At 38.7% G+C, this 132,707-nt stretch overlaps 2 protein-coding genes across 3 annotated transcripts; one reads left to right on the top strand and one right to left on the bottom strand.

The window, feature by feature from the left end:
* Positions 1 to 22,206: 22,206 nt before the first annotated feature.
* On the bottom strand, positions 22,207 to 35,350 carry TMIGD1 (transmembrane and immunoglobulin domain containing 1). Of its 2 annotated transcripts, none has more exons than XM_033090946.1 (7): positions 35,271 to 35,350; positions 33,400 to 33,506; positions 31,264 to 31,542; positions 27,654 to 27,929; positions 23,893 to 23,996; positions 22,846 to 22,886; positions 22,207 to 22,323 (listed from the first exon to the last, which is right to left on the bottom strand). In XM_033090946.1, exons 2-7 carry the CDS (start codon positions 33,479 to 33,481, stop codon positions 22,320 to 22,322), a joined length of 786 nt encoding a protein of 261 aa, XP_032946837.1. In that variant the 5' UTR covers positions 33,482 to 33,506; positions 35,271 to 35,350; the 3' UTR covers positions 22,207 to 22,319. The 2 variants fall into 2 exon arrangements, with proteins under 2 accessions (XP_032946837.1, XP_032946838.1); XM_033090947.1 differs by having other exon boundaries at positions 33,400 to 33,503; positions 35,271 to 35,339.
* Positions 35,351 to 65,305: 29,955 nt separating this feature from the next.
* On the top strand, positions 65,306 to 127,233 carry CPD (carboxypeptidase D). Its single transcript, XM_033089923.1, has 21 exons — positions 65,306 to 66,093; positions 71,331 to 71,578; positions 90,139 to 90,281; positions 90,982 to 91,151; positions 92,174 to 92,523; positions 93,007 to 93,198; positions 93,922 to 94,089; positions 98,334 to 98,443; positions 102,756 to 102,858; positions 103,345 to 103,487; positions 104,852 to 105,021; positions 106,424 to 106,747; positions 108,505 to 108,700; positions 110,916 to 111,051; positions 116,038 to 116,169; positions 116,955 to 117,050; positions 117,135 to 117,199; positions 120,379 to 120,510; positions 121,039 to 121,224; positions 121,518 to 121,617; positions 123,110 to 127,233. Exons 1-21 carry the CDS (start codon positions 65,363 to 65,365, stop codon positions 123,334 to 123,336), a joined length of 4,122 nt encoding a protein of 1,373 aa, XP_032945814.1. The 5' UTR covers positions 65,306 to 65,362; the 3' UTR covers positions 123,337 to 127,233.
* The last annotated feature ends 5,474 nt before the right edge of the window (positions 127,234 to 132,707 follow it).

Raw genomic sequence — 132,707 nt, 5'->3', positions numbered from 1 at the left:
GGATTCCAGTCAGAACCAAGGCCTGTATGGGCGAGGAAATTGGTACCAAGTTCTTTCCCGCCCATTCAGAAGCGAACTACCACAGTTCTACAAATACGCGTCCGCTCATTTCAAGAAAACTACCCATTCTAGGCTTCATGGAGTCGGTGAGTGTCTGCCACCTAGTCCAGCATGTACTGTGGGCTTTAACTAAGGGGAGTGACAGAGGTCAGTCTTAAGCATCCATGCTGTTTTGCCAGACCTACAAAACCTGCAAATGAGCCCCCCACCACCCGTCAAGATAATAGCAGTTTTCCGAAGTTTTGAGATTGTGAAGTCCTTATGCAGCAGTATCTTGGTTTTCGAGCATCTCGGTTAAGGAACATTTCAGTTTACAAACGCCATAAATTTTATGGATCTATAGTATCATTAGATAGTAAAATTCATGCTAAATTTGCAGTTTTAGGGGTTGATTTTAAAGGTCTGGAACGCATTACTTTCTATGGGGAAAACATGCCTCGGTTTTCAAACATTTCAGAACTCGAACGGTCTTCCGGAACGGGTTACGTTAAAAAATCGAGGCATAGGTATATGTGTATGTATTTTTTTTGTGTTTGAACATCTCAACCCATAGGTGATAAAACAAATACAAATATACGTGCCTTATCATTGAAAACCTTGACTCTGCTACTCAAAACAGTGAGAGTCTTCTGTGGAACCTAGACTCTAGATCGTACGTAAATTGAAAGCCATCACTGGTTCTAAGAAACTCTAATATTTGGGAAAATCCACACACAGACACCAGTCAGTCATTTGAAAAATTGTTACCAGAGACCCTTCCCGGTGGTGTCCAGATTCTTGGTATCCCAAACAAAGAACTGAGTGGAACACAGAAAGGCAGTGGTGAAAGAGCACTTTTTTTTTTAGAAGCAAAAGTATACTCCAAAGGAATCGGAGCAGGCCCAAGCAAGAGTGGCTCAAGAGGCACCAACTGGCAAGGACTTGGAGTTTTTGTTTTCTTTTCTCTAGAATGGGCTACTCCTCTCTAGGTGTGGGGCCACTTGATTGGCACCTGTGATTGACAAGAGGCTATTACCTCATCTTTTTAGACTGTGCATGTTCCTTCCCAGAATTCAGTCTGTTATAATGATGTTAATGAACTTCCAGGCATATGCATGATTTTATAATGATGGTATTATATAATGAGGCTAAGGTGAGATGAAGATGGTTGTAGCCTTTACTGCACAGGTGTGAGTGACCGGTCTAATCTAGTTAGGTAATTTGCGTCTTCTAGTGTCTTCAAAGTGGTTAATGGTTATGGTAGATAAGGAAAAATTTGGGCGTAGAGGGGAGGTTTCTGGGAGGTCTCTGGGTGGTTGCTCTCCATAGGCCGTGTCGAACGTGCAGGAATGTCTGGAGACCCCATTCCTGTCTTGAAATTCCTGCCTCATTTCCCCTGAGAAGCGTCATCCCCCTAAATCTCTATGGGGAGTTGAAGGACAGGAGGTCTGTTCTTCTGTATCTGCTTCCTGCTGAATGTGGCCGTTGTCCCTACCTATGGGGATTCATGGAACTCTCGCCCTATCTGATCTTAAATGAGAAGAAGGGGTCTCAAGATCCACCTGGAAGACCGCGTTGGCTTCCTTGGTTGGGGTGTACTGGAAGCCTTGCTGGGACATCATTTGTACCCCAATGGCCCCTAGATGAGGAGAGATAGATTTTGGTTAATAGATTTAAAAGCGCCGGCCCAAGAACAGGACTCAAAGCTACTGATGCAGGGTGAAAGCCCATTTATCTTCAAAAGGCCTGTGGCCTTTTCCTCTGGTTTTAACTAGTGATTCAGGTGGCGTTGTTTACCCAGGAGTTGGGCCTGGAAGGGCCTGGAATGGCCTGGAAAGAATGCTGGGCCACAATGATTACAAGCCACAAGCTTCTGGGTAATTATCTGAAGCAGGGGGTAAAAGACATTCTATGATTCAGGCTAAGAACAATATTTAGTCTAAGATTAAGAAATTGATTAAGACCAGGGACTAGGGAGCTAAGAAACTAGGGAAAAGGAGACTTAAAATTCCTGTAGTGAGGGGGCTCTCCCATATCAAAATCATAATCTCGAAGTCCCTAGAGAGACAGACCTAGCTAAAGTTTGGGGATATGACATAGCAACTGTCTCCAATTAACCATCCTATTCTGAGATTCTTCTGATGTCTGAAGAAAAGGGACAGGCTAAAAATTATGCTGAAAGAAATCATTGGTCCTTTCACAAAATAATATTCAAGCATCCTGACAATTTCACAAAATTTCATTCAATACCTACCAGATAACAGGCACTGGGCAAGCTGCTGATGATAAGGAGACTAACAAAGCTTAATTTTGCCCTTAAGAAACTCACAATGTAGTAGGAAAGATGCGAAATATCTTTCAGACAATCTTTACTAGCATACCAGTAGTGCTGTAGAAATAGTAAGGAGAGAGCTGTTACCTCTGTTTTCAGAGGTGCCTGAAAAAAGAGGGGACAAGTAAGCATTATCTTAAAGAGTGGACGGGATTTTACAAGGCAAAAAAAAACCAAGAAGGGCTTGCAAGGCATCAGCAAAAGCACAGAGGCTTTAAAACACATGACAAAATCATGTTTGTTCAAGAAACTGTGTCATGGTTTGATGTGGTGAAGAGTAAGGAAGATGTTGAGATCTGGGGCAAGGTGTAGGACTGGAAAGGTTGGTTTGGGTCAGGATATGAAGGGTTTTATATGCAATGTCTGAACACTTGAACTTTATCCTATGGTTAATTGGAAGCCAAAATAAGTTTTTGTTTTTTTAAAAGATTTTTATTAAAATATAGCTAACATACAATATTATATTAGTTGCAGGTGTACTCTATAGTTATTCAACATTTATATACCTAAAGAAGCCATCACCATGATAAGCAACCATGACACCATACTGTGCTATCACAATATTATTGACTATATTCCCTATGCTGTACGCTTCATCCCCATGACTTACTGGTTTTATACCTGGAAACCCGAACCTTTTATTTCCCTTCACCTTTCTCCTTTTTTAATTTTTCAATTACTGTTGACATTTAGTATTATTCTATATTAATTTCAGGTGTACAGCATAGTGGTTAGACATTTATATAATTTAAGAAGAGATCCCCTGACTAGTCTACTACCCTACTAGTCTACTACCTGGCACCATACGTAGTTATTACAATAGTTTTATTGACTATATTTCTTATGCTTTACTTTACATCCCCATGACTATTTTGTAACTACCAATTTATAGAAGTTCTTCTTAATGCCTTTACCTTTTTCATCCACTCCCAACTCCCCTCCTATCTGGCAATCATCAAAATATTTTCTGTATTTATGAGTTTGTTCCTGTTTTGCTTTGTTTGTTTATTTTGTTCCTTAGATTCCACATATAAGCGAAATCACATTGTGTCTGTCTTTCTCTGTCTGACATACTTAGCAAAATACCCTCCAGGTCCATTCATGTTGCTGCAGATGGCAAGAACCCATTCCCTTCCATGCCCAAGCAATATTATATTGTATATATGTACTACTTACTCTTTATTCACTCATCCATTGACAGACAGACACCCAGGCTGCCTCCATATCTTGGCGATTATAAACAATGCTGCAATGAACATATGGATGCACATGTCCCTTTGAAATTTTGGGTTTCTTTGGGTAAATATCCAGAAGTGGGATTATTGGGTCCTTCTTTGCATTTTGTTATAGCCTTTGTTTTAAAGTCTGTTTTGTCTGGTGTAAGTGTTGCTACCCCAGATTTTTTGTTTGTTTGTTTCAATTTTCATGAAATATCTTTTCCCTATCTTTTTACTTACAGTCTGTGTGTGTGTTTGAGATATGAAGTGAGTCTCTTGTGGGCAGCATATATAAGGGTCTTGTTTTCTTATCCACTCAGCCACTGTATCTTTTGATTAGAGCATTTAATCCATTTACATTGAAAGTAATTGTTGGTAGATATAGCCATTTTATTATTCATAGTTGTGATCTTTCTTTTTTTCATCTTAAATAAGTACCTCTAAGATTCCTTGTAATTCTAGTTTGGTGTTGATAAACTTCTTTAGCTTTTTCTTGTCTGGAAAGCTCTTTATCTGTCCTTTGATTTTAAATGATAGCTTTTCTGGGTCGAGTAATATTGGTTGTAGGTCCTAGGTTTTCATCACTTTCAATATTTCCTGCCAATCCCTTCTAGCCTGCAAAGTTTCTGTTGAGAAATAAACCGATGGTCTTATGGGAGCTCCCTTATAGGTAACTAACTGCTTTTCTCTTGATGCTTTTAAGGTTCTCTGTCTTTAACCTTTGGCATTTTTATTGTAATGTGTCTTGGTGTGGGCCTTTTTGGGTTCATCTTGCTGTGACTGTCCGTGCTTCCTTGGCTTGTATATTTATTTCCTTCTCTAGATTAGGGAAGTTTTCTGTCATTATTTCTTCAAAAAGGTTTTCAATTCCTTGCTCTCTCTCTTCTCCTTCTGGTACCCTATGATGAGAATGTTGGTATGCTTGATGTTGTTACAGAGGCCCCTTAAACTACACTCATTTTTTTGTGGGGGATACTTTTTTCTTTTTACTGTTCTATTTGGGTGTTTTCTGTTACCTTATCTTCTAAATTGCTGAGTAAGTCCTCTGCTTCATCTGATCTACTGTTAATTCCCTCTGATGTAGCCTTCATTTCAGTTATTGTATTCTTTATTTCTGATTGATTTTTTTTGTTTTCTATCTCAATTTTTATGTTTCCTATCTCTTTTTTGAAATTCTTCCTGAGACCACTGAGTATCCTTATAACCAGTCCTTTTAACTTAGCATCTGGTGGATTGCTTGTCTCCATTCTGTTTAATTCTTTTTCTGGAGCTTTGTTCTGTTCTTTTATTAGGGACATGTTTTTTTGTCTCTCCATTTTGGCTGCCTCCCTGTGTTTGTTTCTATGCATTAGGTAGGGCTGCTATTTCTCCTGGTCTTAGTAGAGGGCCTTATGTAGTTGGTGTCCTGTGGGGTCCAGTGATGCAGTCCCCCTCGTCACCAAAGCACGGTGCTCCAGGTGTGTGCCTTGTGTGGGTTGTGTGTGCCCTCCTGTTGCAGCCTTGGCTGCTCTTTGCACATCAGTGGGAAGGATTGACCCGTGGGCTGACTGATTGTGAGGACTGGTCATGACTACAGTGGAGGAGCTGTTGTGCAGGGGCTGACCTTACAGAGCGGGATTTGCTTTAGCAGGGCTCTGGGTTTATTGTCTTTGGAGGTGGTCTGGTGATCCTTCGGCTCAGTCTGAAGCTGGCCACTGGGTGGGAGGCGACATCTATGAGGCGACTCGCTGCAGGCCAAGTTAAGCTGCAGCCTGTTCCCTGCCTCAGGTCCCCTGGCTTGAGCCACAAAGTCACCTGCAGACGGTTGTTGCCCATGGTGGGCATGGAGGTGCCTCAAGAGGCCAAGCCACAAACAGGCTGGCTGCCACTAGTGCCAGGCTTAGGGCTGCTCAGCCAGAGGTATGGCACATGCTGAAGCCAGATGCTGCTTGTTTGGTGTTTGTGAACCTTTGAGAGATTTCAGGAGAGTGAAGCATGAGCCAAGACTGGCCATTTATACAGAAAAGCCACTAGAAACAGCTTGGGTGTGCCAGAAAGTTGGGTGGGGCGGGGTCTCAAGGAGTTAGGGTGAATTGAAGGTGTTAGCCAGGTTGATAGAAACTCGGATATGGTGGATGCCTGCATCTGCACTCTGGGAGGGGGTGGGTTTAACAAAGAAACAATGGCTTCTGCCCGCTCCTCCATCTGGAAGAAAGCTGCTTCTCCAGCTCTTGCCCTGGAGCCAGATGATTCAGTTCCTCCCTGTATGTTTCTGCACTGTTTGAGCTGCTGCCCCAGCTCCAGAGCTTGGAGGAAGTGAATCTGTCAGCGAGTAAGTCCATGGGTGGGCCCTTTAAGAGGAACACCTGGGACTGCAACCACACTTGTCTCACTCAGCCACATCTCTGATGGTTTGCACAGCCAGAAGTTATGGGGACGTCTCTCTCCAGCACTGGAACCCTGGGCTGGGACACTTGTGTGAGGGCTGAGACCCCTCACTCCTCTGGGGGGGCCTTCACAGCTGAGATATCCCTCCTGATTTATAATGGTCACGTGTGTGGGGGACCAGTCCTTTCCGTGTCTCTGCCCCTCCTACCACTTTTGAGGTGGCTTCTTCTGCATGTTCTTAGTTATAGGGCTTTGGTTCATCTAGACTTCAGGCGATTCTCAATGATGGTTGTTCTGCAGTGTAATTGTAATTTTGATGTGGTCATGAGAGGAGGTAAGCACAGCATTTACCTACTTCACCATCTTGACTGGATTTCCCCCAAATAGGTCTTCAAACAAAGGAGTAATGTGCTCAGTTCTGTGTAAAGAAAGAAACCCAGTGGCAGTGGGGAGGGTGATGTGGAGAGGAGAGATTCTGGAGCTGGGTAAACTAGTTAGGAGGCTATTCCAGTTGTGCCTTTGGGAGATGACACAAGCCTTAAACTGTGGGAAGCCAGACAGACAAGGTTCCTGCCCTCCTGGTGCTTACATTCTAGTGGGGGAGACAGATAAACAAATGAATGCAGATAATTTCAATAATGGTATAAAGAAAATAAAATAGATAGTCTGGAAGTTTTCAGTTGAATGAGGGGCTGGATGATGGTGTCATCAACCAAGAGAGGGAATACAGAAAAATAGACATATTTGGGAGTATGTGAGTGAGCAGATAATGAGTGCAGTTTGCGCCTTGGCAAGTCACAGGACGCCCAGGAAGAGAAGTCCAGGAAGTAGATGAAAAGATGTCTAGAGATTAAGTAGGACACATGGGTCTTGGAACAATGAAAGCAACAAGTTTGTAGAGGGAAAGAGTAAGGCAAAAAAGGGATGAGGACTGAGAATAGCACTTTGGGCCACCTCATGCAGTTGTACAAGGTATTCACCGGACAAGGGGACCAGGCTGAGTGGGGTGAATGGGGCCTGAAGTCCAGCCCAAGTGCTGATTGCTAAGCCACGCGCCCTGGCCCAATCAGAGTATGATGTACCTTTTACTGCTTCTTACAAGGATGGCATATGAGGGTAGCATTCGCTTTAGAAACAGTAACATTTAAAGAATGGGTGAAAGCAAAGGAGCCAGCAGAAAGAGACAGAAAGAGCAGTCCCAGAGATAGGAAAAGACTTGGAGAGTTACGTCCTGGAATCTCAGGAAGGCAAGGAGGAGATGGTGACTGGGATTGAAAACTTCAGAAAAGTCAGATTGAGTTTGGCAAACTGAGTGACAGGTGACGTGAGAAGGGGCAGCTTCAGTGGAAGGGCAGGGTAGGCAGAAGCCACACTGCAGTAAATTGAGAGGGAAGAAAATATGAGGGAAGCTCTTTTGGGAGAAAAGGAAAACTTATGTCTACCTGGAGGAAATGAAAGGCAGAAACCAGGATTGATGAGAGCTGGAATATATGCCAGAAAGTGTATAATTGCTAGAATAAGAGCCCAGGAAAAGAGGAAGGATGGAACCACTGGAGAAGGTGGAAGGGACCAGTTTTACAGCCTCTGCCACCCTTTTCTTGCCACTGATTACATTGCACCAGAGATTCCTATTGTCATTTTGACAGGTCTCCTGCTCTGCCCTCATTGTCAGGGTGGCACCCTTCATACCAGTTTTCCACCCAGCAACCCACACCCATGCACTCAGGCCCTGTGTGGGCACAGAGAAGAAACTGGTTCCCCAGTGGGTTCACTCCAAATGATCCACCCAGGAAGACATTTCCCCAAGAATAGAATTCTTAGGCTCTACCACGCTAACTCCATCCAGAAGACATGTTGTTGGGCCCTATGACACCTCATGGAACAAAGCAACCAGAAACAGAATTCTAGTATTAAATCTGCAACATTAAAAATGAAAATATAAGTCCTGTGAAGTGATGTTACCTGCCATCGCAGATATGCTTCCTGCTGATTGCTTCCATGGGGCTCCCCCCAGTTCAAGCAAACAGGGCCGGTCTCAAGGCAAATTCTCCATCCTGTGACCCCCTCCTTTGCTCTTCACCAGTCTTTGACATGGGTTGGCCAACTGCGTCGACTTTGGCGGAAAAGACCAGAGTTTTATATTGGATGGAAGCCTGAACTAGACTCTCACACAAATACTCTGCAATTTCCTGAAACATTCACATTGAAGTGTTGCCCACATTAGCTCTGAGATTGGCTTTGTTCAGAAAGCCTCATGATATTTCACCAGACCTGATAGTAAATTTTAGATCAGACATTGGTGTCCGACTCGGCCAAATTCAGCATCTAGATACATTGCTTGGCCTGTGTGGTGTTTTAAATTTTTTGAGCCAATTTTTAGAATTGGGAAGCTTTGTATTCAAATCTGGGTTGCTGGCTTCTCTTGAAAATATTGTTGTTTCTTCATGATCGTCATTTCTCCATCAAAAGTGAAACAAAACAAAACTGGTAGAGGGGGCCCACATAATTTTCTTTATATCTAGCTTGCCGTTATCATTTACATTTATTGTCTGTGGATACTTGAGTTTTTCAGCCTCTGATTTAGGGTGACGTGGGTAGAATTACCTCTCTCCTTCTGCCCTCATCCCTCCCCTTAACCCCTAATCCCTGCCTCCCTGGGATGAGCAGGACCAGCAGGACCTGATTACACTAAGGCTTTCAGATACTGGATATTAGGACTTTCTGGGCCCAAAGAAGCTTGTATCCCTTCACTATGATTTTCCGGCCTACACCCGTCTGAATATAGGTAACTGACAGCCTCAGGACTTCTCCTACCTTCCCTGCCATTCCTACACTCCGTGTGGACCTAACCCCACCCTTGTCTCCCTTTGCTCAGAAAACTTTAGATTTTAAGTGTGTTTCAACATATTCAACATTCATTGTAAATCACGTCTGGGCTTTTTTAAAAAACACTTCCCATCTTCTGGAATAACACTGTTATACCAACAACATTGTTTATATCCTCTAGATATGACTTTTCTGCCACTCACTATTCTAGGTGCTAGCAATTCACAGCACATGCCAGGCAGAGGAAACAGCATGTGCAAAGGCCAAGAGGCATAAATGGGCCTGAGTATGGTTCAGGAACTGTGAGAAAGTCTGGTCAAGTTTTGCAAGTATTTGAATTATGCAAATTTGAAGTTGTTCCTAATAAACTATTAATAACACTGTACTGCATGAACAAAATTTGAAGCAATGTTTAACATGAATTGCATGCTTTCAAAGCTGGTGGTAGCTCAGTGAATTAGAAACTTTATGCTGTTGCCACATGGCGGAGCTATTTTAGCTGGTAAAATAGTATGTTCTCTTCAGTAAGTTTAATTTATCACTAAATAGTCTTGCTAAATACTATTACTAAGTAAACTTGAATTATGGATGTTTTTAATTGTGTGTGAAGGTTTCAGGAATGTATCCCTTGCATAAAATTCAACTGCACTAGAATTAGTGTGGCAAGAGTACAGAGTAAATGGTAGGGGGAAGGAAGACATGTAGAAAGTGTGAATTGAGGTTGAAAAGATGGCTTATAGTCAGATTGTGAAGTACTTTGAAGGGCATGCATTCTTTATTCTTGGGGATATTACTATATCCACAAAATCCTTCCATAGGCAGTGAGAAGAATGGGAGAGAATCTTCTTCAAGTGATATTGCCAATAAAGGCAATAGGTTGGCACTATATTTTCCCCAAATATTTCCCTCTCTCTCTCCCCCTCATCCTCTCTCTCTCTCTCTCATTCATTTATTCAATAGCTTAATGAACACTTACTGTTTGGCAGCAGCTGTGTTAGGCACTTGAAATACAAAAATGAGTATGACATTGGTCCCTGACCTCAAGGAGCTTCAATCCAGTAGGGAAAATAAAAAAACAAAAATTAATCACTATTTTTTGATTAGTGCAAAAAATATTCAGTGAGAACTTACTATGTGCCGGACACTATATAGAAATATACAGGAAAGCCAGACAGACAAGGTTCCTGCTCTCCTCGGGCTTACGTTCTAGTGGGGGAGACAGATAATGTACAAATGCAGATAATTTCAGTAGTGACATAAAGAGAATGAAACAGCATGACATGATAGTGACAGGCCATGGATAGCGATGGTATAAGAAGCCCCTCTGAGGAGGTGACCATTTGGGCTGAGACTGAACTGCAATAAAGATCCAGCCATGTGAGAACCGGTGAGATAGTTGCAAGAAGAGGGGAAAGCAAGTGCCAGGGCCTCAGGATAGGAACAAGCAATGCCCAACAAGGGAGTAAAGAACCCAGCTTCTTTACGGCTCTGGGATCTGCCACCCACAGTGATAGCGCCGTTCTTGAACTCATTCCCCTCAGGCTTCCTACTTCAAGTCCACTGGGAAAAAAATCTAGCTTTTTCTCACTTCCTCCAAAAAGTGAAGATCATATTTCCCAAAAGCTTTGAGCAAAGTTCGAAGTTTATTGTCTGAAATGAGGTCATGTGCCTTTTCCTAAACGAGTCATTGGTTAGGGGAATGGGATTACCCTTGTATCGGTCAGGCCTAGCCCGACTGCAGTAGTCAATTTCCCAAACTGTGTCGCTTCTCCCGAGAGTGGGTGGTGGGGGTAGGGTGGGCGAGAGTGGGTGGGGTGGATGTTGGGAGTCAACCATAATGTTCACTACACCATGGTAAGGAGTTTAGATTTTATTCCAAGTACAATGGTAAGGAGTGAAGGGACATGATCAGATTTTTGTTTTCAAGGATACATTGAAGATATCTACAGTACATTTAATAAGAAAAAGTAACATTAAAAAATATAAAGAACTCCTAAATATACATAGGAAAAGGACAAACAACCCAACAGAAAAATAGGAAGAAGACCTAAACAGGCATTTCACAAAAAAGGAAGCATGTCTGGCAAATAAATAGTAATGATGGAAATGCAAAATAAAATTATAGTAAGATGCCACTTTATACAGCTAGATAGGCAAACATTTTACAGGCAAACATTAAAAAGTACTGTTGATAATCCTTATATATGGCTTATGGGTGTATAAATTAATATTACTACTTTGGAAAACATTTGTCAATATTGTGTAAAATTGAAGATGTACATACTCTATAAACCAGCAATCTTATTCCTGGGTATATAGTCTAAAGCTATGTTGTCCAATATGGTAGCCACTAGCCACTTGTGGCCATTTATATTTAAATTCATTAAAATTAAATAAAATTAAAATTGTGCTTTCTCATTTGTAGTAATCATATTCCAAGTTCTCAATAACTCCATGTGGCCACCATATTGGACAGCATATATATATATATAGAACATTTTCATCATCATGGTAAGTTCTGTTGGAAAGCCCTGCCCTAGAGAAGTTCTTGCATACGTGCACTAGGAATCATAGTCAAGACTGTTTATTTTAGCATTGTTGGTGATTGCATAGCTTATCAATAAGAATTTGCATGAATTGTGACATATTCATGTGACAGAATAATAAACAGAATGTGGAAATCAACATGGATGAATTTCAGAAATACAATGTTGAGTGCACAAAGCAAATTGCAAAGCAAATGATATGCACCCATTTTTTTAAAGTTCAAAAACAAGCAAAATTAAATAATGTATTGTTTAGAGATACAGACATACATGGTAAAAGAAATAAAAAAAACACCAAGGGCACATTAAATATCAAATTGAAGATAGTGTTATCTTTGGGAAAGCGACACAGTCAGCTTCAAAGGTGTTGACAATATTCTGTTTCTTAAACAGTAGTGGGTACTTGGGTGTTTATTTTATTCATTATACCTAATTTTATACATTATATTTCTGTACATATGAAATATTTTTTTCTTAAAAGGATCACTATAGCTGCAGTGTGAATGACGGACTGAAGACAGACAGGAATATAAGCAGGAGACTTATTAGGAGACTATAACTTGCCCAGCAAAGGGTAAGTGTTAACCTGGATCAAGAAGGCAGTAGCGGAGGTTAAAAGAGGAGGATGAACACCGTGTATGTTTGGAAGGACTAAATCACCTAACCCTAATCATTAGGGTTTAACCCTGATCATTAGCTCTGGTAGAGTTTTGCACAGTGTAACGTGGAGCATGGAAGAGGGAAATCAAAGTCAGAGCTTTTAAGGAACCCTTGGAAGAGATGGCCGATATCTGAGTTTGGGACTAGTAGGAGTTTGTTCGTGGCATTCTGGTTAAAGGTAATGAATGGTTTATGCACAGATCTTAAGGCGGCAAGTCTCTGGAAACTGAACGCCTTGAGCACAACTCTACTAAAGAGTGAGAGGGCAGGGACCAAACATGAGGGCCAGCTGTGCTCACTGAGAGACTGTGACCTCATTCTGAAAGATGCAGGGAAACTGCCTCCATTTTTCTTTCATTTTGCCAGGGAGAAAGGAAGATCTCAGCGGACAAAAATAAGGCACTGATACAAAGCTGTGAGAATCTAGCCACAAGGAGGTCCTGATTGGGCTAACTCTAAAAATGCTCCTCTTTGTACTAATCAGTTTTATAAAATGAATACCTATGATCACCAAAATCTAAATTTTGTGGAATTACAGAAAGATCAAAATGAGGAAAAAAAGTAAAAGAAGGGGAAATGGAAGAAAAAATGATAGTGATAAAAATGGAGAAATTGGACTTGAGAGAAAATGATAATTTTTAATAAATACATTTGGAGACTGTAGACCCTGGTTTCCTTTTAGAAATGCTGTTAGACTGGCTTTGCTGAAAGCTGCAACAAACCCATAGCTTTTTTTCATTCTTTCATTTATGAACTACGTACTTTAGTATCTGAAGCAAATATTTAAACATAATAGTTACAACATTCTTATCGTCTTTTCAGAGACTTTTCTTGAGACTAAGCATAAAAATCTCAGAAATAAAGTTAACATGCAGGAGTTGGTGACTCAAATCCACCTCTCCAATGCATACCCTTTGTAATATTTTCTCATCAGACTTCCAGTTTTGTATCTCAGCTTATTTTTCTTTCAGTTAATTTTCTTCCATCTTTGTTCTGAGAAGAATGATTCATCAAATGAAGTAAAACTGAACACATTCACACGGTAAATGAAAAACTGAAAGATAACGTGCATCTCACTCTGAAAGTGGATGAAAAAATGGGTGTCTCTTCTTAGTACTAGAAAAAGAAAGACTTTGTTTCTTAAAAACCCTCAATTAGACATCCTGATTTCTTATGTTAAATAAGAAAGGTAGCATGTAGTTAAGAAAAGAGGCCAACGTTTGAAGTCCATTGAAGACCTGGTTTTATGTCCTAAGTAATATTTATGGGCATATACAGCCAGTAAGTGAGTCTTAGTCTCCTCTGAAAAGTGGGGTACTATCTATAATAACTAAAATGTATTGAGTGCTTACTATGCTGCAGATCTTACAATATACAAATCTTAACTCATTTATTCCTCACAGTCACCCTAAATCAGGAGGTAGATGCTATTACAATGACCATTTTACAGATGAGGAAATGCAGGCACAGAGAGGTTAGGAAACTTGCACATCATCACACAGCTAGCAGAGTAGTATAGAGTTAGGATATATACTCAGGTATTTGATTCCAGCAACTAAGAATTTAAGCTCTCTAAGCCTAGGGATCAAAAGATATAATGTAAGTAAACGCTTTTTGAAACTTAAGTACGTTAGATATGCCAGTCTAAACAATAAACATGCAGATTTATAAATTGCTGAGTGTTGTTGTATGTTATTTTTCAACTTGCAACAAAGCAATCATTTGTAGATATTCTGTGGGTGGATGGTTTAGGTTTATGGGTGCTTTTACTCTAGGCTTTGACAAATGGAACATAATCAGGAAGTTTTCCTTAGGTGCATATATGCTGCTGTTAAATTTTCACAGTGGCCCATTTTAATTTGACAGGTAGAAAATCATCATGACCACTCATTGTGACAAACAAGGATCAGTGATGGAAGCCTTAATTAGATGAATAAGAGCATTGTGGAATCAAAATGCATATGCCAAAAAAATGCATATGCCTACATTTAGGATATTCGAAAGAGATAGTGTAGAAATCTTTAGCAGAAATGTGAACTTGTTAATAAATCATTAAAAAGTTTCTTAAAAACAAGTGTGATCCACATCTCAAATTGGAGCAAAGTCCTTTAGGTTGGTGATTTCCAAGTGAGCCACGTTTGTTATTAAACACGTTTATGAGTACCATGACTATAAAATTCAGGAATTCAAGGCTATGATTCTTTAGTGGCAACAAAGTTTATGTCCTTTTTGGTGGAATGTTTTGAATGATGCCCTTGAGCTGCCTATAAAACCTACAAATGACCCTGTTTTGGGCTGAGAATCTGTTGCAGAACACGGAGGTAGTAAAGCCCCCTATAAAGTTGTTTCATTATCGTTCAATTCATTTTAATGTCCATCATATAATAAGAGGGCGCGTAGGATCTTTGAGATTATCTTTTGGTCTAGTCGCTCAGTTTAGAGTCTCTGAAAGATGATGTGATATCCTTGTGGTAAGCAGCTCGTTAAGTGGCCAAGCCAGGATAAGAGGTCTGTGTTTTGAAGCAACTGTTTGTACATCTGGTACCTTTACATACATCTGGTAGCTAAAACTTTTCCGTGAGCAATGTTGAATATTCATGGCAGAGGTGCATTACAAACTTATGACTCCAACTACTCCCTTCAGCGCTGATCATGTTCAGTGATACAAGTGGGTTGCGGCTTATTCAAGGATTAAGTTCCAAAGTCAGGCAAAAATTGATTGTAGTCAAAATTATCCTTGGAAATTCCCTGGGAAAGAATCACTTCAAAGGCCCAAACACCTCCTCTTAGTAAGTAAGTACAGCAGTTTTTATTCCAGTATGGAACGAGATTGCTGTTTCTTTGTCTGAGAACCAAATGAAGTAGTTGGCTTGTGTGTAGGGGCCATGTAAGAAAAACACAAATCCTTGAACACTTGATTCATCCTGAGCACGTGAGAAGGTCCCACTTTAAGAGCCATGAGGGAACCAGCACTGGCTCTGCTCACCTTATGCTCACTTCAGGGCACATGTTCTTTGAATTGAATGGCAAATCTCATGGCAGGCACTTTTTTTTTTTTTTAATTTATTTTTAATTTATTGGGGTGACAATTGTTAGTATAATTACATAGATTTCAGGTGTGCAATTCTGTATCACATCATCCATAAGTCACACTGTGTGTTCACCACCCAGAGTCAGCTCCCCTTCCATCACCATACATTTGATCCCCCTCACCCTCATCCCCCCCCCCAACCCCCTTACGCTCTGGTAACCACCAAATTACGTTCCCCAGATTAATTTTCAAACCCCGTGGCCATTCTGTGGTCACCGACTGCCCTCCAATCCCCTCACCCTCCCCCCCACCCCCCACCCCTCCCGCCCATCTAGCAACCCTCAGTTTTTCCTCATTGTCTCCCACACTGTTTCTGATTAGTTCATTCACTTATTCTTTTCTTTAGAATCCGCAAATAAGTGAGATCATATGGTACTTATCTTTCTCTGTCTGACTTATTTCACTTAACATAATGTTCTCTAGGTCCATCCATGTTGTTGCAAATGGTAAGATTTCTTTCTTCTTTATGGCTGCATAATACTCCATTGTATAAATGTACCACAGTTTCTTAATCCAGTCATCTACCGATGGGCATTTTGGTTGTTTCCATGTCTTAGCTATTGTGTATAGTGCTGCAATAAACATAGGAGTGCATAAAGATTTTTGAATTGAAGTTTTGGATTTCTCTGGATAGATACCTAGGAGTGGAATTACTGGATCATAAGGTAGTTCCATTTTCAGAATTTTGAGATACCTCCATACTGTTTTCCAAAGCGGCTGCACCAGTCTGCAATCCCACCAACAGTGCACAAGCGTTCCCTTTTCTCCACATCCGCGCCAGCACTTGTTGTTTGTTGATTTATTGATGATAGCCATTGTGACTGGGGTGAGGTGGTATCTCATTGTGGTTTTTATTTGCATTTCTCTGATGGTTAGTGAGGTTGAGCATTTCTTCATATGTCTGTTTGCCATCTGTATGTCCTTTTCAGAAAAATGTCTCTTCAAGTCCTCTGCCCATTTTTTAATTGGATCGTTTGTTTTTTTGGAGTTGGGTTGAGTAAGTTTTCCATAGATTTGTGATATTAATCCCTTATCAGATATATCATTGGCAAATATCTTTTCCCATTCAGTAGGATCCCTTCTTGTTTTATTGATGGTTTCCTTTGCTGTGAAAAAACTTTTTAGTTTGATATAATCCCACATGTTTATTTTTTCTCTTAGTTCTCTCGAGCGAGGGTGTATATCAGTAAAAATCTTACTCCGGGTAATGTCTGAGAAGTTTCTTCCTATATTTTCTTCTAGGTATTTTATGGTTTCAGATCTTACATTTAAGTCTTTAAGCCATTTTGAATTTATTTTTGTATATGGTGTAAGGAGGTGGTCCAACTTCATTTTTTTGCATGTGTCTGTCCAGGTTTCCCAGCACCATTTATTGAATAGACTGTCATTACTCCATGGCAGGCACTTTTAATTCTCTCTCTCTCTCTCTCTCTCTCTCTCTCTCTCTCTCTCTCTCTCTCTCTCTCTCTCTCCCTCCCTCCCTCCCTCTCTCCATCCCTTTCTTCCTCCCTCCCCACCTGCCTTTTTTAAACCCACTCTCCTCTTTCTCCCTATCTCTATCTACTTTCTATTTTAATTCAAATGTTAAATGTGTCACTAATATGGATTAAATGAGTCTATATACGAGTATGATTGTCCCTGCCATATAAGATGTACTATATAAGTTAGTTCTTAATGTAAGAGGCAATTTTGCCTAGCGGTTAAGGACCCAGAAGCCATATTGCCTAGATCTAAATCCTGGTTCAGCCACTAACAAGCCATGTGACCGAGGACACATGACTTAAATTCTCTGTGCCTCAGTTTTTCTCCCCTGTAAAATGGGTATAATAAAATTAGGACCCTGTTATGTGATTTTTATGAGGATTTAGTGAGTTACAATATATTTCAAGTACTTAGGACAGTACAAGGTAAGTGCATATAGGAGTGTAACTATTGTTATATGAGGTCACTATACTTCAGGTAACTCAGAGAATTAAATTTTGACAATTCCTGATAATTATGTGTGCTAGTTTAATTTCTCATCTCTGGTTTCCATTCTTCCTGGCATATAGCAATCACCCATAAGACAACAGGGCCGAATGATTGTCCTGTACAAAACTGAGAGCAATTATAGTACTTACTTAGAGCCAAAGGGCAGGGTAATGAGAAAAGTGACTCTTCTTACTAGCTGTGTGAACTTGGACTTTAGTATCTCCAGTTGCAAATCATAAATAATGACAGCACCACCTAGGAGTATATCTCACAGTGTCTGGGAGGATCAAACAAGATATGTCTAAAAATGCCTTATAAACTCTAAGGTAACATGAAAATGTAAGCAATTGTTGTTTATAACCATAATTTAAAGAGAGGCTGACACTGTTTTTTCTATCAAGATCATCGAGAGAAATGAAGACAAATAATTCATGAGTTTCCACAGCAACATTTTGCTGTAGGAATCTATTGGCAGGAATGCAAAATCTCCAATTGTTTTCTTAGTCTAGTATACACAATTCTCTGAGAGCTCAGGTTTTTGGGAATTCTCAGTAGTATCCTTCAGGTTTTCCAGTATTATGTAAGTGAAAATTACTCATGATGTAAGTCGTTTGCTATATAACAACCTTGATATTGCAGAGATAGGCTCTTGAAAGATTACCTAAGTGTTAAGGAATTTGTGATTAATGTGTAGCTTTTATTTTCTATAGTCACTGGCGTGAGATTAAATATAATTTGGATTTTTTAAGAAAATGAGACAAACTCATTTTTTTCTGGCTTGCACTACTGATGCCCTATTTTTTAAAAATATGCTGTCAATATATATATCTATTCAAAGGGAAAAATATGATTTTATTGCAGGTTATCCAGCATTTTATATGAGTCAGGGTCTCTGGTGGGAGGGATGGGGGTTATTATGAACTTACCCTTGAAATTAAGCATTCTTCCATTAAACTAGATGAAACGTTCCTGAATTCTTATAATGAAAATACCTACATTAGTCAGGATAGGTTAAGTTATGCTGCAGTAACAAATTAACTCTAAAATCTGGTGGCTTAACACACAGGTGTACTTCACTTATATGTGAGCAGGTTTCTCTGTTCCACGTCGTTATTCAGAATATCAGGCTGACAGGGGCTCCAGGATCTCTCCACAGTTGCCATGTCAGGGGAAGAAAGCACCTAACAAACATGCACCCGTCTGCTCTACTTAGCCCAGAAGTGACACCATTCATTCTATCCATAGCCCACTAGCAGTCACATGGACTATCTAATGGCCAGGGGACAGGGGAATGTGAAGAGCACACGAATATTAAGGGAGTGATAAATATCAGATTGGTGCAAAAGTAACTGCAGTTTAAAAGGTTAAAAATAATTGCAAAAACCGCAATTACTTTTGCACCAACCTAATATCTCTGCCATAATTCCCCAACCCCTAAAGCAGTAAAATGCTCTCAATCACATTGCAGTACTTTGTCCCCGCCCCCTCACCCCAGGACAGTGCAGTATAGAGGAAAGAGCATGAACTGTGGGGTAAGACTGCCCTGGTTTTGAATCCCAGCTGCTCTACCTCCTGCTAGTTGTGTCAGTTTGAGCAAGTTAATTTTATTTCTCTAATCCTCAGTTTTATCATCTGGAAAATGGGGATTCTAACACCTACCTTTTAGGGCTGTTGCAACAATAAGAAATTATCTATGCAAAGCCTTTGGTGATTATTATCATCAGAAGGATGAGCACATATTTAGGGCAGTAATTCTCAGCTTCAATCCTGCAACACTTCAGGATAGCTGAAAGAGTGTTGTAAATTTTCAAAATGCTCTTCAACTACGATTATTTTAAATTCCCTTTCCTTACTAAAAGAAATTCTCTGCAGATCACTCGAAGTAGGATGGACATAGACATCATTCCTGGCAAATGATGAGCGAGGGGAAGTTTGTCTTTACTATTCAATCTTTGCCCCTCCCTTGGTATCTTCTGCCCTACTCCAGGCTTTGGATTAGCTTGGTATGAATCCCAGCTTAGTCACTCTCTGTAAATAAGTTAAGCATTCTGGGCCTGTGTCCGCCTCATCAAAGCTGGACAATCATAACTACTTCATAGGGTTGTTTACAGGATCAAATTTCAGATGAAAACCTTAGCATGGTATAACTAACTCTTCTGACTTCCTTCCTTGTGATCATACCTGAGTGTGCGGGGAGAGGAGGCTATAAGGGAAAACTACTAAAGCTGTGTCACAAAAATCATGAGACAATGAAAGCCCAAGTCAACACTGGGTTGTAACTTACCTAACAGAGAATGTCATAAATTGGGGTAACAGGATGCATCTACCCCAAGACATTATAGAATTAAAAAAAAAATTTTTTTCGATTAGGAGAATTACACCTAAAAATCCAGATTCCTGACTTCTTTAAAGAATCATATCCATCCCCAATGATAACTGTTAGCCCTCTTTTAGACCTACATGGGCTTTCTATATGCTGTAGTACTCTCTACTCCCTATTGTTTTACATCTAGCCTGCTTTACTCATTGGTCTGCTTGACGCCTGTAAGAATTTGAGTTTATACACAATGTAATTTATAGATGATGTGATACAGAATTGCACACCTGAAATCTATGTAATTTTACTAACAATTGTCACCCCAATAAAGTTAAATAAAAAAAAATTAAAAAAAAAAAAAGAATTTGAGTTTATGACCCCTGGCCAGTAGGTTCAAGAAAATAATCATGATGATGGTGATGACGGGTAAAGTTGGTGAGGAAGGGAGTTTGGAAGCTGTTTTCAATGATTCACAAAATCTAATGTCAATGATTACGAGTATATTGTTAACCTCTAAAAGACTACATAGGTTAACTATATTTCTTTGCTCTTAGGTGGAGTTACATCAGCTGGGTAATTGTGTTATCATTAAAGAAATTCAGATTGGCAAGTAGATATCATTGAAAAATATTTTTAAAATTGTGAAAATAGATTACTATTATTTAATACATAAAGTTTGCTTGATAGACCAGTTCTTTCAAAAATGAGGCCCAAGGATGAGAAAAATAGTATACAATGTGTCCTTATTGGTGGTAAGGTTGAGAAGGGAACAAGTGGTTTTGGTATTTGTAGTCCTAAGGATCAAAAACCAGAAGAATGAATGTTGAAATTTCAGGTATCATAGTAGGTAGAGAAGACATTTGAGGAAAGGCCATGGGGGATTCTTTTGAATTTCATGTCTTTCTAAGTCAGGCTCTAACTTCTAATTTTAAGTAATAGAACTCGTTTTTAATACAGGCTCTGTTTTTTCAAAACCTAAGCATAATAAAATGCAATGGCCATTTATGATATTGCCATGCTCTGCTAAACTAGTTAATAGTCCATGTTTGTGCTAACGTACAAGGTCACTGCATTTGTAAGAGTGAAGAAACTCTTCACTGCTGACCTGTAATTCTGAAGGATTGTTACGTGTCCTAGAACAAAGCTGATTCATAATTCTACTAGGTGGGGCAAAGGTATCACATTTTTCACTCTTTTGCCAACTCCTTCCAGCATTTCACTAAACTATTTGGGAATCTGTTGGGAATTTTCAAGTAACATGAAAATCAATCCTAATCCTCCTCCAAATCCAACCTCTTCATTTTCCAAAGACAGGGAAATGGACTTGCCCAAGGAAACACAGCCAAGACTAGAACTCAGGTCTTCTGATCCCAAGTCCAATCAGATATGTGAGTTTTTCTGTTTCCTCTTCCACTTAAACTATCCCAACCCACCATTACCTGAAAAATGTCTTCCCTTTATGGTCTCCAGGCTTCTACTTAATTGTCTAAACTTTCAGATTTTCACAGTCCTCCTACCTTGTCCTTACAGCACTTCCGCAGGGCTTCCAAATGCTACTTTGAGAAGTCCTGAATGAGAGACAGGATCTGAATGTTTCCTCACAAAAACCTGCTGGGACCTCCAAGAAGACAAAGAAATCTGTAAACTACAATCTTTATTAGTCTCTCTGTCTCTCCCCCCGCCCCACCCCTCTCCTACCCTATTCCATGCTGAAGTTTCAAAGGAAGCAAAGAGAAGCCTAACAGGAAGATGTGTCTGTTCATCTTAGAAACAAATCCACTGAGATTTCATACATTTTGCTCATTTCTTCTTTTTGCTTCTATGTCAATAAGGGGCTTTTACCACCTGTCTGACAGCAGATTCTCTCTCTCTCTCTCTCTCTCTCTCTCTCTCTCTCTTTCTTTCTCACTATGCAACATTTAGCGACTGCAATATTAGACAAATATTTTTTTTTCTAAGATAGAGGGGGAGAGCACAGCAGAAACATCAAAGGTGGTTCTGGCCAGGGCCGCTTTGCCCCCTAATCTGCCCCAGTTGTGTGGGAAAGTGAAGTGGAGACTCTTATGGGAAAAAAAAATCAAGACAGAATAGAAGCAGAGAAAGTCAGCGATAAATTATAAAAGAGCTGCAATTTAAAATGGAGGTACATACATAAGAAAAGCACAGGCTGACTCATAATTGATACAGCTAGATCTAAGGAGCTGACTATACAAAAAGAGGCAAAGGATGCTTGTAAACAAGCATGACGGCCAGCCCCTGTCCTCTGCTGTTCTCATTCATCGTCATCACTACATAAAACTCACAAACTTTGTGACTTGTCAACCACGATGAGATGAGAAAAATAAGGACATATGCTGAGTTTTTCATAATACTAAATTTCTTCCATTTAAAGAAGTATTTTGTATTCTGAGATTATATCTTTCCTTTTTTAGTCCTAGAACATTTCTTGTATAAAACGACACTGAAAGTTGACGATAATTGATATTTTTTACGTGCTTCCTTAGCAACTTAAAAAATGTCTCACTCTATGTTGCCCTCCCCCCGCCCCCATTTGTGTGTGTGTGTGAGTGTGTGTGTGTGTGTGTGTGTGTGTGTGTTGCACTGATTTGTGAAACCCAAATATCTGTTCATCTCCTACTTAGAAAAATACATTCTAAGTGGTAAGTGGTCACTTACCTTTTCAGAACAAATCTCAATTAACATACCCTTCAAGAAGAACACTTAACAAAATCTTATTTTTCATTCTTAACAGCTTTCTCCATAAAAACGTTCCACAAGTATATCAAATTAGCCCTAACAACTACTGTCAAGTACTTAATGAAACACTTCTTCATAACCCATGACAATTTAACAGGAGTGAATTTAATAATAGCAATAAATACAGATGGGACTACACAAATGAAGAGGGTTCTGAAGCATAATTCTTTCTGTATTAGGTGGCATCTCAGCTTTCTCATCTGAAATGAACCAAGAAATTAATTATAGTGATCATAGCAGTAAGAAAAAAAAAATCAAAATCCAATTGATACTCTTGGAAAGAATGCTTTAGTTCTTTTTACCCACCACCCACTTCACGTATGCTGGAGCCAACCGACTGAAGGAAGCTCCAAAGAGAAGGCAGGCTTTAGGATAAGGAATGTGGTTTCTGACCTTGTTGTGAAGGAGAGTGCAATAGTGGCTTCTCCCATTTACATTGTAGGGCAATAAAATGCAGTTGCACAAGCATTAGCCCAAAATTGCTTCAAGAGAGCGTAGGCTTACGAGCAAAGGTATTCTCAATTCTAGGCAACCTTCCAACCTGCCTCACCTGTCTTCCTCTAACTGTAGGCAGATTCTCCACCCTCCATTCTCCTCTGAACCCCTTCACCTTCTGGCACTTCCCATCTCAGGAGGAATTTGCCCTGGATGGACTTTATGTTGCACACCACTGCTACCCGTCTGCTTATGGAGGATCACTGGCCCCAGCCCAGAGTACTTACAGAGCTGTTTCTCTTTGAGGATCTTCACCCTTTATGCAGAGCTAAAGACAAACGGAACAAGGGTAATGAGTTTGCTTGCTTTTCTGAAGCCCATGGATAAACACTTTGAATGCGTCAGGGTGTCTCAAGGGACAGGAAACCCAATTGTCTGTCAATCTCCTATCTAGAAAAAGACACACCCATACAGAGGTGGCTGGAAATACAGCCATCTCTTCACTAGTCTAAGCCTTATTTCTTTGGCCAGATTAATCATTTCTAGTGAACATAGAGAATGTGTAATTCTTAAGCCAAAATGCTTCCAGGATTCTGAGGTTGTTGAGTATTTCTTTATTTCGTAGGAAAAAATTTTCTTTGGTTTGGAACAGGGGGTGGGTGAATTTCTTCTTGGGAGACATTGTTGCCCTGAATCATACCCAGTTACCATATGTTTCAAGGAGAATGCCTTTTGTTGGAGAATGAACTCAGCCTCGGCCACACTGGCCTTTCCTTAGAGGCTTTCTGCCCGATTTGCTTCCCTTTGGCACTGGATTAACTGGTGGAGTCAAATACCTGGCATTAACCTCTGCATGCACGTACTCTGACCTGCATCATGCTAACCAACAAGCTTAACTATTCAACAATTCTACCTCCAGCCCACCACAGCCAGGGCATATGGCTGTACTCAAGAGGTGAGCAGCAAGTGCCATCTTTTTCATGCAGACCTCTGAATCCCGGGCAGATGCTCCTATATTTATTTATTGTACCAAAGGCACACATAGCAACAATAAGGGAAATTGAAAAAGAATAAAAATCAGCCCCAATATCCTCTACCCCTAACACCACAGCAATTTTCATTCCGGTCTTGTCCATATGCACTTCTGTTCTTTGTAAATCTGTACTCATAATATATGTACAACTTTTATTCCCTCGAGCAACTTCCATTTTAGATCTGATGGTAGAGAGACCAGATTGTCCAATTATGGCTCCTAACGCTAGTCGCTTGCAGAGTTAGTTCTCTGCCTTTATTTAGATGACTTTTTACCTAAATGGCTTAGAATACTTAGATACCTTCATGATTCTTTTTCTTCTAGCAATCAGTCCAAAACACAGTGTCAGAAAGACCACAACACTGGCAGCAATAATGGGTTCTATGGGTACAGCCGCAGTTCTATCTGTTGAAAATGCAAACACATAAAACAAGAACTAACATTTATATGCTTCTAATTTATGTACGTCTCATATGTCCCAGCCACAGTGCCTTGCATTTACATAAGTATTATTAGTCCCGATTTTACAGGCAAGAAGCCAGGGACTTGGAGAGGTTAGTTTACTTGTCCAAAGTCACAGAACTAGTAACTGGCAGAGACAGGTTACAAATCCATTCCTTTGTGGAAGGATCACTTACGGTCGTATGAGTAACTGCCCCAAAGCAGGTCGTCAGACCATTTTATGCCATGCGGAAAGCAGAAGTAAGATGAAGTCAATGGTTTTTCCTGCCTTTTGAAAAACCCGAAAGACAGTGGGAGGCGTCCCAGAGGGGGAAAGAGAGGGAGGAAAGCTTTAAGAGAAAAAAGTGGAAAGGTGAAGAGCCTGCTAGACTGAGGGGAGAGAGGTCTGTGGGCTCCAGGAGCAGTGGGGGCCCTTGTAGCTGTACTGTGATCTGCTCCAAGCAGGAAACAAGACGTTATTTAAGGTGGCTGCACAGTGCCCCTAGGGAAGCATTACTTTAAGCATCAGCCTTGCCAACCCTTGCATAGATTTTTATACTTCTCTAAATGACAGGGAAGAATAGAGATTTTACTTCTAACTTGGACTAGGAGGAGATCAGCAGCAACCATGACAGCCTGGAAATGAAAGTTTCCTTGTTTTCTTACATCAGGTAGGCTCAGAGCTATTTTGTTTATCAGGTATGATGGGCACAGGTGCCTGTGATCACAAGCTTTCCAAGAGCCTTTGAAAATAATTGAGACCTGAAAAAAAAGTATTGGCTCCGAAACAAGAAAAAGTGACAACATTAATCAATATTAATAAATGTTTAAACATCTATAAAATGTAACTGTGTGTTCACTATAACTCACTGTTAAATAATAATGTTTAAACCTTCAGAATCACATGAATAATTTATAACAGAATGTATGTACATTATAAAAATCCTTTCAAAATTTTTACAGCAGAAAAGTGTATTTAATGTGCTTCATTTTACTATGTTTCATAGGATATGGGATGAAATTTTCAAAAGTTAAGAGTGCTTAAGGTCAGAAAGGTACTTAAACGACCCTGTCTAAGCCCCTGGGTTCTGATGCCACACTAGGAGGGCAAGGGGCTCCCATTATGGTTCGGATAAAATTTTAGGAATGTATAGAAAATCAAGAGTGTACTCTTTATTGTACAATTGAGTTTGTGGAGGAAAATATATAGTCAACAAATATTTACTGAATGACTACTGTGTGTTAGGTGCAATGCTCGCCCTGGCCAAAAAATAGAGCAGACATGGAAGGCTCCTGCCTTCTTGGAGCTCCTATTCTAGTGGGGAAGACAGATACTGAACAAACAAAAACTATCGATTGAGGTAAATATTATAAAGGACACAGAGAGTATCTGAGGGGTGAAAGGCGGAGAGGAAGGGAAAGAGGAGACTTTAGATACATCTAAATTTAAAGCCCAATCCTGTATGACTCAAGATTATGAGATAGGTTTTATCCTATATCCATAATCCATAGTTGTATGATGCATTAACCAATTACCTTCTAATTGTTTTCTTCTCCACTTTTGTCCAGTTCCTGCTTGGGATCATTTTGGGGAGTATAAGAAATGGATTAAGCATCCTTTACTCTTGCTCCCTTTTGGTTGCTGCTAAAAATTATTCTCATGAGAGTGTGGGCTGCATTAACCTTCTAGAGAAACTCTGCTCCGTGGGCCTGGGCCTTGTCATTAGCCCTGGCCTGTAATTGCCAACCCTGAGACATACCAAAGCGCTTCACCTTACAGGGGACCCTCTCTATTTGCAGGGCGAATGAAAGATGTCAAAATGAAGGGGGAGCAACTGTGGGATAATCAGGACCAGAAATCAGAATTCAGTCACAAATGGGAATCGTCTTACCGAGCTCGATAAAATGAAGCCACGTGGGACAGGTTTCACTCCATAAACAAGCTGAAATAAATTGCCTGACCCCTTGGCTCACTTTGGATTCCAAGTTTCTGTTGAAACTTGGCAAGTGTAACTGCGTCTCTCCCCTTGCCCTGTTTTCCTCTCTTGGTTGTAACCAGACCTGGTATTTTCCCCCCATGTTCCTTATGGTACAATAATCCCAGCACAGGGGCTAAAAATCTTACGCTCAAGAAAAGACCCTTGATGTCATTTCCAGCTTTGCATGGCCTCATTTAGAAACTTCCCCACTGAGCTGTGAAGGTGAGAGAGGCAAACGTGGCATCCAGCCTGACCACCAGCAGTCCCATGCTTACACCGCTCAGGCTGCCAACCACCAGGGAAGTAATAAAGCAGGATGAAATAAGAAAAACAAGTTGGTTTGGAAGAGCTCCACCCCAAACAGGATTCTGCCCACCTGAAAGCCAATTTGTCAAGCTGTCATCCTGCTTGCCACACAAGCTGTATACTTTTTTTTTTTTTATGTGACATAGAGCAATTATGATTCCATCTGAACTAAGAGGGATGTTGCAATTCCCCGTCTCTGCATGTGGTCTTTATAATGAGTTAGAACGGCATGGCCCGAGGCCCCCCACCAACTATGCTTCTGTGGTCCTGGGGGAAGTGAATAGCCACAGATTTCAATATGATGCCCCTTCCTCTACTTCTGACCGCATGAGTACTTAGATTATTGGTGTGTGTGGTTTTTAAAGCAGATAGCCCCTGGGCATACCGTCCCAGTTCTGCAGGACAAATTACTGAACACGCCAGTAACCACAGGACAGGGCATTCCACCAGCAGCAGCTCTTCCCTCTCCCCCCACCAGCCACTCTGTGGGGTGCCCAGACCCTCATGAGGGGCAGGAAATAAGAAGCCCTATGGTCACATCAGTCGAACACTTCTGGCAGGGGTTCAGTTAGCCTCCTGGGAACTGGCAAGAAAGGCAACGAGTGGGCACAGGGAGGCAAATGACAAAGTAATAAGATACAGGAGCCTCAGCTTGTTTGGCTGTTCCTACCTTCGTGGCCTCAGACCAGGAGATGTGTGCACAAGCATTGTCTGCATCTGCCACACCAGGTATCTCGCCTTTCTCTTTTTGCATGAACACGAAATATGGGGAGGGATAAACACTTGGAGCTTCATTTGTTCCTTGTATTGTGGGGGTGATAAACCTGAGTAGGTGTAGCATGAAGCCAAGATAAAGGGCTTTTACCTTCCATTTTCCCCCCACTCCCTCTTCTGATTGGCCGATAGGTTACAATTTTCGAGTTAGGAGTGATTTTAGAGATCCATTTTCCTATCTAGTGAGTATCTTTTTTCTTTATGTGTTTCTGCCCTCCGTCTGTCGTTAGGCTATGAACTCAAAAGTCCAGTTCTAACAAACCTTGTTACCCAGGAGAATTCATGGAAATACTGCCTAAAAGCCAACCAGAATCGTCTTCTCCTACGGTTCTAGAAAAGGACCTTTGTTCAAAAAGCAGTGTCCTATCTATATAGAATGGGCATAATTCCCATAAAAGGGAGGACTAAAATTCTTAGTGGAAAACTAAGGGGGATAATTCTCCAAAGACCATCCTCGCTGCTAATCATAACTGTCATCATCATTTGTTGTCATGAAAAATATTTCCTGAGCATCTATTCTGAGTTTTGCACTGTGCTGGATACTATTTAAAAAGAGAGTTACCTGTGACAAAGAGGTGAAAGTCCTTGGTCACTGTTTTCAGAGGTGAGGTTGCAAAACAGCGGTAGGTTCCATTGTCAGATTTCTTGACTTTTGTGATTGACAGTTGAAGAGACTCACTTGTCTGTTGGACTTGGTGATTTTTCTCTAAATTCAGGATGCTGTTGTTTTTGTACCACATCATTTGAGCCTGGGGGTTGGATTTCACATTGCAAACCAACTTCACATCACTGCCTTCCCCAGCCGTTTGGAAGTCGTCTCCACTTAAGAGAGGAGGAACTGCAAGACTCAAGAATTTAGGTTTCATTAGCAGATAAGCAGTCGTTTACCATCAGTGTTCGGGGTCTTCCTTCAGTCTATCTCATGTAGTCAGTCATTCATTCATTTGACAAAAATTTATTGAGTACCTACTGTATGCCAAGCACTGGGCTAGAAATTGAGGATACAATGCGAAATAACATACATCCGGTTCCAAACCTCATAGAGCTTTTTCCTTCTTTTTCTTTCCTTTTCTTTCTTTCTTTCTTTCTTTCTTTCTTTCTTTCTTTCTTTCTTTCTTTCTTTCTTTTTTTTTTTTTTTTTTTTTTTTTTAAGGAGGGCGCAGCTCACAGTGGCCCATGCGGGGATCAAACCAGCAACCTTGGTGTTATTAGCATCATGCTCTAACCAACTGACCTAACCAGCCGCCCCAAACCTCATAGGACTTTTAATGTGGTGGAGAAGACAAACCATGAAACAAATCTAGATAATAATGAATCTGTGCCAAGTAGAAAATTTGTAACACCGCCCAAGATTATAAGCCTTGTATCTACTCTAATAGTTAATATAATAAACCAATCTGGGCGAGGGTTGGAGAAAACAGTATGATATTAAGACAGCAGGCATTGCCGTTAGCCCTAATTCCATCTACATCCCTTACTGTGATCTTGAGAAATTCACTTAACTGCTAAGTAAACTGCTCAGTTTCCTTATCTAAAAAGTGGGGTAATAGCCACCTCATGAGTTGCTGTGAAGATTAAATGAGACAATGCCTGTGAAGAATTTACAACAGTGCTAATTAGCACTGTTATTATCCTGGTGGTGGTGGTGGTTTTAACAGCTCGTCACACTCTCTATTTTTCCACTTTATCTAAGCACATGTGCCCCACACACATATTTACCAATGCGTATTGCATTTCCTCAATGATCCTCTAGAAATAATGTCCTCCTCTTAGGTTTTCCAATCGAGGCAACTCTGGCATCTATGGAAGATGAGTGTGACTTTCTGAGTCCCTCTCATCCCTCAGTGTGAGCAATTCCTTACTCCCTCCATGGTAAGGGCAGTTGTAGACCCATAGATAGTTGGGTCTACACATTTATCTTCACAGATAATTCCAACCCTCGTCCCCACGAAGGCTTTCCAACATGTAGGGGGAGAAATGGCTGAGCTGACTCTCTCTTCTCCTCTATTTGCATTTTCTGGCCAAGGTGTAGAAGAGTAATAAAATGCTTGAAAAGTGGGCAATGGGAGAGAGATTAAAGGTAGAGAAGGAAGAAGACAGGAGCTTGTATAATCTGCTCACTGAACAATTAGACCCTGAGTAGGATGTGCTATTAATAACTCTCAGAATGACATTTTGTTGCTCTTTGGAACGAGCGAGCTTGAATTTCGTATCTAAATCCGAGGATTTTATGTGGTATTCAGATATGTAGGAAGCTGCTAGAATGGAGAACATAATTACCAAATATACCAGTTCCACCAATTCCACAGGTCCTATTAGTTATTTCTTTTTATTTAACTATTTTTATGCATATCAACTATACCTGTGTATTCCGTTTTTAAAAAACCAGTACGTTTCAGATACAGTTGAGGTTCTTCTTGACTCCACCCTCATCATTTCCTGGCTCCCCAGAGATACCCACTGCTGAGTTTGATGTAAATCCTTGCAGATCTTTTATTTTTAAATAGTTTTTTACACATATAATGTACCTACAGGAAATATATCGTGTTGTTTTAGGAGTGTGAGAAGGGTTTACTTCATTCTCTCCATTACTTGGATGTTTTTGAGATATATCTGTATTGAATCACAGAGATATGGCTCATTGCTTTTACAGTGCTGTAGTCATATGATAATTATATGTATAATTATATGTAATATGTATAATACATGACTCTCTAATCATTTTGATGGGCATTAGGTGTTTTCATTTTTGAAATGTTAAACAATGCTTCGATAAACATTCCTTGTATAAATCTCTTTAAGCACATGGGCATGTGTTTCTCCACAGTTAACATCTAGAAATAGAAATGCTGGGTCATAGAATAGGCACACTTTAAATTTTGATAGGTATTGCAAAAGAGGTGATCTCAATTTATACTTTCAGCAACAACATACGAAAGAAACTGTTTCTGCACACACTCCCCCAAATAGTGTGTTATTAACTGCTACTTCTAACAATAATAACACTTTCTCAGGATTTAATGTGCTATTCTTGTCAATTTTTATGAGCTCATTTTGATGGATCGATTTATGAGTTTATGTCAGTTATTGTCACGATGAATCACTAACCTGTTTGGTTTTTGTTTGTGTGCTTAGCAACAATATTTAGAAGGTGGTTATAAATATTATTTTATTTTGTTGTCAACACTTTTTTTTTAAATGAAAGATGATGTTAAATGTGAATTCGGGCTAGAAAACTGAAAATCATTTTTTAAAGCCACCAGATCATCTTATTGGCATTTCTGCCCTGCCTCCCTTAGGAAGGTAAGGAACCTGGGGATTTGTGTTCTGTTCCTACTAGCTGCAGCTGTGAGAATTCGGGCCCTTAATATGAGCCTCAGTTTCCTCATCTGTCATTTTTTAAGGATTACGAACTTCAATGGTTCCCCTGATAGTCCTGGATTCTATCAAAGTAGGCAGGAGGAAGCTTGCTAAAAATCACATTTTATTAATTCATAGACAATGAAAAACAAAACTCCTTTGCTCGGAACAAGCAAATGATTCACTCTGGAAACTCAAGCTGCAGGATGCCAGTATTTTCCAGAGCTAGATTCCTTGGCATTTTCTCTACGCTTTTATCCCGGACCAATGGTATTAATTTTTCACAGAAAAGTTTGCTGAGCTCGAGTCCAGAGCTCTTTCTACCAAATCATACCACGTCATCCCCCATCCCACATCGCCCCTCATCACACCATTCACACCACCCTCATGTAGAACCAGCTTCCCACCCAAACCATGATCACCTATATAATATCCTTTGAAGGATCCCTAACCCCATAGAATTCCACCAGGGGGTTACCAATTTCTAGAACCCAGCCATCAAAGAGCTTCATCTTTTTGGGTTTCAAACATGAACGGCCAATACATTTATGAAAAGGTGAAGACCCTCGTTCTCAATTTGGAAAATGAAAAGAAAATTTCATATCAGGCTGGCAGATTTCAAACTCAGTGCTTAGGAGGGTGTGGGGAAACAGGCACCCTCATGCTTTGTTGTGGGAGCATAAATAGGGCAATTTGGCAGTATCAGGCAAATGTTAAAATGCATACACTTTTTAGACCCAGATTTCAACTACCACTTAATGTAGTACAGACAACACAGACTAACCAGAAGTTGCCCTGTCCCCTTTACTCACAAGCGACATTCAGCACCACTGAGACGGACACCAACTGATCCCTTTGCAGCTTGCAGGTAAAAGTGACTCCATTGTCATTTTCACTGATGGAAGAGACACAGACGGAGCTGGAATTGATTTTATTTCCAGATTTCAAATCTACGGTCCCCTCTTCTCGGTACCAGAGAAGTTCTTCCTCTCTGGTGTGGTTTTGAACAGCACATCTCAGAGATTCTTGAAAGCCAAGATGAGTGTTTAGAATATAGTTCTCAGTTTTACCATTCACAGTTAAAACAGAACCTGGGAGTACAGGAAGAAATTATTAAGATAGAGTGAACAATCTAAATGGCCATCAACAAGGGATTGGTTAAATAGATTTATGTTACATGAGGATAATGAAATACTCTGCAACAATTAAAAAGTCATACTGACCTCTATACTTTTATAAGGAAAAAGATCCATAATATATTATTGACTAAAGAAAAGGAAAAGGTTAAAATGATGGTTACCAAATTTTGCTGCACATCGGGATCACCTGGGGATCTTAAAAAACTTACTGATGCCTTGCTCCCATCCCCAACCATTCTTATTAATTGATATGACTGCAACCTAAGCATTGTGTTTTTTAAAAGCCCCCAGGCAATTCTAACGTGCAGTGAAATTGGAGAACTGCGGGCTTAGAAAATAGTGTGTACAGAATTATCCCATTTACACACACACTCTCACACACACACATACACTTATCAGGAAAAGTGTTCAGAAAAATTCTATCTATGTGGAATAATATTGGTAAAAATAGAGAAAAAAGTGCAGAAATACTTACCAGACTTAATTTGTTTACGTCAAGGGGTTGGAAATAGCAAAGTAAGGGGGTGGGAGTGGGGAAATACAAAGGAAAAAGGAATATAGCAAAATGGAAAAATATTTAAGACATAATATTAGATAAACAGGCAGAATGTAAGTTACATTTCTAATATTACTATAAATATATCAAAATTGAATATGCATAGGGGCAAACAATTCTGATTAGATAATCGGATTTGGTCCTGCAGTTCTGATGTCTTAATATTGTTTTTGCAGTAAAATAAAAAGCTGTTTAAACAACTGTGATTTGTGAGGTAGACAAATCATTGTGGGGTGGGTGATCAGGATATATACTAGCTTGTTTTCATCTCTGATTTTTAGAAATACATATATTCATGGTATAGTAACAAACCTGAATTTCAGTTTTTACTTTCCAAGTTCAAAAGCAAGTAACAAAAGCTAAAAATGACTTTAGCTGCCACAAATTGCCTCTACATAACATCATTACTATATTCTATAAACACATTAACTTTTACTTTATAAAGTATAATCTGGAGAAAATAATGAGATGGCTGCCTAGTATTTTTTTAATCTGGAAGAATATACACCAAAACGTTGAGTGGTTATGTTTGGATGATGGCATTCAGAGGGATTTTTACTCTTCTTTATTCGTTTTTCTATTTCCTACTTTAATTTACAATGACGATGTATTACTTTTAAAATCACGGGGAGGGGGGAAGCTATTACTTTCAGATTGAGGTGAGGAGCAAATGCAGGAAAGATTTTCATGTTAGTGGTATGTTCAGATAAACAGCAGAAGATTATTTGGATATGATTAGTAATAACATGCATTAAAATGTAGGAAAATTTTGACTGTGGCTTTGGAGAGAATAGAATACTTTACCCTGCTTACAATATCAGAACCATAAAAATATTTTTTCGTTTAATTTTTTAGTGTATTATCTGACTCCTGTACTCCAAGCTGTACCAACTCTGTAGTCATTCCAATTTGGATTTTGGATTTTCCCAATGCCCAGTGATCATTTTTTAATCTGAAATTTTCCTTTATTTAAAACGAGGCCAAAGACAATAGTATGGTGGTTACCAGAGAGAAAGGAGATGGAGGGGAGGTAGAAAAGGGTAACGGGGGGGTCAAATATATGGTGAGGAAAGGAGATTTGGCTCTGAGTGGTAAACACAATGCAATATATGGATGATGTATTATAGAATTGTACACTGTATTCATCAATGTCACCCCAATTTAATAAAATTAAATTTAATTTCGTAAAAATTTTTAAAAAATCACAATACAATTCCAACACAGAGAAGAGGACAAAAAGAATGTGAACTTACTGGTCATCTCACGTGGCAGAAATAAAATCACTAAGAGAAGAAATCTGCATGTTTGCATTAGGCCACTACTCTTCCATGCCATCTTTAACGAATTCAAGTTGGATCTGCTGAGGGGAAAAGTGCAGTTGTTTCTGTTCTTTGGTCTACACTGAGTTTATGAACCTCCCTTTGTCTGTTATGCACTTAAAATGAGGTCCCAGATCACTTATCCCAGTGACAACGGTACTATTTCTAGTTTTTAAACAAGACTGTTCTGACTACTTAAATTCAAAGTACTTTTAGTATTAAGGATTTTTTATTAAGATAACAAAAAGAAATCCACAAGGACATAAGTTATAAAATATAGGGCAACTATAGGGCAGTCCTAGGGAAGATAAAGCCAGCCTTCCCCAGAAAAAATTGAGAATGTCATTTTACCGGATTTCCCTGAAAATAAAACTTAGCCAGACCATCAGCTCTAATGCATCTTTTGGAGCAAAAATTAATATAAGACTTGGTCTTATTTTAATATAATATAAGACTGGGTCTTTTCTAATATAATATAATATAATATAATATAATATAATATAATATAATATAATATAATACCAGGTCTTATATTAATTTTTGCTCCAAAAGACGCATTAGAGCTGATGGTACGGCTAGGTCTTATTTTTGGGAAAACACAGTAACAGAAAGAGATATGAAACTTGTTTCATTCTCAGATGGTCCCTACTGAACAAAATCAATCTTGTTTTGAAAGCCTCTCTTGGGTCATTTTTGTCAAGTTGCTCTCTGGTAATAGAGAGTTTTTGAGACTATTCCAAATCCCGTAGATTCAAATGATTTGTGCCCTAGGAAACAGTCGCAACATAGCCGCTAATCTTAAACCATGTTAATCTCCGCTTTTCCCCATCCTTCCACTACTGTCCGGTGCGCAGTACTCCTTCCCCTTGACCTACTCTGGACTAAAAATAATAAATAACAAAGGCCCCTTTACTCCCTTCTTCTGTGCTTTGCTGCTGCCATTCTTCTTCCTAAAATATTCTGCATTTCCATTTAGGAAAAGCAAGTATTTATTACTTCCTTTCAAGAGTACTACTACGAATATAGTAAAAACACACGTGGAGTGCTCTCTATGCAACAGACACTGTGTTAAAAACACTCTGCGTATAGTATTTAAATCACATTTAAGCCCCTAACAACCTCATGAGGTCATTTCTAAAGGTTTAGAGAGATTATATAATTTGCTCAAGATCCCAAAGACAGTAAATGTCAGGGCTAATTTGAACCTAGGACTCTCAAGGCCATCGTCTTTACCACCCTACTGCCTAGATTAATAGTCTCTTCCTTTAAGAAGTGGCTGTTAATCCCTTTCAGTCCCTGGCCACTCCTTAGACCTTCGCAACTTGGTGTTTTATATTAACCTTCAAGAGCTGAGACAGACCGATGACTACTTCAAGCCAGCTCTGCCTCTTCCCATCTAGGCCTGTCCTGACAGGAGCCAGTTTCATTCCTGCCAGGCTCAGCCTTTCTGGCTGGCAAGCTTGCTTCAGTCTTTCAATCAGGTGCAATGAGTACTAATATTGATTGTTAGGAATATTGATTGTTTTGTAATTTAAAAATTTTTCCAAAGAGATTTCTGTCACAGCATTGTAACAGTGACAATTTCAGAATTTGGTCATTAATAGAGTTTTCTCAAGCATTGTCCACTAAAAACTGAAAGTATGGGCTTCCTGGCAGACCTCATGCTACCCTATTAAGAAGGAATATTGATGTCTCCCCTTCGCTTCCACCCAGCTTGACTGCAATTTTTCAAAATGAATTTCCCTCCCTTGACTTGTTTTTAGTCTTCTTGATGCTCTACTTTCTACACAGGTCTTACCACTTACCGGCTGAGCTCTGAAAAGCTGACTTCCTTGGCCACTTGCTCCTCCGTCTGAGAACCCTGAATCTTTTCCCTGTTACCATCTTTATAATACTCGAATTAGAATACTTTATGACAGTAAGGTCAAGTAAATAATTAAATTGGGTTCAAAGTCTGTTTCTGGTTATGGATTCTTCGAGAAGACAGTAATTAGGGAAGACATCTTCTTAAATTCTAAGTGTTTATGTGTACCCAAGTTACTAGGTGGGGCCAGATATTACTAACAGGAAGGTAATTGTTCCAAGACAGCCTGACCTTATGCAAAAATTGGTAGCTCATCTCACTGAACATTGTCGTGCTCAAATGAGATGACTGTGCTTTGATAATCTGACAGCCTGAGAATTGTGATGGCAAGTCTGAGGACAGGTTTGATTTTCACAGCAGCCAAAACGTTAGGAGATTCCGCACAATTTAAATACTGCTGGAAAAATCTGACTCACCACTAGTGACCCAAACCCACTGTGTAAATTGTACTGAGCCAGCCATGGCAGGGACGGTTTTATTCCTCGGAGATTCTCACCTGATTGGGGAATCCTTCCATTGCACTTTTAAGAATTAGCACTTGAGGAAAACTTTTTTTTTATTGGTTAAAACATACATCTGTTGATGCTGTTGTTACAATGTGAATTTTATCTGGCAAGTACTATTGTTCCCGTTTATACTAGATTAGAATGAAATAATATTTACGGTTATCTACACATTTGAGCACATTGGTTAAGCACGCCAGGGATCTGTCTCTTCCTAGCTGTGAGCTAGGAAAGTTATTTCACCTCTGTGAGCCTCAGGTTCTTGGTCAATACAATGGGGAAAATAATAATGCCCTCCCTACAAAGTCATTGTGAGGATTAAATGAGATAAAGCATGTGAAGCAGCCACACAGCAAGCTTTTAATAAGCAGTAGCTATTGTTATTATTAACGTAGGCTGGGAAGGGCATAATAAATAAACACGGCCTCACTATAGCATTGTTCCAGTAAGAATCATAACTGAGAGCAGTTCCTGTCAGCTGGGTGGCAAGCACCATTTGAGCAGGTTTTGAGTTTGCTTCTCTAGGGTTCTAACAGTAGGGTGTTTTACTATTATCATTTGTAAATGAATTCAGCAATGAATCGATGTCTTAGTTCTGGGTCCCTCCAAAGCTGACCCTAAGACACACCTTTGGCTGCAAGTAGTTTATTTAAAGGTCATCTTGAGAAGCACAGTAAAGGAGAGATAGAGGGAAGGGAGAAAAACCAGCAAAGGGTGTGACAATGAACAAATTACTGCTGTGGGCAACTTCACTGGGGACTTTTTGACAAGCTCTGTGGAACACACCTCAGAAACAACTCTGGAGGTGGAAGGAAGCTTGGGTATTTATCCAACTTATCTCCATCACTGGTTCAGGGACACTCTCGGAGTGTTGACTCCCCAGCACCTCCAGCCCGCCTGCCCGGTGAGGGCAGAGTGCACTGTCTCTGTCCAGCAATGAATGTTCAGCAAAGACACTCAGGAAATCACCTGCTGCTGTGTTTCCCCGAAAATAAGACCTAGCTGGACCATCAGCTGTAATGCATCTTTTGGAACAAAAATTAATATAAGACCCGGTATTGTATTATATTATATTATATTATATTATATTATATTATATTATATTATATTATATTATATTATGTTATATTATATTATTATATAAGACCAGTCTTATATTATAGTAAAATAAGACTGGGTCTTATATTAATTTTTGCTCCAAAAGATGCATTAGAGCTGATGGTTTGGCTAGGTCTTATTTTCAGGGAAACACGGTATTTAGGAACTCTTTACAGGTGACCTCTAGGCCAGCCAAGGGAAAGTGGATAGGCATCCCCTTCTACAACTAGATATTAAATGATATTAGGAAATAATGGTTATTTTTTCTTATGTGTGATAATGGCATTGCAGTTACATAGGAGAGTGTCCTTATTCTTAGGAGATGACTGCTGGAGTATTTGTGGGTTAAGTGTCACGATGATTGCAACTAACTTTCAAATGATCCAGCAAAAATAAGTAAATCACACATACACAAAGCAAAATTGCAAAATATTAACACTTACTGGATCTAGACTCTAGCTAGGGTTACATAGTCATTATACTAGTCTTTCAACTGTTGTGTACATTTGACATTTTTATAATTAAAATATTAGAGGAAAGTAGCAGTTTTTATTGAGTATCCATATGCTAAGCATTGGGGATACCAGTGCCATCCAAGCCAATATGCTGTCTTTATCATGAATTACTAAAAGACTTGGCTTCTCAAGTCAGTCTACTGCCATCTGTACAATTGTTTTATACACATCTATAATTTCTACAAAATGAATGGTGCCCCCTGAATCCCACAACAATGATTGAGCCCCTGGGAGATACACAGAGCAAAACAAAGCTCCTGGTCTTTAAGGGTCTTACATTCTAGAGGGGGAAAGTCAATGATGGTCAGGAGCCAGGTAGAGTGTACTTGGTGCTGGGGAGGGATGTCAGATGTTTAAAATGGTACCATGGCGCCCCTTCTGGAGAGTCAAAGAAGTGACAAGATTTGTCCAAGGTGCTGTAAGTCGTCCCTGGAACAGTCCTCTTTCCTCGACCTGATGGAGAGGGGAAACCATTTCACCATAAGTAGCTAAGCCTAGCAGTTAACCATTAAACCTCAGTAGGTTGTCTGGTTGAAGTATTAACAGAGTCCATATGTCACATCTTCCACAAGTAACTCAGGGGCAAAGGGAGAGAAGAAAGGCAGCGCCGAATCTGGAAATTCCTGAGAGTAGAAACCAATTTGTTCCACAACAGGTGCATGCACTTCTGGACAGAGAAGGGGGTCCAAGAACTGGCAGCCATGGCCTCCTGATTTAGGTGAGCATAAAAAGCACCTGGCGAAGTCTCCAGGCACCTTTCCTTTATCAGTTCTGATGGGACTCAGGAATCTCATCTTTAACAACCTACAAGTTGACTGACACAGATGTCCAGGAATCTCATTTTGAGAACCATGGGACTAAGCATTTATGAGGGTGATGAAGGTGGAAGCCCCTCAGCTAAGGGGAAGTGCCTAGTACAGGGGGGTACTCAAGAAAGAGTGGAAGGAAGGAAGGAAGGAAGGAAGGAAGGAAGGAAGGAAGGAAGGAAGGAAGGAAAGAAGGAAAGAAGGAAGGAAGGAAACAAGGAAGGAAAGGAAATGAAGGGGAAGGATACCCACTCAGAGGTGAATTACAGGTGCAAGTGAGGTACTCTGCCCCAGAAGAGAATGCACACACAGGGCTGCTCTGTGGCAGACAGACTCTGCAGGGGCTCAGGCCTCACAGTACTTCCTGTTATATGGGAATGAAGAACAGGAGAGGGAAACAAGCAACCAGAATGCGGGAAAGGCCTGAGGGGCTGTGTGGGGACAGAGTCCCAGAGAGCAGTTTCCAGGCTCTCGGCTTCACGTGGAAAGGTGCTGGCTCGGGTAGTAGATGGCCGTCAGCTGTAACCAGTTAGCCATTAGCCACTGATATAACTGCCGTGGCTATGCTAGGGGGTCGGTTGTTGGTTAGTTGGCAGAGAAGCTGATGGCAGGTTGTGGAACGTGTGACTCCTGCTTCCTGTGTCTCCAACCCAGCCGCCAGGGAGAATCTAGTGGTGTGAACCCCCTATCCATGGCTCCATTGGTGTTCCTTTTTGGCCTCACCATATCCTGCGTTCTTGTGCGGGGAGCGGGAGCTGAGTCTTGGCATGACAAGCTGTGTAGCTACTGCTGGCCAGTGCCATCTCCAAAGACCTTGGAGCCACAGCCTTCATATCTGCTGTCACCAAAATTGATGTGACAGAGGCAGCAGCTTGGCAAATGGCTGGAGGTCATAGGCCAGCAAGGTCATCTAGCGAGGCCACTGGAAATGCAATTGAGGGTTTTACAGTGGCAGAAAAGCTAGAAATCTGACTGTTACAACCTAGCAATGATACAGTGGTGTGAGGACAGAACCAGGAGTGCAGTTTCCAGGCTCTCGGCCTCACGTGGAAAGGTGCTCGGGTAGTAAATGGCCATCAACTGTGATTGGATGGCCATCAGCTGTGGCTAGTTGGCCGTCAGCTGTAACCAGTGAGCCATTGGCCACTAATATAACTGCCGTGGCTACGCTAGCAGCAAATGGGGGCTAGCAAGAAGATGGTGGCTGAGCTAGCATGAATAGATTGCATTTGGCACGGCGGATTGCAGCTAGCAAGTGAGGTGGGTTGGCAGAGAGAAGTGGACGGCAGGTTGTGGATAGTGTGGCTCCTGCTTCCTGTGTCTCCAACCCAGCCACCAGCGAGAATTTGGTAGTCTGACTCCCCTATCTATGGCTCCGTGGGTGTCCCTTTTTGGCCTCACCATATCCTGTGTTCTTGTGTGGGGAGCGGGACTAGAGACCCCGCATGACACCCTGCGCGACAGTGGTTTTTTGAAAACTCAAGTGGTGCCTTTTCTATCCAGAACCCAACACAATGTCCACTAAGCTGCTTAAAATTGGTCATGAGACTTCACAATTTCCAGCTTAAAAAGTGATTAATGATCCTCTAACTTCCCATCCTCCATTAGGATTCCTTCATCACCAAAAACCTTAGGCCCTAAATCATGACCTAAAAAGCCTCCTGTCTAGGGTTGCCAAATTCAGCAAATAAAAATACAGGACACCCCATTAAATTTGAGTTTCAGGTAAACAGTGAATATTTATTTCGTAAAAGTATGTCCCATATAACAACTATCCATTAATTCACAATAAAGCCAATATTTCAGATATATTTATACTAAAAAAACCGTTGTGTCTCTGAAATTCAGATTTAACTGGGTGTTCTATCTTTTAGCTGGCACTCCTACATCTGTCTAATCCTTCCTTTTTTTTAATCGGTGAGGAAATGAAGTTCAGAGAGGTAAAGGAAGCTGTCCAAAGTGATACAGGGTTTAGAATCCATTCAAGATCTCTGGCTGCCACACTACTGCCTTTTCCAAATACCTTACTTCAGAGTCTCTTAACTTGACTTCCCGAACCACTGTGGATGGGCTTTAGAGGGTCAGTGAAATCCCTGATTTGTAGGCAAACGTGTGTGTGTGTGTGTGTGTGTGTGTGTGTGTATGTGCATGCATGTATATGTGCATGTGGATATTTTTCTAGGAAGACAATCTCTGAATTTTTAAATAGCTTCTCAAAAGAGGCATGCTTTTCAAAAAAATATTAAAACCCACTCTTTCACAGTATTGTGCTCTGCTTTCAAAATGCAGAATATCTATTACTTTGGGTTGAGGTCTCATTTCTGCTTCTGCTATAGCCCTTCATTCTCGCACAGCACTGGGCCCCGTCGTGCTAGGAAACGGGTAGATTTTGTCTGCAAGTCTACAGAAAAAGATCCACTATGTCCTCTACATGCCATGCAACAGAAGCTATCCTACTCTCCACAACCTGGCTATACCAAAACCAAACCTCCTTCTGATCTGTGCTGCATTTTCCTTTCTCCACCTCTTGGAATTGCCACCCTGGAGTTGACAGGTCAGAACACATTGAAGAGAATAAATAGGTAGAAGGTAGCACTAATGTGACCTTTGAGATTGACCACTAGAGGTCTCTTCTCATCCACAATGATTCTGAAGTTAAGCGTTAGGGGTTAGAGAAGATGCTTCCTTGGTCAGATGGTGGTTACAAGTGTCACTGGTGTATTCTGTACCAAGCAGCGGGGAGTAGCTGTGTGATACAATAGGTAGGAGTGATGCATAATAAAATTACTTCCTCAGAAGAACCTGGATAATGTCTTCCAGTATCAGGCTCAAAGGCAGAGATTTTAAGGAGGAACAGAGTGCTGGAGCTTCCTCCTCATCCAAAAGGAAAAATGCAGAATATTCCACCACTCACTGTCACCAGGCAAACATCCGATTTCCCTCTGAGTATAGTCTGGCTCCAGGGATGTATTTACTAGAAGCTAAGGAGGGTTTGGAACAGAACCTCATTAGCACAGGCCCCTTCCCTGACCCTAGTAACTTTATATTTGTAATTTTGTATTCTTTTCCTTAAAGAAGGCCCCCCCAAAGAATAGAAACATCAGGCCCCACTGGGCCTGGATCTAGCTCTGTCTGACTCGGGATACAGGATTCAGAGAGGAAAGAGGTGGGGCGAGTTTAAAAAGGAAGCCTCCCTGCCACCCCACCCCATTGGAGACTAATGAGAGAAGGTTTCCTGTGGGATAGGGAGGAGAGTCATAGATGCGTCAAAGAACTAGGCAGCTGCTTAATTGGCGAAGAGCGGTAACTGTGGGGGCACCAGAAGTGAAGGAGCCCCCTCTTGTCTGCTGGGGACTTTCCTTGGCCAACAGGAGTTCGCCAAATTGTCAGGAGCACGGTGGTTCACTCACAGGCCTGTAGCATCCTGTTGGCTCCTTTCTGAATAAACAAATGGTCTTGCCAACCATTGTGTAGATTTTGAGGGGGAAAAAAAACCATTCCAGTTCCAGAATTCCTATGGGCTGTGATGAGCCATGAACTTTACAGAACACTAAAGAATCAATCAGGGTTGAATGAACAATTCTGTTTGGGAGGTACAGATAGATTTTGGAATAAAAGTTAAAGCAATATCACGACTTTCGAAGCTGGGAAGTTTTCCTGTTTTTGAAAGAGAGTGGTGCTGGAAAACTGCAGCCTGCCCTGTGTTGGAAGTAGCTTGCCCTGACTGGTGCAAGCTGACTCTGCACGTTCCTTTTCAACTCTGCATTTAGTGACTTCCACTTGGTTGCCCGAAATCAGCCTCAGTGGGAATATTTACACCATCAAAATTGGCAGCTGCTACAGACCAGAGCTCTTCTCTCCAGACCTGGCTGTTAGACATTTTACCAGCACATCATTGCCTGTATTCCACTCCTAACATACTCCCAATCCCTCTCACACACACAGTCACGCACAGAGTCAGCAAGCACGTCCCCCTGTGTGTTGTGTATGTATAAACACACAGAGAATCACATACGTACACGTTCCCCATACAGCTAGCTTGGATATCAGCGATCCTCCTTGCTCCGTCATCCTGCTGTCTTTAGTGTTTCTCTACTCATCACATCCTGATCCCAGGCAGTGATCTCTCTCTCTCACTCTTGAATTCACAATTGTTCTCTCCCTCATGCCATGAGACCCTCAGTGTCTCAGGGATTAAGTACAGGATTGTGAAAGCTTCTGAGGCAATAACATAATCCGGACAGTGGATTACCTTAGCGGTCCAGAAGTCAACAGTGAAGATTGTACCAACAACCGCATAGTATTGTCCCAATGAAAATTCTGTTAATATTTGATCAGGGTTCTTTCAATACATTCAGTTCTCACCAATGTGCGTCCTGTTTCCCTAGCACTCAGAGAAATTTGAGATGAGCTCCTTGGTGTCAGATGGACAGAGGCAGGCAAAGAAAACTCATGGGACTTGCTCAGGCCAGACCCAAGAACAATTGTCACTGCTCAGCCTAAAAACCTTGAGCTGCAAAATCTTACATGGGATACATAAGAGAAGGGACTGACATTTTCATGCCTACTTTATGCCAGGTACTCCTGCAACAAACTGTGTTTGAGGGTAGCGTTATTATCCCCAATTCCCAGGCAAAAGAATGGAGGCCCAGAGAATTTAATCTATTCAAGGATAGATCGCTAGTAAGTAGTAAGTAAGATATTTTAACAATTTAAAAAGGTTTGTAGCTATTAATAAGTATCAAATATATATACTATATGTAAATATAGTATATATATACGTATTGTATTTTGTATATATATGTATGTATATATATGTATATATATGTGTGTGTGTATATATATATGTGTGTGTGTATATATATATGTGTGTGTGTATATATATATGTGTGTGTGTATATATATATACACACACACATATATATATATTCAAATAACATGGCAGGATTTGTCAGGAAAAACCATCCCTTGCCCTATTTCTCTCTACCCCTTCCCTCTCCTAGGCAGCTCTTTTAGACTATTTACTGTTTCTTCTGGTCTCTATCTTTGGTCTCTATCATTGGTCAATGTTATCTATCTTTAACCAGTAGACTTATTAGTAGAATGATAGGTGCAGTGAGTTTGTTTCATTTATTTTGTGACTGTACCCTCAATACCTAGAATAACGCTTGGCACATCATAAATATTTGTTGAAAAAATACCATCATTGCTTGATTTATCAATCGACTTCCTGCTATGAGAGAGATAAGGACCCAGTACACAAACCTGTCCCTTTCTCCTCCCGAACTGCTTCCTAGTAGGGTTTTATCAATATTTTAAGTTACTCAGCTGGTCACCTGTGTAACTGAGTAATGCACATATTCCTTTATTTCTTGTTACACAACTACAGGTAATATCTTCGGATTCCAGTGTGAGAGTCTTGATTTCAGTGCAGATCTGCCGGACTTGAGGAGCCACGCCCTTTCTTTTCCACACTGAGCCTCCCACACCGACCACTTCTGGACCAGTGAGTGTCCCTCTGCTTAATTTTGGGAAATATATTTTAAAATAATAGGTACTGGGAAATGTATTTTGAACTAGAGGCATTCTGGGGTCAGTATATATTAAGAGAAAACAGTCTAAAGAGAATGGAGTGAGTTTATCAAACTAAAGTTAAATTTAGTTCAGAAGCATTAAAAAAATATGCACCATCCAGAATTTTGACGGCAGGTTATAATTTGCTGAAAATCTCCTGTTCTCTAAGGTAAATACCTATCCTTTCCACAAGGCAGGACTTGTATTTTATAATAGCGATACTTTTGGCCTAAGAAACTGGTGGATACCGTGGGTTCTTCACTGCTGTCGTCAGCACGAAATACCCCAGAAATGCCCCCTATGTGTGCCCTCAGACCAGTTATTTTCTTGGCATGCTGTGAAAAGGAGAGTGGGAGCTGAGCACGGCCCTGGCAGAAGCCTGGGTGTGGGTTTCACTGGAGAAAGTCATCAACACCGTGGAGCAGAGGCCACGAAAGGAAAACAGACATGGCCTTTGTTTTCCCAGGGGCCCCTGGCTGGCATTGCACCACACAATGCAAACACTGTCTACGTTGACAGAATTTTTGTTTGTGTCTATTCCCTGCCCGCCTACAGAAGACGGATTCACTTGTCTTTTATTTGCACTTCCTTGTCCCTGATGACTCCTACTCCTTGTTCTTAAAGGGACCTACTGGCTCTGCATGTCTTAGTTAGACAAGAACTTGACCTACAGATCTTAAATCTGTCAGGCCTTTGAACTTAGGCAACACCCAGGGTAAATGGCAGGAGAGCTCAGTTCAGGACCCCACGGCCTCCTGCTGGTCCTGCTACCTGAAGAGAACCCCCAGGACTAGCCCCTGCCAGACCTAGTCCTACCCCTGCAGATCAGCAAGAGTTTCCAGCCCAATGCAGATTGCCCCACACTCAGGAGACGGCTGGTCAGCACATCCTCGGTCCTCACCCATTACCAGTGGGAACCTGGCAGTGTTTGCTATAACTATTTACCCTATGTTTGTAGAAAATATCTACAGTGTAGGAACAGTGTAGGAAGTAGAGGAGCAGCTCAGGTCCTGGCAAGACTGGATTTGAATTGCATACTTTTAGGATCTGGACTTGAGCAAAGCCACATCATTAGTTAGGGTTCGATTCAGTTAAAAGTAACAGAAAAATCTAGAAATGACTTAAACAAAAATGCAAATTTATTTCTTTCTCATATTTAAGATGTCTGGAGATAGTCATCCCAGGATTTGCATGGCATGCCATAGCGTCCTTGTTTCATGTTGTTTTATCCTGCATGGCTTCTATTCCCAAGGTTACCTCATGAGTTCCAGTCATTGCATCCATATTCTAGCCAAAACAAAGGAAGAAGGGCAAAGCAGGGCATACTGCTTTCCTTTCAGGCCACTTCCTGGAAATAGTTTATACCAACCACTTATATTGCTCATACCAATTATGGTTTATATCTCATTGGCCAGAACATAGTCACATGATCACATCTAACTGCAAGAAAACAGATCGTTATTGTCTATATTCTAGGCAGCCATGTGCCCAACTAATACTTGGGGACAAAAAGGAAAATGGAGATTAAAGGACAACTAGCTGGCTCTAATCCCTGGTGGAAGAGATCAGTAAGAGACTCACTGCCCCAATTCAGGCCACTCTTATTTGGGTCAACTGGCCTAAACAAACAATGTATAAATTTTGAGAGCCAACTCCCAAGCCATAAAGATGGAGCATGCTCTCAGGTCAAATCAACTCCATTTGAGGAGCCAGGATGAATTAGGTTCTCAATGTGTCCTGGCTAAGAGAGCATGCTAACTAAAGACAACCTTTGTCCATGCCATGCGAAAGAACAATAGGCATAAACCTGTCCCACCAAAGAGCCATGCCAACTTAAGGGGGTGGGGGGGATCCCACCAGCTCTATAAAAGATGTGTACCCAAGGGCACTGGACTTTTAAATTAGGATTTGATTTACACCGTGCACCCATTTTCAACAACTAACATGGGTGGTCAAGTTTTACCTCCTGGATCACAGAACAGAGAGAGGAGTAGACAGCTTCCCTGTCCAAGATCTGATGACTTGTGTTTGACCTTAGTCTAGGTAAAGCCACACCCATGGAAGTATATGGTTACTGTGGTAGGCCGCCTCTGAGAGGGACCCAGTGATCCCCACCTCCTGGGTGGGCTGGACCTGTTGACTAATTTCTAACAAAATAGGGCAGAAGTTACAGAATGTCACCTCTGAGATTAGGTTACAAAAGGACTGTGGCTTCTGTCTTGCTCGCCCTCTCTCATTCTCTCACTCACTTGCTCTGGGGGAAGCCAGCTGCCATATTGTGAAATGCCCTACAGGAGGCCCACATGGCAAGGAATGGCCCTCTCCAGCCAACAGCCAGTGATGACAGAGGCCTGCCAGCAGTCACCTGAGTGAGCTTGGAAATGGATCCTTCTCCAGTTAAGCCTTAAGATGGCTACGAGTACGAGTACAGCCCCAGCTGATAAGCTTCACCACAACCTCATGAGGGACCCTGAGCTTGCCCCACAGAAACTGTGGGATCATAAATGTTTGTTGTTTTAAGCTGCCAAATTTGGGGATAACTTGTTAGGCAGCAATAAATACTATATGTTGTTTATATCTCCTTAAGAAATTTTGTTAGTTTATTCTCATTCTTGACTTTTAAAACCTGTTGCTCTGTCAGTCTTGAAGTGACAGGTTTAGGTCATGCAAGAATTTGAACACAAAGCTGAGATAATCCACTTGAAAATAGAGAAATATCTCTGTAGGCATTATAAGTATCATAAAGAAATACTACAAATTATTTCCTTTATTTAAATAATTTGTGGGCATGCCTTTCCCTGGCAACATTCCTCCACATAGAAAAGCAATCTTATTTCTTCTCACAGCATGCTAAAAAAACATCCACTCAGTGGTTGCGACCTGATCATATTTGTGATCTTCACTCTTTCCTTCATTTCCGATTCAAGGTCAGGGCGCAGGTTGTCTGCTAACTTCTCTGAATGAAGCTGTGTGTGTATTGACATTCAGGTGCAATCTTTTCCTATAATTAACTCTTCTTTGCTAAACATATGGCCAGGTTTCTCAGTGCCAACTCCAACATATATTTTCTCACCAAATAATTATTATAGATGAAAAATCTCTTTGCTCATAGCATGAGTATGCAGTGATAAATAGAATAAGGTATCATGGAGCATTTTCCCCTCATCTATGTAGCACACATATGCCAAGGGCTGATTTGTACATAGCACATCAGCCGTTTCCTTCCTGAGTGAAAGGAAGCATCTTCCAGGATATACACAACAGAATGGCTCTTTCACATTGTATGCTGTTGAATCTTTGCAACAACCTATAACATCACTAGATAAAGGACTTTTGTTTGCTTTCCCTTCAAGCATAAAATATGCCATTATCTTTGTAATTGGATTTATACCTGTTTGGCAATAGAGTGATTTATAGCCTTGTTTTGCTGAAGAAATGTAGATTTCACTGATGTTGCTATAGTTTTGATATTTTCTGTTGTCTGCCTTTAGAAACAAACTTCGTCAATTTGGAAAGTATTGTTTTGTTCTTATTTTAGAAAAAATATCACTTCTTTACTAGAGAAATCATTGTGTTTTGTTTGAAAATGACAATCATGGGTGGCTTTATGATTATATGTGAACACATTCATAATAAACAAAAGAATAGAGATGAATAGAGATGAATACATTGCTAGCCCAGTACAATCCAATTTTAAGATACTCATCATCCATTTTATAATTTGCACTGTTATTTTTGGCTACTTGTGCAAAACAGTCATATTTTTGGATGTTTATCCAATAGCATACAGAATCATACTCTGCATTTTCACTAGAGTCCTGTTCACTATTTAACTTGATGATGCTCTTCTGATTTATGGCATTCACTTTACAATCTTCATGATTTTTTTTAAAAACTTTGATAAAAGGTTTATTGAGATATGATTCACATAAAATTTGCCCTTTTAAAGTATGCAATTTAGTGGTTTTTAGAACATAGAGTTGTGCAACTGTCCCTACTGTCCAATTTTAGAAAATGTTTATCACCCCAAAATGTGCGCCTGTACCTTTTAGCGGTCACTCCCTATTTCACCCTTTCCCCGAGCCCTGGAGACCACTAATATACACTTTCTATCTCTATGGATTTGCTTATTCTGGACATTTTCTATAACCGGAATCACACAATATGTGGTCTTTTATATCTGACTCCTTTTGCTTAGCATGATGTTTGCAAGACTCATCCATGTTGTAGCAGCATGTATCATTTATTCATTACTTCATTCCTTTTTATTGTCAAATATTATTCCATCATATAGATATACCACATTTTGCTTATTCATTCATCAGTTAGATATAGGTTGTTTCCATTTTTTAACTATTATGAATAATGCATCTATGAACATTTATGTACAAGTTTTTGTGTGAACATGTTTTCCTTTCTCTTGGGTGTATACCTATGAGTGGAATCACTACTGGGTCATATGCTAACTCTATGTTTAATATTTTGAGGAACTGCCAAACTGTTTTTCAAAGTAGCTGCATCATTTTACAATCCTACCAGCAATGAACGAGGATTGCAATTTTTCTACATATTAGGCAATGCTTGCTGGTGTCTGTCTTTTCTATTTTAGCCATCCTGGTAGGTATAAAGTGACATCTCATGGTGGGGTTTTGGGTAACAGCTTTATTGAAATATAATTTACCTGCATAAAATTCACCCATTTTAAGTGTACAATTCCGGGTTATTAGTACATTCACAGTTGGGTAACCATCAACACACTCAGTTTTAGAACATTTGCATCATCCCCCAAAGAAACTCTATGCCCTTTAGCAATCTCATTGTGGTTTTCATTTCCATTTCCCTCATGAGTAGTGATGTTGAACATCTTTTCACGTGCTTATTGGCTATTTGTATATCTTCTTTGGAAAACCTTTCAAATCTTTTGCCCATTTTTAAATGGGTTATTTTTCTTTTCAGTGTTGAGTTATAAAATTCTTTATGTATTCTAAATACAAATCCCCTATCAGATACATAACTTGAAAATATTTTTCCCATTATATAGGTTGTCTTTTCACTTTCTTGATAGTGTCCTTTGAAGCACAAAAAGTTTTTATTTTGAAGAAGTCTAATTTATCTATTTTTCCTTTTGTAACATATTTCTGATGTCATATCAAAGATAACGTTGCCTAATCCAAAGACACAAGGATTTACTCCTATATTTTCTTGTAAGAGTTTTATAGTTTGGGTTCTTACATTTAGGTTGATGATCCATTTTGAGTTCATTTTTTTGTATATGGTGTGAGAGAGGAGTCCAAATTCATTCATTTTTATGTGGATATCCAGTTGTCTCAGCACTATTTGTTGAAAAGACTATTTTTCCCCCATTGAATGATCTTGTCACCCTTGCCAAAACCCAATTCACCAAAAATGGGGAGGTTTATTTCTGAATGCTCAGTCTGTTCCATTAATCTGTATGTCTATCCTTATACTATTATCACACTGTTTTGATCACTGTATCTTTTTACTAGGTTTTGAAATCAGGAAGTATGAGTCGCTTCAACTTTGTTCTTCTTTTTCAAGATTTTTTTGGCTATTCTAAGTCCCTTGCATTTCAATATGAATGTTAGGATCAACTTATCAATTTCTGCAAAGAAGGAATTGATAAGAATTGCCTTGAGTCTATGTATTAATTTGGAGTATTGCCATCTTAACAGTATCAAGTCTTCTGATCCATGAACATGGGATGTCTTTCCATTTCTTTAAGTCTTCTTAAAATTTCTTTTAATGATGTTTTATAGTTTTCAGGGTACAAGTCCTTTGTTGAATTGATTTTGATGCCACTGTAAATAGAATTACTTTCTTAATTTCATTTTCAGATTGTTCATTGCTAGTGTACAGAAATATAATTGATTTTTGCATGTTGATCTTGTATCCTGCAAACTTGCTGGACTTGTTTATTAGTTCTGGGCAGGTGACAAAGGGTGTTCACATTGAAAGGTGGTGGTGGTGGTGGTGGTGGTGGCGGTGGCGGTGGCGGCTCAGCAGGGTGTCAGAGTCTGAGCCAGATGAGAAAGGTGTCCATGCATGGAGGTAACCTGGCGAGGGTGTCAGAACGCAAGCTGGCTGAAGGGGGCCTCTTGGGGCATAGCCTGGCACAGGGAGTGACAGCTTGATCAGGATAAAAGGGAATCCCCATTAAAGGGGCATAAAAATGTGTCCTTATTTGCATTTTTTCTGAAAGTGTGTTGTTGTTATTTTTTTTAATAACTTAGTTGGGATGAAACAACATAAAAAATATATTTAAAGTCTTATTTGATGTATATGTATACAAAGACTCGGATTATCACATGAATCACATGACACTGACTCCTTTCAACTGTATCTTGCTTTTCTAATACATAATTTTGAATGTATCATTAAGAAATTTTGTTATGCTAATGTAATAAAATATTTTAATGCTACTTAAAGAATATGAAACGAATAGATTTCATGTAGACCCTCAGGATTCCTGGACCACCTCACTTTGCAGTGCCCATTCACCTGTTTCCAAGGCAGGCACATGAAGCTTACCAGTGTTCAGGCTCCCAGAACTTTTGGTGACTCTATTCACTGCAAAGGTTGAACCTTGAAACTAACTATGAATTTCCTTGTGGTTTCACACTTGTTTCATTTTCTTCTCACCTTGCCACCACTCATGCAAACTCAGCCTCTCTGGCTGTATCACCTTTGGGTTATCGCACTTCCTGGCTTCTGGGAAACAGCAGCTGCAAGAGCTTTTGCTGGCTAAGCAAGTGCCCCATTACAAGCACACAAATTAGAACATAGGTGCAGGAGAGACACCAGTGCGCTGATGATGTCAGGGTGAGAACATTATTTTCCTAATCCTCCCTATCTATCATCCTCTGGTGAAGAGGCCTTTCCGGTCTTCAGTCTTTCAGTAACTGTCTCCGAGACTTTTTTTTTTTTTTTTTTACCATTATACTTCTATTTTTATTGGTAAAATATTGCAATTTGTCTGGACATAATTATGAATTATGTCTGTCCATAACCAATTCCAAGTCATTTCTGCTCAATAGGTTATACCTAAATGTTTTTTGTTTGCCACTAGGAAAAACGTCAGACTTATCAGAATAGCCATTGATACAGCAAGATTAGAACACATGGACTCTGTGTGTGGGGGGGCATGTGCGCACGTGCATGTGTTTTGACATTCTATATTATTTTATATTGAGGCATGCAGCACAGTGATTAGACATTTATATAATTTACGAAGTGATCCTCTGGTTAGTCTAGTACCCACCTGGCACTATACATAATTATTACCATATTATTGATTATATTCCCTATGCTTTACTTTACATTCCCTCTGAGACATTTTTGCATGATATTCTTCTCCATGTGAATGAAAGCGTGCTTTCAGGACATCAGAAGGGCCATATTAGGTCAATGGTTTGGTGAGCTTAGGGTTTTTACCACCGGTGGTGCCATCAACCCCCACTTTGTGGTATCTACTGGTAGCAGTTCCAAACTCTGGTCTCCAAATTGGTGCCGATATGGGAAGAATTTTTTTTTTTATTAAGAAAAAGTAAGGAAACATGTCCAAATGTCATATTTTGGGAAAGAACTGTTTTTCATCCTGAGACTGTCTGTCTTTCATTTTTTAATTTGAAACATATTCCTCTTTTTATGAAATGCAGGTGATTGTAGATGGTGATTTGTTTGTGTTTTTCGGTGTCTTTACTGGCGAAGTAAAAAGTAGACAACCATGTGTCAGTCCCTGGGCAACTTGTTTTTAATTCTCTCTTTTTTTTAGATTGCAATAAGATACACATAACTTAAAATTTACCATTTTAATCATTTTTAAATATACAGTTCAGCGGTATTTATCAAGTACATTCACATTACTGTGCAACTTTCACCACTATTCACCTCCAGAACTCTTATCATCTTGCAAAACTGCAATTTTGTATCCATTAAACAATCACTCCCCATTTCCTCCTCCCATCAAACCCTGGCAACCATCATTCTACTTTCTGTCTCTATGAATATGACTACTCTATGTACCTCATTTAAGTGGAATCTACAGTATTTGTCTTCTTGTGACTGGCTTCTTTCATTTAGCATAATGTCCTCTAAGTTCATCCATGTTGTAGCATGTGTCACAATTTCCTTCCCTTGTAGGGTTGAATAGTATTCCATTGTATGTATACACCACATTTTGTTTATCCATTCATCTGTCAGTGGATACTTGTATTGCTTCTACCTTTTGGCTATTGTGAATAATGCTGCTATGAACATGGGTGTACAAATATCCTTTTTTTAAATTGAGGTATAATTTCCGTAAAATACAATGCACAGATTTTAAGTGAACTGTTTATGAGTTTTGATATATACAATATATTGATCAATGTAACTTCCATCCTAATCAAAATATGGAATATTTCTATTACCTCAGAAAGTTCCCTTGTGCCTCTTTTCAGTCAACCTCTTCTCCCAAAACCCACTGCTCTGATTTTTATCACCATAGATTAGTTTTGCCTGTTTAGAACTTAGTATAAATGGAATTATACAGTATATACTCTTTTGTGCCTGCCATTTTTTGCTCAATATGTTTTCGAGATTCAGCTTCATTGTTGTAATTGATTCCTTTTTATTGTTAAGTATTATGCCATTGTGTGAATATACTGTTGACCCTTGAACACCACAGACTCGAACTGCACGGGTCCATTTATATGCGATTTTCTTCAAAAACTACACACAGTACTGTTAATGCTTTTTCTCTTCCTTATGATTTTCTTAATAACTTTTTCTTTTGTATAGCTTATTTTATTGTAAGACAACAGTATATAATACATATAACACAAAATGTGTGTTCATCACAAAAGAACAAGACAAACAAATGAGAAACAAAAACTCATAGACACAGACAATAGTTTAGTGGTTACCAGAGGGTAAGGAGGATGGTGGGTAGGAGATGAGGGTAAGGGGGATCAAATATATGGTGATGGAAGGATAACTGACTCTGGGTGGTGAACACACAATGGGATTTATAGATGATGTAATACAGAATTGTACACCTCAAATCTATGTAATTTTACTAACAATTGTCACCCCCAATAAATTTAAAAAAATAAATAAAAGGATAGAAAAAGAAAAAAAATGTGTGTTCATCAACTGTTATCGGTAAGACTTCTGGTCAACTGTAGGCTATTCGTAGTTAAGTTTTGGGGGAGTCAAAAGTTATATGCAGGTTTCAACTGTGTGTGGGGGGGTTGGCACCCCTAATCCCTGTGTTGTTTAAAGGTCAACTGTATGCAATTTGATTATCGATTCTCATTTAGGTTGCTTCCAGTTGGGGGGCTATCATGAATAAAGCTGCTATGGAGATTCTTGTACATCTTTTTGTGGATGTATATTTTCATTTCTCTTGGCTAAAGGCCTAGAAGTGGAGTTGCTCTCATAAGACAGGTGTATGTGTAACTTTATTAGAAAATTCCAAAAAGTTTTCCAAAGTGTTTTATTCTATTTTTACCATTTACTTCCCATCCCCCAGCAATGTATGAGTTTCTGTTTTTTACCATTTTCACCGTTTGGTATAGTCAGTTTTAAAAATTTTAACCATTCTTGGTGGTATGTAGTAATACTTGTGTAACTTTTAGCACATCCCCCCGGGTAATTAATTTCAGGGAATATTGCCAAACGGCTTTGCTTGGACAGGATTCTTTGGCTAAAAGTTAAAGAAACACAATTTAAACTAGTTTAAGTGGAAAGCAAAATGTATTGCCTCCTGCAACCAAACCCTGCAAGGCAGAAGTGGAGCCGCCCTCAGGAGTGACTGAAATTACCTTCATTCTCCCATCTGTCCTCTACTCTCTGCCTCTTCTTTCTCGAAACTCCACTACTCGTATAGTGGAATTTTGTCTTCAAGCAAGTCTAGGCTTTTATTCACATAGTCTTCCAACAGGAGAGAGAAGAAAGTACCTTCCCGTCAGTTCAGTTAGAGAACTCTGATGATCCTGGCTTGGCATACATGACATCCCTGAACCAGTCACCATATTTATGGTGGAGACCAGCCTGGGTTGTGTGCTCGCCCTGTAGCTGAAGAATAGAGACAGTGCGATTGTGCAACTACTCCATAGCTATGTTTGGAATGGAGAAGAGCAGCTTCCAAAGAAGTTGAGTACTCTTTGAGGCAGGTAAAACGATAAGTGTCTATGTACTCACCCTGAGTTTTAAGAAAAGTTTACATTTCCACAAAATCCAAAAGTCTTAGAACCCTGGTTCTTTAATTCACTGACAATCGCAGGTCAGGGATGTAGTCCAGACACGTCTACTCTCACTTAACTCACAGTACATGTCTCAGCAATGAGCTTATCTAACCATCCATAAACCAATTCTACTTAGGTTTTGGCCCATATGGTCTCTCAGGCCACCCTAAGAACTGGGAGAGGACTGTCGCTTAAGCAACATTCTGTGGGGCCCAGTAGCCAAAATCCCCTCTAGGCCTCCGAGCAGGCCCACCCCACCCTGCTAACATGTTGACATTCTCTTTTCCCATAGTCTCCTTGACTATTTAATCTTGCCTTTAAACCCAACTCAATTCTTATCCATAAATCATTGGCTTTTAACTCCTTTTGTCCAGCTTTTACCTTTGGAAACTCTTTTTCTACAATTTCTAGGTTCCAAGCCTAATTATTTTGGCTATCGGAAGCTGTCTCGGAACTGTTCCTCCCTGGCCTTGACCCATTTCTGCACTGCTTTTCTCTGGATCTGCCATTCACCACGTCCTGGCTTAACATCTCCAGACTTCAGCTGCTGAACTTGACTGATACCTGAGCTCAGTTATATGAAGTAACCTGTAGTTTTAGTGTTTAGTATGGACAAGGCCACGTTGTCTAAAGACATATCTTTATGATTTGGGTCATATAACCTCCAAATTTCTATATTTTTAGGTAGTGTTAAAGGTATGAAATGATTTAATTTATTATAAGATGGAAGCCATTCCACCCCTCTGATATCTTGGTGTTCTTTTCAAAACCTTCTCCACATCTTGAAGCACAGCTACCCAAAGTGCGTTCAGCATCCTGATAGGAGAGCCCAGTGATTTTGTGAGTCTGGCCCCTTTTCCAGAATACTAATTCCTCCCCCTGTTGCCTTCTCATTCTCCTTCCATTCACTAACGAACATGGTGCCTACCAGAAATTGGGAAAGAAAAGAGCAGTTGTGATATCCAAAGAGGCAAGCATCAGCCTCCCATGAGCGTTATAAGGGCAAGGAAAGGGTTCATAGCTGGACCCCTTAAGGCACTAACAAAGCAAGAAACACCAAAATGAGGAGAGAAACATTTATCTTTAATTAATGTAATCTGAATTTTGTAATCGTCAAATTTAGAAAGAGGCTATTCTAATTCTAGCAAATCTGTAAGGTTTGTGTCATTTTGAAAAAGAAAATTTTGTTTTGAATTTTCTTTTGGGAGGGGTACACCATCATCTCTTTCGTGCTGAAGGCCTCTGAGGCTCTTTTTAACTGTGTTTTCCTCACTTCTGTATGTCCAGAGCCTTGTACTGGGTCTGGCATAGAGACTGTGCTTAGTCAGGGTCTGTTGGATGATTTAATAAATGGACGGAAGAGCTGCAGAGCAGAACAAAGTGCTGGGAAAGGGGTAAAGATGGGAGTAGGGTGGTGTTGGAAAGCAGCATTAAGAGAACCTGACGGGAATGTCTGCTCTGGAGCCCCTGGAGATTTGCTATAATTCCCACCCATGCTGTCTTCTCATTGACTGCATCATTTCACTCTGTTTTATCTGGCTTCTTGGTCCTTTCCTTCTCTACTGAGCATGAACTAGTGATTGCTTCTTACAAGGGTCATTTTGCAAACCCACTGCCTTATTCTGTGGCCCAGACCCTCAGAGTCTCCTAGGGAGCTTTGCCTCTGGTGTGCACTTGCAGCATTTTGGTTGCTGCTTTCCCCTTCTAACTGCTATACTCCCTTTGCACCATTTCTACCCAGACCTATAATAGAGAGAAGACTGCAGATTGTTCCCGTAAATAGCATCCATCTCTTCACCTTCTGGAGCTTCAGCTTGTACTCTTGAGATGGAGTCCAGCTGGCTGGGTGTAAATGTGCTTTGTTTGTGCCAAGTCAGTCTGAGCAAGTATTTCTATCAGAATTAGAGGCTGAAATTGCTGGTTGCCAGAGCATCCCTGGTAACTGAGTATTTTTCTGGTTAGGAGGTGGGAGTTGTGCTCTGGGGCCTTTATGCAAGAATGCAGAGTCCCAGTTTCTTGCTATTTTTATTGGAGGGTGTCTTTAGATCTGGGCATACCCTACTACATCTGGGCAAGAGGGCACTTGGTTCCTTTGAATTTATTGCTAGAATTTGTTGCCAGCCTCGGGCAAACCTATAAAATAGGTATAAGGTGTAACCCAAGTAAAACGAGGCTATACTTAGCCCTTGCTCAGCACAGTCATAGCCAATAGAAATCCAAATACAATTCCCATAAAAGCCTTAAAAAGCAAAGTGTCACTTCACTGAAGGTATCTTGAAGGCATCTAGAAGAAAGGTATGGAGTCTATTACAGAGCAGGCCTTCTCTCCTCAAGTCTCACCCTCCTCAGGAGTTTCCTCCACTCTTCCTTTTCTCCCTGAAACTCCTCCACCCTCCTGCACCCCCTTATTACCCTCTCCCCTCTCAGGGAACGCAGGGTGCTGGTATTTTTACATTGTTTACTTAATTGAGGTAAAATTCACGTAACATAAAATTAACCATTTAAAGCCTACAGTTCAATGGCATTTAGTAGGTTCACAATGTTGTACAACCATCAGCTTTATCATAGTTCCACCATATTTTCATCACCCCAAAAAGGAAACCCTGTCCCCGTCAAGCAGCCATTTTCCATCCCCTCCCCCCCTGCACTTGTAAGTTTGAAAAGCTCCCCCGTGATTCTAAAGGGGAAGCAGGGTTGAGAACCATCAGTATCAAGCAATCTAATCTTCCCTGGGGCGTCCCCTGCTGACCTCTCCACTCTTTATCCTGGTGGACTAAGCAACCGACCTAAAGATCCTCCTTAGAATTATAGGGGCAGGTTCAGTTTTTTGCCCCCGTTATATGGCAACTCTATCCCTCCCCTTTTAGTATTTTTCTCCCTCTCCTGTTCCACCCACTGCATCCCACTCTCACGGGCCCTTACTCTCAAGCTGTTAAACAAGCCCTCTCTGAGGTAAGAATTCCCACCATTCCCACCCTGTCCCTGGTGTCCGCTGATAAGATCTCAAGATCGCTGGAGTGTTTGCCTTTCAATTAGGGAAAAGCCTTTCAGACTCAGAGGAACCCCTCTCTAATGGTACATTTTAGGCACTAGACAGATGGGGAGAGAACGTGGCTTTTTGGGGAATGAAGGAGGCTTTCTTTCTCAGTTTCTCCTTTACCTATGAATGAGGCATATACTGAAAAACGTATGAGGTTTGAAGTTGGAAGATAGATAGCGTGGTCCTTAGCATCAGTTCCTTAATCTCTCAGAGTCTGTATTCTCATCTGGAAAACGGAGATAATAATAGTGACCTCAGAGCGTTGAATTTCAGTAAGTTGCAACCTTAGAAACCGATTCTGTCTGAAAAGGAATTTGTCGAAAGGATATCGGTTGGCTCACAGACGTGCTAGGAGGGCTGGAAAACCAGAGGTTAACACAGGTAGGTAAACTGCCCCAAAGCAAGTGGCAGAATTTAGGAGACTGCTGCCACTGTCACCAAGCACCAGCTGCTACCACTTGTTCTGCCACCAGCACTGGTGCTGGGAGCTGGGGGTCCTGTTTGCTCTGTGGTCCCAGCAACTGTGTGTTGCTGCTACCCTCCCCTGCACCAGCCAAAAAGAATTATCCACAATCTCTGCTTCTTGGTGTCACCAGCTCCCAATTCAAAGTCTATCACAGGTTCATCTGCTTGGCCAAATCTAGGCTGTGTGCCCATGTCCTGGGAGGGCAAGCCCCTGGCATGTTCAGCCTGTGTAGTGGGAGAAGGCCCTGCCTTTCATCAAGACCCTAAGGTAGAGGGTTCCCCAAGTGAGGGGAAGGTGCTCAGAGGACGGACAGCCAAAAATAAGGACAAATGCTCCTTTTCAAACCGTGAGGATGAGTGAGACAAGGTACATAGTGTGAACACTAAAGCCCCATGCAGGTATCAGTTATCAGCACTTGTACACACTGTTATTTCACTGTGTTACAGCATTTCCTCTTCCTTCTCCCTCCCTTCTTCCTTCACGTGCCCCTCCCCCATCCCAGGACTGGGCACACAGATATGCCTCATAAATGCTGAGTGAATAAAATATACTGCTGCTTTCACTTGCATGGTGACGGAAGCAGGTTGGTATTGGTTGGTTGTCTTCCCAGCTTCCATTCCCCACTTTTCCTTTGCCATAGGCCCTGCTTTCCATTTGGGGATGCATGTAATTCTTGGGAATGTAATGCACGTAATTCTTGGGGCTCAGACTCCATCCCCGGCCCCAGCAATGGAGTTCATATGCTAAGCAAAGCCGACCAGCATGCTCTGTCTCTCTGGCCATAGTGATTGGTTCAGGGGTAGGCATATGACCTAAACTGATCCAATCAGAGTGAGACTCGACAAAATTAGTAAGACAAGGCATCCTCTGTTTCTTGCTGAGTATGAATGAAAAAGTATGTGGCTTTGGGAGCTTCTGGAAGCCCTCTTGGGACGACAAGGGGACTCAGATTTAGAATAAAATCAATATTGTAGAAGGTAGGGCCAAGGGACAAAAAGAAACCAGGTGCTTCATGACCATTCAGCCACAAGATAAAAGCTATGCCTGAATCCAGGCTTCTCCTTTGGACTTCTTAGTTATATGAGCCAATAAATTCCATTTATTATTCACACTAGAATGAGTCAGGTTTTCTGATATGTACAACAGAAAGTATTTGATACCTGCTTCCCTCCCGGCCTGCCTCATGAGAATAGAACTGCTGTCCGTTTGGTGCTGGCTAATAGTGAGTCTTTTGGAAATACAGATCAAAATCACTGTCAGGGCCTCATGATTGGGCAGCAGCACATTTATGCCCCAGCAACAGGCCTCACCAAAATTCAAAATAGAATAGGCCTACGAAAGAGCGTATTTTGAAAGAGATTTTGATAAACATCTTTCATTTCTTTTTTGGCCTGGCGAGATAAAGACACCAAGGAAGTAAGAACACACTCTTTTAAACAAACACACACACACACACACACACACACACACAAAAAAAAACAACAACAACACAAAAGCAAAACGTAGTCCTTCTAACCCACAGAGGAAGTACTATGGAGTTACATCCAACCTGACTGCCTTAACGTAGGTTCTCTAGAAGCACAGTCTGAAACAGGGATTTTTGTATGAATGATTAATTAAGGGAGCGCTCTTAGGAGAAATCCATAAGGGCTAAGGGGACCAAGATAGGAGAAGAAGCTAAACAAGGATAAGAGCACTCCCAACTTCGCCTGATTCCACAGAAAGTTCTGGAGCATAGATTGCTCCCACGTTGGTCCCATCCAGAGGTAAGGGACCCTGCATCTGTGAGACAGTAGGAGGCTCCTGGTGGTAATGGGTGGGGCAGGGGCAGGGTGCAGACAGTGTGTGTAACTTTGCAGGAATTTCTGGTAAAGCAGCTCCTGTCAGCTAAGGAAAGTCTTCCGAAGAAGGTGGAGTTATAAGTAGGGGAGGGGTAGGATGGCCGGGGAAAGAGGATCTGGGTGGGAAACCAAAAGCACCTGCAAGAACTGATGTGGTCAAGGTTGCTCTTGAAAATTCCCTTAATTTGCCCATTTTGAGACTTCATTCCATTGAAAAAAATTCCTTTTCAGAAATAAGGCATTCTTGTTTCTTGCTGCTTAGAACAACACATCAACAAATTTATGAAAAGGCTAATTGCTTGCTGCTGTGTGTTTTCATCATCCTTGTGTTTTTCTATAGACAACGTTTGTCAGTTCTTCTAATTCTTAAGTTAATGTGTCTCTTTGGTCCTCAGTTAATTCTTCAATTGCTTCCTCCACAGGCACTCCCCATGTGTCTGGTAACCCGAATTATGCATCTCATTTCTTTGTTAACATAGTAAACCCTCAAAATCATTCCCACATTCTTTCCGCAGTTTTAATCAACATACACTTCTGTTTTAGGCTTGGTTGCTTATATCTTTCTCTCACTCCTTCTCAGGGTAAGTTAGACGCGCACACAATGTACATAGAGTGCAGGCTGAATTAAGTACAATGAACCCTGGAGTGTGATGGCAGGAGCTCTGGACAGATATTGCAGAGAGGGCTAGAGTTCCCAGCTCTGCTGTGTGTCTAGCTGTGTGACGTGCCTGAGGTGGTTAATGGCGATTTAAAAATGAAAACTTCTCTAGGCTTCCCTGCTTGTTCTCACTTGTGAGTATTGATTAAGAGAATAATAATGGAAAGGACAGGCGAACACAAGGTGGTATTATTAAGCAGGCTGTATCGACATGATATTTTCTTTCAAATCCCAAATTTGATTTCAGATAGTTGCTTTTGGGTTCTAAGATGACTTAATCTCTTCTTAGTATTTCTTGGGCTGCAAGTTGCTAGGATTTGACTCTCCTGCAGAGGTGATCCAGAGCAAGTGGCTACTTGTCTGGGTGAGTTAACACTAGGGAGACCTGGGCATAGAGCAAAAGTGAAATGGAGGTTTTAACTGTGGTCCAGTCTTTCCTCTCCCTTGTCTACAATCACCTCCTCAGGGACCAGCCAGCCCGACAGACTGGCTCTTCAGAACCCAATTATTTGGACTGTAACCACACTTTTCATGCCCCAGAGAGCCTCCTCCTCAAACCAACCAACCAACCAACCAACCAACCAACCAACCAACCAACCAACCAACCAACCAACCCTCCCTTCTGTCCCATGTCCCATTAGCTTTCAGGTCTACATAACATGGTAGAAAACTGCTGGTCCCTATTAAGAGTCAATGGCTGTAAACTATTGTCACTATTTCTCTCTCCCACTCTTTGAAATGATTATTTCATACCTTCCTCTCTTTCCTCAAGCCTCCAACACCTACTGTAACATCCTTACAGCTGATGGCCTGACTTCCCATTTCATTAAAAAAATACAGGTAATCAGCATTCACCAGCTCCCAACACCTCGCCTACCCACTTACTCGTACCTATGCCCAGATATTCTGCCTTTCCATGTCCGACTACAGGTGATGCATTTCTGTTCCTACCCAGTTCTTCTACTCGGGTATTAGACCCTTCTCAACTACTTATACTCAAAAGTATGGCTCCAGCAATTCCCCCTCAATGCTTCATTAAAATTTCCCTCTTTACTTGATCATTCCAATCAGGATATAAACAATCTGTAATTTCTCTCATATTAGAAAAACAAAACCCAAAGCCCATCCCCCTCCCGCGTTGTTCCATTTTTCTATTCCCCTTTATAGCAGGACTCCCCCAAAGAATTATTTCACCCACTCCGCCTCATCACCTTCTAGTCTCTCTTGAACCCACTCCATTCAGGTTTTCCCTGCACCATTCCATGACAACTGCTCTTATAAAGGTCATCAGTAACCTCTGCATTGCTAATCCAGTGGCCAATTCAATTTAGTCCACATCTCAAAAAGATTTTCTCTTGCCTTCCTCGTTTTGGATACTGGGAAGGCCATCTATTTGGTTACCCTCACCAGATTGTGAAATCATATTTTACTTATTCTTCGTCCCTTTACCCAATCTTGCTAACTCTTGTCAATTCAATAATCTAAACACCATTTTAATGTATCTTCTTTCTGTCCTCACTAATCTTGGCAGAATCCGCTCTTGTCTGGATGGTGACTGCTCTTTATTCTGTCCCTCACAGGCCCCAGAACTCTCTTGCTAAAACATAGATGTGATCCACACCACTCCCCTCAGAAAGTGCCCTGTAAGTTTTCCATTTGCCGTGGAATAAAGCAAACCCCCTTTAGCGAAGTATTCAAGGCCTTTCCTCATCTGGCATCATCCTCACTTCTGAGCTACGGCTCCTGCTGCTGCTTCTCCCAACACATCTTATATTCCAGCCACCATTCATGACGGGCCTCTAGACCTCGTCCCTCTGCCTCAAGTGCTCTTTTCTCTATTTTTTTCCTGTTCGAGAACTCTTCTTATTATTAAAAGCAATAAAAATGATGATTTCTGAAAACTTGTTAGATGCAAAATATCTATTACATTAAATATTATACATGCATTATCTCATTTAATTCTCAGGGAAAAAAATGAAATCGCTTTTCCAAGTTAAAACAGCTAGAAAATGGTTGATCTAGGATTTGAACTTAATTTTCCGATGCCAAAGCTCATGATCTAACAGTATTGGTGAAGTTTCCTCTGAGTTCTCATCACAATTCGTTGCTTTTTCCTCTGCGTTCCAATAGCAGTTTTTGTTGTTGTTGTTGTAGTTCACTCCATAGAACTAATTTTATTATAGAGATAACACACAGGTTCTGAAGCCGGAATCCTTGGGTTTGAGTCCTGGACTGTGGCTTACCAGCTGTGAGACCTCATGCCTCAGTCTCTTTATCTTTGAAATGGGAATGATATTAATACCTACCTCAGGATTGTTGTGAAGGTTAAATGCATCAAACAACGTAAACAGTTGAGTACAGTGCCTTTTACATAATACTGGCCCTAGAAACACATCCTGTCTATGTTCTATATCCCTCACTAGACCCTGGCTTCCCGGGACAGGTGAATCCCTCATTCATCTTCTAATCTCCTGCACCCAGCACAGCAGACCTTTCACCGGAGTTGGTGATCCATAAACATTTGTCAAATTGAATGTATGAGTCTGTGAGTGTTTCTGCCAGACATTTACAAGTTCATGATTTATGCTGTGCTTCAATTATCTATGATTCTTTTAAAGAAAGTGGTTACCAAAGTCAGGCAAGCCATCTAACAGCTCTGCCGTTTTTAAAAATCCAGGTCATAACTACTCTGCTTCTGTGAACAGGGAGCCTTTTCCCGAGTTACCTCACTTGTGAAGCCAAGACTTTCCTTGGGGGTGGAGGGAAGGCGGGGGGGGGGGAGGGGGGGCTAAAGCTGCAATGGGACACCTGTCACAAGGTTCAAGACTTCTCAGGGACAGCGGGAGGTATTTAGCTGGAGGTTTCCCCTCTAGTGAGCAGTGATCGGGGTCAGGAGCTTTAACTTTCACTTCTAACCACTGGCACAATGTACCTGCTTAAAGATGGAGGCTCCAGACGTGAAAGAGGCTGCAAAGCCACTGCTGGAGGCCTGAGGATTCCTGGGAGGCTGCTGACTCAGGTTAGATCATGTTATTTCACTGTCTTCATATTTGTTTATTCAAGTTTCAAGGCTGCCTCACTAGGTGAGGTGGCAGGAGTGAGGTGGCAGGAAGAGGTTTCAAAGGGAAGTGAAAATGGTAGAAAAGGAAACACTTGATTAGAGGTTAACCTGTCCCCTGGGGCTTCTTTGATTTGGATTATTGTAGACGTGCATAGTGTAATGACTAAGCACTCCCAGGGGAATAGAGGTCTCTGTACAGAGTTGGGGTTTTGTTTCTGATGAGTTGCAGCTGCAGTGTATGATGCAGACTAGCCCAAATGAGGCATGGAAGAGGAGCAGCATTCACAGGACCAGAGTGATGGGCTTTCCTCATCACCTTTACGTAAGCCTGCGCTGTCTGCTGTCCCACACCTCAGCGAACACCTGCAAGTTGCTTAGGCTGTAACTTGGAGTCATCCTTTTAATCCTCTTTGTCACCGGATCCTGTCCACTTTCCCTCATAAAGGTCTTTCAAGAATACATTTCCTTCTCTCCATCTACACTGGCACTACCCTCAAGGGATCAGAGTCTCATAATGTCTTCTTGGATTAGAACTTTGTTACAGGTTGCTCAGGCTTGAGTCTGAGGTCTTCCACTCCATTCTCCGTGTTACTGCCAGAGGGGTTTTTCTAAACCAGCTTCAAATCCGTCCGTGGCTCTCCATAGTCTTATGGATCAAGTGCTCCCCAGAGCCTGACTTGTGAGTTTCTTCAGGTGCTGGTTCTGCTTCTCTGGTTGGTGTCCTGCCAGGTCACCTCCTATGAGCTCCTTCACCTCAGTAATCTTGACCTGCATGGAGTTCCCAGAATGTGCAATATTTGCTCTCAAGCCTTGCAGCCTTCTGTATTTGCTTCCCCTCTACCCCAGTTTCTCTCCTTCCCCCTTCCTCCTACTCAGGTTGAATGAGGTTAGCCTCAAGGGGGCCCTTATATCTCTATTCTAGCATTTATCACAAACTGTATCCAATTTCCAACTGAGCAGAATGATTTGCTTACAAGTCCCTAGCTCTGGCATACAGCAGTTGCTCAATCAATAGTTGATAAAGGAATGAATGAATTCTTTACCAGTCATATTCGGGTTCAATCATAGTTCAAGGAAGGGTCCTTGAAATGCTAGGCTCTGAAAGAACGAAATACAACAGTAATGACAATTATGTTTGTTAGATGGGTAGAATTTCACACTTGATAAAAGGATTGTGAGGTTTTGTGTTTCTTCAAGTAAAAGTGACTAAAGCCTACTTTAAGGACCAGTTTGAAAGGCCTCTTTAGATGATAAAACATTGTGTTTGCCAGTTTTGACAGACCATTGAGGGGTTCAGGAATTATACTCACCAAGCAAGTGTTTCCAGAAATGTCATACCTGCTGCTTTTAAAATGTCATTCTAATGTCACACTTAAACAAATAACTCGCTCGGGAAAGTTGTGAGAGGTGGGCAAGTGAACTATGAAATGAAGAAATCTCTCTACAGAGGGCTGAGACCAGCACACACAGGAGCTAGTTGACAGTGAAATAACCAGGGGTGACACCGAAAAAATACATACATGAACACCAAGGGAGACTACCACATAACAGATATCCGCTAAACCTAGAGAAGACACCTTCTTTCAACACGGAAACCAAGATTGGAATGTCCTGCCTTGTGACGTAGTGAGGCTTCTACTGTGCCAAGTGTCCCATTCTCTTCAAACGCGTGCAGGGCGCTGGACGCAAGCCGGGGCAGGATGACTCCGGTGGAAAGGGCTAAGGCGTTCTTTGGCTCTTCCAAGATAGATCCTTTCGAATCTTTTGATTTTTAACGAGTCCTCTGATTCTTTCGAACCTTTCGATTCTTTCGAGTCTCGGTTCGAAGCGTTAAAAGCGCAGCTGGGAAAAGCTGCCACCAAGGTGGTAAGGGGACTCCGAGAAATAGAAGTGAGAATTTAAGGGTTTCAGCCATAAAGAAAAGACTAAGGAGAAGCGGAGCATATGCAGAAGAGGAAACGGGAAGTAGGGAAAGAGCGAGAGGAACCTTAAGCCAAGGGAGAGTGATCAAACTTGTCCGGGACAGGAGGAAGGCACGCCCAGAGGGAATTGGCTGCTTTAAGGACAGCCCCGCCCCCTGAGTGACGCAGAGTAGGCCCTCCGCGATTGGCTGCGGTCGGAGGGCGGGATGGGGTTGCTAGGCGCGGAGGGGATCCGGCGGGCCCTGGCGGCCCGGAGTGCGGAGCCGCGGGAGCGGAGCCGGGGTTAGCGGCGCTGCTGGAAGATGGCGAGCTGCTGGGACGCGCGGCCGCCGTGGCGGCTCGGCCGCCTCCCGCTGCTGCTGTGCCTGCTGCTGCTGCGGAGCCCGGCCCGGGCAGCGCACATCAAGAAGGCGGAGGCGACGACGACGACGACGAGCGCGGGCGCCGACGCAGACGAGGGCCAGTTCGACCACTACTACCACGAAGAGGAGCTGGGCTCGGCGCTGAGGGAGGCGGCGGCCGCGGGGCCCCCGGGCCTGGCGCGCCTCTTCAGCATCGGCAGCTCGGTGGAGGGCCGGCCGCTGTGGGTGCTGCGCCTCACGGCCGGCCTGGGGCCGCCGCCCCCTGACAGCGACGCGGGGCCGGATGCGGCGGGGCCGCTCCTGCCCGGCCGGCCGCAGGTGAAGCTGGTGGGCAACATGCACGGCGACGAGACCGTGTCGCGCCAGGTGTTGATCTACCTGGCCCGCGAGCTGGCGGCCGGCTACCGCCGCGGGGAGCCGCGCCTCGTCCGCTTGCTGAACACCACCGACGTGTACGTGCTGCCCAGCCTCAACCCCGATGGCTTTGAGCGCGCCCGCGAGGGCGACTGCGGCCTCGGCGACAGTGGACCTCCCGGCTCCAGCGGCCGCGACAACAGCCGCGGCCGCGACCTCAACCGCAGTTTCCCGGACCAGTTCAGCACCGGCGAGCCCCCGGCCCTGGACGACGTGCCGGAGGTGCGCGCCCTCATTGACTGGATCCGCAGGAACAAGTGAGTGTCATCCTCCCTCCGCCACAAGCCACGCGAGCGTCCAGGGCCACAGGCTGGGTTCCGCACTCAGTGGGCGCTCAGAAGGTACTTTGAGGCCCAAAGGACCGGGGGTCGTTAGGGTGGAGGGCGACCTCCCATCACGGGAACTGGGCCGCATAGCCTCCTGTCCCGCACATTGTCCGAGAAGCGCTGCCCAGAGGCTGTCATTTGTTCCACGGGTGCAAAGAGAGCAGTTTGGCTGGAGAGGAGGCTCCTTTCTGGCATTCTGGTCCCTGTTTTCACGGGACCATAGAATATGAGGGATGGAGGAGACCTTAAGGAATAACCTAGGTTAGCTCACTCCTTTCGTAGGTAAGCTGTCAGGACTGCGATTATCGGATTACCGTAGGCGCTGTGTTAAGCCCTTTTCGTGGCCACAACCTGAAGAGATAGACACCATTGATAGCCCTGTTTTGCATATGGGAAATTGAGGGTCAGATTGGTTAAATAATTTACACAGTACAGAGTGTAGCTGGGACGGAGACTTAGGCGTCTTGTTACTCAGTGCTCTTAGCAGCCATAGAAGGAGACTGTAGCCCAGAAATGATAAAGGACACTCCCGGGTCTTCCTCGTGGTTGACAGAAACTGGTTCTCTTCCAGTCTTTATTACCTCTGACTCAGCTTAGGAGCATATGGATATGGTTGGAGAATTTGCACAGGATCTGGAACCTTCATCTGTGAGCCGCTTCGTTTTAGACTCTCTGAAGGGTTTCTGATGTCATTTGTGCACTTTATTAGTGGGCCAGGACTAAATAGCTAATTGTCACACTTACTATGCACTTTACATGGTATTAAGCACTAAATGGGATTTAAAAAAATAAAAGCATGAGGACCTCAAAAATTGGTATATGACAAGAGAATGCTATAAATATATATACCCAGTTAAACTTTACGTGAATTGTTCCACAGGCAAAAATCTGTGTGGGCTGCAATAATAGGGATCATCTCTGTGGAAGAGGTAGAACTTGAACTGAGTCTTGAGAGATGGGTAGGATTTTCAGCAAAAAGGAGGAGAAAAATAAAGGAAGAGGGAACTTACTCCAGATGGAATAATGTCTGAAGTGAGCATGCACGTCTTCCCTTTTTCAAGGGTCAGTTTTGCCAGCATATCCCTATTTTTTGTCTTCATAAGACTAATTAATCTCTCCATCTTGATTTGAAGATTTCTGAGTGACAGATAAAAGTAATAATGAACAGAGAAGTTTCTCTGTGGGCATTGGAATCATCTCTTCTACAAGATTTCAGTATATTTAGCACCTAGAAAATTCGTGGGAATTGTGACAATTCTAGATTCTTTTTATCTTCCACCTTTCACTTTACTCCTTTTGCGTTCCCTTATAAATATTTAATTTCCCATATGCTTTCTGGGGAGATTTTTTTTTCTTTTAAAGATAACCGTGACATGATCACTAAACATTTGCGTAAGAAATCCGACTTTAATGTACATCTTATTGTCAGAAGCTGATGATGACCAAGGCTTTTCTGAGATGATATATCATGCACACTGTTTGCATTGCTTAAATGACATGCTCAAAATGCCCTGTCACGGCCCTTGCAGGAATGTAAATTCTGTGACTAGATTTTTCTCTTTAGTATTAGTTCTGCTGTGACCAAAAATGAAAATGAGCTTTGTCTAGGATCCAAGTCAGCTTGAGGCTATACTGAACGCTTTAAACTTTAAATCTGGAACCCAAAGTTTGCTCTCTGGCTAACTGTTTCATATCACCAGTATTTAATGATTATAAATTGTGGTCTGGACCAGTTAGTTCAATGATAGGAGCTTGTGAAGATTTTTAAAAGTTCATCTGTGTCAGTTGGTATTTACAAGGAAAGTCGTTTTATTCTGCAACTATGGACTACCCTAATCATTCCCAAACGTTCTTCAAACGTGTAACTCTAACCAGAAGAGAAAGTAGACAACTACATAGGGTGAAAAGTACATCCATCCATCCTCAGTCTTCAAAAATTAACTCAAAATGCTCATTCTTTAATGATTAATCAGTAACAAAGGACACTGATATGTGAATAAAATTAAAAACACAAGCACACACGGAATTTCAGACTGATGCTTAAATATAGACTCAGCTTTATGGATGGGAAATTTGAAAACTGCGAACATTAGTCTGAATGGGGAAATTAATGACCTCTTTTAGTGTATTTTGTGAAATAAGTCAGTTGAATAATTTCTTGATACCCTATTTATTCATCCAGCTATATTAGAAATAGATTTTTGTTGTTATTTTGAACATGTAAAATTTTCAGACTCATGGCTTAGGAAAGTGAAGTTTGTTTTCTCTGTCTCATTTTATACTTCACAGAATGGGTGTTTTTAAGAACTGAGACATATACTTAGGAAAATACACAAAATTTTAACTCCCTCATTAAAATAAAGATTTTACAATTTACTTGACTCCCATATTTTTGTCACACTGGACTTCTTTAATTAAAGATATCTGCTTAGATTTTAATAGATTGGCATATCGATTTTTTGGGTATGTTTGTGAAAAGCATTATTATATTGTTGGGGTTGGGTGCAGATTACTTCTGGAGGCTTGTGTGTATATCTACAATTTCCTGAATCTTTAGAATTTAGTTTATCAGACATGAAATTCTCTTAATTTTTAAAAGTTATTTATTTTAAAAATAAATAACTGGAGAGCATAATAAAGTCAACTTAGAGGTTTATCTTTTAATATCTTGTTTGTAATATAATATGTTTAGCAGCTACTTTAAATCTTATGCAAGGAATAATATATGATGCTAAAATCAAGTATGAGAAAAACTTCAGAGAACTGATTTGAATGGAAACCATACAGTACCTTTCAAGTAAAATTGCATTGGTATGCAAAGTTGGTTTGACAAAGACTGAAAGCCGTATGGTATCACTTTCTCTTGAAATCCTCATTATGAGAGTGGCATTGGTACTTTTAAAACTGTGTAAGTATAGTAAAGAAAATCTAATAATTGAATTTTATCGCTCAAGTAGATTGCAAATATTTCACTGTACCAAAATTACCACATTTGCTTAAGCCATTTTAGTAATATTTCTGAGAAAGGTTGCAAGAAATGTTTAACAAAGTAAAAAATAGCATTTAGTAGAGAATTTTGGAATTTAAAATTTTAAAGTATGTAATTAAAGTAGCATGTTTCACTTATTTAGAATACTCAGTTATCCATTTTATTTCACTAGAATATGAATACCTTGAGGGCATTTTTGTGGTGTTTCTTCTTCACTGAGGTTTTCTCTAGTGTGTAAGATGTTTGGTACGCAGTTGACACTCAAGAAAATGTGTTGCTGAATGGATTGCCTGAACTGGGCCAGCCTTCTTGTAACTCCCAAAGTCAGTAGGGAGAAAAAAATTATTTTATTCATACAAACTAGAAAATAAATTAATACCTTGAGCTATGGGGGAAGGGTAGGTAAGTAAGGTGAAGTTAAAATGTTAGAATATTACTTAATTTTTTTTTTTTCTGTGTCGTTGTGTCACCCAACGCCTGGCATTGGAAGTGAGGAGTAGAATGGTAGTCTGTAAGGCAGTGATTCCCTAAGCAGGTTGCCAGCTCTCTCCAAAGAGTGAACATTTGTTGAGCAGTTGCTATAAAGCTGTCATTGTGTTGGAGATGTTTCACATATGTTATCTTATTTAATTCTCAGAACAACCCTGGAAAGCAGGTCTCGTTATCTCCATTGTACAGATGAGACAGAAACTATAGGGTTCAATGAATTTAGAGGCAGTAACTTCTCTTGATCATATTGTTAGTGAGATGTACGTCTGGGAGACCGAATGTTCTTACCCGTTTGGCTGGCTCCAAAGCCCATGCTATTGCTGCTACACCAAATGGCATTCTCCTCTGGTGTCTGGAAGAGTGCTAATGATAATTATATTCGTTTTTAATTAGTATCTTTTCATATTCTATACTAGTATTTAATCACTGCCTTAATGGCTAGATTCTATCTATTGATGAACAGATTCTGTGTCATTTTCATTGTTTGGTCTCTGGGGTGGTGCTGATCATACTTAACGTAACCTTTCAAATTAGACGAATCATTTCAAGCCGATAGAAATAAATGTTATATATCAGGCCCCTGTTAGAATTTCTGTGGGTCAGTTCATTTCAACCACAAAAAGGCAGAAGCAAGAAAATCCAATTTAAAGTGCAGAGAGAAAAAGTGTTTAATCTCTACTCATAGTAATGGTTTAAATTGTCATATGAGGGAGAGATGTATAAATAGGACTTTAGCATGTTTTGCCTTTAGCTTTCACCATAAAAGGCACATTTCTGTATCTATAAATTCGACCAGATTGTAAATGTATTCACTTAAAAGTAGAAATATAAAACAATACAAATGTTTCTTTTATAGGAGCAGCCTTGTCTCCATGTCAGTGTATTTTCTAATGGCCCAATCAGGAGCCTTGGGCCTAGAAAGAGAGCTGCTTTTACAGTGATGCAGTGAAAGACTAGTCTTTTATGTGCCGTATTGTTTTTCTCTGAAAGCAGCTCAGTGTGTCAGGTTCCACCCCCACCCTCCCCACCCCCCACAACTCTGAGTCTTCTCAACTGTGGATGACTTCTCTCTAGAAAATGTGAGTTTAGTGTATTGTGAACCCGGAATAAGGTAAAATACATCCTGTTTTTAATTAGACTCCCTATCTTAAAAATTTCTTTGGATAGTAATATAAAAAGCATGAAAGTTATTAACCTAACTAATGTATTCAGCCACTATTTATTTATACAAGCCACGCTTTGTACGAAATTAACACATTATGAAATATAACTATTAGATTGATTTGTAGGAAACTGTCATTTTTGTAGGTCAAAACATGATTGAATATTGGCAGGTTCATATTGTTCAACCTAATACATGAATTTGGAATTCCCTGAATAAGACATCTCCTGAAACTTTAATTTATACTCTGTTATCCAGCTACTTTTTCAATGATGGGGGAAATTTTTTTAAGTTATTGGGAGTTAATTTGAACTGTAAAAACTATTTGAAATTTTTTATATTGATAGTGCTTTCTTTCCATTTTGTTTTTTGTTGGTGCTGGTGGTGGTTTACTTAAAACAGCTGATAGAGTTGTCTTCTAGGTCTCAAGAGAGATACTAAGCTTATTTATGAAAGAGGTAGAATTTTTAAACACATGGTATTTTTATGCTTTTTTAGGTGATATGTGATGTGGTTGTATTTTCAAAGGTTTGTGCTTTCTGGAAATCTGCATGGTGGCTCAGTGGTAGCAAGCTATCCTTTTGACGATTCTCCAGAACATAAGGCCGCTGGAATCTATAGCAAAACCTCAGATGATGAAGTATTTAAATACTTGGCAAAAGCCTATGCCTCAAACCACCCCATAATGAAAACTGGGGCACCGCATTGTCCTGGAGATGAAGAGGAGACTTTCAAAGATGGGATCACAAATGGCGCACATTGGTATGATGTAGAAGGTATGTAAAGACTGAATTTGCTATATTTTTCCCATTGTTCATTTAGCTTTCTTAAGTATACTCTGAGTGGAAAAGAGGAAACTTGGAGGAATTCTGATGTTTTTAAAACCGTCTTTTTTTAAATTTTGAAATTTAAAAACCCACAGTAAATTTTGAAAGAAAACTACGCGAACACCTACATATATAGCCTTCATTTAAATTCAGCAACTGTTGTCTTACCTCAGATGTTCCAGCGTGTTCTCTGCGTGCCTCACCCTCCCCCCACCACATTCTCTTTTGCCAAACCATCCAAAAGTAGATTGCAGATTTCATGACACTTCACCTGTAAGTACCTCAGCATATGTTTCCCAAGTCCAGGGACATTGTCTTGTATAACCATGTACCATGACTGTACCTGGGAAATCAACAATAATTCAGTATCATCCCACATGGTGTCCGTAACTCAAATTTCCTCTATTATCCCCAAAATATTCTTTATAGCTCTTTTTCCTCCAGATCAGATCCAGTCAGGGTCCAAGAATTGCATTTGGCTCTTGCGTTTTTTTTTGGTTTCCTTAATGTAGTACAGTCATATCACCACGCTCTTAATGACAGTTAATCCTTTGAAGAGTTTAGACCAGTTGTCCTACAGAATATCCCATATTATAGATTTATCACTTTCTTTATAAGATTCAGGTCACATTTTTCCAGTGAGACCATTACATAGATCACATCATATCAGGTGAGGCTGCTGGTGGCCAAGTTGGACAGCTTGGTTAATGTGATGACCACCGGTGCTCTCCATTTTATATAAAGGCACATTTTCCTTTTGTATTTTAATTTGTGGGGTGATCATGGAATGCTGTTGTTTTTAAATTGTGGTAGCGTGTGTGTGTAGGTGTGTATCTCATAAAATTTGCTGTTGTTACCATTTTTAAACGTAGAATTAAGTGGCATTAATTACATTCGCAATGTTGTACAACTATCACTGCTATCTATTTGCAAAACTTTTTCATCATCTCAAATAGAAACTCTGTCACCATTAAGCAGTAAGTCCCTATTCCCTTCTCCTCAGCCACTGGTAACTTCTTTTTTTAATTTATTTTTCAATTGCAGTTGACATACAATATTAGTTTCAGGTGTACAACATAGTGATTAGACATTTATATACTGGTGATGTCTAATCTACTTTCTACCTCTGAATTGACCTATTCTAGACATTTCAAATAACTGAAATCTTATAATATTTGTCCTTCTGTGTCTGACTCATTTTACTTAGCATAGTGTTTTCAAGGTTCATCCATGTTGTAGCATGTACCAGAATTTCATTCCTTTTTATGGCTGAGAAATATTCCGTGTATGTATATGTGTACATTTTGTTTATCCATTCATCTGTTGATGAGCACAGGGTTGGTTTTACCTATTGGCTACTGTGAATAATGCTGCTATGAATGTAGGTGTACAAGTAACTGTTTGAGTCCTTGTTTTTAAATCTTTGGGGTATATACTCACGAGTTGAATTGCTGGGTCATACGGTAATTCGACAAGTATGTTTAGTCTTTGAGGAATCCCCAAACTGTTTACTACGTTGGCTGTACCATTTTACACCAGCAATGCACAAGGCTTTCAATTTCTCATGGAATGCTATATTTAAACGAATTGTTTAAGTAAGCTTGAATTGTTTACCTTTTCTTTTAAATGTTATAAAAACAGCTATTGTCATTTTTAAACTTTTGGTTTCCTTTGAATAATAACTATTTTGTTTTTATATCCAAGCTTAGAGTGTTTAATTAAAAGTAAGCTGAAGGACAAGTCAACCCATGGAAATGTCATCAGTATAAACTTTTTCTCTTAGAATCTGCCCATGATGAAATGTCACAGGTCTTCCTTTCTTTTTTAATGGCAGTTAGTCACATTATAACGTGTCTTATGACATTTCTCTTATGTGCCTTCATTTAAACTTTTGAAGTACTCTTTGACTTTTTATGTCAAGCCACATGTATTCAACTTGGTCCCTATGTGTGAGGATTCGATACTTTCTAGAGTTTTCTGATTCCCCTATAGTTTCTACCAGTGTTTCTTATACATAGTCAGCATCTACAAAGAAGTTTGAAATATTTAGAAGCAAAACTTTCTTCCTATAACAATTAGGGGTGATTTGAAAACCATTTAAGCTTTTTATAGGTAAGGGACATACTTTAATGTTTAATTTTATTTCAATCTTCAGCAAATATATTTAATAAAACCTGACTGCTTGAATGAGTGGTTTTATGATATAGGCAAGTTGCTCCATTATTTGAGATATTGTTTAAAATAATGGGTTAAAAATAATTTATTTTTCCTTTTTGGAGAATGTTGTAAAAGGTTAGGACGTTATTTCTAATTATATGGGAGATAAATCTGTGTTCCACTATTTAAAAAATAAGTGTTCTGCCTTCACAGTAAGATTATTCAGTTAAACCAGGTAACAGATTTTTCTGATTCTTCAAACATCTGAAGACTCTGTATTTTGCTGCTGCCATTGATGTTGTTTTTATGAGCATCAGCTTCTCTCCTGTTTTAGCTGAGTGGTCAGACATATTTTATGTTACATTATTTCTACAATAGCTAGCTTATATCTCTTCCTACCTCAGCAATATTGAGCAGTTCCAGTAGTTTCACAGGGCAAATTCATTGTTTATCTTACGTGAGACTGCATAAGTAAGATGTTGTAAGATGTGAAACCTTGTGACTAGGCATGTATTCAGACCCACACTGATGCTTTATGTGACATATTTAGAAATTCTAGCTCAAAGAAGTATGACTTTCAGAGCGGAAAGTGTATATATTAATCTAGTCCAACTCTTTTGCACTATAGGAGATGAAGGCCTGAGAGAAGAAATATTTTGTGAATACCTTGTGCAATATTCACTTAGCAGGTATTTACTACGTACCTGCCACGGCCAGTACGCTGTCTTAGGTGATGGGGATATTGTGGGAGCAAAACAAAAACAATTCCTGCTCTCAAGGATCAGTCAGTGTACTAGTAGTGTGATGTGAGCTGATCTGGCCTCACCATCTTCACCTTCAGGGTGGACTCAGCGTATCTAGCTGCCTATGTCGGTGGGCCTTGCTTCTCTCAGACAATCTCTCAGACCTGGAGGATGCATGTAGGCAATGATTATCTTAATAAGCCTTGTGAATAGTCGTGCTACTCTGCTAAAGCTTGTGAGAGCTTAAGTGGAACTTATTCAGGGAGCAGGCCTTCTTCTATTTTTTTTTAACCACATTGTGCTGATTTATATGCCTTGTGTCTGTCATTCTTTATTATTTTCTTCCTTCACGGTTTTGAAGGCATTATAAAAACCATCTGATGGTTTATATGTTTATTCCAAAGCAAACAAATTTAATGAAACTGAATTGTAGTGTGAGTCAACTTTTAAGAATTGCCTTCTTTCGATTGATATAATTTTAAAAAGACAGGTAATCCCACTTTATTTTCCTGCAGATACAAGTGCTCTGGAAGACAGTGTAGTGTAGTGGCTACGAGTAGAGCTTTAGAATCCTGCTGCCTTGGGTTTGAATCCCAGCTCTGCCATTGTAGCTGTGTGTGTGAGTGTGTGTCAGTGTGTGTGTGTGTTTCTCTCTCTCACACACCCACCTTGGACAAGTTAAACAACTTCTCTAAGCCTCAGTTGCCACATATAAAAAATGAAGACAAATGATAAGTACTATCTACCGCATAGGATTATGAGATCCAAGTGAGAATGTATGTAAAGCACTTAGCCTAGCACCTGGCACCAGGATTACTTATCTCTGGCAGAATTTGAATTTCATGAGGAAGTTCAGTTTTATTCAGTTTCCTATTTCCAGCACATAGAACCATGCCTGGTATATAGAAGGTACGCAATAGTCTTTTTTGAACTTTTGAATAAATGAATTCTTGGCATCTGAAACATGAGTACATAGTTATTTAAAATCTTGGGTAGATGATTTTCAGACTAGCTAATCTTACAAAAATGTAAAAAAATATTCCTAATTTTGTTCCTACTCTGAGAAAATAAGCTTGTCTTACCGGCAGATCCTAGATAGGAGTAAATATTTTTCAGACTTTTTTTATTGTGACCTGCCATATAAAATACCTTTCAGACATTTATGTACCTTTCACATATATGTGTACATAAAACTGAAACGTTTTCATGAAACAATACTTACCTTTGCAATGTATTCTGGTATTATTTCTAGTCTCTATTTCATTAAACAAAAAAAGCTAATCTCAATCCACTAATATATTTCACAATCCATTAATGGGTCATAACCTGCAGTTTAAAAAAAAACAAACAAAAACACTGTTTTTGGTCACTCTATGGTAAAATTGATTTATTTTCATATTCTTAGAGGAATAAAATACCTTAAAAGTTGCATGTGTTAACCCACTACTGTATTTAGGGTTTTTGTTTTGTCCTATCGTGTTTATACATCAGTCATTTCCAGTGAGGACTGAGCCAGATGCTTATCTCCGATGACCTGCTTTGAGATCGCCTTCCTCACAGGTGAATGAGCACTGAGATAGGAAATTGGTCCGACGTGTAGTTGTCAGGCCTATGCGTTATTCTTGTGAGTCTGTGCATTCCACGATTAATTAGATCTGCTGCTGTAAGGCTTTCTACTTAGGTCTTTTTAAACCACTACTAACTTGGGCCTGAGTCTTTTCAAACTGGTAATTATTTTCCTCCTCTGAAAGAAGAAGAAAATGTTCTGTGATTTATCAAACTTTCTTCCCTCTCCTTTTATGCTGTGGGCAGAGAGTTCTGAAATGTGACTAGATAGCATATAATGTAACTCATTCAGATTTTGTGTGTGTGAATATAAACTCCTGTGACCATGTGGGCCACCATTCCCTGCGTAAAGTGGAGGTCAGACTGAGTAGCACTGATTAATGTTCTCTAACTGAGGTATATTTGGCTAGAAGTAGATTGCTGACAGAAAGGGAAGAGCATGGGGAAAATAATTATCAAACTATTTTGAACAGTATAGCGGGTTATATTTGGTTCAAAAAATGGACTGGAAAGCTTCTTTTTAAAGAGCATTTTCTGTGTCATTAAAAAGAGCATTATGGATTAATCCACATGACACCCGAAAATTAGAATCTATTTAAAACAAAACAAAAAACAAAACAAAACAAAGAATCGAATGGACAGTGTAGAACTGAAAAAAATACAATACCTGATGTTAAGAAATAGGCAAACCGTGTACAGCACAGGGAATAAAGTCAATAATAATAGCTTTGCGTAGTGACAGATGGTTACTAGACTTGGTGGGGTGATCACATCATAAGGTATATAGATGTCAAATCACTTACATTGTACATCTGAAACTAATACGATATTGTATGCCATTATACTTTTTTTTTAATTTATTGGGGTGACAATTGTTAGTAAAATTACATAGATTTCAGGTGTACAATTCTGTATTACATCCTCTATAAATCCCATTGTGTGTTCACCACCCAGAGTCAGTTCTCCTTCCATCACCATATATTTGATCCCCCTTACCCTCATCTCCCATCCCCCACCCCCAGTATGACATTATACTTTAATAAACATTTTTTAAAAAGAAATAGAGAAATAAATAAATAAAGTAGGACATTTTATACATGCCTTTCTCAGTAATTATTAGATCATGAAGACAAAAATATCAGTAAGGGGGTGGCTGATTAGCTCAGTTGGTTAGAGCGCGGTGCTCTTAACAACAAGGTTGCCTGTTCAATCCCCACATGGGCCACTGTGAGCTGCGCCCTTCACAACTAGATTGACACAACTACTGGATTTGGAGCTGATGGGTCTGGAAAAACACACTTAAATAAAAGTTTTAAAATATATATATATTTTTAAATATATATATTTATATATATATTAGTAAGTGTATACACACACACACACACACACATATTAGTAAGGACACAGTAGATTTAAATACCATAAATAAACCAATTTGACCTAATGAACATGTAAAGAATACTGTCCTCATATCTAATTTTCCTACAGAATCTGTTTATTAATTTGAAGTGTAATGATAAGTAATTTATCATTGGTCACAGTTCTGGAAGATGTGTCTGGTTTTATTAATTAATTTGTTTTTATAATTACATATTAAAAGCAAAGTAGCAAATTCACAAACACTTAAAGCCTTCTCATATATTTGCTTGTTTTACATTTTAATAGGATGGAGTCTAAACTTCTTAGCATGACCCTAAAGCTCCCTCAGTCGGAGTCTGCTCCCTTGTCCCCTCGCCTCTGCACTTGTGTCCTTCCCTCAGAACATGAACCTTCACACAGTTGGGCTGTTCTGTCTGGAAAGCTTTTCTCCAGTTCAGCTGTAACCTCTGAAACCTCCTCTGTGGCAACTGTCACTCTCTTGCCTTCCTAGAGCTGTTCGTTTATACCAATGCTTACCTACTTGTGTTAATGGTTTGTTTTGTGTCACCTGCTGGAGTGTGAATTCTTTGATAATAGGACAGTGTGTGCTTTTCATTTTGGTATTATCTTTATAGAAAATACATTGGCTGGGAAAGAGTCCTAGAGAGAGAGACTGGGGAGATTTTTACAATGATTTGGAGTGAGGCTGTTTTTGGAGACAAGGGCTTTATGCATAGAGGTGCTGTGGGAAGGAAAAGGGAGTATGAGATACAGTATATAAGAAATTGTGCGAGAAAAATGCAGGTTGACTATCAGACAGTAGAAGAGTGTTAAGGAGAAGAAAGGACCCAAAGATACAACTTTGACATTTTGAACCTGAATAATTAAGAATGATAATGGAATGGGAAAAACTAATTGAAAGAGAGTGTGTGTGTGTGTGTGTGTGTGTGTGTGTGTGTGTGTGTGTGTCTATATATGTGTGTTCTCTTTAGATGGAAGAGGAATGAAAATGGGAGGTGGTACTTGAGGTACTAGTTACAAGTACCCAAGGGGCACTTGGGAAATAGGCTCTGGAGCTTGGGAAGGCGGTAAAGATGATGAAGAGATTTAGGAGTTAGGAGAGATGCAGAAAGCATATAGCAGTGTGCATGATTTTGGAAATTGAATTCATATTGTTTCCTGGCATAATTTAATTACTTGAAACAAGAAATTCAACTAGAATATATGTAGTCATGCATTGCATAATGACATTTAGGTCAATGACAGATGGTATATAGGATGGTGGTCTCATAAGATTATAATGGAGCTGAAATAGTGACATTGTAGCCATTGTAACGTCATAGAGCATCACTCACCTGTCTGGGTGCTGCCGGTGTAAACAAACCTGCGCTGCCAGTCGTATAAAAGTGTAGCGCGTACAATTATGTACAATGCATAATACTGGATAAGGATCACAAACAACCGTTTTACTGGTTTATGTATTTACTATACTATACTTTTGATCATTATTTTAGAGTGTATTCTTTCTACTTACTGAAAAATTGCTGTGAAACAGTCTGCTGGCAGCACCTCACACATCTTGTGTTTACCGAGCCTCTTAATTGCATCGTTTTCTCTTGTGCTTGATTTAATCTCGTGTTGTTTTGTACAGTCACATGCTCTACAGGCTTGTAGCCCAGGAGCAATAGGCTGTACGATAGAGCCCAGGTGTGTAGTGGCCTATAGCATCTAGGTTTGCGTAAGTGCATTTTGTGATGTTCCACAATGATGAAATGGCCTACCAACACGTTTCTCAGAATATATACCTGTCATTAAGCAGCACATGGCTATATGTCCATCTAGTTACCTATCGATCAAGCTATTGAGACTCCACAACACACACACAAATGGGTGCTTTTTCACATCCAAAGTGAATGTACTTCATACTGGGTTTTTTTTTTTTTTAAAGAATGCTGAAAGTTCAGATATTCTCAGCTTATTGTTCATGTTTTGAGAATTACTGTTGCTAATCAGCTGTATAAAGTGTATTTGGTCTTACCTAATCTTATACATTCAGGAGCTGGTTGGATCTCATTCTGGCTTTTTCTTTCTCACTTTTAATCTGAGTGCTACCTAATTTAAAAAGAGAGCAAAAAGCTAAAACAATACTCAAACAGAATATTTGCTTCTACTTGAGTCATGAGTTTACTTTAGTGAACTGAAATATCACCTAATATAAAATCTGATTTCTAAGAGCAGTGCAGTTGTGTATTTTGTAAAGTGATCATGGACTTATATGAAGGTTGAGAGCCAAATACTACACACTACTTTAGGATTTGGCCCCTAAATCTTCAGATTCAATGTCTAAAGTTAGATGGGCTTTTTCCCCTTTTTTAGATTTAACTCAGGGGGTAGAGAATTGAAAAATGCTTTAAAAAGGGTGGGAGGCGGGGATTCCGTTCAGAGAACTGTGTGTGAGAGAGTGTTGACTCTGTTAGATAAAACTGAAAACAGATGCAGGACTGTGTAATTTAGTTTAACTTTGTAGAATCTTATCACTAGCAAATATATATTCAGTGGGAGTGGTGAAGGAAATGGAGTTTTATAAGATAAGTTGCTCAGAATACAAAGACCAAGTTCAGTTAAGATTTGGTCAAAATGAGGTTGAATTTAAAGACCAGGATCTGGGGAATTTTTTTCCAAGGGTAACCTCTGTGGTTTCCATCCATTTGACCCAGATGTTCCACTTAAAATTCTTTATGAACATCATGCTCATTAGGTTTTTAACAATATCTCAAGGAATGCAAAATCATCACTTAATAACACTTATTATCTATAAATAAATTGTTCATAACACTGAAAGTTGTGAGAACTTCTCACTATCCTTTGAAGTAGTTTTATTTAAAAAATAAACATTAAGCTCCAAATTTAAATATAGAATGGCAAGTGCTTTTCCGAATGAAAAAATACATTGAAGTTTTTTTCTGTAAAAGATTTATAGGATTCTTGCATAATACAGTATGATACTTTGTAGTTGTACTACTGAGGCAGATTGGAAAAAAAACTTGCTGTTTGTCTTAACACGGAAGCATTGATTGTATTTTTTCTGTTGGTTTTCTGCTTGAGACATGAGTGAATTATTAGTGCCCCGTTTTTGAAGGAAGGGTTGAATTTATTTAAGTTCCCCCGTACCCCCTTAAAACTAGCTCTCTCTATAATGAAAACAGTAATAGGGACTGGTTCCATGATTAAAAAAAAAAAGAATTGAGTATCTTAAAGCATATTAAGCTTAATTGTGAGACAGATGGCTTCAAGCAGTTCAATGGGTATGAGTAGATTCTTCGATCAGAAAAGATAGCCACCCATAACCATTAGTTCTGATCACAATTTGTCACAGTACTGGACAGATTCCTAATGGTTACACTTTTAGTCTTATTCTTTGACATTGATAAAAAGAATGAGCATTATAGGTTTCAGAGTACATTGCACTCAAGTTTTTCTGAGCATAGAAAACTCTAGATTGCCAGGTAGGTTTAAAAGCAAATTTATACCTTTTGTCTTCATCAACTCCCAGTGGCTTTCAAATTGAGTATAGGGAAGAAGAAGAGACCACTTAATTTGGATAACTTTAGGGAAATAAATATGCAGATCTTCCATACCTGCTCTTTCCTAAAGTTCGTCTGCCTGAGAGAAATATGTTTGCTGCAGAGGTTCAGTCTCATATTCTCTTCTCCCGCTTGGCTAAAGACATACTTTTCTACCCATCTGAATCACACTATGGTATGTTTACTCAGTTTTACCAACTTTCAGGGCACCAAAACAAAAGGGACAACTTGGTGATTAATAGTATCATAAAAGCATCATTCTAAACTTCTCACTAAAAGACATAGTTTCAGTAACTATTACCTGTTACGTTTATTATTTGTCAAAATTTATGAGACTGCCTTTCTGATAAATTACATACCAGTAGTTATTGTAATCAATCTAAAAGACAAAATATTAATACTTAGAGCATTAAAATTATTGGAAAGTAAGACAAATTTAAATACACATACATACATATGTGTAGATTGAAGTATACATAGATTGATGTATTAAAGTACGATCAGTGAAAGACTTTCAAGCATACAAGTATATCGCATTCAAATGACAATCTTTGGACGAAGTGGAATGGAAGTAAAATTCAGGGAGAAAAAGGGAAGATGTAGATTGCAAATTTTAAATAGATGATTCTATAGATAATCAAATACAGTATTTTTAATTGGATACATCTAAAAATATAAAAATTATATTATTTAAGAAATATTAAAATTTACATATTATTTTTGCAACTATTCAACTTAAATTGTGTGAAGTGTTGCATAATTTTTCAAAATTATTTTAGTAGGAATAAAAATGTTCAAGGTCATTGGTTTAGTTAGCCCCCTGAGAGACTAATGGATAATAGGGCTTACTTGTTTATTATTGTTAGTAAGTAGGACGAATAACACATTCTTTATGTTTTTAGTAAAGTGCTTTATTGCTTTGAAGTACGCCTATAATGAATATTTCACTTCCAAAATTAAAAATTTTCTTTGACTAAACATATTGTTCTGAAATCTGACATTTCATTCTTTAGTCTATGTTGAGCCACATGGCATATCAGCTTAAAAAAAATAAACAAAGGTATTAACTGAATCTGGCAGTAGCTGTAGCTGTCAGCAACATCAGGCCTTTGTACGACCAGTGGTTGTTCTGTTGCAACGAGCTCTAGTTTTGTGTAAGGAAAAAATCAAGACAACGAATCTGAACCAGCTACTTAGTTAAGATTACTGTTTTTCCAGTCTTTGACATTTAGTATTGGAAAAGTAAATGTTAAGTTTAATCCAGATGGCAAATAATGCCTATTTGTAGCATCTCACAAAAATTCTTAAATTATGCATAACTCAGTTAATATCCCCAATTGTTTCCAGTTTTTTTAGATGATTTTTTAAACAAATTTGAAATGGGTGAATAAAGACTTTTTGATATTCGAAAGTTAGGATAGCTTCATTGTTTTTTGTCAAAGTTAGTTTGCTATTCTTCTGAGAATATTGATTGACTCCTATGAGTTTAGAAAGAGATAGATCGAGGTATATATCACACACGACTCACTAATTGCCTTCTGGGAATAGTTCACTATTACAGACTCAGGAAATGTGCCTTTTATGAGATTTCATCAAGAGAAAGCGTCTTTGTAGATAGCTTTCTGTTACCGATGTCTGTGTAATTCCATCATGTTAGAGAAAATATTTTGTCTGATTTTAGTTCTTTTTAAATTTGTTAAGTTTGTTTTATGACCCTGGGTAAGGTCTGTCTTGGTGAACATTCCATGTGTACTTGAAAAGAATGTGTATTCTGCTGTCGTTTGGTGGGATATACTATAAATGTCATTTAAAACTAGTTAGTTGATGGTGTTTTTGAATTCTCTCCATTGCTGTTTCTGTCTACTTGTTCAGTTGATTACTGAGAGGAATGTGAAGTCTGCAATTATAATTGTGGATTTGTCCATTTTTCCTTTTAGAATTACCAGTTTTGTTTCATGTACTTTGAAGTTCTATTGTTAGGTACCACATTTAGTATTGTTAGGTCATCTTGGTGAATTGAACCTTTTATCATTATGTGATCTCCCTCTTTATCTCTGCCACTTTTCCTTGCTCTGAAGTCTATCTGATGTTACTGTAGACACTCCTTCTTTGGATTTGTGTTTGCAAGAATATGTTTTTCCATTCTTTAATTTACCTATACTATTATATTTAAAGTGAATTTCTTATAGACAGCATATCGTTGGGTCTTGTTTTTTTAATTCAGTTTGACAATTTCTGTCTTTCAAATGGTGTGTTTATACCATTTACATTAAATATAATTATTGATAAGTTTGGATTTAGGTCTATTTTTTTTCTTTTTCTGTTTGCTCCGTTTTTTATTTCATTGCTGCTGCTTTTCTGCCTTCTATTGGATTGTCTGAATGTTTAGTAGTTGATTGTTTGAATGTTTATAGTGTTTTTACTATATCTATTTGTAAAGTTTGTTCTGGTAGTTGCTCTAGGAATTACAAGTAAATTAGGAATTTACTTACTTAACATTTCATAGATCTACCTAGAATTAATATTTTACCATTTCAAAATGAACGTACAAATCTTATCTCCATACCTTTTACCCCCCTTTATATTGTAGTTGTCATATGTATTATACATATATACATTGAAAACCCCACCAGTGTTATGATTTTTGTTTTCAACTGTCATACATATTTTAAAGAATTTAAGAGGAGAAAACAAGTTTATTATATTTACCCAGATATTTTATCCGTTCTGTTTATTCATTCCTGAAGTTCCAAGTTTTTCTGTGGTATCATTTCTCTACTGCCTGAAGAACTTTCTTTAGCATCTCTTTGAAAGCAAGTCTGTTTATGACAGATTCTTTTAGCCTTCACTGAGAATGTGTTTTTGCCTTCATTCCCTGAAGGATATTTTCACTGGATATAAAACTCTTGGTTCTGGGTTAACGAGGTGTGATTCTTTTTTTTTAAAAAACATCTTGTGCCTTCTGGCCTCCGTCGTTTCTGATGAGAAATTCACAGTCATTTGAATTGTTGTTCGCCTATATAAGCGTATCGTTTTTCTCTACTTTCAAGATTTTTTCCTTTGTTTTTAGTTTTCAGTAATTTGATTATGAAGTATCTAGGCATGAATTTCTTTGAGTTTATCCTGTTTGGGATTTGCTGAGCTTCTTGAAATGTATGTAAGTTCCTATCTTTTGCCAAATATGGAGAGTTTTCAGCTGTTATTTCTTTGACATTTTTTCCAGCATTAGTCTCCTTCTGAGACGAATTACAAGAATGTTAGATCTTTTGGTGTATTCCCTAAAACCCTGTTCATTTAAAAAAATTTTTTTCTCTATTACATTGGATAATTTGTACTTATCTATATTCAAGTTAACTCATTCTTTCCCCTTGTCATTTCCATTCCTCTGTTTAAGTCATTCAATAAATTTTAAAATTTTGGTTATTGTGTTTTTCACTTCTGAAATAATCCATTTTGTTCTTTTTTCTGTCTTCTGTTTCTTTTATTTCATTTCAAGAATGTGTAATCCTATTTCCTTAGAGCATATCATAACTGCTTTATGGTTAGTTTGATAATTGCAACATGTGTCATCTTGTGGTTGGTATCTATTGATTATTTTTTCCTTGCAAGTTGTTGACATTTTCATGCTTCTTTGAATGTCAAATAATTTTGGATTATATCCTGACATTTTGAATCTTATGAGATCTGAGCCTTGTTGAAATATTATAAACCATAATAATTTTTTGTTAGTTTGTTTGAGCAGTGAATGACCCAGTTAAGTTTTACAAGTTTTGACCCGTCTTCTGTGGGCTGTGATTCCAATGTCAGTTCAATTTTGAAAGCCTTTGCACCGCCTGTTCAGATCTGTCTTGTGTGTGTACAAGTCTGGGATGAGGGCAGTGGTCGTGTTCTGTAGTTCAGTATTCAGTGCTTCTGGTATGCTGTTTAGGGTCAGACTCACACATATGCATTTCAGGGTTGAGCCCAGCAGTTCATAGAAAGCTTTATGAGGTCCCGTTTTTGAGCTCCCTCCTCTCTATAACCTCACTTATATTCTGGTTTCTAAGGTCTCACAAAATAGATAACAAATAAACACATGAAAGGATGTGCAGTATCATTAGTTATCAGGGAAATACAAATTAAAACCACAAGGAGAAACCACTACACACCCAGTAGGGTGCTTAAATGAAAAAGGCTGACCAGTTGCTTGAGCAGCTTGTTAGGTGAAGATTCAGAGCGACTAGAACATTCATACATTGCTAGTGGCAATGTGAAATGCCACAGCCACTTCGGAGAACAGTTTGATAGTGTGTGATCTGCGGGACTAGAGGCCACTGAATGCAGTTTCTTCTCTTGGAATTAAGTCTTATTTTTAAGACTTCTGTCCTTCCCTCCAACTCCCTACCCTGGGAAAATATCTGTGTGTCATTGATTGGAGCTGGCTGGTTACAGTCCTATTAAAGTTACTCTAAAAAGCTGATTTAGATATTATTGTAAACTTGGTGTTGCTCCTGGCTAGTCTTTCTTAATTGCTACCGAAATAGAACAATTAAGTGACAGATAGAAGAATGCTAGGACTCAAGCCTGTGACTGTAGTGTTATAAGTAGTCTACTTCACTGCCTTATGGCATAATTAAAATGTGAGTTGGCCAGTTTTGCAATTCAGCACAGCTATTAAGTTTTACCTATGTAAAAAAACTTAGGTTAGTTCATATTTGCACTGTTTGAAATTATTTCTATGTGTTCTGCTTCCTCACCAAGACTCTAAACTCTGAATGAAAGTATGTCTCTTGCGTATAAATCCCTATAATCTTAGTATAATGTCTTACACACAATGACCATTGTACTGTGACCAATATAGTAGTAAAAATTGGAAAAGGTTGATATCATATACCATGAATAGTATGTGTATGTCCATATGGTATGTACACACCAGTAAGAGTTACCAAAGGTGATTATAGATCAACAATGACTAAATATGACTGGGTAAAGATACGAAACTCAGCATCTCACCAGTTTCCTGCCAGACGCAAACTGAGGGCCAAGATGTTGAAAGATAAGAGAAAGCCAAAGGTGGATACCTTGCCGTCTCAGAAAAGAAGGTTAAGACCACGTTACTGAGCTTGTGGTGGTTATAAACCTGCATATGTTCTGGGAAGAGCAAGTCTCTTTGACATCTCCACGTCGATGCTCAATGGGCATCTCAAATGTAATACATTCACAACAGAAGTCTTAATTTCCTACCGCCCCAACCTCCTTACTTTCATTCCTTCAGCACCTGTTTATTGAAGGACTGCTATGTCCAGGTACTGTTCTGGTGCTTGGATTATCCATCAGTGGGCATCAGAAGTATCTCTCCCCTTGCTTACAATCTAGCAGGGAGAAACGTTTAGGCAGTAAATAATAAACATAATAGGTAAATTATTAAGCTCTGTAGGAAACATACCAAAGTAGGAAAGGGTGAGAGGAATTATGAGTGCTGGACTTGGGATAGTGATAGAAAGAAGTGAGTAGCAACTTTAAATGGGGAGGTAAGGGTGAGCCTCATTGTCAAGTTGAAATTGGAACGAAGAGCTGGAGGCAAGAGTCCAGTAGGGTTATCTGGCGGAAAAGCATTCCAGGCAAAGGGAACAGCTGGAGCCAAGAGGCAAAGTGAGGAGGTGCCTGGTCTATCCCCCCAAGGAGGGCAGTGTGGCTGGCGCAGAGCCAGTGATGGGCGGAGCACGAGAAGAGGTGACAGAGGGAGGGGGTGGCGGAGGACAAACCGTGGAGGGCTTTCGGCCACTGTAAAAACTTTGGCCTTTTAGTCTGAGTGAAATAGGGAGTCATGGTACAGAGGAATAACAGCTGACATCCATTTCAACACAATTACTGTGGCATCTCTGTTGAGAAAAGAATAGAGACGGGCAAAAGCAGGAACAGGGAGATCTGTTAAGAGTGATTGCAGAAATCCAGGCAGAGAAAGGATGGTGGCTTATACCAGGGCCGCAGCAGTGCAGGTGAGGAGAAATCTTTGGATTCTGGGTATACTTTGAAGTTAGAGCTAGCATGATTTCCTGACACTTTGCATGTGGAATGTGACTCCCAGGCTTTTGGCCTGCACAATTAGAAGGATGCGAGAGCTGTTATAACCCAAATGGAAGAGGCTTCGGGTGGAGCAGGTTTGGGGAAGATGAGGCTATGTTGAGTTTGTGATATCCAAGTAGGGATATTGAAGAGGCAATCGGATGTACAAGACTGGAGTCTGGGAAAGAGATCTAGGCTAGAGACAGTAATTTGAGAGTTGTCAGCCTGTAGATAATATTTAAAACCATGGGGCTGCATGAGACACCAAGAGAATAAGTAAAGTAAGAGAAAAAGACCAAAGGCAGAGCCTTATGCATGCCATATCTGTTTCCTTTGTTCTCCTTTATCTTCCCAGTAAATGGCACAAGTATCTGCCTAGTTTCTCAAGCCAAAAGTCTAGAAGTCATTCTTGATTCCTTATAAACAAGTCCTTTGTATATCCAGATCTGTTCACTTCATCTCCACTATCACCAATCTAGTCTCAGCCATCATTCTCTTCTGGTTCATCTCCCTGCTTTCCTTTGTGCCCACCCCCTCCCCAGTCATTTTCCACCCGGTCAGAATGATCTTTTAAAAAGACCGTTCAGATCATATCACATATCCGCTCAGAACCGCCAATGTTCTGTGCAGCACAGGAAACAACAGAGTGAAAAGGCAACCTATGGAAAATATTTGCAAACCATATATATATCTGAGAAGGGGTTCATATTCAGAATATATAAAGAACTACAACTCAACAACAACAATAACAGTAATTCGATTAATAAATGAGCAAAGGACTAAAAGAGACATTTCTTCCAAGAAGATATACAAATGGCCAACAAGCACATGAAAAGATTCTCAGTATCATTAATCATCAGGGAAATGCAAATCAAAACCACAGTGAGATACCATCTTACCTCTTAGGTTGGCCACTATCAAACAAAAAACAAAAACAAAATAGCATGTGTTGGTGAGGATGTGGAGAATTTGGAACTCTTTGCATGGTTGGCGGAAATATAAAATGACATAGCTGCTGTGGAAAACAGTATGGAGCTGCCGTACAAAATTAAAAATAGAATTGCCATATGATTTAGCAATTCCATCTGCGTATATATACAGAAGAATTGAAAATAACATCTTGAAAAAATATGTGCACACCTATGTTCACTGTACATGATTCACAATTGCCAAGGAACAACCTAAATGTCCATTGACAGATGAATGGAAAAAAGAAATGCAGTATATACATAAAATGGAATATTATCCAGCCCCCCAAAGAAAGAAATTACATCTGATAAAGGACTGTTATCCAAAATGTGCAAAAATACTCTCAAGACTTAGCAATAAGAAAACAACTAGATTTTAAAATGGGCCAAAGAGTTTAACAGACACCTCACCAAATAAGATATGCAGATGGTAAATAAACATGAAAAGACACTCCACATCGTACATCATCAGGGAAATGCAAATTAAAACGAGTTACCACTATACACCTATCCAGAATGGCCTCAATCTGGAACACTGACAACAGCAAATGCTGCCAAAGATGTGGAGCAACAGGAGCTCTTCTGCATTGTTGGTGGGAATGCAAAAGGTACAGCCACTTTGGAAGACAGTGTGGTGGTTTCTTACAAAATTAAACTTACTCTTACCATACGATCCAGCAATTGAGCTCCTTGGTGTTTATTTACCCAAGGGAGTTGATAACTTATATCCACACAAAAACCTGCACACAGATGTTTATAGCAGCTTTATTCATAATTGCCAAAACGTGGAAGCAACCAATATATCCTTCAATACATGAATGAATAAACTGTGGGACATCCAAACAATGGCATATTATTCAGCACTAAAAGAAATGAGCTATCAAACCATGAAAAGACACGGAGGAACCTTAAATACGTATTACTAAATGAAAGAAACCAATCTGAAACGGTTACATACTGGATGATTCCAGCTATGTGACTTCTGGAAATGGTACAAACCATATGGAGATCATAAAAAGCTCACTGGTTGGCAGGGATTAATGGGGAGGGAGAGATGAATAGGCAGAGCACAGAGGATTTTTAGGTCAGTGAGACTATTTTGTATGATACTGTAATGGTAGAAAAATGTCATTAGCCATTTGTCCAAACCCATAGAATGTACAGCAAGAGTGAACCCTAATATAAACTGTGGACTGTGGGTGGTAATAATATAGTCAATGTAGGTCCACCAATTTGAACAGATGTACACTCTGGTGGGGGATGGGAGTAATGGAGGCTGTGCATGTGTGGGGGCTGGGAAATCTGTACCTTCTGCCGCAGTTTTGCTGTGAACCTAAAATTACCCTAAAAAATAAAGTCTATTTTTAAAAAATCAAGTGACAGGAATGATAAAGTAATGGGCTTTCTACAGAATGAGTGCGTGGGCTTCAAAAGGTGTAGAATGGTGAAAGTGGCTGACTGGATGCTTATTCCCCTTTCTCTTCCCTCTACTCTTAATACCTTTTCAAAGGTTTGTTTGGTGTTTGGTCTTTTCCCTGATTTGTGTAGCCGCACCACACTTTTTTTTCTCTTGCCAGCCTCTTGATAAAGGGGAGTACAATTAGAATAGGCACTTAATAATGCTTTGGCATGAATGTCTTTGACAGCTTTGAGATCACATTTGCCCTGCATGTTCCTTCTGTCAAAAATATTAACTTCTCTGTGCCTCCCATCTGTAAAATCGCTGAAATAGTAATATCTGCTTCGACAGTTGTTGTAAAGAATCAATGTCAGTACGCACGAAGCTCGCAGAGCATGTGTGGCACGTAGAGCTGTTGTCCTTATTGCTATTGTTATTAACTGATGTGTTCATGCTGTTCATAACTTCATCGTATCACTCAGATGTATTTCCTTTATGTGTATTCCTTTTCAATGTACATACCTTTAACCTTCCTTCTTCGTCGTCTCTGTAATTCAAGAGCCTTCTCCAATTTCAAAGAATTTAATGAAAAGAAAATTTATACATGCAGACATGGCCGATTTAGTTTCTTTGGTCTTTTTGAGAGTCGCATCCTGAGAATAAATTTTCTTTTTCCTTCATGTTATAGGTGGTATGCAAGATTACAATTACGTATGGGCTAACTGTTTTGAGATCACATTAGAACTGTCGTGTTGCAAGTACCCACCTGCTTCGCAGCTGCGACAAGAATGGGAGAACAATCGTGAGTCTTTGATCACATTGATTGAAAAGGTAAAAGTAGCTGACTGGACGGTTTGCAAGGTTGGGATATGGAAATAATGGCTTAAAGAAGGGGGAAATTCGGTTGCATATGAATAACAATCTATACTAGATGTCCTGTATTTGTTTTTATTGTTTAAAATTGTGGATTATTTTTAGAAACTCTTGTGTTAAAATCTATTAGAACATATTTTAGCTGTGCCTCCTTGCCTTCTCCCCCAGCTCTTTTCCCTTTGGAGGGCTTCTTTTGACTGTCTTAGAAACTTTTGCAAACTGAAATAATTAGCCAAATTTGTACTACCAGGTTTTTACAATGTTATGTGATTGTATTTGCTAGAGAGCCTTTACCACTATATGCACCATGGACATAAGTTTAATTTAAACATCAGGCAGGCTAATATACTACTGGGTATACCAGAAATTATTATCTATATCTTGTTGAGAAAATTTGAACTCTAGCTTTGAGGAGAGGGGATTTCATAAGCACATTACCAGTCTAGATTTTAGACACATAGTGTATCTTAAACTTAAGAATTTAATATTTTTGTCTATATTTTATTTTAACTTGGAGGGATTGAAAAATATTTCATGGAGATAAGAGGGAGTAACCTTATTTTTTTTAGAAATTCTGTATCAATGCAGAGAGGTTATGCTTTCTTGCCTTCCAAATTGATGTCTCTAAGCAGTCTACTTTGGTTCTTGTTTTCTTTAGGTCCACATTGGAGTTAAAGGATTTGTTAAAGATTCAGTAACGGGATCTGGCTTAGAGAATGCAACCATCTCAGTGGCCGGTATTAATCATAATATCACAACAGGCAAATTTGGTGATTTCCACAGATTACTTGTTCCTGGAACTTACAACATTACAGCAGTCTTAACTGGGTAAGAATTTAACTTAGACTCTTAAAATGCCAAACCTTTGTTTACTTCTAATACAGAAATATAGTCTAAGAAATGTTGTTTACTGTATCTGGCTTTTATTTTTCCTTGTTTTCTGATTGTTTCCTCCTTTTACAATGAGAAAATACTATTGTGGAGTCTTTTGTCACATAGTCTAACAATACAACTGATTATGAAGCATAATTGTAAAATTGGGGGAAAGAACAGTTTTAAAAGCTTGAAAAGATGGTTATCTGTGTAAAGCATTGCCTCAAGACTAATTGAATACCGGAGTACAAGAAACTCAGTAACAGTACAAGACAAAGTTCAAGAAACACTGTAAAAGGTATTTTGAAAGGCTGTCTTTATCATTAGCTTTCTAATATACGAAATGAGTGGTACCCCACCTTCTCTGGAAGCCTTTCTGGAAGATCACTTTGCTAAGGATTTAATTGATAACATTTTTTTTTTAAATTTATTTGGGGTGACAATTGTCAATAAAATTACATAGATTTCAGGTGTACAATTCTGTATTACATCATCTATAAATCCCATTGTGTGTTCACCACCCAGAGTCAGTTTTCCTTCCATCACCATATATTTGATCCCCAAAGTGATAACTTTTAATTTTGAACTTTTCCTATTTGGAAAGGTAGTTGGAAAGTCAGTTTGATAAGGCACTGCAAAGAATTGGATAATTTATCCCTTTGAGTATTGTAGCAATGGTAACAATGGATTATGACCGCCATCTTTCATCATATTCTCTCCCTTAAATGTAATTTTTGCTAAACATTTTAATCTGTGGAACCTGAGAAGATGGTAAGAGAAATAGTTCTTTAAAGACTTGGGGATTCTCTGAGATAATATCCTAAAAGTCTTGAATTTACACATTTATGTTTATTTGAGTTTTGATAGACCACCAGGTGCTAGAGTATGAAAAGATTACTGTGCTTTTATAATATTAAAGCATTGTGTGTTTTAATTTAACTCCAAACCATCTACTTTTTTAAAAAATTTTTTTTCAGGTATATGCCACTGACTGTTAATAATATAATAGTGAAAGAAGGACCAGCTACAAAGGTGAACTTTTCGCTTCGGCCAACTGTGGCTTCAGTAATCCCTGACACAACTGAGGTTGTAGTAACTGCCAGCACAGTTGCTACACTTAATATTTCTCCTGGAACACAATCCTCTCACCAGCCAATTCAGCCAAAGGACTTTCACCACCACCATTTCCCTGATATGGAAATCTTCTTGAGAAGGTTTGCCAATGAATATCCTAATGTCACCCGACTTTATTCATTGGGAAAATCGGTAGAGTCAAGAGAACTTTATGTAATGGAGATTTCTGATAATCCAGGTGTCCATGAACCAGGTAATTGGTGTGGTCTTGCACAAAATTTCAGTAGTGCCTTTCAGAGCTATGTAGTATATTGCTATGTTTCATCTAGAAAGGTCACCAATAGCATGTTTAACTGGAACAAAGAAAATGGAACCAATCTTTCCAGGAAGGAAGAAATTTCACTTGGTAACCTATATTAGGCAAAATATTTAACATACTGCATAGATTAGATTCTTTCTGCTAATAGTATTTTTATTATTGTTTCATATATATGTTATTTATATATAATATACATTATATGTATGTGTGTGTGTGTGTGTGTGTGTGTTGAGCCTGCTCAGATGTATATATTAATAAGGAAGTTGCTTTCTAAGATGCTTTTTGCTGCTGCTTTTGTTGAAATATATCTTTTTTTAGATTTTTGGTTCAGGGTCTTTGCATATGTTGGGGAAAGTGGAGAGAGTTCATGATAATGGAAAGGAAAAAAGTCTTCTATGTAATTATTTTTTTTTCCAGGTGAACCAGAATTTAAATATATTGGAAATATGCATGGAAATGAAGTGGTTGGACGGGAACTGCTATTGAACCTCATAGAATACCTTTGTAAGAACTTTGGAACAGACCCTGAAGTAACAGATTTGGTTCGTAGCACTAGAATTCACCTTATGCCATCTATGAATCCTGATGGGTATGAAAAGGCCCAGGAAGGTAAAAAATAGCTGTGTATTAATGCTTAGCCTTTTTAATTATATAGCATGATCTGGAATTTCCATTTTATTCTTATAATTTATAATTGGTTCTAGCTTTTATATTCTCGTATGAAAGGCTAGTTCATTTATTGATTATGTGATCAAGTTTATATTTAATGGAGTTCTCCACTTTGGTAATGGCTCTTACTTACAAAAAATAGATAAGATTTTTACAAATTGTTCCATTTTAACAGTGATTCTCATTTAATTATTATATCGGGAACCTTATAAGTGAAAATTCAAACCTAGTATCTTTTGAAGCCAGTAACTGTTTTGAGTCTCAGTTCTATTCCCCATGCATATTGTACACCTGCTAAGTTGTTGACTTCCCATTCCTCTGCCCCCTCTGATCAGTCATGCCCGCTCGGCACTGTGATCACGTCATTATATGTGGAATGTTGACAACTGAACAATTAATATAATTTGTACAGTTGGATTTTTTTCCCTGCAAAGTATGACCAGGGGGCAGAAACAAAAAGAAAATGTTTTTACCTCTCTGTTGAAAAGATCTGGGAGAGATAGACTTTTTTTAATGTACAGTGTAAAAAAGATGTGCGTTTTAATTAAAGTGTGATTGATCATAGTGAAGCCTGATGTGCTCACACTTACCTTTGAGTTAAGATATGTGTTGGATTAAAATGTAAGCGAAACATGGCTTAAATTTGAATCCTTTATCACACAGGAGATTCAGTTAGTGTAATTGGAAGAAACAACAGCAACAACTTTGACTTAAACCGAAATTTCCCAGACCAGTTTGTTCAGATCACAGATCCTACCCAACCAGAAACTATTGCTGTAATGAGCTGGATGAAGTCCTATCCATTTGTGTTGTCAGCAAACCTACATGGAGGTAATAGCAACTTGATATTCTACTTACTAATTCTCATTGAGAGCATTTGAAAATCCTGGTGGAATTTTATCTGTCTTAAGCTACCTTAAAATGGATATCCTGTTTTTGCTTTTATGGCAGACAATGATAAAATTCCTTTTTCATTACTTTTTAAGCCAATTTCCCAGCTGTTTTGACCCTTCCTCTCCCGCCCCTCCCCTTCCCCATACTCTTTCCCCCATCAATTCTTCCTTCTCCCCTTCCCTTCTTTTCTCCCTCCCTCCCTCTCTCCTTCTCCCTCTTTTTTTTCTCTCTCTCTCTCTCCTCACTTAGTTCTTTGAGTGTTTTGTATTTATCCCTCAAGTGTTTTATATTTATCCCTCTCACTGGAGATTTCGTAACATGCTTTTTGTCATTTATAAAAATTAAACACTAACAGATCCAAATGTTTAGTCCCATTTCTCCCTAAAGTTTAATAAACTTTTATGTAGGTTGAAATTTTAACATTCTCTTAGCTATTACTTGCTATATACTTAACTGTAACACAATGACCTCATTCTCATGTAGTGTCTGAATTTATACACTTCCATATAATTCAGCAGGAATTGATCAGTTGAATAGGATTAGAGGTCAAGATTAAACATTATCACAATGTCCACAAAGTTAGGGTTGTGTGAATAAGAGTGACAGTGTCAATACCCAAGAGAACTGAAAACATAGGTCTACACGTAAACTTGTACATGAATGTTCATAGTAGCATTATTCGTAATAATCAAAAAGTATAAACAACTCCAATGTCCACTGACTGATGATTGGATAAATAAAATGTGGCGTGCCCATACAATGGAATATTATTTGGCCATGAAAAAGGGAGGAAGTACTGAGGCATGATACAACATAGATGAACTTTAAAAACATTCTGAGGGATAGAAGCTAATCACAAGAAACCATATTATTTTTTTCAGAAATACTCAGAATAGGAAACTCCATGGAGATAGAAAGTAGTGGGAGGGAATGGGGAGTAACTGCTAATGGGTACAGTTTTTTTGGGCGGTGATGAAATGTTCTGTAATTAGATAGTAGTGAAGGTTGTACAACTCTGTGAATATACTAAACAACATCGAATTATACACTCATGAATTTGCTAGTATGTGAATTACATCTCAATGAAGCTGTTTTGTTTTTTTTAAGGGTCAGAGTGTTAACACCAGGGGCAAGGAGAAAGAAATGTAATGTCAACATTTGTTGCACTATCCAAAGAGGCAGTATCACAGTTGAGATTTGATGGCATATAAATTAACCTGCCAATTTAGTATGACAGTACACACTTAAGAGATTTAGATTTCAGAAGTAAATTGAGGTTTTCCAAAAATTACTTTGACAGTTTGCAAGTAGTAAAAAAAAAAAAAAAAAGTACTTCTGCCGTTTGGTAATCATGAACAATTCTCTAAGACTCAAATAGGAATTATGAAGTTACAGCCTGTTTGGCACAATAATTTTAAAATAATTTTATGTATTTTATACCGTGTTTGATAGAAAATATGTTTTTATTTTGAGCTTGAAAAACTGTTCTCAGAATACAGCACATGTCATATGACTAAATCTGAAAACTTAATACTGGTTACATGCCAGTGAAAATAATTTACAAATTTACACATGTGGTATCAAGACCTTGGCATGAGGGGGGATTCATCTTCAATCATTTTTCTTTCCATGACATGTTTCTTTCCATGACTTATTTTGTTTTCTTATCTTAAAATCTTTAAATGGGTTTTTAAATCTTGGCAAAGAAATTTAAAAGAGGATTTCAATTCAGAAGGATTCTGAAAGAATGTACAGAAAAGGAAGGTACCTTTTTGTAAATTTTGATACTAATTTTTTACTGAGGTGAAATTCATATAACATAAAATTAACTACATTAAAGTGTACAATTCAGTAATATTTTTAGTGTATTCACAACGTTGTGAAACCACTGTCTCTATCCAGTTCCACAACGTTTTTATCTCCTCACCTGTTAAGTTGCTCCCTGTTGCTCCCTTTCCCCTAGCCCTGGTAACCACCAGTCTGTTCTGTCTCTGTGGACTGGCCTACTTTGGATATTTCATAGAAATGGAGTCATACAATTTGTGGCCTTTTGTGTCTATCTTCTTTCATTTAGCATAATGGTTTCAAGGTTTGTTCATATTGTAGCATGTATCCGTACTTCATTCTTTTTGTGGCTGAATAATATTCCATGGTACGCATATACCACAATTTGTTTATCCGTTTCTCAGTTGATGGATATTTGGGTTGTTTAAACTTTTTTACTATTATGAATAACACTGCTGCAAGTATTGGCACACAATCTCTATTTGTGTCCCTGTTTTCAATTCTTTTTGGTAATTTTATGTTTAGCTTTTTAAGGAACTGCCAAACTGTTTTCCACAGTGACAAAACTACTTTACGTTCCAACCAGCAATGTATCAGGGCTCCAGTTTCACCACATCCTCACCAATACTTGTTAGTTTTGTTTTCTCTTTCTTTCTTTCTTTCTTTCTTTTCTTTCTTTCTTTCTTTCTTTCTTTCTTTCTTTCTTTCTTTCTTTCCTTCCTTCCTTCCTTCCTTCCTTCCTTCCTTCCTTCCTTCCTTCCTTCCTTCCTTCCTTCTTCCTTCCTTCCTTCTTTCCTTCCTTCCTTCCTTTCTTTTTTGATTATAGCCATTCTAGTGAGTGAAAAATAATATCTCATTGTGGTTTTGATTTGCATTTCCCTGATGACTAATGATGTTGAGCATCTCTTCAGGTGCTTTATATATTTATTCTCTTTGGAGAAATATCTGTTCAAGTCTTTTGCCTATTTTTAATTGTGTTTTGTTTTTTTTTTTGGTTGTTGTTGAGTTGTAATAGTTCTTTATATAGTCTGGATTCTAGACCCTTATCAGATTGCTGATTTGAAAATATTTTTTCCCATTCTATAGGTTGTATTTTAATTTTCTAATAATGTCTTTTGATGCACAGAAATTCTTAATTATGATAAAGTCAAATTTATTTTTTTCTTTCATTGCTCATGCTCTTAGTGTTGATACTAATTATTTTTAAAAAACAATCTCGCAGAAGTTTTGTCTTTTATGACCCTTTTTTTTTTGTCCTTTTGAGAATTAGCCATTTGAAAAACAATATTGAGTAGAAGTTGATGTTGACTTTTTTTGGTTTGAATTTTCAGGTATGGATCCAGGGTGAAATTAAATATTTTTGAGAAATTTGTCTAAGAAAAGGTGTTGAAGTACACTTGTTCTTGTTAGAACTATTTTGGGGAATAGAATGAGCATAGTTTTTCACACTTGCTCTTGAAAGAACGTTTTTAAAAATATGTAATTGTTTGCTGTTATTTGTTATTACAGGATTACTTCATCTGAGTTCAGGTTGAATATGTTCCTTCACTTCCATTCTCATGAAATGGCATGATAAAAAAGGCAAAGATGAATGACTTAGTAGAGGCAGAATAAATGGACAGATAGACAAATGAAAACAATGTAATTGATACGAAAATAAAGAATTTGATCCTATGGTGGGGGAGTGGGCATGTGTAGCTCAGGGCTCTTGTCTGAGAAGCACCCTGTTTTATGCCCTGTGGGGAGCATGAAGGGAGTTGGTATCCTTTACATATGTTTTAAAGCATCTCTTTCTTTACCTGAGGTCATGAAAAAAATCATGTAACTCCAATTGACTAATTTTTAATCTGAGCATAAGAGATATTGTTAACTTTTTTTTTTTTCTGAATGTAGATCTGGGCTGGCTCTGCTATCCATACATAAGACATTTAACTGTTTTAGACTCCACAGCTGCAAAATGAGCTGGATGGCTGAATTGGACTTCAAGAGTCCCTTCTTATTTTAAAATTCCATGACCTGAATTTTACTGAAAAAGTATCCAATTTTACTCAATTTATCTGATCCTAAATATTATAACAGTAAAATTGTTCAAATTAAGCCTATATACTTCAGGTTTCAGCTCTGACATGTAAATTATACCTATAAGTTCAGGTAAATTCCCAAGATTTTTCTAGTTAAGGCATCTTTTAAGTGTCATACATAGCTATTTAATATTTGACTTACGTATTTTGATTTTCTGTGGAGGAAATTAGCAACTTTTTCATTTTTATTGACAAAGTTAGTCTTGGAAAATTGTATTGGTTTCCTGCCTCTGGCAGCATTGTGGAAAGCTTACTTTATGTTAATGATCCATCTTGAAATAGGTAACATGGTACATTGTCCTCTTTTCCTTGTAGGTTCTTTGGTGGTTAACTACCCTTTTGATGATGATGAACAAGGGGTCGCTACATACAGTAAATCACCAGATGATGCTGTGTTCCAACAAATAGCACTTTCTTACTCCAAGGTAGGCTTGTGCCTAAACATAACAAGCTATACAACCAATTCTATCATTTAAAAAAATACATTAAAACAATGGCCTGCAAGTCTCAGGTCAAGTGCTTTCTTCTCAGTTACACCTTCCATGATTCCTTCCAGGCAGCCTTACTTTGTTTTCTCCTGTTGACTGCCTCACTTTGAACATATTGCATGTCTTTCCCTATTAGCTTTAAAGCTGAGGTAATATCTTTTCATCTACGGTTTTTAGCACAGTACCCGAAACATAATGCACGTTGGTGTATTTTATTTGGCAAGCAATTAAGTTATAAACCTAGTAAAGCAGTCTAAAGCAGGGGTTGATAACTACAGCTCTGGGGCCAAATCCAGCCCACCACCTGTTTTTGCAAATCAAGTTTTATTGACTCACAGCCATATCTATTCTTTTACATGTTGTCTGTGGCTGCTTTGTCTCTCATCGTTTGAAAATAAGTCCATGTGATTCACTGTATTAACAGACTGAAGAAGGAAAACACTGCAGTCATCTCAGTAGATGCAGAGGGTGGAGCTGAGTAGTAGTAACAGACATTTTGAGCCTATAAATCCTAAAATTTTTACTGTCTGGTCCTTTACAGAAAAAATTGCCAACCTTTGGTCAAAGGTATTTAAGAGCCTATAATAACATATAGCAAGAGAAAGCAGGTAGAAATCTCCATATGTTCTGAACTTCCTATAATGAACACTATACTTTTACGATCAGAAATGTTTGTGTGTGTGTGTGTGTGTGTGTGTGTAAATTCAATTTAGAAATTGTTTTTAAAAAACATGTTAAAAGTTGGAGCTTAGAACTAGGCTTGTTAGTTTCAATTTTTGATCTTATTATTGACTCAATGATGTTATTAGTTATATATAATGAAGATGGTTACTTCAACCCTGTGCTCTCGAATCACAACCTGTTTCATTCCACTTTCCCCGCCCCCTCATTCTCTGCAAATAGACCTTGTGAGATTATGCAGAGTTTCTAACGGGAGTATATCTATTATTTTACTGTAAAGAATAGTTGTCTTCTGCTTGGGCACACCATTTTTAGAGGAATGTACATGGAGTAATAAAAGAAGAATGGGACACCCTTTGAATCATCAAACTGAAAATTACGTGATCAGATTTTGCCGATATCTCTGTGACATTCTGTGCCTATTCTTATAGTTCTGCTTTTCCCCCTCATTGTGATTTCTAGTTCCTCAGCCTTTTTAAATTTTCTTTGACATTTAACTCCTTGATTTGATATATTTTCTACTCAGCCAAGACCCATGGACATACCTTTCAGTTTTGCTCTCATTTACATCTTAGGATCTTTTACACCCTTTTGACATATCTGCCTTGCTAATATCCAATCCTCAATAATTGCTCCCATTTCTCTTCTCCATCCTAGTATTCCAAATATAGTCCAAAAAAGTCACACAGTCATGGCAGTTGACTACACTACATATGTATGCTCTCTAACTTCAGCTGAATACTCAATTCTACTTGGCAGTATTTCATGTTTTGCTCCTTGACTCCTGGCTCGTTTCTCACTATGGTGATTCTAAGCCTTTATCCACTACCTGAGCCTCCTAATCCGAGCTTTACTCCTCTTATTCTCAGTAGATCACTTTGCCTTGAGTTAAAGTAGAACTTTGAGTAACATGACGTGAGTTCATTCAGATTCTATATTCTCAATTATTATTTATTTGTATCTTAACCCAGATTCTCCTCCATTACTTGATCCCACCACACCTACCTCTTTTAGAATCTTGTCTTTTCTCTTCTGTTATAAATGGGAAAGGTAAGAAAAACCTCAGCCTTCATTCTCAGCCTCATTTCTCTTGATTGTGATCTGTCATGATTATCATGTACCCAGCCCACCTTTGCCCACCACAAGGCTTCATGGTGAGGAGAAGCAGACCAAGAAAATCTGTGAAGACAGAAGAGGGGAGCTAGTGAAGGGCTGGCCTAAAGGTGATTTGGAATGACAACAAAACTTTAAATACACCCTAAATCTGAAAATATTAAAAAAGTAACTGGGCAGATGAGAGCACTGGAAAACAAGGAAGAGATTTTGGAGAACTTACAACTTAAAAAATCTGGTATGATTTAAAGAGATGGGCGCAATTGAAAAAGATAGGTGGATTTAAAGGGAAATCTTCCAAACTCATGGTTTCTGAGGGAGAGAAGGGGCAAAATAAGGGGCAATTGCTCTTTGGCAATTGAATAGTGAAGGAGAAAAGAAAAAGATATATAAAAAGAAAAAGGGAAATGTAGGGTTGTCCAAGACAGAGGAGAATCATAAAATCAGAAGACTTGCAACTCCACCCTCACACCAAGGCAAATAAACAAAACAAAAATACCAATTATCTCCAAAATGAAGAACAGATTACAAGCCTTAATTACTACAGTAGCTTTGTACTAAGTTTGAAATTGGGAGTATAATTGTCTTTTTCTTCCATTTCTTTCCTGAGTTCTATCAACTGTCCTTCGTTTCTTCGTATTTTTTTCCCTTTCTGTTTTCATTTTTAAATATCTGAGCCTTTATGGCTTTTCATATTCTCAGTGGGTATTTGGGTATATTTAATCTATCTGGAGTGTAGACTTCTATGTGTGAAATTTCATTTCCTGATTTTCTGCAATAGTTCTCCATTGGTTTTATGTACCTTATGTTCATTTTTATGATATTGGGCTGTTTACATGATTCCTAGTTAATGGTGCCCTTTTCTGTCATCTAGCAATCTAGGTACTTTAGCGTGGTATTTTTGTTTGTTTATTTGTTATATACCAAAATATTCAATGATTGATCATCTCTAGGTTTCTATTTTTCTTCTTTTTGCTTGCCTAGATTCTCTAATCTTTCTACAATAACTTCTATTATATTTTAAGTATAAAGAAATTCAGTGAATTCAATTAAGTAGTATTATGCCAGTATTAATTTCCTTGTTTTAATAATTATACTACGGTTATATAAAATGCTAACATTAGGGAATAGCTGGATCAAGGGTATATAAAGCTCTGTACTATTTATGCAACTCCTCTGCACGTCTAAAATTAGTTCAAAAGAATTTAAGAGAAGAAGTAAAGTGAATAGTGTCTACGTGTCTCCACTTCGTTATTGCTCTCTCATGCTTCTATATTTAGTGGTCTTCTGCCTGCATTGTTTTATCTGAAAGTGCCCCCTCAAAGGTTACCAGAAACCTATTTTTTTAAACTTTCTTGATCACGGGGTCTGACACTATTATCTTCTCCCCTTGATCTCTGTCACATTATATAGCAGCGAGTTCCACTTTCTTTTTTCTCTTTTCATTGGCTCAACATTGTATCTTCTACTTTTCTCCCCTTCTGTAATACGTTTTTAGCCATTTTTGCTGTCTTGACAATTGCATCCAATTTCTTTCCCTGTCACCACTATATAACTGCCTCTTTAAAAACAATTATATAATAAAGTTATTGTGAAAAGATGAGAAAATATAGGCAAACAAAGTTAAATGGTTAATTCTCAGTGGCGGGAAATGGGAAATTGTAATTTTTCTCTTCATGCTTTTCTGTACTTTTCTATTTCCAAAAGAGAGAAATGAAGTTCTGACCATCTTTCAAAGCTTGATTTCTTCAGGAAACTTCCCCTGCCAATCTAGTCAGAAATGATCTTTCTCTTAATTAGATTCCAGTAACATTTATTTATGCCTCCACAGTAGTTCTGGCTTTTTTTACTCTTCATTGAGCAAGGTATTATACGTGTACTATGCTAGACACAGTGCTAGAGGCTGAGCACACAAAGACCCAACTGTTTCGAGGAGTAGTTTTCTTCAGGGAAGAAAAAGGTGCAACCAGTTGTAACAGGATAAGATAATTGTACAGAGTGCAGTCTAAGCACAGAGGGATCGTCTTAGTTCCCCTAGAAGTCGGAGAAAGCTTCTTACTGCACGTTGTATGTGAATTATCTTTTCTGGACTTTAAGATTCTTGAAAACATGCAATGAAAGTATGAATATGAAGTTTTTTGTTTTTTGTAGAAGAGTTGGGTTGGGTTTAAAATCACTTTAATTGTAAGAAATAGTGTTTAGATTTGTTCTTTTTAACAGAGCATGTTTAATTTTGATTTAAAAAATAGATAATAAAATCATATATTAAAGATCAAAATGACATAAGAAGCTCTACATTGAAAAGCCTCACTGCCTCCCCTGGCTCCATGCACCTCATTCCCACCCCTACGTATACCCTACTGGTAACCATTTTTATTATTTTTCCTTATCCTTCCCGTGGTTTTGATGCAGATACAAACAAATGCAAATAAAGATTATTTTTCTTTTTCTTCAGGAAAATTCCCAGATGTTTCAAGGTAGACCTTGCAAGAATATGTACCCGAATGAATACTTTCCTCATGGAATAACTAATGGAGCTAGTTGGTATAATGTCCCAGGTAAACATTCTTTTATATTAAGGCCGTATAACTTGATGGATTTTCTTTACCCCTGGATGTTGCTGCTTGTTACTAATTTTTTAACTTTGAGAAAGAATCATTCTTTTAAAATTATTGTTTAAATAGTTTAAAACATTCAAATAATCTTTTCGACTATTTTTACATTTAACGCACTTTGAGTAAAAATAATGTACTAAAACTAGATGAAAGTGTTATATTTTACCTCCAGCTATTATGAAGAACCTTAGATGTGCTAATAAGAAGAGTTGGTAAGCTACACTTGATTTCTTCTTCTGGAACGTGAAAGTACAAGTGTTTTACCTATACCACAAGCATCGAAGAGCTCTCAAATGAACACGTTTTATTTTTCAACCAATGCTGAGAAAAGATGAATTTGGCTTTTTACCAGAAATATAGAAAGTTTACCTTTGGAATCTGAGCTAGTTAGAACTTCAGAGTGACTGATTTTAACTTTTTATCCTTTAGGTGGTATGCAGGACTGGAACTATTTACAAACAAATTGCTTTGAAGTGACTATTGAACTAGGTTGTGTGAAATACCCATTTGAGAAGGATCTGCCAAAATTTTGGGAACAGAATCGAAGATCTCTAATCCAGTTTATGAAACAGGTGACTAGTCAGGAGTTAAGTGTGAAATTTCCCCAAAGAGCACGAAGATTTTTGTGTGTACATGTGGTTTTCATGCAGTGGTTTTAAAATATACCCATTTGAATTCCAATTTGGCCTATTCATGTTTTAGTACGTTTATCTAGAAAATTCATGGATGGAAATGGGTTTGTTTGTATGCATGGGGAAGAGTTGAAAATGATTAAACAGTATAGTAATTTTTTGCTCTTAATGATTAGTTGTCACTTTTTACCGTCTTTGTAAAAGACTAACATAAATTGGATACACATGTAAGCATTTGTCAGGTGATACAAAAATGGGCTATTGGGTAAATATTTTTATTCTTTTTATTTTTGCTAGTGGTTTAGTGTGAAATGATTAATGTCCTTTTGTTTGGATATGCATGGTGGTCAATCAGTAAAGACTGTAAGAAATATGCTAATAATAGTTAATTATTAGGATAATCTGACAAATTATTAGGATAAAAGACAAACCTAGCCTAGTACTTTGTGCCAGTACTTTTCTGCTTTGTTCTTTTTGCTAAATAGAGAGTCCTAAAGGCTCTTGAGTTGGCATACTAATTTTTAAAAATATTTTATTCTAAAAAAATTTTTAAAATACAGAAAAGTTATAAGACAAAAAACAATAAACACTACTATTCCTTCATCTAGATTCAACATTTTTTAACATTTTGCTGTATTTGCTTTACTTATATATAAATTATACACACCCATATTTTTTCTGAACTATTACAATGTAAATTACAGCCATTGATATTTTACCCCTAAATATTTCAAAATGTATCTTTTAGAAATAAGGATATTCTGTATGCTATCCCCAAATGTCATTATCTATCCTAAGAAAATTAACACTATTCCCTAATATTATCTAGAACCTAGTCCATATTCAAATTTCCCCCTGTTGATCCCAAAGTGTCTTTTTATAGTTGTATTTTAGAACCAGGATCAAGTCAAGTTTCTTGCATTGCATTTGAATATTACGTCTCTTTACTCTCTAATCTGAAATAGTCCTTCCATTTTTAAAAAATGACATTTTCCTTTTAAAGAAACCAGGCCAGTTTTCTTAATGTCCTGTATTCTGAAACTGTCAAATGTGCTAAAGTTTAAAAGTGTATTTTTATATTCCTTATGATAAAGACAAACCTAGCCTATGAAAAATTAGCCTTTCAAAAACTAAAGTATTTTGTTTAATGGGTGTTTATATTTAGCTTTACTCTGAACTCCTAAATTCCTGTTTGTTCCACATGTTTACATTATTAACAATCTGTTATTTTAGATTTGAGCTCCCAAAATAATTAGATTTTGATCTTTACCACTGAAATCTGGGTGTCCTTGTACTTTATCCAGGTTCATCAGGGTGTCAAAGGATTTGTCCTCGATGCCACGGATGGCAGGGGTATCTTAAATGCCACCATTAGTGTCGCTGAAATTAATCACCCAGTGACTACTTACAAAACTGGAGATTACTGGCGTCTCTTGGTTCCAGGAACTTATAAAATCACAGCATCTGCTCGAGGGTGAGTGACTGAATACTTTGAAATTGTGCCTGGGGATAAGACAGACATGGTTCTATTCTGGGAGATTATTGCCAGAAAGCCCGAGAGGCTAAGCCACCTTGAGTTTAATGCTAGGAAGTTTAGAGCTGGTTACACATTTGACCTCCTCTAGTGGCAAAGTGAGTACACAAACCCTCAAATGTAAGAAATCTATGAAATTATGCACTTTGAATAGTGGCCTCTTCTACCTTCCTCCTCTCAGATCACCTGTGCATTGTCCAGATGTAAAGCCATGAGTGATTTCCTTCACTATTAGTAACTATTCTGGGAAGTACCTGTTAGTACAGACAAAAAAAATCCCGTTTTGCTGGATACTTAATCATGTTGTCCAAAAATACCCACTTTATATTCGTACCCTTTTACATCTCTTTCACAGACATTCATTTTTTATTATTGTACATTTGCTTTATTGCTTCAGTGAAATTTTGTTTCTTGTTGCTAATTCTCCAAAAAAGGCCATGTTCATCTTTTTTACAGGTTTTCTTTCCACAAAGATACATGTACTTAAAAAGAGAAAATGAACTTACGACCTTTTTTCCCTTGGAAAAAAACTTAATTTTCTTTATTTTCCCCTCCTTTACAAACAGCTTAGAATTGGAACCTCCTTACTGTTTCATCTGAAACTTGTCATTTTTACCCTCTTACAGTTTTCTTTTTTATATTTTGATAAGTAGAGAGGTTACCACAGGATATTTCCCTCCCCCTACTAGCTGTCTTATTTCTGAAGAGTTCATTTGAACACCCATTGAAATAAGGGTAAGTATATAGTTTATAGTTTATATAAGTATGTATAAACTATATAACTAAGTATATAAGTTTATGGTTATTGCAACCTTTTTTTTGAAAATGATTTTTAATTATCTAGTGGTCCATAAATGGATGGCTTAGAATTTCACACTAATGAATAATGAGGTCTTTTCTGTTTTGTCTCCATTTTGGCATAGTACTGGAAAAACTAAAGCAACAAGGTATCTGAAAAATAGGGCAAGAATGATATGTTTGGTAGATAATGTCCTAAGTTAGTACCTTTCAAACTTTTCCAACCATGTATTCTGATGAGAGCAAGTGAATGCAGATTCCAAGAGATATGGGGGTATTCACTACAAGTACAAATTTTCTTTTGAAGTAAAACTTTCTTTTAATCTTAAAAACTCATCCATATTTTACATTCTACTCATGTCTGTTCTTTGTTTAATATTTAAAACAAATATTAAATTATCACAAAGTTGAAAATTTGACTCTTAGGAAGATGCACCACATTTTTCTCATGGATTCACATATCCTCTGCACACCTTTCTTTGCCCAGGGCTCAGGTACTCCAGCTGTAAAACATGTGGCTCTGACCTGTCTACTTTTATCACAGGTATAATCCAGTTACCAAGAATGTGACCGTAAAGAGTGAAGGTGCTATTCAGGTCAACTTCACACTTGTTCGATCTTCAACAGATTCAAACAATGAATCAAAGAAAGGGAAGGGGGACAGCACCAACACTGCTGACGCCAGTGATCCAACTACTAAAGAGTTTGAAACTTTAATTAAAGACCTTTCCGCTGAGAATGGTTTGGAAGGCTTCATGTTACGCTCCTCCTCAAATCTGGCTCTTTATCGATACCATTCATACAAAGACTTATCAGAGTTTCTGAGAGGACTCGTGATGAACTATCCACATATTACAAATCTTACCAGGTGCGTGTCACCTTCTTACTACCTTGCCTTTTCTTTGTTTCTTTCCTTTTTTTTTTTCTTTTTTAAGAAGTTACATTCAGCATAAGCTGGGTTGAATAGTTCTTGTAATTTGTTTGGGAGCATAGAGGGTCGGAGTTCACTTATTTTGAAACATATTTGCCTGGAGAGCTTTGTAACAACAAATCTTGAAAACTTTTATGAGGAACATTGGAGTGTATGTCCTGTGCCTCCAGGAAATGTAAAATTACTGTTTCTAATGGTTACTTTGATTCCTTTCCACTTTTCAGTTGCAGACTCATGTTCTGACTAAATATTAGTTTGTTTTATTTTGCTGGAAGCAAGGAACAAATTTGGAACTTTGAACTCACCTGTCAGGGATCATTCTTTTTTCAAATTGGAAAATGAAACCTGGTTGCTGTCATGTTCTTTACTGGTTGCTGTCATGTTCTTTACTGTAGTCTCTCGTCACAGCTGAACGGTTGCTTTTCCCTGAAGCCTTGGCGACATATGTGATTAAGGGTCTCTGGAAAATGTGCAATACTGGCTTATGTGAAAGTGATGGCTGAGACAGCCTTCACCTTCACTTTCTGAGGCTTCTCTGCCTTGCTGTCACTGTTTCATTATAAATCCTCTTTAGGTCTTGTTACTCCAAAATTATTTCCTTGATTTGTTGATTTCTATTGTTTGCCTGTTGAGTGCCTTTACTTTACATTTGCCCTCAGTTTGTCATTGTCCACCACATAAGTAATGAACATTATCTAGCCTTTTACTTTGTTTTTCTTCATTGGTCCTTTTAATTTTACCAGCAAATACTGGTTTACAATGTTCATGGATGCAGTGATATTTACTTTGGCAATACTAATTACCTCTCTTCTTCAACTGATTCTTGAATATTTCTGCCCAGTTCAGGTTTTAATATTGTTCATATTAGTGCTACATAGAGCTTATAGACTTTCTTCTTTTAAAATTAAAAAAAATTGGAAATTATTTTGCTATCCGTTTACTTAATTCACTTAAGTATTTTTAACCTTCCAATTCAAGAGAACTTTTTAGTTAAATATTTCCCCGAAAATATACAACACCTGCCAATGGTGGACACAAGACAATGTTAGGTAGTCCACCAATGGGTGCTAAGTATCATTGAATAAAATTGACAGAAAGCAATACTTTTTCTAGTCTATTAATCCTTCTCAATTTAATGCTAATATATATTTTTCTAACCCTTGTAAATCTCCCTTTATTTCAAAGAAAGCAGGCCTTAAGATCAGACCTCTTGGGCAAGCAGAGCATTTTCAATCATCTTTACTGTGATACTGGTACTACATTGATAGTAAAGTATACAGTATCTAATTTACATAAATTAATTTAGGTTTGAAAAGTGAGGTTTTCTACATTTGTCTATATTTAAATTTTTCCACAATAAAAATGTAAGTGAGGTAATTTAAAAGACGTGTGTTAACTAAATAGTAGTGTAGATTGTAGAAGATAGGACAAATATTGTGAAGATGGTATGAGAAGGACTGAATTTGGAGGAAGGCTATACTGAATCATAATCTTTCCTGCATCTGATAATATATCACTTCTATTTGACTTCCTCTGTTCAAGGAAAACTAATTTTCTTGAGGTTTCCTGACACAATGATTCATTCTTTAAAGACTTTTTAAGGCTTTTCATGTTTATTTTATTTTAAATTTCATAAGTCAGCATTAACATAATGCTTGATTACTTGCTGACTTTTTGTTTCTGGTTTTTGAAAGTTTGGGACAGAGTGCTGAATATCGTCATATTTGGTCCCTTGAAATATCCAATAAGCCCAACGTATCTGAGCCTGAAGAACCAAAGATTCGTTTTGTTGCTGGTATCCATGGAAATGCTCCTGTTGGAACTGAACTGCTATTGGCTCTGGCAGAATTTCTCTGCCTAAACTACAAAAAGAACCCAGCTGTTACCCAAGTAAGAGAATAGCCTGTTTTGACATGGTAAAAGAAAAAAGCTGTGATACATTGATATAAAGGCACCGTTTTGAAATTTTAATTTCTTGTTAGGTTTTACACAGAGTCACTTTTAGTGCATTATAAACTTTACTCTTTAAAAATATATCATTTGTATATACTCATTGTTAATAGTGGCTTTCTATTCTATTTCTTTGGTTAGAATTAAGGCACATAGAGGAAAATATACTAAAGATTTGCATTCAGTCCTCTACTCCCTTATTTAATAGCCAAGTTATACTTCCAATCTTTACTTATGATTTTGTGCATTCTAACTTGAAGACTTCCTTCCTAGTTACTGATAACTAGGATACTTGATTGAAAAATGAGGTGAAAGACAAATAGTTTTTCTTTTCATGTAGTAAATACAAAATCATTGGACATCTTGGCTGCTAAGAGATTTTAGAAAAAGCAATGTGGCACTGTCTACTTTAGTTATCTGTAACTATAGAAAAGAACTTTGATTCAGAGGCTTGGTCATGTATGATTAAGCAGTCTGTGATCTCTTAGAGATCGAGTGGAAGTGTGTGCATCCTTCTAGAACACTCAGTAATTAGCAGTGTCTACATAGAATTTAGGAAGGAGAAAGGAACTGATATTTATTTAATACCTACTGTCTGCTGGGTTCTATACCAAGTACTTTACATGCATCAGAATTTAATCCTCAACCCTGTAATTATGTTATCTCCGCTTTATACATGTGAAAACTGAGGCAGAGATATTTGATAACTTACAGGAGGTTACATAGACAGTAAGTGGTAAAACGAATTGAACCCAAACCCTATGCTGTTGTGTTATACATACTGTCTCTCCTAAAAGAAATTTGGAAAGAATTTATGTCATGATTAGGATCAGAAGGGAACTGTGGGATTAGGTGAGATTAATTTGTATCAGAATTGATCAAAAAAGTAATTTACAACCTTCAGCAAAGCAAATTCCATTGACTTTTTTATGTGAGTTATGAGTTACAAGGAGTATCTCAAAGACATTTTTTATTCTTTTATAAAATGGGAGTGTCCCTAGGACAGTAGTTGTCAACCCTGGCTACACATTAGAAACATCTAGGAAGTTTTTTTAAATACCAGTGACTGGGTCTCATCCCCAGAAGCATCAATATTCCTTTAAATCTCCTTAGGTTATTCTAATATTTGGGCAGAGTTACTACCTACTGATCTTATGGTTATAAGAGACTGTATACCCCAGGTAAAACACCTACTAGGAGTTTCAAAACTCCAGTTTATGAGGATTTGCCTCACTGGTCTAGATGGGTTTGAACTAGATCACTTTAGGTTGCCATTTATTTTGCACTAAAGGTCAGAATTGTCTGGCAAGTTCAAGAAAATATACACATACCCAGAGACCTATAGTGAAACCCAAGCATGTATACTTTAGAAAAAGATCTCCCCCAGAGAGAGATTTAAGAACCAATTAATTAAAGGGTCTCAAATATTTTCAATCTATAGACTATTTTAACAGAATAAATAAACCAGGGATCACTTATTCTGATTTACTATTAGAAATACATAGGATGAAGTATATCAGAAATTAGTTCATGCCACATATGTAGGTATTGATGCCTATAAATCATCTGGAGGAGAAATTATGGGTAAGACAAATATCCTATTTCTTTTTTTTTTGACATGCTAATTTCAACTCTTCTGTCTCATTGTTTCCAGACATACATTGATAGTTGTCAGATTATGCATTCCAGTTTTTAATCTGGAAAACACAATCTTACTGATTTAAGCCATTGGTCAGCAAACTTTTTCTATAAAAGGCCATGTAGTATATATTTCAGGCTTTGTGGGACAGATGTTCTGTGTTATAACTACTCAACCCTACCATTACAGCCCAAAAACAGTCATGGCCTGGGTATGACTATGTGCCAATAAAACTTTATTTACAACAACAAGCAGAAGGCTGGATTTAGCCTGCAGGCAGTGGTTTCTGACCCCTGTTGTAAGTCATCAGGAGGTCTCTGGGAACATTATTTCTACAGTAGTTTTTTTGTTTCTTTTTTTAATGTACTTGGAGCAAGAATTTTTATTTTTTTAAATTTTTTGCTGCCTTTTAAAATCTGCGTTTAAAATAAACAAGATTTTCCATTTGAGGCATAGTAGCTAACTTCTGATTCCACATACAACTAATAAACTCATTGACTTCTGTTTCTGTTTTAGTTGGTTGACAGGACTAGAATTGTGATTGTCCCTTCTCTAAATCCAGATGGGCGAGAGCGAGCACAAGAGAAAGAATGTACTTCCAATATAGGACAAACAAATGCTCGTGGCAAGGACCTGGATACAGACTTTACAAGTAAGATTCATTGTTTGGCATTAAAGTACTTTGCAGTTTTTGAGGGAAGACGTTTGCTCTGCGTTCACATCGTTTGCCTTCACTCAAGAGTCCAAATAACTTGATTTGGGCGGAGAAGAGGAGCCTTACATAGCTTGTAGGCAGTTGACAGTGTTTTTGGGTCCTTTATTTGGCAGGGAGAGTTGGTAAAGAGAATAACACTACTTTTGGAAGGTAAGTAACTGCCCTTTAGAGTAAATCAAAGGGTAATAGGAGGATAGAAATGTAAATTCTCAGGCATAGCCCCAGAAATTTAACAACCAGCAGAGTAATGGAATGTTCCATTGGCCAGGTGGCCCATTGCAATTTATAAAGAATCCCAGAAGGCACTGAGCATGGGCAGCTCTATTAAGACAGTATAGTCCTACGACCACATCAAAATTACAACTAAACTACAGAACAACCATCACTGAGAATCACCTGAAGTCTAGCTGAACAGAAGTCCTGCAACTAAAGACATACACAAGAAGCCACCTCGAGACTTGCAGGAGGGGCAAAGACATGGGACGGGCTGGTCCCACACCTGCTTGTGGCAGTTAAAAATCAGGAGGGATATCTTGGCTGTGGAGGTCCCCCTGAGAAGCCAGGGGACCCAGTCCCTCACCAGGCTCCCCAGCCCAGGGTTGCAGGGACGGGGAGAGAAGTACCCACAACTTCTGGCTGTGAAAACCAGCCAGATTGTGGCTAAGAGAGATGGAGGGTTCCTCCATCTCTGGGAGGGGAGACCCAGGCGTTCCTCTTAAAGGGCCCACACACAGACTTACTCGTTGATGGACTCACTCACTCTGAGCTCCAGTGCTGGGGCAGCAGCTCAAAAGGCACCAGGGACATACTTTTGGTGATTTCCTGAGGCTCCTCCCCAACCAACTTTTGGGCCCACCCAAGCTTCTTCCACTGGCTTTTCCATACAAATAGCCTGGCTTGGCTTATGCTGCAGACTTTCCTAAAATTATTCAAAGGTTCACAAGCCCCAGACAAGCAACAGCTGGCCTTAGTGTGCCCTTACCTCTGGCTGAGCAGCCCCAAGGCCAGCACTAGCAGCATTTGGCCTTAGTTCACAGGTTAGCCTCTCCCAGGTGCCTCCAAGCCCAGCACGGGCAGTGGCCATTTGCATATTGCTTAGTGGCTCATTCCAGGTGGCCCCAGGCAGGGCACAGGCTGCAGCTGAACTTGGCTTGTAGCAGAGCCCCTTACAGGAGGCCCCAGGGCCAACACACTTGGTGGCCACGTTTGGACCCAGCTAGAGCACCATCAAGCTGCCTGTGTGGACAACACGCCCAAAGGGCAGACTGGGCAGATAGCAGAGCCCTACTAAAGTGAATCCTGCTCCTTAGGGCCAGCCCCTGCACAACAGCTCCTCTAGTCACGGCCAATCCTGACAACCAATCAGCCTGAGGGTCAGTCCCTCCTGTTGATGTTCAAGCAGCAACCGAGGCTCAACGATAACAGTAGGGCACACACAACCCACACAAGGGACACACCTGCAGCACCCAGCCCAGTTGACCAGGAAGACTGTGCCACTGAGCCCCACAGGACACCAACTACATAAGGCCACTCTACTAACTGGGAAATATAGTAGCTCTATCTAATATATAGAAACAAACACAGGGAGGGAGGCAAAGAAACATGTCCCAAATGAAACAACAGAACAAAGCTTCAGAAAAAGAACTAAACAAAATGGAGGCAAGCAATCTACTAGACACTGAGTTCAAAACACTGGTTCTAAGGATGCTCAGTCATCTCAGGGAGAATTTCAACAAAGAGACAGGAAACATAAAAAATGCAGATAGAAAACAAAGAACCAGTCAGAAATAAAGAATATAATAACTGAAATGAAGACTACATTAGAGGGAATTAACAGGAGATTAGATGAAACAGAGGACTTAATCAGCGATTTAGAAGATAGGGTAAGAGAAAACACCCAAACAGAACAGCAAAAAGAAAAAAAGAATCCAAGAAAATGAGGATAGTTTAAGGGTCCCCTGGGACAACATCAAGCATACCAACATTTGCATCTTAGGAGTACCAGAAGGAGAAGAGAAAGAGCAAGGAATTGAAAACCTATTTGAAAAAGTGACAGAAAACTTCCCTAACCTGGGGAAGGAAATAGACATACAAGCCCAGGAAGCACAGAGAGTCCCAAACAAGATGAACCCAAAGAGGCCCACACCAAGACACATCAAAATTAAAAGGGCAAAGGTTAAAGACAGAATCTTAAAAGCATCAAGAGAAAAGCAGTTACCTACTGGGGAGCTCTCATAAAACTATCAGCTCATTTCTCAATGGAAACTTTGCAGGCCAGAAGGGATTGGCAGGAAGTAATTCAAAGTGATGAAAGCAAGGAACTACAACCAAGATTACTCTACCCAGTTACTCTTCTTATTTCTTTCCAAACAAGAAAAAGCTAAAGGAGATCATCACCACCAAACCAGTATTACAGGAAATGTTAAAGGGACTTCTTTAAGAAGAAGAAGAAAAATCAAAAGCATGAATAATGAAATGGCAGTAACTACATATCTATCAACAATTACTTTGAATGGATTAAGTGCTCCTATCAAGACACATAAGATGGCTGAATGAATAAGAAAAAAAGACCCTTATGTATGCTGCCTGCAAGAGACTCACTTCAGATCAAAAGATACACGGACTGAAAGTAAAGGGATGGAAAAAGATATTTCATGAAAATGAAAAATAGAAAAAGCTGGGATAGCAATACTCACACCAGACAAAATAGGCTTTAAAACTAAAAGGCTATAACAAGATACAAAGAAGAACCCAATGATCGCACTTCTGGGTATTTATCCAAAGAAACCCAAAACACTACTTCAAGGAACCTGTGCATCCGCATGTTTATTGCAGCATTATTTTCAATGGCCAAGATATGGAGGCAGCCTGAGTGTCCTTCAATGGATGAATGGATAAAGAGGAGGTGGTACATATATACAGTGGAATATTACTTAGCAATAAAAAAGAATGAAATCTTGCCGTCTGCAACAACATGGATGGACCTAGAGGGTATTAGACTGAGTGGAGTAAATAAGAAAGAGAAAGGTAAATGCTGTATGATTTCACTTTTATGTGGAATCTGAAGTACACAATAAAGGAACAAACAAAACAAATAAATTCATATAGATACAGAGAACATTTTGAGAGTTGCCAGATGGAAGGGGGGTTAGAAGGATGGATAAAAAGGGGGAAGAGATTAAGAAGTGCAAATTGATACATGCAAAATAGTCATGGGGATGTAGGGTATAGCATAAGAAATATAGTCAGTAATTTTGTAATAACTATGTATGGTGTCAGATGGGTACTAAATTTATTGGGGTGATCACTTCATAAGTTATATAAATGTCTAATTACTATGTTTACCCATGAAACAAATATAATATTGTACGTCAACTATAATTGAAAAGTAAAAATATTATTTAAAAAAGAGAGACATTATAGTCCTTGGACCTGGGAGGCCCAGAGACCCTTTCAGAATGTCTATGAGGTAAAAAATTGTCATAATGAAACTAAGGTATTACTTTGCCTTTTTCACCATTCTCAAGTAAGAGTTTTCTAACAACATAACTGTATGAACAGAAAGCAGAAGCCCATGAGAACCTAGGCTTTTATTAAAGATATCCATTTCTGATGTATTTATGAATTGTAATAAAAAATGACTATATACAATAAAAAAATAAAGTACTTTGCAGATAATGTTATTTCTCTTTGCTAGGAGATTGGTTGATCCTATTTTGTAGATGAGTAATGGAGTACTTTCATTCTAGGTGATAGAGATAAGGTATAAATGAATACAGACATTTAGAAAATTTTTTGAATTTTTCTCCTTTATCCATTGCAAAAATAATTCAAGTTTTTCTTAGAAATTCAGTCGATAATATCGGTAGTTTAGAGATGTATTTTTCTCTCTCTACCCTTTCACATATGTGCATGTACATATACATACACACACACACACACACACACGATATATGTGTATGTTTTGAAGGGGCTTGTTTCTTTACTTATATAGGATCATCTACTATACATATTGTTCTGCCACTTTTTTCATTAAATATATCATTGACATCTTCCCATTTCAGTAGTTACAGATCTTTAACATTCTTTTTTTTTTCCGCTTTCTTCTGCCTCCCCCCGACACACTCTGATTCAAGCCTTTGTTTCTCAGTCTAGTTGTGTAGGACACAGCTCCCTGGCCCATGCTGGTATTATGAGCCTTGCACTTACCCCAGCTGAGGCAGTCGGTCAGCCGCTCAAGGCAGCCCAGCTCCAGGGAGAGCCATTGTTCACAACCTTAGCTGTAGAGGGCGCAGCTCACTGGCCCATGTGGGAATCGACCTGGCGACCTCGGCATTAGGAGCACGGCGCTCCAACCACCTGAGCCACCAGGCCAGCCTTTAACATTCTTATAAATGGCATTTTAGTATGCTGTCAATGTGTGGCAATACTCTTAATTTAGTCAACCATTTCTATGCTGATAGACATTTAGTTTCTTCCTAATTGTTTGCTTTTTGCAAACAATGCTGCAGAAAACACTGCTTTCTGAAAATCTTATTTTCTTTCAACGATAGATTATATATTTCCTAAATTATTATTTTTAATTAAAGTTTATTGGGGTAACAATTATTAGTAAAGTTACCCTAAATTATTTTTAAAGGAAGATACGTCCATCCCTTTTTGTTTCCAGTAAGAATTGTTTTAAAAATCGCTTAGAGTCATTAACCTTTACACGTTATCTTGAAGTATGTAAAACTCAAAATAACCTACCTTTTAAAATATATATTTCTAGCTTGAGATAGTGGCTTATGGAGTAATAAAGTATTTATTACAGATTTTATAAGTTAGCCTTCTGATAGTGGTCAAGTAGAGAATATTTCCTTAGCTACTCATACTAAAATTTTAAAACATATTATGTTATGTTTTACTTTTTTTATTTTTTAGATAATGCCTCCCAGCCTGAGACTAAAGCCATCATTGAAAATTTGATTCAAAAACAAGACTTCAGTCTTTCTGTTGCTTTAGATGGTGGTTCGGTGCTGGTCACATACCCGTATGACAAGCCAGTACAAACAGGTATGTAGAATGTCACTTTCATATATACTATTTAAGCTTAGATAGGAAATTCCAATAAGGTAATGTCCCTTCCAAATTTATTATTTTTTTTAATGGTGAGCATTTGAGCACACTCCCTGAGCAAATAACTAACCTAATAGGATTGTATGTATATATCAACAGTTCAAACAGTTCCTTGGAAAAGAACGGTTAGATCTAATGATGGCCTAGCTAAGTGGGGCCATCGTGTCACATCTGTTCAATTTAGACCACAATCATTTGTTGAGCAATTATGTCTATAGACATTGGGAGTACAGAAGTGAATCAGACACAATGCCTGCGTCAAGAAACTCATATGTAACCAAATACTAACAGTACAGAATTGCCCTCCCCTGCTTTAAACCTTGACTGACTGACTGTACCTTATGGTGAGTTAAACAGTTGTTTGTAGAATCTCTCTGGGGCCATTACGTATGGAGATAGTTTGCATTGTTTTCAATGCAGCTTACAAGGAAATATCGTTATTAGGCCATAGTTGCCCCCAAATTTAGTAAAACATACCAAAACAAGTTTGTATTTTGGTGTGGTCACATGCTATGTAAACTAACCATTAGGACCTTTTCATACAGGCAGGACCTGTGTCTTCTTAGTCTGTGTGATTATCCTGGGCTAACCTGAACCATATGGTTCATTAGAATAGTTCCTCAGTGGTATGCAAGGAGAGAAAGATGACTTGTACCCATGAGTTGAACTGAGAGAGAAATCTTTTGGATTTCTCCACCAACTTCTGAATTTTTCCTTTGTAGTGGAAAACAAAGAGACTCTGAAGCATCTGGCATCTCTTTACGCAAATAATCATCCATCAATGCACATGGGTCAGCCCAGTTGCCCAAATAAATCAGGTAAGTATTTTCCCTACCCCTTGTTATTGTTTCTGCTTTGGCCTTATGGTCTTGTTGATTCCATATCTCTTAATGCTTTTGTAGATGAGAATATTCCAGGAGGAGTAATGCGTGGAGCAGAATGGCACAGTCATCTGGGCAGCATGAAGGTATACCTTATAGAATGCAGCGAGAATGGAATTACAAATATTGGCCATTGTCTTTTCTCATATAAGCAGAGTGAATGGCATCTGCTTCATGACTTTCTTGACAAAATATCCCTGAATTTAACCTCTAACAGCATTTTGATTTTTTGCCATTTTAATCATTTTTGATTGTACAATTCAGTGATATTAATTACATTTACAATGTTGTGCATCCATCATCATTCCAAACCATCTATCTCCAAAACCTTTTCATCACCCCAAACAGAAACTCTGTAGCCACTAAGCAATAAGTTCTCATTCCCCCAACCCCTGGCAACCTCTTACCTATTTTATGTCTCTGTGTATTTGCCTGGTCTAGATATTTCAGATAAGTGGACTAGTACAATATTTGTCCTCCTCTGTGTTTGGCTTCTTGTGTCTGGCTTCTTTCACTTACTGTAATGTTTTCAGGGTTTATCCATTGTATAGCAGGCATGTATCAGTACTCCACTCCTTTTTATGGCTGAATACTGTTCTGTTGTATGTATACACCACATTTTGTTTTTCATTTTTATCTGTTGATGGATACTTGAGTTGTTTCTACTTTTGGCTATTGAGAATAATGCTGCAATGAGCAATCATAGACAAGTATCTTTTGAGCTTGTGTTTACAATTCTTTTGAGTATATTCCTAGAAGTAGAATTGCTAGTCATATTCTAATTCTATGTTTGACTTTTTGAGGAACCACCGAACTGTTTTCCACATCAACTGAACCATTTTACATTCCCACCAACAATGTACAAGGGTTCCAGTTTCTCCACATCCATGTCAATACTTGTTATTTTCCATTTTTTTAATTATAGCCATGCCAGTAGGTGTGAAGTGATACCTCACTGTAGTTTTGATTTGCTTTCCGTGATGACTAATGATGTTGAGCATCTCTTCATGTGCTTATTGGCCACGTGTATACCTTCTGTGGAGAATCTATTCAAGTCTTTTGCCCATTTAAAAATTGGGTTGTTTGTTTTCTGTTGTTGAGTTGCAAGAATTCTTTATATATTTTGGATACTAAACCCTTATCAGATGTTTGATTTGCCAATAATTTCTCCCTTTCTGTAGGTTGTTGTTTCACTTTCTTAATGATATCCTTTGATGCACAGAAGTTTCTAATTTTGATGAAGTCATATTTACCTATTGTTTTGTTGCTCATGCTTTTGTTGTCTGTCATACCTAAGAATTCATTGCCAAACCCAGGGTCATGATGATTTACCCCTATGTTTTCTTCTAATGAGTTTTATGGATTCAGTAAGCTCTTATATTTGATTTGAGTTGGTTTTTGTGTATGATAGGAAGTAGGAGTTCAACTTCATTTGTATGTGGAAGTCCAGTTGTCTGAGCACCATTTCCCCTGTTGAATGGTCTTGTCACCCTTGTCAAAAATCAGTTGACCAAAGGTGTATGGGTTTACTTCTGGACTCTCAATTCTATTCCATTGGTCTATATGTCCATTTTTATGCCAGTACCACTGTTTTGATTACTGTAGGTTGGTAGTAAGTTTTGAAATTGGGAAGTGTGAGTACTCCAACTTTGTTATTTTCAAGATTGTTTTGACCGTTCAAGGCTGCTTGTAATTCCATTTGAATGTGAGGATTGGCTTTTCTTTTTCTGCAAAAAACAAAAGGCTGTTGGCATTTTGTTAGGGGTATGTTGAATCTGTAGATTACTTTGGGTTGTATTGACATCTCAACAGTATTGTCTTCTTATCCATTAACACAGTATGTTTTTCCGTTTACTTAGGTCTTCCTTAATTTCTTTCTGATAGCATTTTAGTTGATTGTCCATCCACTTCAAATTAGTCAGCAGTTCTTAGCAGATGGGTGGTTAGCTTGTTATTCAATTCACATGTGCAATCAGAAAATTAGTTTCGTTCCCATCACTACCTGCCTTCCCTCCTTTATTTATTAAGAACTTACTATGTGTGACGCACTCTGCTTTATTAGTGATAAATAAAATATATCCCCAGGCCCATTCAGTAAGCATTGTACAAATAACTGTGTTACAGAATTAATTGATTTGATCTAGAAGAGAGCAACAACTCTCAACATGCCATGAGAAACTAAAGACAGAAAAGGTTACACCTAGCCAGAGATGTAACCTTCTCTTCATAGAGGAAATGGCATTTGGGTGCAGAGATGGTGGGTGAAACAGGACATTCCAGAAAAAGGAAGCAGTATGGCCAGAGGGCAATAAGCAGTCTAGTTGGGTTAGAATATAGGGTATAATGGAAAGCAGTAAAAGACAAGAACGGAAAGAATTTGGGGCTTTGAATGCTTTGTTTTAGTAAGGAATGGGAATCCACTGAAGGTTTTGGGTAGGTATATAGTGGTATGATCTGAGCTGTTCTGTGGGAAAACTCATCTCTTAGCAGTGGGTTACGATAGTTTGGAGGAAGGAGAGTCTGAGGTGCAGGGAGACTGGTTTGGAATAGCCAAGACAAGAAATAAGGAAGGCCTAGACTGGGGTAGTTGCAATGGGGGTGGAGTGTAGGGATGAAGTTTCAGAGAAACTGTAGAGGTGAAATTGACAGGATTTGGCAATTATGGCTGATAGCAAGAAAGTGAAGTCAAAACTGAGAGATTTCATGTCTGTGTGAGCAAATGAGTTAATACCATTAACTGAATTAGGAAAAAGAACAGGTTTGGGGGGAAAGGTGAAAGTTAGGTTTCGGAACTTGTCTACACAAATAGTTCCTGCACCTGGATAATTGCTATATTGCAAACAATGGCTGTTGTCACCATCAGGCTTGAGGCTGCAGGTTGAGGGTATCAGATGGCGAGTGCTTGTGCTTCTGCCTCCAGAGCTCCAAGAACAACCTGGAGGGAATATGGCCTACTGCATGTACTCATTCATTCATTCAACAAGCCCTAATAAACCGCTCTACCTGCCAGGCACTGTGGGAAGCACTGGAGATACAAAAATGAATTAGACATAGTCCCTGGTCTCAAGGGCACTCTTAGGAGCAGCCATGTTTGTGACTGATTATAATACCAAGTGGTTTATTTATATTTGCTGTAAAATGCTTTACGGAGTCTTTGTTTACATCACCCAGGTTTTCTTTTTATTCCATTTGTTGCATTACAAAGCCTCACTCTTACTTTTACTTACTAATTTTCCCACATTTGTTTTTGAATTTTGTATTCCAGGATTATAGCGTCACCTATGGCCATTGTCCGGAAATCACAGTATACACAAGCTGCTGCTACTTTCCTAGCGCAGCACAACTTCCTTCCTTGTGGGCAGAAAATAAAAAATCTCTTCTTAGCATGCTGGTGGAGGTGAGTCTTTCCCTTTTAACTAGAAGCAAACTCCCAGGAATGTGTTCAATGGAAACTTTATCAAAACATTTTCTTAATCTTTTACCAAAAATTTATTATTATTTATTTTAAATGTATATAGGAAGGAGAGTTTGTTCAATTTATAGTGCCTAAATAGGTGCCTTGAGTTCACACATCTGGAATCTGCTATAATATAGATAATGTCACCCTATGAGAAGTTACATGTTCTTTCATTTGAATATCACATGAAGTTACTCGAGATCGTGTACTGTGGAAAGTTAAAGGCATCGGAAGATTTGGGTTCTAACCCTTTAGGCTTTGACTCTGTTGGAGTTCTCTTTTCCCTTATCTCTATGCCTCTGAAGCAGTGAATGAGTCGCTAAGAAGGTCAGAGGCATTGGAGAAGGACAAATAAGCCAGTCTTAGAGGGATTTTTGTTGTTTTGTTTGTTGTTTTTGTCATGCCTCAAGCTATTGCCTCCATCTGACATTATGAAAACATAAATTTATATTTTAAACATTTTTTCAGGTTCACAAGGGAGTTCATGGATTTGTTAAAGACAAGACTGGAAAACCAATCTCTAAAGCAGTCATTGTACTCAATGAAGGGATAAAAGTGCACACAAAAGAGGGAGGCTATTTCCATGTGCTGTTAGCCCCAGGTGTCCATAACATCAATGCCATCGCAGAGGGCTATCAGCAACAACATTCACAGGTAAGAAACTCAGATAGGGGCGTGTCATGTAAATTCTTATTCTTAAAAGTTCGATTTTATTTTGAAACACTTGTTAGAAAACTTGTGCGATATAAAGAAATAAAAAGTGTGATTATGAGATCTTGTTATCTTTCTGCCCTTTAGCAACAAAAGGGACATTTTTATAGCATTTTGTATACTTGAGATGACAGTGAATCATCTCTTCGGTTTGCTATAAAGGCCGTAGGAATACAGCAGGGATACAATACACCTTAAGTAAACTTTTTCATAATTCTCGCTCTTTATCTTCCTAGGTCTTTGTGCATCATGATGCAGCGAGCTCTGTGGTAATCGTCTTTGACACAGATAACCGGATATTTGGTTTGCCAAGGGAGCTTGTGGTAACTGTATCAGGTAAAGAAATTTATATTTTTAGTGGTAGACGTTAACACCAGTCTTGACATTTCATTTTTTTTTTTCTTCTTGTTGGACAAGCCATTTTTTAAATTAAACTTATTGGGGTTACATTGGTTTATAAAAACTGACGTTTCAATTTGAGAGTGGATATCCTCTATAATCACCTGAAGCTAATCACTTTTCTTCTACTGTTTCTTATCTAAACATGATTTTTCTGGAACGCTGTTCTCCTGTGTGTGTTCATGGCTTGCCCCTTCACATTTTCAGGTCTGTACTCAAATGTCACTTCCACAGAGAGACCTTCCCTGATCGCCCTACCTGAAATAGTCCCCCTGGCACTATCTCCACCTCACTTGTTTCTATTATAGCTCTTAATCACTAGCTGACATATTATATATTTATTCATTTACTTGTCTGTATTCGATCTCTCCCACTAAAATAGAAGCTCTGAGGGAGGTGGGAGTTTACCTGCATCCCCCATGCCTAGAACTATCGTTGACATGTAGTAGATCTCAATGAACGATTTGCTTTAAGATCATAAGAAAGTCCCTTGGACGACAACTTGTTCCTTCTATTTTTCCATGACCCTGAAAGGAGGAAGTATTTGTTTTCTCCAGTATTAATGTGTGCCATTACTTGAATTACTAAAAGGTTAGAACGAAAAAAAAGATGTGGTAAAATAATAAATACTGTGTTGTATTGTCTTTTTGACAGAGAGCCTTGGTTCGTTTCTAAGTGCCACTTGGACTTGACGCAAAATAACCAAGTTTTATTACAGAGTATGTGAGGGAAAAATCCTTAGTTGAAGGAGAGGGGTATATTATAAACATGGTCAAATCATAGAACATGTTGTGGCATGTTTAAAGTAAAGAGTTCTCAGCTTGAACCAGATAAAACATGAATCACTTACTGGTTAGAAACACAGGAGCTAGAATTCAGCCACAGTTTAAATCTGGCCCTGCCAACATTTGCTGTTATGAACTTAATTTTAATTATGATTTTATTATCATTTTCTCTTACTAAGACTCTAATTCTGACAACCTCATGTACAAATATTTTAAATAAATGAGAGGCTTTGAATGAGATGAAAATTTACTAGAAAGGAAAAGAAGTCATTGATAAATTGCAGAACAGTAACAGTTTGATTTCATTGTAATAAATGAAAAATAAATATATGAGTTATATACATACACATGCATGAAGAAAAATCTGGGAAAATATGCATAGGGTTGTTAAAAATGATCTTGAGGTAACGGAAATGGGAAGATGTGAGGCTTTTGGTTTGGGTTTTTAGTATTTTTGCTTATCTTTTTCTAATTTTGTATACTATAAATGTACTGCTTCTGTAATAATGAAAGGTTTTTGAGTACACGAAATAAAAATAAAACAAATGAAGGGCATATTATAATATTAAAAGTGCCATTGTAAGAAGCTGCTTATTTATATCCTGAAAGTAGAATACCATTCACATAGTGGTTTTGTTTCTCAGGTGCCACCATGTCGGCATTGATCCTAACAGCTTGCATTATTTGGTGCATCTGCTCAATCAAATCTAACAGACACAAGGATGGCTTTCATCGGCTCAGGCAGCATCATGATGAGTATGAAGATGAAATTCGCATGATGTCAACCGGCTCCAAGAAGTCCCTCTTAAGCCATGAGTTCCAGGATGAAACAGACACTGAAGAGGAAACATTATATTCCAGCAAACATTGACACGCACACCTTGCATATCTCCCAGCATCAGTACCTTTTGGGAGACATTGCATTAAGAAGAGAGACTATCTTGCTTCTTCAAAGAGCTTTGGGAAGTTAACTTGCTAAATTTGTATTCTCTGTGAGTTTGGCTGGCAGTTTTTGAACTTCCCCTCCTTAAAGTACTATTACCTTAAAAAAAAAAAAAAAAGAAATCTGCTTTCTATTTATGCAGCAGAGATGGGACAGCCACTTTGTTTTTCTTTTTAATTTAAGATAAGCTGTTCGGAGCTTATGTTATAACTACAAAAGCCAACTAGTGGATGTTGTATTTTGCACATCAGGTGTTTACTAGTGGCTTTAGCTTTTTTCTTTATTTTAAATGGCCAAAAGAATCCAGAATCATTAAGGCAGGGACAGCAGTCAGAATCTGACATAAAGCTTTAAAACTCGAGGTTTTCTCAACCTACTGAGGAGTTCTTTTCTCTAGTTGTTAAATAGCTGGAGTTTCTCCCATTATTCAGGTTTAATGGAGGCTGAGTTCATTTTTAAACATATAACATTAGGAAATGAATAAATGGGCTTTCGCATTTGCTTTCTACCTGTTCCAAGGCTAGATCAGAACTGGTAGGCTATGCTCTAAGCAGGATTTCACTACCTCTCTTGTAAGGTTTAGCAAAGTTCTAAATAGCCCCATTTTAAGGGAGAACTTGTTGACTTTGTTGTAAAAGATCTAAATGTCCATTTGAATGAAGCTAAGAGAGTGATCTAGCAAAAGCTAAAACTCATGTTGCCTATCTTTTAACTTGGTAAAAACCCACAGGTGCTGCTGCTTTTATCTGTGAAGCACTAGTTTATTCTAGGAATGCTTAACTCTTTAATATTTCCCAAATTTGAACCTTTTTCTATGTTGTACACTTACGGTTTTCAGATTACCCAGCAATCTAGAAGATATGAATTCTTCTGAAAGTATCTGGAAGTGTGGAAGAAACCTACTTGCACATTCTTACCCTACATTTGAACACAAAATAACTACATTTCATACTCCAGCCCAAACCTATGCCTTGGAATAGCATACTGTTATTGAACTAGCTTGGTCAGTCTTATTCATATAGACCTCTGCAAGTGATTGGGTTCTTGGTCCTAATGTTTCATTTGACAGTCTCGTTTTGATCAACCAATTTTGTTAAAAGTTCAGTTGAAAGCATTTAAAATGGCTCCGTCCATTTAAAAAAATGTAAACTATGAACTGCTGTGTGATATGACACTGTGGTGACAGGAGTATCATCTTCACTGCCAGTTGGGTTATTCAAAAGACCTGAGAGATTTGCATTTTATTGTGTCTGTTATTCAGTGGAAGTGATGCTGTTTGTAAGTATGAGTCTTACCAATGATCTAATGGTTTAATACCTTTGAATGTTTTAATGGCCAAGTTGCTGCTGAACTTACACTAATCAGGGGATCAAAAAACTTGCTCTCATCCTTTCAAATTGTATTCTATATCCATTAATATATCAATCATCCCAAAGCTTTCCTGTAGAGTGGTTTACCACCCACCTAGATCATTCAACCAGGTTTTGTGAGGAATGCACCCAAAATGGCTTTATAAAAAGAGATTTGGTTGAGCAGGAATAACAAAGTCATGACACTTATTATTGAGTATCTGTGATAAATTTGGGTTGTTCACAGTTAAGCCATTCTGGTATTAACAACTCTAAATTTTGAGCCCTTGCCACCCCACTCTTACCCCACCACGTACATAAAACAGTGTTGGTGGGGTGCTAATACTTAATGAAATATACGTGATTTAATTGCTTCTAATAATATTTCACATTTTCCTTAAGGGGATAATGTGGTCTTTTCAGCTTTATTTTTAAGAATGAAAAGTCAGAAAACAAACAAAGGGCCTGTGAGTGGCTGGCTCTGCTTGAGACATTGCAGGTAGAAATAAAACAAAGTTGATGTGACAGCCTGTAGTTAATTAGGTCTTCGCTAGAGGAAGCCTTATAGGTTCATTTCTCTCTTGAATTAAACATGTCTTTAACTGTACACCACAATGGCTGGATTCCACCCCTTTTAAGCATGTATAAATTTTTTTTAGAAATGAACATACAAGTAGTTCTTTTCATCATTTTTTTTTCTGAACGGAAAACCAAATTCTGCTATAAATCTTGAATCGTTAATGAATTTCGATGTAATGCATTATCCTGGAAAACAGGGCCTTCTCCGCCTGTGTTACCTATTACCATGAATGTATCGATCATGACTACTAGGTCTGTGTTCTCTGCCCTGCTTTGTCTTTTATTTGTGGATCTAATCTAATATTAGACCACATTGACTGCTTAAGGCATTGAAGCCATATGGGATGAGGAATGCATTTTTTTCAGTGTTTCTCCTAGAGACTTTCCATTTCCTTGGAGTCATGGAGGCAAGTAAGTATCACAGTATTAAGAAATTTGCCCAATCCTGAGTTGTGCCTTTCTTTACTCGTAAGGCATGGATTTGGGTTTTGTTTTGTTTTGTTTTGTTTTGTCCTGTGATCAGTTTGTAAGCCTTCTTCTCTCCCAGCTCCTTAATAAAAGCAAAGTGATTGAGTAGGTAATGTGCAAAGTGTCTGCCTGTGTAAATGTATTTGTACTGATGATGTAGCTCAAAGATAAACTCAAGTTAATTTCAGAAGGAAAGACCCTTTGGTTTTGATGTATGTTGCTGAACATTTGGGTAGTGATTGGGATCCCATCCAGTGGAGGAATGCTTGCAATTCTCATTGGAGGGAATTTGCTTGGGATTTTGTCATCCTCCAGAAAGGAAACATACTGTATAGTAGGCCCAGTGTGATCGATTGGTTTATCTTCAGTAACTTTCACCTGAATGAGATTTGCTGAATTAATGAATATTGAACTTAAAACTAATTATGAGTTGACAAATAAATAAAAGGTAGTACTTATGCCTGAGCTTATTGTGTTTCTGAGCTAACACCAGGTTACTCAGTAACCATGACTTGTTCCTCCATTTTCATTTATTCTCAGCAGTAAATACTTTTACCTTCTTGTCACCAGAAATGCACTTGTGCCAGGTTTTGTCCCAGCTCTATTAAAGGCTTCTGGGCTATAAATGCTGAATTTGTGCCCAATGTTATGGTTCTCTGGTAGAATTGTTTTTTAACAGTAGCAACTTTATTGTTAGTACAAAAATTCCACTGTGGTTGATGTTCAGTGATTTTCTTTCTAGCAACTTTTTGATGACTATCTGGGTTTCTGATTTGTCTTAAAGCAGATTTGGGGGGGGGGGTGATTAGAGCCCTGACTAATGTCAACTGAACTTGGATTTCCAGTTCATAAAAAGATATCTCCCAACACCTATTTCTTCTGTGTTTTGGCAATAATTAATATTCCACTTGACTTTCAGCATACTATCCTAGTTGATTTTGATTTGACAGAATACATTATGAAATTTGAAAGTAGGCTACAATTTTGAGGTAACTGGATATAAATTATGTAAATATGTATGATTATGACTTTTATAAACAGCATAACATGAGTGTACTAGCTACATTCTATTCTGGCCATGCTGCAGATTTTCTGGAGGTATGACATAATGATATTTTTTTATGCTCTGATTAAAAATCAGTTTTTCACCTCTCCATTTTTTCAGAGTGACATTCCCCAGCTCCAGAACAATCTATAGCTATTTATATGAGGTGCCCAACACTCATTCATCTCAAGTGCTTCAGTCTTTGGTTTATTTCATGCACTGTGCCTTCAAAATGAAGTTTTTAAAGGGGACTTTAAACAAAGTTGAATCTTAGTTTTAAAAAGTCAATCTGTGTAACTTATGTGAAATCTAACTGTAATGAGGTCCTTTCTGTTTTTTATATGTAAACAGATCTACTAATCCTGTATAAAAGTTATTTTATGATGTTTGTCTTTCTTTGTGTTTTGTCTCATAATCTCTTTTCAAAAGCAATAGACCAGAAAAAGCATTGTTCCAACTTGAAAGTTATGTATTTAGCTTTTCTACCTATACCAGGAGAAAAATAGTGCCAGGCTAGGAATACAGTGTGTTACCTGTAGAGTGTTTTTATCATCATGAATTGACCCAAAAGAAAACTATGTTTCTGAAATAATCACATCATATAATAGCCACATTTCTCCTTTCTATCTGTAGCCAGCCCAGTTGACATATGTCCAATCATTCCACAATGAACCCACAGAACTGGCCATGGAAATGTTAATATGCCCATTTTAAACTTGTTTGTTAAAAAGTTGGTCCTTTTCACAGATGAGTCCAGTGAGAATAATTTGTCATGACATTCCTCGGCACAGTGGTGATGAATTCATTTAGCGATAATTTGTTGGTACTGCTGCTCCAGTAGGAATTGGGAAAGCAAAGTTACATAAGCAACATGGGCTCTGCTGACAAGGAACTCAGTCCAGACCAGGGAAACAGAAATGGAAATTAGGTGTACCATGTTTCCCCGAAAATAAGACCTAGCCAGACAATCAGCTCTAATGTGACTTTTGGAGCGAAAATTAATATAAGACCCAGTCTTATTTAACTATAATATAATGTAATGTAACATAATATTATGTAATACCAGGTCGTATATTAATAAGACCTCTAAAAAGAAAGTCTGCTCTGAAGAAGTATAGCATAAAAATTTGACCCTGGACTTTGAAGTTGAACCAATCTATGATGGATTCTTGGCTCTGCCACTTGCTCCCTATGTGACTTTGTTTTATACAAGTTTCTTAATATTATCTGAGTGTCATTTTCTCTACTGGTTAAGGAATAATACCTGATAGGATTGTCATGGGAACTAAGGGAAATAATGTTAGCAAAGGGCCCAACATAATATTTGACTTGGAATTGAATAACGATGGCAGCCAGCATCATTTGCTGTTTTCTGATCCCTTTGAAAGAAAGTTATTTTATCAAATATGTGAACAAAGATCTGTTTACAGGCAGTCTTTTTAATTTAGAAAAAATCCTGAGACATGAATACTAAAGAAAAAAAGCTATGAAATTTTCCATTATGTGGTAGATTGTCTCTAGCATGGCAGTAAGGTTTTAAAATTTGTGCCAAATGCTTCAGATTTGTTTTAAAATAAAATTTGATTGTATTTATGCTTATTCGATGAAAACAGCCTTAACTGCTACAAGAAGTCTCAACAGTGATGATGGTTCTTTTTCCCCCCAGTGTTTGAAATACTGTCCTGAATTTTTGTCAGGCATTTTCTCATAACGGAATCAAGAACCTTTTGGTTTGTATCATGAACAGTAATCTGGTTATGTTCAGTTTTTCAGATTTCTAGAAAACGATTGTTCTCGGCAAAACTCAATGCTAATACACTACTCAGTTATGAATAAATATCATCATGTAGGTTTTTATCTCTTATTCTCACTTGCAGTTAGAATGCCAACTGATTATGCTATTTATTGCAAACCTCAGATATATACATCGTTAATTATTACCCACAATGTAAAAGCAATGAAATCAGCATATAAAGCCCAATTGTAACTTTAGTATCACAATTTCCACCTTACATTAATCAGTACAATGTTAACAGCAAGCCTGGTAAGTTTTGGCATTTTGGTTGGGGTTAGATGGAATCCAATTCCCTATGACTGTGTAAACAAATGTAGATGAGGCGAGCAAGATTTGGAGTAGAAAGATGTTCAAGTTTCGAAGCCATCCTGGAGGACGTTTGAAACCAAGAGAGTGAGAAGATCGATTCGATTGAAACTATGAGAACTAGAAGTGGGAGTACTATATTGAGATGGATGCCTCAAATTCAACAAAGACTTGATTCATTTAGAAGCAATATGAAGAGGCAGTGATAAAGCTGTAGGTGGAAAATAAAAGCAACGGGTGAAGATTTTAGGTGGAACATGTACAAAGAGATGCAGATTAATTAGAAATTGTTATAATGTGGATTATATTCTGTGATTGTCATTGAGGTTGAGCCAAAGTGAAGGGGTCAAGGGGAAGATCCAGATTGCTAGATCTGAACCACGACTAGTCTCAAGTATTTGAAGTTATTCCAAATAATTATTATTGTCTCTTATTATGTATTGTATGGTTCCTACCAAGAGTTTTTTAAGATCAAACAGGCTTTTGATTTAGCGCTTGAAAGATACGAAGATGCCCAGAAGAATTGATCCTAAAGATAGATAGTTGGGGAATAGGATAGATGGGGAGCGGGCCAATAATGGTAATGGATGAATTGGATGACTGCTGGGTTTTTCAAAAATAATTTTAGAATAGCTTTAGATTTACAAAAAAGTTGCAAAAATAATATAGATTTGGCTGCTGGGTTTTTATTTGGAGGATGTGGATGATGGTAGAGCAAAAGAGGAATAATTGTAGGTAGTTTTCAGCAGTTCTTGAATGGAATCCATTTGGAAAGGACAGGGCATAGGAAATGGTGTCAGGTATGCATAGCCTGGGGATCCAGGTGTTAGGCCATGTGGTACTACTTCTAGAAGACTGAGTTTAAGTCAGATCTCTAGTGGAAGGTATCTGCATCCTAGATTTGGAGGAGACCTCACAATGACCAAATATGGACAAAGATAACCAAGCATATTGAGAAATAAGACACCACCAGTAAGAAAGCAGAAAAAGTTCTACACCGGTTTCAGATGTTGACATTGTAAAACAACTGTAAAACAAATATACTTAACTGTTTTCAAAGTAATAAAATATAAGTCTGAGACTGTCACAGAAAACAATCAAATAATAGAACTTTCACAAATGAAAGTACAGAAACTAAAGTTAAATGGATAGTTGTAATGGCAGATTGGGCACCGAGAAGCAATGAACTAGAACACAGATCCATAGAAATTCTCTCTTAGGTAGCACAGGCTGAAAGTTAGCAAATAGGAAGGAGAGGGTAAAAATGTGGATTTTAACACAAGACAAATATATGTTTGATAAGCATATATTAAAGAAACGTAATTTGGTGGTTACCAGAGGGTAAGGGGGTTGGGGGGTGGGGGATGAGGGTGAGGGGGATCAAATGTATGGTGATGGAAGGGGAGCTGACTCTGGGTGGTGAACACACAGTGTGATTTATGGATGATGTGATACAGAATTGCACACCTGAAATCTATGTAATTTTACTAACAATTGTCACCCCAATAAATTAAAAAAAAAAAAAGAAACAATCCAAGCAAGAAAAAGTAAACATCCGTACCTAGACACATCAGTGAAACTGCTGAGCGCCAAAGACGAAAAAAATGAGTAAAGCAGTGAGAGAAAATAAAGTTCAAAGTATTAGCAGTTAGACTAAGAGATTAGACTCACTCCCAACAATGGAAACCATAGTACAGTGAAATTATACTTTGAAAGTGCTGAGGAAAACATTAAATAACTTCCAACAGAATTCTATATTGAACACATCTTTCAAGAATGAAGGTGAGGGACGACCAGTTAGCTCAGTTGGTTAGAGCACGGTGCTCTTAACAACAAGGTTGCCGGTTCAATCCCCACATGGGCCACTGTGAGCTGTGCCCTCCAAAACCAGATTGAAACAACTACTTGACTTGGAGCTGATGGGTCCTGGAAAAACACACTTAAAAAAAGAATGAAGGTGAACCTCCAGGTAGCTGGAAATATTACTGTCAACCTAAGCTACTTGTCTCCCAATATTTCATTGTAAAATAATGCAAAAAAAAAAAAGAAGGAAAAAGTAAATCTATACAGGAACCACACTCAGCATAACTTGAAGTCAGAGAATTTTCAAACTTCAAACTGACTGAATAAAAAGAAAAATCACCAAATCTCAGCATATACTCTCATATGCCTGTCCCAGCCCCACCCCGGGGCAGGCTATGTAGAGAGAAAGCAGATGGAGATAAACTGCACAAAAGACAGAAGAGGGATGCCAGCGAAAGGGCCTAAAGTGGGTCTAAACTATTGCCTGAAAGATTAACTCCACCTAAGTCTGAATGGTCTAAAAATCATGTTCAAGCAGATCAGAGCACAAACTATAGGGAAGGGACTTCAGAGTGAACACAATTTAAATGGGCAGGCGTGATTTAAAGGGGCAGTGTTGAAACATAGCTTCTGGTGAAGGAAAAACATGGGAAAGAATGGAGAAGCCTGCTTTGACATTTAGGTGATGAAGGAGAAAAGAAGTAAAAGAGGAAAATCAAGAGTCCTGTGAGATAAATGAGAACTGCAATATTATAGCACTTAAAACCCCTCCCTAAAACAAACAAAAACCCCTCAAATACCTAAACTTTGCTATATTGACAGAAGAGACCTCGGTCGTGACGCCTGAGAATATAAATAACATGAGTATTGATAATGAAGAAATAAATTTGTCATTACTGGTAGGTATGATTGTGTATGTGGAAAATACAAAATAATCTACTGGTGAATTAGAAATAATAGGAATTTAGTTCTACTTTCAGTCGTGAGTGGATTGGATTAAAACAGACCTTCCCATCAAGACCAATTAGAAAAGCTGTATTTAAAAAAAAAATAAAAACTGCTTGAAGGATTGGAGAGCTACTTAAAGTAACAAGAACTTATGGGATCAAGATCCTAGACCAAAGGGAGCTCGAGGGTGAACATGATAGTAAAGTTTTCACTTTGAGGTGTTTGTTGATTTGTAAGTGGTGAATAAGAGAGACACTTAGTAGCAGAGAAGCCAGGCAAGAGGCAGAGAACCGGAGTAGAAGCTTTAGGTAGCATCAGTGGGTCAGGAAGACTATAAGTTCAGCACCTATCAAGGAAGAGGGTACTGGTCAGTGGGCTTTGTTAGGGCACTTGTGTGGCTACACACTAAAAGTAAGGGCTCATCAGAAACAGACCAATTCCTACAAAAAATACAGTCCCACTTGGTCTTAGTTCCACGCTTTCCTGGAGTAAGCTGATATGCCCCTACCTGAACCGGCTGTAAGGAGCAGCAGTAAGCTGTCTCTGGAGGAAGGTACCATCTGGAGCCTCAAATGATGACTACAAATTGTAATCTGTTATTTACAGCATCCAATGAAAAGTTACTTTTATTATTAAAGGACAATATCAAATGATGGAAGATGAAAAAAAAACAGAAATAGTCCCATGGGAATTACAGATTTTTTTTTTCAATTACCAGTCAATAATCAACCTTCTGGAAACTAAAGAAAAAAAGTTTTGAAAGCAGTGAGAGAGGAAAGATGCCTTAGCTATAATGGAAAAGCAATTCTAGTAACAGCCAGTTTCTCATGAGAAACTGTGGAGGCCAGGAGGAATTGTCACGTTTTTCAAGTGCTGAAAAGAAGAAATTGTCAGATTTCCCAGATTCTATATCCGACAACAATATCTTTCAGGAATGAAGGGGAAATTGAGACAGTCTCAGATGACGAAAAACTAATAGAATTGGTCTTCAGGTGACCTACTCTAA

This window comes from Rhinolophus ferrumequinum, chromosome 21 (assembly GCF_004115265.2).
Source record: "Rhinolophus ferrumequinum isolate MPI-CBG mRhiFer1 chromosome 21, mRhiFer1_v1.p, whole genome shotgun sequence".
NCBI classification, from domain to species: Eukaryota; Metazoa; Chordata; class Mammalia; order Chiroptera; family Rhinolophidae; genus Rhinolophus; species Rhinolophus ferrumequinum.
Note: the sequence above shows the minus strand (reverse complement) of the source record. Positions and strands in the feature narration are given on the sequence as shown.

What these genes read in the sequence shown, in the direction of transcription:
- TMIGD1 (XM_033090946.1), bottom strand. Translation starts at nt 33,481, where the DNA reads ATGGCATGGAAGAGTAGTGGCCTAATGCAAACATGCAGATTTCTTCTC. An exon ending in TCTGCCACGTGAGATGACCA is followed by an intron (nt 31,543 to 33,399) that starts GTAAGTTCACAT and finishes CTGTACTCCCAG; the next exon opens with GTTCTGTTTTAACTGTGAAT. An exon ending in GAAGAAAAAGAATCATGAAG is followed by an intron (nt 22,887 to 23,892) that starts GTATCTAAGTAT and finishes GTTTGTCTTTAG; the next exon opens with CTCTGCATAAAGGGTGAAGA.
- CPD (XM_033089923.1), top strand. Translation starts at nt 65,363, where the DNA reads ATGGCGAGCTGCTGGGACGCGCGGCCGCCGTGGCGGCTCGGCCGCCTC. An exon ending in ATCACAGCATCTGCTCGAGG is followed by an intron (nt 105,022 to 106,423) that starts GTGAGTGACTGA and finishes CTTTTATCACAG; the next exon opens with GTATAATCCAGTTACCAAGA. An exon ending in CAGTTGCCCAAATAAATCAG is followed by an intron (nt 117,051 to 117,134) that starts GTAAGTATTTTC and finishes ATGCTTTTGTAG; the next exon opens with ATGAGAATATTCCAGGAGGA.